Source organism: Sphaerodactylus townsendi, linkage group LG17 (genome assembly GCF_021028975.2).
Source record: "Sphaerodactylus townsendi isolate TG3544 linkage group LG17, MPM_Stown_v2.3, whole genome shotgun sequence".
Taxonomy (NCBI): Eukaryota; Metazoa; Chordata; class Lepidosauria; order Squamata; family Sphaerodactylidae; genus Sphaerodactylus; species Sphaerodactylus townsendi.
Genome location: NC_059441.1, coordinates 1239076 through 1377068, shown reverse-complemented (window position 1 = coordinate 1377068; position 137993 = coordinate 1239076). Strand labels below are relative to the sequence as shown.

The following is a 137993-nucleotide window of genomic DNA, read 5'->3' as shown; positions in this document are numbered from 1 at the left end:
GGGGGTGGGGGGGGGGGGGGGTGGGGGGGGGGGGGGGTGGGGGGGGGGGGGGGTGGGGGGGGGGGGGGGTGGGGGGGGGGGGGGGTGGGGGGGGGGGGGGGTGGGGGGGGGGGGGGGTGGGGGGGGGGGGGGGTGGGGGGGGGGGGGGGTGGGGGGGGGGGGGGGTGGGGGGGGGGGGGGGTGGGGGGGGGGGGGGGTGGGGGGGGGGGGGGGTGGGGGGGGGGGGGGGTGGGGGGGGGGGGGGGTGGGGGGGGGGGGGGGTGGGGGGGGGGGGGGGTGGGGGGGGGGGGGGGTGGGGGGGGGGGGGGGTGGGGGGGGGGGGGGGTGGGGGGGGGGGGGGGTGGGGGGGGGGGGGGGTGGGGGGGGGGGGGGGTGGGGGGGGGGGGGGGTGGGGGGGGGGGGGGGTGGGGGGGGGGGGGGGTGGGGGGGGGGGGGGGTGGGGGGGGGGGGGGGTGGGGGGGGGGGGGGGTGGGGGGGGGGGGGGGTGGGGGGGGGGGGGGGTGGGGGGGGGGGGGGGTGGGGGGGGGGGGGGGTGGGGGGGGGGGGGGGTGGGGGGGGGGGGGGGTGGGGGGGGGGGGGGGTGGGGGGGGGGGGGGGTGGGGGGGGGGGGGGGTGGGGGGGGGGGGGGGTGGGGGGGGGGGGGGGTGGGGGGGGGGGGGGGTGGGGGGGGGGGGGGGTGGGGGGGGGGGGGGGTGGGGGGGGGGGGGGGTGGGGGGGGGGGGGGGTGGGGGGGGGGGGGGGTGGGGGGGGGGGGGGGTGGGGGGGGGGGGGGGTGGGGGGGGGGGGGGGTGGGGGGGGGGGGGGGTGGGGGGGGGGGGGGGTGGGGGGGGGGGGGGGTGGGGGGGGGGGGGGGTGGGGGGGGGGGGGGGTGGGGGGGGGGGGGGGTGGGGGGGGGGGGGGGTGGGGGGGGGGGGGGGTGGGGGGGGGGGGGGGTGGGGGGGGGGGGGGGTGGGGGGGGGGGGGGGTGGGGGGGGGGGGGGGTGGGGGGGGGGGGGGGTGGGGGGGGGGGGGGGTGGGGGGGGGGGGGGGTGGGGGGGGGGGGGGGTGGGGGGGGGGGGGGGTGGGGGGGGGGGGGGGTGGGGGGGGGGGGGGGTGGGGGGGGGGGGGGGTGGGGGGGGGGGGGGGTGGGGGGGGGGGGGGGTGGGGGGGGGGGGGGGTGGGGGGGGGGGGGGGTGGGGGGGGGGGGGGGTGGGGGGGGGGGGGGGTGGGGGGGGGGGGGGGTGGGGGGGGGGGGGGGTGGGGGGGGGGGGGGGTGGGGGGGGGGGGGGGTGGGGGGGGGGGGGGGTGGGGGGGGGGGGGGGTGGGGGGGGGGGGGGGTGGGGGGGGGGGGGGGTGGGGGGGGGGGGGGGTGGGGGGGGGGGGGGGTGGGGGGGGGGGGGGGTGGGGGGGGGGGGGGGTGGGGGGGGGGGGGGGTGGGGGGGGGGGGGGGTGGGGGGGGGGGGGGGTGGGGGGGGGGGGGGGTGGGGGGGGGGGGGGGTGGGGGGGGGGGGGGGTGGGGGGGGGGGGGGGTGGGGGGGGGGGGGGGTGGGGGGGGGGGGGGGTGGGGGGGGGGGGGGGTGGGGGGGGGGGGGGGTGGGGGGGGGGGGGGGTGGGGGGGGGGGGGGGTGGGGGGGGGGGGGGGTGGGGGGGGGGGGGGGTGGGGGGGGGGGGGGGTGGGGGGGGGGGGGGGTGGGGGGGGGGGGGGGTGGGGGGGGGGGGGGGTGGGGGGGGGGGGGGGTGGGGGGGGGGGGGGGTGGGGGGGGGGGGGGGTGGGGGGGGGGGGGGGTGGGGGGGGGGGGGGGTGGGGGGGGGGGGGGGTGGGGGGGGGGGGGGGTGGGGGGGGGGGGGGGTGGGGGGGGGGGGGGGTGGGGGGGGGGGGGGGTGGGGGGGGGGGGGGGTGGGGGGGGGGGGGGGTGGGGGGGGGGGGGGGTGGGGGGGGGGGGGGGTGGGGGGGGGGGGGGGTGGGGGGGGGGGGGGGTGGGGGGGGGGGGGGGTGGGGGGGGGGGGGGGTGGGGGGGGGGGGGGGTGGGGGGGGGGGGGGGTGGGGGGGGGGGGGGGTGGGGGGGGGGGGGGGTGGGGGGGGGGGGGGGTGGGGGGGGGGGGGGGTGGGGGGGGGGGGGGGTGGGGGGGGGGGGGGGTGGGGGGGGGGGGGGGTGGGGGGGGGGGGGGGTGGGGGGGGGGGGGGGTGGGGGGGGGGGGGGGTGGGGGGGGGGGGGGGTGGGGGGGGGGGGGGGTGGGGGGGGGGGGGGGTGGGGGGGGGGGGGGGTGGGGGGGGGGGGGGGTGGGGGGGGGGGGGGGTGGGGGGGGGGGGGGGTGGGGGGGGGGGGGGGTGGGGGGGGGGGGGGGTGGGGGGGGGGGGGGGTGGGGGGGGGGGGGGGTGGGGGGGGGGGGGGGTGGGGGGGGGGGGGGGTGGGGGGGGGGGGGGGTGGGGGGGGGGGGGGGTGGGGGGGGGGGGGGGTGGGGGGGGGGGGGGGTGGGGGGGGGGGGGGGTGGGGGGGGGGGGGGGTGGGGGGGGGGGGGGGTGGGGGGGGGGGGGGGTGGGGGGGGGGGGGGGTGGGGGGGGGGGGGGGTGGGGGGGGGGGGGGGTGGGGGGGGGGGGGGGTGGGGGGGGGGGGGGGTGGGGGGGGGGGGGGGTGGGGGGGGGGGGGGGTGGGGGGGGGGGGGGGTGGGGGGGGGGGGGGGTGGGGGGGGGGGGGGGTGGGGGGGGGGGGGGGTGGGGGGGGGGGGGGGTGGGGGGGGGGGGGGGTGGGGGGGGGGGGGGGTGGGGGGGGGGGGGGGTGGGGGGGGGGGGGGGTGGGGGGGGGGGGGGGTGGGGGGGGGGGGGGGTGGGGGGGGGGGGGGGTGGGGGGGGGGGGGGGTGGGGGGGGGGGGGGGTGGGGGGGGGGGGGGGTGGGGGGGGGGGGGGGTGGGGGGGGGGGGGGGTGGGGGGGGGGGGGGGTGGGGGGGGGGGGGGGTGGGGGGGGGGGGGGGTGGGGGGGGGGGGGGGTGGGGGGGGGGGGGGGTGGGGGGGGGGGGGGGTGGGGGGGGGGGGGGGTGGGGGGGGGGGGGGGTGGGGGGGGGGGGGGGTGGGGGGGGGGGGGGGTGGGGGGGGGGGGGGGTGGGGGGGGGGGGGGGTGGGGGGGGGGGGGGGTGGGGGGGGGGGGGGGTGGGGGGGGGGGGGGGTGGGGGGGGGGGGGGGTGGGGGGGGGGGGGGGTGGGGGGGGGGGGGGGTGGGGGGGGGGGGGGGTGGGGGGGGGGGGGGGTGGGGGGGGGGGGGGGTGGGGGGGGGGGGGGGTGGGGGGGGGGGGGGGTGGGGGGGGGGGGGGGTGGGGGGGGGGGGGGGTGGGGGGGGGGGGGGGTGGGGGGGGGGGGGGGTGGGGGGGGGGGGGGGTGGGGGGGGGGGGGGGTGGGGGGGGGGGGGGGTGGGGGGGGGGGGGGGTGGGGGGGGGGGGGGGTGGGGGGGGGGGGGGGTGGGGGGGGGGGGGGGTGGGGGGGGGGGGGGGTGGGGGGGGGGGGGGGTGGGGGGGGGGGGGGGTGGGGGGGGGGGGGGGTGGGGGGGGGGGGGGGTGGGGGGGGGGGGGGGTGGGGGGGGGGGGGGGTGGGGGGGGGGGGGGGTGGGGGGGGGGGGGGGTGGGGGGGGGGGGGGGTGGGGGGGGGGGGGGGTGGGGGGGGGGGGGGGTGGGGGGGGGGGGGGGTGGGGGGGGGGGGGGGTGGGGGGGGGGGGGGGTGGGGGGGGGGGGGGGTGGGGGGGGGGGGGGGTGGGGGGGGGGGGGGGTGGGGGGGGGGGGGGGTGGGGGGGGGGGGGGGTGGGGGGGGGGGGGGGTGGGGGGGGGGGGGGGTGGGGGGGGGGGGGGGTGGGGGGGGGGGGGGGTGGGGGGGGGGGGGGGTGGGGGGGGGGGGGGGTGGGGGGGGGGGGGGGTGGGGGGGGGGGGGGGTGGGGGGGGGGGGGGGTGGGGGGGGGGGGGGGTGGGGGGGGGGGGGGGTGGGGGGGGGGGGGGGTGGGGGGGGGGGGGGGTGGGGGGGGGGGGGGGTGGGGGGGGGGGGGGGTGGGGGGGGGGGGGGGTGGGGGGGGGGGGGGGTGGGGGGGGGGGGGGGTGGGGGGGGGGGGGGGTGGGGGGGGGGGGGGGTGGGGGGGGGGGGGGGTGGGGGGGGGGGGGGGTGGGGGGGGGGGGGGGTGGGGGGGGGGGGGGGTGGGGGGGGGGGGGGGTGGGGGGGGGGGGGGGTGGGGGGGGGGGGGGGTGGGGGGGGGGGGGGGTGGGGGGGGGGGGGGGTGGGGGGGGGGGGGGGTGGGGGGGGGGGGGGGTGGGGGGGGGGGGGGGTGGGGGGGGGGGGGGGTGGGGGGGGGGGGGGGTGGGGGGGGGGGGGGGTGGGGGGGGGGGGGGGTGGGGGGGGGGGGGGGTGGGGGGGGGGGGGGGTGGGGGGGGGGGGGGGTGGGGGGGGGGGGGGGTGGGGGGGGGGGGGGGTGGGGGGGGGGGGGGGTGGGGGGGGGGGGGGGTGGGGGGGGGGGGGGGTGGGGGGGGGGGGGGGTGGGGGGGGGGGGGGGTGGGGGGGGGGGGGGGTGGGGGGGGGGGGGGGTGGGGGGGGGGGGGGGTGGGGGGGGGGGGGGGTGGGGGGGGGGGGGGGTGGGGGGGGGGGGGGGTGGGGGGGGGGGGGGGTGGGGGGGGGGGGGGGTGGGGGGGGGGGGGGGTGGGGGGGGGGGGGGGTGGGGGGGGGGGGGGGTGGGGGGGGGGGGGGGTGGGGGGGGGGGGGGGTGGGGGGGGGGGGGGGTGGGGGGGGGGGGGGGTGGGGGGGGGGGGGGGTGGGGGGGGGGGGGGGTGGGGGGGGGGGGGGGTGGGGGGGGGGGGGGGTGGGGGGGGGGGGGGGTGGGGGGGGGGGGGGGTGGGGGGGGGGGGGGGTGGGGGGGGGGGGGGGTGGGGGGGGGGGGGGGTGGGGGGGGGGGGGGGTGGGGGGGGGGGGGGGTGGGGGGGGGGGGGGGTGGGGGGGGGGGGGGGTGGGGGGGGGGGGGGGTGGGGGGGGGGGGGGGTGGGGGGGGGGGGGGGTGGGGGGGGGGGGGGGTGGGGGGGGGGGGGGGTGGGGGGGGGGGGGGGTGGGGGGGGGGGGGGGTGGGGGGGGGGGGGGGTGGGGGGGGGGGGGGGTGGGGGGGGGGGGGGGTGGGGGGGGGGGGGGGTGGGGGGGGGGGGGGGTGGGGGGGGGGGGGGGTGGGGGGGGGGGGGGGTGGGGGGGGGGGGGGGTGGGGGGGGGGGGGGGTGGGGGGGGGGGGGGGTGGGGGGGGGGGGGGGTGGGGGGGGGGGGGGGTGGGGGGGGGGGGGGGTGGGGGGGGGGGGGGGTGGGGGGGGGGGGGGGTGGGGGGGGGGGGGGGTGGGGGGGGGGGGGGGTGGGGGGGGGGGGGGGTGGGGGGGGGGGGGGGTGGGGGGGGGGGGGGGTGGGGGGGGGGGGGGGTGGGGGGGGGGGGGGGTGGGGGGGGGGGGGGGTGGGGGGGGGGGGGGGTGGGGGGGGGGGGGGGTGGGGGGGGGGGGGGGTGGGGGGGGGGGGGGGTGGGGGGGGGGGGGGGTGGGGGGGGGGGGGGGTGGGGGGGGGGGGGGGTGGGGGGGGGGGGGGGTGGGGGGGGGGGGGGGTGGGGGGGGGGGGGGGTGGGGGGGGGGGGGGGTGGGGGGGGGGGGGGGTGGGGGGGGGGGGGGGTGGGGGGGGGGGGGGGTGGGGGGGGGGGGGGGTGGGGGGGGGGGGGGGTGGGGGGGGGGGGGGGTGGGGGGGGGGGGGGGTGGGGGGGGGGGGGGGTGGGGGGGGGGGGGGGTGGGGGGGGGGGGGGGTGGGGGGGGGGGGGGGTGGGGGGGGGGGGGGGTGGGGGGGGGGGGGGGTGGGGGGGGGGGGGGGTGGGGGGGGGGGGGGGTGGGGGGGGGGGGGGGTGGGGGGGGGGGGGGGTGGGGGGGGGGGGGGGTGGGGGGGGGGGGGGGTGGGGGGGGGGGGGGGTGGGGGGGGGGGGGGGTGGGGGGGGGGGGGGGTGGGGGGGGGGGGGGGTGGGGGGGGGGGGGGGTGGGGGGGGGGGGGGGTGGGGGGGGGGGGGGGTGGGGGGGGGGGGGGGTGGGGGGGGGGGGGGGTGGGGGGGGGGGGGGGTGGGGGGGGGGGGGGGTGGGGGGGGGGGGGGGTGGGGGGGGGGGGGGGTGGGGGGGGGGGGGGGTGGGGGGGGGGGGGGGTGGGGGGGGGGGGGGGTGGGGGGGGGGGGGGGTGGGGGGGGGGGGGGGTGGGGGGGGGGGGGGGTGGGGGGGGGGGGGGGTGGGGGGGGGGGGGGGTGGGGGGGGGGGGGGGTGGGGGGGGGGGGGGGTGGGGGGGGGGGGGGGTGGGGGGGGGGGGGGGTGGGGGGGGGGGGGGGTGGGGGGGGGGGGGGGTGGGGGGGGGGGGGGGTGGGGGGGGGGGGGGGTGGGGGGGGGGGGGGGTGGGGGGGGGGGGGGGTGGGGGGGGGGGGGGGTGGGGGGGGGGGGGGGTGGGGGGGGGGGGGGGTGGGGGGGGGGGGGGGTGGGGGGGGGGGGGGGTGGGGGGGGGGGGGGGTGGGGGGGGGGGGGGGTGGGGGGGGGGGGGGGTGGGGGGGGGGGGGGGTGGGGGGGGGGGGGGGTGGGGGGGGGGGGGGGTGGGGGGGGGGGGGGGTGGGGGGGGGGGGGGGTGGGGGGGGGGGGGGGTGGGGGGGGGGGGGGGTGGGGGGGGGGGGGGGTGGGGGGGGGGGGGGGTGGGGGGGGGGGGGGGTGGGGGGGGGGGGGGGTGGGGGGGGGGGGGGGTGGGGGGGGGGGGGGGTGGGGGGGGGGGGGGGTGGGGGGGGGGGGGGGTGGGGGGGGGGGGGGGTGGGGGGGGGGGGGGGTGGGGGGGGGGGGGGGTGGGGGGGGGGGGGGGTGGGGGGGGGGGGGGGTGGGGGGGGGGGGGGGTGGGGGGGGGGGGGGGTGGGGGGGGGGGGGGGTGGGGGGGGGGGGGGGTGGGGGGGGGGGGGGGTGGGGGGGGGGGGGGGTGGGGGGGGGGGGGGGTGGGGGGGGGGGGGGGTGGGGGGGGGGGGGGGTGGGGGGGGGGGGGGGTGGGGGGGGGGGGGGGTGGGGGGGGGGGGGGGTGGGGGGGGGGGGGGGTGGGGGGGGGGGGGGGTGGGGGGGGGGGGGGGTGGGGGGGGGGGGGGGTGGGGGGGGGGGGGGGTGGGGGGGGGGGGGGGTGGGGGGGGGGGGGGGTGGGGGGGGGGGGGGGTGGGGGGGGGGGGGGGTGGGGGGGGGGGGGGGTGGGGGGGGGGGGGGGTGGGGGGGGGGGGGGGTGGGGGGGGGGGGGGGTGGGGGGGGGGGGGGGTGGGGGGGGGGGGGGGTGGGGGGGGGGGGGGGTGGGGGGGGGGGGGGGTGGGGGGGGGGGGGGGTGGGGGGGGGGGGGGGTGGGGGGGGGGGGGGGTGGGGGGGGGGGGGGGTGGGGGGGGGGGGGGGTGGGGGGGGGGGGGGGTGGGGGGGGGGGGGGGTGGGGGGGGGGGGGGGTGGGGGGGGGGGGGGGTGGGGGGGGGGGGGGGTGGGGGGGGGGGGGGGTGGGGGGGGGGGGGGGTGGGGGGGGGGGGGGGTGGGGGGGGGGGGGGGTGGGGGGGGGGGGGGGTGGGGGGGGGGGGGGGTGGGGGGGGGGGGGGGTGGGGGGGGGGGGGGGTGGGGGGGGGGGGGGGTGGGGGGGGGGGGGGGTGGGGGGGGGGGGGGGTGGGGGGGGGGGGGGGTGGGGGGGGGGGGGGGTGGGGGGGGGGGGGGGTGGGGGGGGGGGGGGGTGGGGGGGGGGGGGGGTGGGGGGGGGGGGGGGTGGGGGGGGGGGGGGGTGGGGGGGGGGGGGGGTGGGGGGGGGGGGGGGTGGGGGGGGGGGGGGGTGGGGGGGGGGGGGGGTGGGGGGGGGGGGGGGTGGGGGGGGGGGGGGGTGGGGGGGGGGGGGGGTGGGGGGGGGGGGGGGTGGGGGGGGGGGGGGGTGGGGGGGGGGGGGGGTGGGGGGGGGGGGGGGTGGGGGGGGGGGGGGGTGGGGGGGGGGGGGGGTGGGGGGGGGGGGGGGTGGGGGGGGGGGGGGGTGGGGGGGGGGGGGGGGGGGGGGGGGGGGGGGTGGGGGGGGGGGGGGGTGGGGGGGGTGGGGGGTGTGGGGGGGGGGGGGGGTGTGGGGGGGGGGGGGGTTGGGGGGGGGGGGGGGTGGGGGGGGGGGGGGGTGGGGGGGGGGGGGGGGGGGGGGGGGGGGGGGGGGGGGGGGGGGGGGGGGGGGGGGGGGGGGGGGGGGGGGGGGGGGGGGTGGGGGGGGGGGGGGGTGGGGGGGGGGGGGGGTGGGTGGGTGGGTGGGTGGGTGTAGTCCATGAACATCTGGAGAGCCGCAGGTTGCAGACCCCCGGAGATCTATCGGTTCACCCCCACCACCAACAAGTTGGAGTTTCTGGCCACGTGGGGGACCAGCCGGCCAAGCTCGGCGCAAGACGGGCCGCGCTTTCGGTAGGCGCTCCCGGGCCCCAGAGACCATGCCCGACGGCGCCTCCCTGGGCAGGCCAAGGCTCCCGGGCCGCCTGGGAGCCAGGTGCGGATCCCGCGCCCCGGCGGCGCCTACCTGTTCTCCGGGCGCACGCTGAGCAAGTAGCTGCGCCTCTCGGGCCGGCTCTCCACCAGCGGCCCGTTGTCCTCGCCATCGCTGCCGGCGCTGTAGGCCGAGAAGCGGCCGTTGCCCGAATAGGAGCGGCCCAGCGGCCTCCGCCGGGAGCCCATCGGCCCGGGACGCGGGGGGTCGTCGTCGGCGGGGTCGGCGGCAGAGGGGCGCGCGGGGGTCCCGGGCGGCTCCCAGTCCGGGCGCAGCAGCCGTCAATCACGCGCGCAGGGCCGCCGCTGGGCTATTTATACCGGGCTGCACATGGAGCTGTCGCTCAGCCCGGGGGGCGGGCGGGGGGAGGGAGGGAGCGACCCTGCCCCCTGGCCCGGCCAGCCCAGCCCTCCCCGCCCGCGCAAGTTCCCCGGGCCCAAAGCGCAGGCGGCGCGAACCAAACGCTGCAGGGGTCGCGGAAAGGGCAAGGGATCTGCCGGGTTCTGCATGGGAAAAGTGCTGGATACTCTCCGCCCCCCCTTTCTGTACCAGCCGGTTGGGACCTCTGGGCCCCCCTTGCAATGAAAGGTATCCAGCAAGCCAACCAGCCAGGCCTCGAGGTAGTTAAGGCGGTGCAACAATTTGGAACGTGAAAAGGAGGGTTTGGATTTATGCCCTCCTGTTAGGAGACTCAAGGGGGCTGGCAAGCTCCTTTCCCTTCCTCCCCCCCCCCCACAACAGACACCAGGTGGGGCTGAGAGAGTTCTGCGAGAACTGGGAATAGCCCCAGGTCACCCGGCGGGACATCGGAGTGCAGAAACACATCTGGAAAAAGACAGAGGCAGTAAGTGGCAGGACCCTCCTTTGGGAGTTCGGTGGCAGCGGGCACAGTTCCAGCACCTGCATGTCTGGGAGAGAGCCGTGAACCCGGCCAGAGGAGGCCTGGGTTCGGATGCCACTCAGCCAGGAAGGCTGTTAGGTGGCTGCCCTGGGGCCAGGCACTCGCTATCCTACCTCACAGGGTAGGTGTGTTATTTCCATCTTGTGGCGAGTACTTTCCCAGGGTTGCCCACTCAAGGTTGGGGGAATTCCTGGAGAGATGCAGGACGGAACTTGGGGAAGAGACCTCAAAAAGGCATCTCCCCATATTGTCCAATAGAGGATACTCTGATCGTCTGGGGTGGTAACCGCCCAGTGGTCCCTGACCCCAAGGACATTCCGTTGGCCCAGGTTTTTCCAGCCCAGGCTCCAGCCTGGTGGGACTCTGGCCCCTTCTGCACATGCAGAATAATGCACTTTCAATCCACATTCACAATTGTTTGAAAGTGCGTTTTGCTCTTACGCACAGTAAAATCCAGCTTCAAAGTGCATTGAAAGTGGATTGAAAGTGCATTATTCTGCATGTGCGGAAGGGGGCCTCTCTGTTTGCTGACACCATGGCCCTCCAGGACCTTAGACAGTTCCGCTGGGCCTGTATGACGGAGATCTTCCACTAGGCCTTTGGTCGAGGCCAAGAGTCCATTTAAACCAATGATAGCCAGTCTCCTTTGCCCTGGACATTTAAAATGGGCATAAAAGTTTAAAAAGTGCATTCAAACAGGTATTTACAGTCCCCACTAGGGAGAAAGGCTGGGTATAAAAGAAGTAAGCAAATGCATTTTCCTTTTTTTTTCTTTTATGGTTGGTAACCCGGGGTGTGTGTGTGTGTCAGGAATGCACAGTCTGCACGGCTGCCTCAAGAGAAACGTACCTGTTCACCTGTACAGTGTTCAGAATACAGAATTCCACCACAAGGCAGGTATATTCAAGCAACCGAGTACTAAATGATTCCCAGATTTACTTGGATACATCTTTAGGAATTGCAGTCTACACTACTACGTTTAGCGTGCTGAAACTAGGATCCTGCTATGTAAATCTGGCATCATTTAACATGTCACATTAATACTTATGTTTTGGTTTTTAAAATTCTGATGGGTTCTGCAAACGCCATCCTGTTGCCTTGTTTGAAGGGCAGACTATAGATTCTGCAAACGCCATATAGGTTCTGCAAACTATAGGTTCTGCAAACGCCATCCTGTTGCCTGAGAAGGGCAGACTATAGATAACAAAACATTTAAAAATAATTTTAAAAATAGTATCTGAGAAACTTTTTCTTATTTTGTCTCTTGATCTGTTCTTGGCAGATCCCTTTTTTTTCTCAAGGAAGGACTAGCGGACACTGACCTCACGTGGCCGTTGTGGAAATGGCAGATTAGCTCCCAAGCAAGGGACTGTTCTTGGGGTTTGTTCTTGAGGATGTTTCTGCAAAGTAGCAATTAGCAATCTGCTCAGGTGCTCAGAGCTTAAGATACGCCCAGAAGTTGCCACACTCTGTACTGACTGGGAAGGCTGATATTAAATACACATCTTAAGATGCAGCAGAGAGATAATAGGGCGGCTGATGGTGAGAGACAGTGTGGTATAGCGGTTACCCATGTCAGATTAGGATCTGGGAGTGCCATGTTCAAATCTCCATGCAGCCCTAAAGCCGTTCACTCCTTTTCGGCTAAATGTACTTCACGGGGCTGCCGGGAAGAGTCCAGACAGGGAGAAAGGAAGTACTTGTTTACTCCATGTTTAATTAAATTGTGGGATTCAATGCCAGTGGATGAAGGTCACTTTTATACTTTATTTACATAGAATATTTTTATGGTGTCGCTTCCAGGTATTTTATTTTATCCAGTTTTATTCTGCCCTTCCCCTTCCGGCTTGGGGACGTAGCATGTAAAAAACTCTCCATACAACTGAATAATACAACGATTAAACATCCAATCGATCATAAAATATATATCATAATAGCTTTACAATCGTCATACGAATGTCTAGATGATGACGGATTCAGCGCCTCAGATTAGCAGACCAAATAAAACTAACAACCAAGTGCCTTAAAAAATCAAATGGAATGAAACACAATCACGGGGCCCCGTTCTTCTAAAGCTTGCAGGCCCCTTTGGCATTCTGATAGCCACAAACGGCTACTCAGGTTCAGATTAGTTTAAAACACAGCAGATCTTACTGGACCTGATGTATATTGCTAGTCTCTAGCTCTGCTTGACTGTACCCCCCGCCCAGTTCTGACATCACCTTTCCTGGTTCCTTTCACGTCTGAATCAGCACATGAGAGTTTAATCTGACCTGTCACGGCTTATAAATAGCAAGATAAAATACAAATACATTTGCAGAAGGCTAATTCATAGGGAATGAGAAATGGCATCTATTGCGCAGACACGGTGGCATCTGCAGAGACCACAACCGGCAATGGGCAAAAACCGAGAATGGACAATAATTTCCCGTATCTTGGTGCAAGTATCTGCAGTTCATTTAGTCTCAGTAGCCTCAGGCTATTTTATGCATCAGATCAAGAAGGAATATTAGAATGATGGGTTGCTCCCTCATTTTGATTAATCAACTAGAAAGGTTTCGATTGATCGAATAAAAAGGCATTTATTTATTTATTTATTTCCTTAAGCTTTTATACCGCCCCATCCCCGAGGGGCTCTGGTAATTGGACAGTATATTTCGAGGGGGGGGGGAAACATTTTAACACATATACTTATAAAAGGTGCCAGTGACAAGAGAAAGAGAGTTTAGATTTATGCCCTACCTTTCTCTCCTGTAAGGAGACCCAAGATGCCTTACTAACTCCTTTCCCTTCCTCTCCCCATAACACACAGCTTGAGAGGTAGGTGGGGCTGAGAGAGCTCCGAAGAACTGTGACTGCCCTAGGTCACCCAGCAGGAATGTAGGAGTGCAGAAACACATCTGGTTCACCAGATAAGCCTCTGCCACTCAGGTGGAGTGGAGAAACAAACCCAGTTCTCCAGATTAGAATTCACTTGCTCTTAACCACTACCCCACGGTGGCTCTCTGACATAAGCACACCAGCTAAAAACAAAAGAAGTGTTCTTTTATTCTATAAAAGTATAGTTTTTCTCAATGCCACTTTATGCAATCCATATTCTACATCCATTCACAATCATTCTAGAAGGGTGTGGCTCTAGTTAGGGTGGCACTATTAGCAGATTAACCAATCAGTTGAACACATGCTATTGATGACTGAGATTCCCTTTATTTGGGTGGCAGCCTGACGTAGAATGAGCCAATGGATCTAAACCACTGTGGATGTCAGCATTGCTGAATCCAGAGGTGCAGCTGGGCCAAACTGCACCCGGTGCGCATGCTACATTTTGCGCCCCCCATGCCCCCCCCCCGGCAGCACCCCGCCCCCCTCCCCCCTTCCCACATTAATCTTAGTTCCTTTCCTTTTTCAAGCTGCAAAAGGCCTGTTCTCAATAAAAACTGCCTGAGGAACTATACTTCCCAGGAGACCTTGTGAGCCCCAAGGTCTCCTGGGAACTGTAGTTCCTCAGGCAGTTTTTACTGAGAACAGGCCTTTTGCAGCCTAAAAAAGTTCTGAAAAAGGAAAGGAACTAAGGTTAGTGTGGGAAGGGGGGTGGGAGGGAGCCATGGGGGGGGGGCGCCGTAGGGGGGACCGGGGAGGGGCCTGGGGGCGATTGTTGCACACACACCCGGCATGCGCCCGGTGCACGGCACACACCCCCGCCCCCTTGTAGCTCCGCGACTGGCTGAATCTGATTTTTAAAAGGGTTTTAACAAAGAGGATACTTACCAGGTTCAAGTCTGGTTTGGTGAATCAGATCGGCTATCTTACGGATTTGCAACTGCCCCAAAGGAGAAATAGCTTTTCTGTTCAACTGTGCAGGGGTCATAAAGTTGTCAGCATCCTAGAAACACAAAAGACTAAAGTGACACACAGTCTCAGCATCCAGGACATTGAGAACAATTGCTTGCTTGGGTTCTCTATGTGTTCTGTATGGAGACATTCTAGACCATAGTCATCTATATAGAGAAAACTTTGGCTCATTCCGCACATGCAGAATAATGCACTTTCAAACTGCTTTCGGTGCTCTTTGAAGCTGTGTGGAATAGCAAAATCCACTTGCAAACAGTTGTGAAAGTGGTTTGAAAACGCATTATTTTGCATGTGCGGAAGGGGCCTTTGTTGTGAATGTTGCAGTGAAAATTCAGTTCAAATTTAGACCGGAAGTGGTGGCAGATTTGGTCTCTTTTTCTCTCTGTCTGTGGATGCTGCATGGATAGAGAGAAAGTCTGAGATATTCTCTCTCATTGAGGGGGACTATAATGATTAACTCTTTCCTGCACTCTTTCACCCTGCATCCCTGCCCAATTTGTGCACCGCCGCCCTGCTCTGCCACTCAGAATTAAAATTGTTTTCCTAAAAAATGTGAGCCTTTCTGAAGCACTGGGAAGCTGTCCTTATCTTTTAAGACCACAGCTGCCTTATAACAGAAGCTTTCAATATTAAGGGCCTCCTCACATCTTTTCAAGGAGTAAGAACATTTTTTTTTAAAAAAAAGAACCCTTCTGAAGTCGCTGACCAAACTTTGCATAAACGCCAGGACAGAACTGAGATCACAGGCAGCAATTAAAGCCCTTCTGACGGCTGCAGCTTCAGTTGTAGGCCTCAGTGTCGAACGGATGAAACAGGCAAGCCATTAAGGCTGACACTAAATGGGTTATATGCATAGCAGAGACTTCTGCGAGGACGATCTCGTGCCCTGCATCAATAACATTCTAACGACATGATTTTCCCAACCTAGAAAAGGAGGGGAAATGAAGTCAGCGTGCAGTTAGCTGTACCATCGTGGACGACGTCGAGACGTGCTTTCTAGTCCAGTTGGGTTTTTAGCAGCAGGTGTTCAAAAACAACTTGCTCTGCCCAGAAGAGACACTGTTGAGCTCAGTGGACCTCGTGCAGCAGGAGGTAGATTCGTATGTTCTGTACGGCAGGTTCTTCGTTCTCTGACACCGCTCTGGTGCCCTCCGCTTGCGGCTGCTCTGAACACTTCATGCAGATCCTGAGGGCCTGAACCACCAGACTCCAGCCTTTTCAGGCACAGGATTTGCCCAACCTGCAGCAACACAAAAAGCTCTTGTGAAGGTTCTGGCCCATCTCCTTCTAAGATGGTCAGATGCAAAAAAAAAGAGGCATTGTTCTCTGTACCTTTCAAAAATGTGCGGAAAGCAGGCTACGCCAGTGGTGGCGAACCTATGGCACGGGTGCCAGAGGTGGCACTCAAAGCCCTCTCTGTGGGCACGCAATATGAAACAGAGTTAAGCCTCCACACCCAACACATCTAGGTTGGCCTGGGCCACTGGGCTCGATTATTAGCATTAAACCTAAGAACTAATTTTGGGGAAGCAGTGTAGGTAATCCTGTTAAGCGCTGTTGAACCCCACTGATTTTCATGCGAAGAACTAAAGCGTGATCCCTTACCTGGGAGTAAGCTCGGGTGCTGGCAATGGGGCTTGCTTCTGAGTAAACCCTCCTAGGGTCATGAGTCACCCGTTGGAAGAGTTGCACGATTGCTTCAAAGCAAAGCCACCAACTACCACCAAGCTTACTCCCGTGTAATGCACGCCTCGGAGCCAACCGTTTTTTCTAAACTAAAACCTCAGTATTCAGGTTAAATTGCCATATTGGCACTTTGTGATAAATAAGTGGGTTTTGGGTTGCAATTTGGGCACTCTGTCTCGAAAAGGTTCACCATCACTGGGCTACACCAATTGCCATCTTTCCACTTGTCTTTAAGAAGCTCCAAGCTACCAAGTGCCACTGGGTTCAATCTGCCTGCGGTCAGGGCGCAGACACATTTGTGGGGGGAGTCCCACCAGTTCCAGAGCAATAGCATAACCAATCAGGGAGTTGCCCACTAACTACCCACTTGGCTAACCAATCAGGAAACTCTATGACATGTGTGTACTTAGGTCCTTTCCGCATGGGCCAATTCAACCGGGATGACACCAGTAAAAAACCTGGATTGCAGGGGAACTTCGCACGGATCCCGATCCTAACACGGATGTGCTCCGCATTTCCCCCCCAACCTGGGTTTCTCAAGAATCGTGTTATGTGTGATTCTCTCGTTTTAACGCACCTTGCAGCCGTGAGGGGCCTTCAAACGAGAGAATCGCGAAAATTGCGATTCTTGAAAAACCCTTCCCCGGCTCCCGTCCGTGAAGCCATGCAGGGGAAACAGGCCATATCATGGCCTGGGGGATCACAGGCAGGCAGGGAAGGGGAAAAGAGATGTACCTTCATGTGAAGGTGCGCTTCCCGGCCAATGTGCTGGCTGTCCACAGCACAGTCAGCCGTGCGAAGGGGCCAGGGCGAGGGGAAACCCGCCTTTGCCCTGCTTTTATTGGCCCGTGTGGAAAGGACCTTAGTCTGCAGCATCTTCTACTGTTGGGCAACTGAATTACACATGGGAAACAAGGGCTCAGCAGCTGCCATCTCCTGCACTGAGCTTAGCTCCGCGCTCACTTTCAGTGTGTTCTGGCTTTGCCTCAACGCCTCAGGCTCCTGTCCCTGCCTCCTCCGAGCCTTGGCTAATCCCCTGACTTTTGCAAGCAAGTTCTGCTATCAGGATCATCTGTTGCTTCATATCTCCGCGGATGCTCTTTTGCATTCCACCGGCACTGGCTCTTCTCTGTGTTTCTCCTCACCTGGTATCAGTGACGGCTGAACTCTGGTCTTACACAGGTAGGTGATGAGAACATCCAGAGGAGACGGAATGAGCCGACCTACTTTAGGCAGCAGGTAGGGGGTGCCCTTTTTAAAATTTCCAGCAGATTAAAAAAAAAAAGACCTCCCTGCAGGTGAGAAACGGTGTGTCTAGGTCTAGGAGAAAGACGTCAGGCCTGCCCACTCTTTGCTGAACTACTTTTATCCTTGCTGGGAGAATTGCATGCAGATGAGATCCGTAGATTTGCACATATAGGAAACATGTAGATATGTATATCCTATAAAAGAGAAACAGGGACACACTTATGACTCAGACTATTCTCAGACTAGTAATTTAGTTAGATATTTATATGCAACTTTTCTCCCCAAAAGCAGCTCACATTATTTTTCCTCCTCCCCATTTTATCCTTACAGAAACCCTGCGAGGTAGGCTGTTCTGAGAGAGCATGACTGGCACCGGTCACGCAGCGAGCTTCCCTGGCAGAGTGGGGATAGGATTCAAACTTGGGCTCTCCCAGTTCTCAGTCTGACTCTCCAAATCATAGGTGTCAAACTCGTGGCCCTCCAGATGTTATGGACTACAGTTCCCATCATCCCTGCCAGCAATGATGGGAACTGTAGTCCGTAACATCTGGAGGACTGCGAGTTTGACAGCTGTGCTCTAAATGCTACACCATGCTGGCTCACTACCCAAGTCCTACCGTTACATGGGACTGAAGGCTCTACTTTGTCTACTGTATACTGCCGTGGTGGCGAACCTTTGGCACTCCAGATGTTATGGACTACAATTCCCATCAGCCCCTTGTAGTAGGGGCTTAGCGACAGCAACCAATCAACTGTTGCTCCTGCATGAAATGCCAAAGACTGTGCATGACATAGTGCCTCAGTGTTCACGCGCACGAATTTAACACACGTGCGCATTACAGATTAGGTACGTCCCCTCCTGACTTGTTTCTACCAGCCCCAGGGAGAGAAATCCCAAAGCAGGACAAGTGGACCAACTTGCACAACAGTGCTTTAACAAGGCACTCCCAAACAATAAAAACTGGACATAATCAGGCCAGAGGTATACTAGGGAGAAGAAGCGGAAAATACGGACGGTCTCTGGTAAAGTTGGAACGTTATGCTAGACCCGGCATATTTCCAACTCATCAGCTTTAGATCCCGCCTTGTGCTTTCACATTGCTCAGCTGTCTCTATGGCCCCTTCTGCTCACGCAGAATAAAGCCCTTTTAGTCCACTTTCACCATTGTTTGCAAGTGGATTTTGCTATTCCGCAAAGTCAAACCCAGCTGCAAAGTGCATTGGAAGTGGATTGAAAGTGCACTATTCTGCCTGTGCGGAAGCCAGAACGTTCAACCAGATTTGAGATTCAGAAAGGAGAAATGTTCTCCGTGGGGCAGTCCTTGCCAGCTTCTTCCTGGCAAACATTAAGGGCCATTACGTCTTTTTTTTCTTTTCTTTTTTTTAAAGAACGTCTTGATAAATCAGGGAAAGTAGCCTGAAGTGGGAGCTCTAGCAGCAGAGAAGGCCTCCAAGGCCTGGAGTTCCTGGAGATAAAAGGAGTCATTAGCCAGGCATAAACAAAAGCCATCACAAATTGTGTCAGCGGGCCTCCAGCCTGGAACGAACAGAATAACCTTTTGCATAATACGGTTAGCATTTCCCAGTGAAAACGATGGCATTTGAGCAGGTAGTAACGAAATGCCTCTTTTCTTCCCCCCCACCCCCTCTGCAGAAAGGCCAGCGGTACTTATCTGATTTAATATTTCATAATTGATATTTAACAATAGGGGAGAGCATGAGACAAGCTGTGAGTCGGCTGCAGCCTATCAAGCATCAGCAAAGGGATCTCATCTCTAAAAGGTACAACTCATCTCTTCGTGGCAGGAGATAAAACGCTTCATTTCTCTTCTGGAGCCCGTCGATAAGAACAGATGCTGCGCCGTGTGGTTTGGCCAAAGCATAAGGGCAGAGGAAAAGTCTGTCGCAGTTGTGACTCTCAGCCATTTCCTTTCAGCCAAAATATATTATTCATATGTTTGCATTTATACTGTGCTTCTCCTGACAATGCAATCTTATGCAATGAATGGGTTGAGATTACAGTAACTCCTTAGCATGCACAGTCACTAGAGTGGTCAAAGAGTTTCACGTGAATGATCCAACACAACCCCTTACGATCATCCTGTAATTTACGCTTTATCCTCACGTACAAATGAGCATGAAAGTGTTTGGAAAGTTAATGGGGCAATCTTAAATGGAGTTAACTTGTATAGGGATGTTACTAGTAGTGGGATCCAAAAATTTTAGTAACAGGTTCCCATGGTGGTGGGATTCAAACAGTGGCGTAGCGCCAATGGAGCTGGGGGGGAAACGAAGGGGGCGTGGCCGGTTATTCCAGGGGCGGGGCATTAATAATTTCTCTGTTACTGTAAAAAACTCTTACTATTAAAAAAGTTCCTCATTTCCAGCTGGTATCTTTCTGTCCATAATTTAAACTCATTATAGCAAGTCCTATCGTCTACTGCCAACAGAAACAACTACTTCTCCTCTAATTGACTGCCTGTCAAATATTTAATAGTTTCAGATACTTAATTTTGTTTCTAGAAATCAAAAGAAGGATACTTTCCTTAAACAAGGAAGTTTACCATATTTCTAAAACATGTTTTTAAAACAGCCCAACAGGGAGAATTATCCCATTTTCTACCTTCGCTAACCAGCCACAGAGGAAACAACAGGACTTTATGATTTTTGGACCTAATGCAATTTCTAACGGAAAAGCAGACCCAATTAGTAACCCCCTCTCGGCACACACAGATAATTAGCAACCCACTCTCGGGAACTGGTGAGAATCTGCTGGATCCCACCTCTGGATGTTACCCATTTTCTCATCTCTGCTAGTTCAACTCAAAATTCCCCCTTTCAGTCTCGCTTGCCCCCTGGTGCAAACCAGACTTGTTAAGTCTTCATTTTAGCCATCTCAAATGGCAGACAGCATAAACATATATCCTCAGTAAATAAATATTCATTCACTGTTTGCCCACGATGATCACGAACGGGGTTATTCTTAATTCTTTCTTCTTTTTCCTCCTAACCCCCTTCATGCCAAGCTACTAACTGAACATGTCCTGGTTTAGAAAGCCTTTGATCTAACTCTAGTTTGTCACAACTAACTCTAGTTTGTCACTGACAATTGACAAACTGGAATGGGTCCAGAGTCCAGAGAAGGGCAACCAGAGGAATTCCAGAGGAATGGATCCAGAGTCCAGAGGAGGGCAACCAAAATGGTAAAAGGTCTGGAATCCATGCCCTACAAGGAGACTTAGGGAGCTGGGTATGTTTAGTTTGGTGAACAGAAGGTTAAAAGGTGAACAGAAGGTTAAAAGATGTTTAGATATCTAAAGGGATGCCGTGTTGGTGAGGGAGCAAGTTTGTTTTCTGCTGCTCCAGAGACTAGAACCGGGAGTCATGGGTTCAAGGTGAAGGAAAAGAGATTCCACTGAAACATCAGGAAAAAACTTCCTGACAGTCAGGGCTGTTCGACAGTGAGATGCACTACCTCGGAGTGTGGTGAAGTCTCCTTCTTTGGAGGTTTTTAAAGAGAGGCTGGATGGCCATCTGACAGGAGTGCTTTGACTGTGTTCCTGCATTGCAGGGGGTTGGACTTGATGGCTTTTGGGGTCTCTTCCAACTCTATGGCCCCTTCCACACACGCAAAATAATGCATTTTCAAAACACTTTCACAACTGTTTGCAAGTGGATTTTGCTATTCCGCACAGCTTTAAAGAGCACTGAAAGCAGTTTAAAAGTGCATTATTCTGCATGTGCGGAATGAGCCTATGATTCTATGATATGACAACAGAAATCCCTTAAAATGGAAATGTTTCTGGTTAAATGCCTCAACTGTGCTGTTTGGCCCCTAGTTACAGGTCTTCCCCAGCACCTCCTATCATTTAACTGGAGATGCCAAAGTCTGAAAATACATATGAACATTCAGAAGCATGCAGCTAGAACAGCTGCTGGACTTACAACTGAGTGTGACAATACAAAACCTGGAAAAAAAATAGCACAGGCAGGATTTAAGGACCAACCACAAAAAAGAGAAATCCTGCTTTGTCAAGTTAGGACTCACCCTTTCCGATAAGATGTCTTGTGGAGTATAAAATTCATTTGAAATAAGTGTCAATTGTGTGTTATGGCAGAAGACACATACATTATTAGGGATGTTTGCATACAGCCAGTGGTAGGATTCAAATAATTTAACAACCAGTTCCGGTGATGGGATTCAAATAATTTAACAACTGGTGGTTTGCAAGCACCATTTTAACAACCGGTTCTGCCGAAGTGGTGCGAACCGGCTGAATCCCATCACTGCATAAAGCCATTTTAGTTTCTGGACTGTTTTAATACCATTGCTGCGTTGTATTTTTGCTTTGCACATCGTCAGTGCAGGAGTTCCCAGTTGATCTGTTCGCTTATGCTCCTTCCTGAGGCGTAGCTACCATGGGGACATCCGGGGACAAGTGCCCCGGGCGCCCCCTTGTGGTGGGCGCAAAAATTGCAGGTTCGTTTGTGGCTTTTTCTATTTTTCAGAGTTTTTTCCATTTTTGGCCTGCAGGGGGCGCAGTTTTTAGGCTAGCAGCACCAAAATTTCCAGGTTATGGTCAGGTGATCTCCTCCCCTGATGATACTCAGCTATGTTTGCGTGCAGTTTATCTAGGGGGGTTCAGTAAATTATGGACCCCTGGCAAAATGGTGACCCTATACTCCATTGTTGCTCCAACAATGGGAGCTAATAGTGAATGGGCTGGGTACCATTTTGAGGGTCCTAGTGAACTTTGGACCCCTCGAATCAAACTTCATCAAACCTAGGTGGAGAATATCAGAGGAGAGTTCTCTCCTGTTACACACTCCAGGTTTGGTGAAGGTTGGTTCAGGGTTCATTAGTTATGGACTCCTCAAAAGAGGTGCCCCATCCCCCCATAGTAAATGGGGCTACCATTTTGGAGGGTCCATAACTTCGGGCTTCCTGAACCAAACTTCACTCAACCTATGGTTTCTTATCAGTGAGAGTCTCCTGAAGATAGCCTAAAAATTTCTGCGGTAACTGTTAGCTTTAAACATTGCCCCCCTGACAGGCACCTCAGTCTTCCCCTCTAGGGTTCTCTCTTTAAATCCACCCCTTTGGGAGTGGGATTTCAAGGAGAATCTGGGCTCCCTAGACAAGGTAAAAAAAAACATTGAAAGTATTGTTGAAGGCTTCCAAAAACCAGATTCAACTGTTGTGAGTTTTATTAGATTGTGTGGTCGGGTATCCGGTAGATCTTGTCTTAAAGCAGTTTCAGCCTGTGGTTGGCATCTTCAGAGGTGTATCACAGAGAGAAGTCTGTTTATAAGAGAAGTCTGGACACAGTGTATACTAGACTCTCTCTCTCTGTGATACACCTCTAAAGTTGCCGGCCACAGGTGCAGGCGAAACATTAGGAACAAGGTGTACCAGACCACAGCCACACGAGCCCAGAAAAACCCACAATAACCAACATTGAAAATGATGCTGTTTGGGTGGGGAATCTACCCCTGAAACAGCATCACTTTCAACGCTGTTTAAAACTAGGGAGCCCAGAGTATTCCCTCATAAGGTGGATTTAAAAGGAGAATGCAAAAAGATGTTGTTTGGTCGCGGTGGGGGGAGGGATCGCTTACCCATATGGGGGGGCCCAACGTAAACTCAGATTTTGCCCCGGCTCCATTTACCCCAGGTAGCTGTCCCACCCTTCTGGCTCCTTCTTCATTTACATGCAATCGATGCAAAAAATAACATTGGAAAACACTGTTCAAATTAATTGGGGGAGGGTTTAACAGCAAAATGGGGACCTGTGAGTGATTTGCACGATGGACATGTGAAATCGAAAGGGAGAATTTTGAGTGGAACTTAAAGAGACGGGAACAGGTGTTGGTAAGTTATAACAACATAATCTTCTGAGCGGAAGTTTTTTAATGTCAGAGTGGTGATGCCAATTACGGCCAACTCTCTTCATACTTTCACAAATCACCTAAAATGCACGCGGTTATGTTTTTCAGGGGTGAACATTATGTGTGTTCTCACTTAACAATTTATTTCCTGGCATTTTTTTCTAAGCCCTTTGTAGCAAATATCTTTCGGAGTGAAACATACCTGTGGGATAGTCAGGAATTCCTGCCAATTCTGCTCAGCTACACATGTGCTTGAAACGTCTTGTTTGGTCTAGCCTTTCAAGAGCCCTGTGTGAGGAAGCTGAAAAAGGTCAGCAGTCCTGTTAGCTCTATGCGCATGCTAATTTCCATCTAGAAGAGGAAGAAGAAGAGTTTGGATTTATATCCCCCTTTCTCTCATGTACAGAGACTCAAAGGGGCTTACAATCTCCTTTCCCTTCCCCCCCCACCCCCAATAAACACCCTGTGAGGTGGGTGGGGCTGAGAGAGCTCCAGCAAGTACCGTGATTCAGCCCAGGTCACCCAGCTGGCATGTGTTGGGAGTGCACAAGCTAATCTGGTTCACCAGATAAGCCTCCACCGCTCAAGTGGCAGAGCGGGGAATCAAACCCAGTTCTCCAGATTAGAGCGCACCTGCTCTTAACCACTACTACACCATTCTGGCTCTACTTATTTGGTTTACTTTACCCGAATTTTGGACTTGGATATTGATTTCTTTTTTTAATGGGATATTTTGGGCAGACTGGTCTTCAAGACCTGATCTATCAAAAATGTTCCAATCCTACCTCATGGGTGTTCCAAGCTACGTGGCCGTGGTCTGGTGGACTACAGTTCCCTTCCCACACACCCCAAAGTGAAACTAAGAGATAGCACAAAGCTAGGAGACCTTATAATTGTCCCTCAGCTAAAACGAAGAAATATGATGCTACAGCTAACTCCACAGAGCACCCCTTGATCCTTCAAGCAGAGAAGAACTTCATTCTTGTTCATCCATCTAGATCTCACCGTGGAACGCAATGCCCAGATGCATTCCCTGGGTTGCTTTAAGAGTTATACAGACTTGACAAGTTAGGCCAGTCTCACGGCTATAAGTCTTTTGGTTGGCTGGATGTTGCAACAGCTCTAGGACTCCAAACCTCCAGCTTCAACAAAGTTAATAGTGCTATTTTCTCTGTCTCTTTCAAGACAAGTGGTGCAATGCCTGTTGATCTGGGTTCCTAAGCAGGAGCTAAAGTGAAAGTTATGTTAAGAAGGAAGAGAGCTAGGTCACATCTTCTGACAGATTTACATAAGAAAGGAAGGCCACAGTCAGAGCAGGAGTACGTTTGGAACTGGAAGAACCTTCCTTCCCAGTTCTCTTTACATACTTATACGTGTCTTTAGGGTTCACAAGGGATCCCTAAAGGGCTTGGTAATCTATGCAAAGCAGTCACAAGCTTTGATGCAATGACTATGTTCATTTAACGCAATGACTATGTTCAGATATGATGATAAACTACTGGGAATGGCTGGAAGAACCTCTATTTTGATAAAGCAGGTGCCTGGTTCAGTGGCCGGCATCAACGGCAGCAGGTGACGTGAAAGAGCTCTGCCTCACCCCCTGCCGGTCTGAGTAGACAATACTGACTTCAATGGATCCAGCGTCCGATTCAGTATAACGCAGCTTGACGGTTTGTTTAAACCACAGTTTGCACTCTAGTTATTCTATCACCTGTAACAAGCCCTGGTTTGTGTACAAGCCCTCCACCTCCAGGAGAGAGGACACCCCTTTCCTAGGATGGTCCATGAGCTACTTTTTCTTTGCCAGTGTCCTTGGCCCCTTCCCCACATATTCCCCAGAATAATGCACTTTCAATCCACTTCCACAATTGTTTGCAAGTGGATTTTGCTATTCTGCACAGTAAAACCCAGTTGCAAAGTGCATTGAAAGTGGACGGAAAGTGCATTATTCTGCACGTGTGGAAGGGGCCCTTGTTTGGCCATTAGAACAGCTACAGACCACATGTCCAAAGTGAATTAAAACATGCATGCTATGCAAGGACAGGCAGGCATTTGCTCCTCAAACCCCAAGCAGCCAGAGAAACAAAATCTAGCTCGCAAACTGATCCAGGGCAAGGCTGTAAACCAGGGCACCAGCCCCAAACAGACCCCCCCCCCTTAGGTTCAACATCTATTTTATCCCCACCCTGTTAACCTGCCATGCAATCCCATCGAAAATCAGTGGCTGATTCCGCATGGGCCAAAAACAGCAGTGTGAAAATGGTGTGAAAATGGTGTAAAAGGGTTTTAAAGGGTGTAAAAGGGTTTATACTGTTTTCACATCATTTTCACACCGCTGTTGTTGGCCCATGCGGAATCCGCCAGTGTTTTTAAACTGTTGTTTAACTTATTATTGCACTGTCCATTACTCCAGCGTAAGCCCATTCAAAACAAGCATAGGCTCGCCCTGTCAAAAGCCAACCTCTCATTCCCACCTGCATTTTAGGGTCGGGAATGTTTAAAACACCTTCCCCTTCCGCATCAGATCGATCTGCACCAACTATCGAGTGATATTTTAATGGGTTCAGTTTTATGTCGTATTAATTTGCTGTTTAGAAAACACCCATGTTGTGAGCCGCCCCGAGCCCTTCGGGGATGAGGCGGCCTATAAATTTAATAAATAAATAAATAATCGACTTTTAAGCATTTTATTGATATTATATTGATATTATATCATTGCATTGTTAGCACTGAAAGTATAATCACATTTAATCATATTTAATCACATTTATTGGTCACTTATATTCAATAATCACGATATGCTTATTCCCATGTTATACTAGCTATTTTGAGTTGCTCATTGTGGAAAGGCCTTCAGCTCTCAACTTGAGCTGGATGGCGGAGAGCTAGACAACATGGATGTCTACACTTTCTGCTGAATCAGCAGACTCTAAAGGCATAGGTAAAACATAGCCTAAAAGAAGCCCTAACACATAACAAAAGGAGGCCTTTGAGGGTACACCAGCCAAAGCGTTCAGCAGTAAATCCTCCTGACTGAACCAAGGTCGGAGAAAGGGAACTAAGTTAAAGGGGACACATATTATTAGTGAGGAATACACTTGCCTCTCTCAGTGCATTCCTCCTGTCAGATTCTGTGTTTTACCATCCATCTAAAGCAGGGTCCCTAAATTGACGTCCGGGGCCAAATGTGGCCCCCCAAAGTGGTCAGAGTCCTGCCCGCCAGGCATGGCTAGCATGGCTCCATTCATGTGCAGTGGGGGCTCAAGGGAGGAGGAACCGCCCCAACGGCTAAGTTGATTGCAGTTACATGATGGCACCCCAAATTTCCTTGAATTTTTCTGACCCAGGGTTGGAAACCTTTACACGTGGCAACTCCTGCTCCGCCTCTCAAGCACGTATGTTGCTCTTCTAGGCTTTCTGTTCCTCCCCTCAATTTATTGGCATCAGCCAGGCTACAATCGTCACACAAGTTAGGAGGAAAGAACCCAGGAAGATACCTGATCCTGGGTTAGATGGAATGCTTCATTGGGAAAGTTCTGCTTTTTTTTTTTTTTACAGGGGAAGGTATTCCACAGCCTCCCCAACAATATTTGGAGCCCACCCTGTACTTGACATACTTTGGTCACTGTTCTAAAAATAGACCATGACAGAAAGGCTGAAAGGTGAAATCAAACATTTTACAATCATTTGTGCACAGGAATTGGTTCATAGTTTTTTTTTAGTCCGGCCCTCCAACAGTCTGAGGGACAGTGAACTGGCCCCCTGTTTAAAAAGTTTGGGGACCCCTGATCTAAAGGGTGAAGGCAGGGGCAGTGAGATGGTGCTGAGGGTCGAGAAGCTTCGGGAGAAAGTTGTTTTAATAAAGTGGAAAATTGTTTAAGGATTGTCCTGTAATTGACCCTGAGGTGTCAAGAATTCTGTGATGTATAGGAATTTAATGACTTAGCATGTGAATAGAATAGAATCTTTATTGGCCAAGTGTGATTGGACACACAAGGAATTTGTCTCCGGTGCATATGCTCTCAGTGTACATAAAAGAAAATACATTTGTCAAGAATCATAAGGTACAGCACTTAATGATTGTCATATAGGTCTAGTAAGCAATCAGGAAACAATCAATAGTAATAAAAACATAAAATGTAAAATCATAAAATAAAATGAAATGTCAGCACAGGCTATAGTCATACAGTCATAATTGGGAGGAGATGGGTAATAGGAATGATGAAAAAAGTAGTGCAGTAATTATATAATAAATATATAATAAATAGTTTGACATTATCGAGGGAATTATTTGTTTAACAGAGGATGGTATCTGGGAAAAAAAAACTGTTCTTATGTCTAGTTGTCGAGGTGGTGTGCAGTGCTCTGTAGCTAATGCGTTTAGAGGAGTAAGAGTTCTGAAACAGTTTATGTCCAGGGATCGCGAGGGTCAGTAAATATTTTCACAGCCCTTTGACCCTGCGAGAGCTATACAGGTCCTCAGTATGGAAGGCAGGTTAAGCAGCAATTGTTTTTTTCTGCAGTTCTGATTAATTCTCTGAAGTCTGTGTCGATCTCTTGTTGGGTTGCAGAACCAAACCACAGTTATAGAGGTGCAGATAACAGACTCAATGATTCCTCTGTAGAACTGTATCAGCAGCTCCTTGGGCAGTTTGAGCTTCCTGAGTTGGCGCAGAAAGAACATTCTTTGTTGTGCTTTTTTAATGACATTTTTGATATTAGGTGTCCATTTTAGGTCATGAGATATGATGGAGCCTGTTGATCTGGGTTCCTAAGCAGGAGCTAAAGTGAAAGTTATGTTAAGAAGGAAGAGAGCTAGGTCACATCTTCTGAAGATACTTTTCTATAAAAGGGTCGGTCTCCAAAGCCAAACTTGAGTCTTTCCTCCCAGGCTGCTATTGCGACCTGTTCCTCTCTAATAAACTTACTAACTTCTGGAAATCATTTTCTTTGTCTGTCTCTTTGATTCTCTAAATCTGAATTGGGCAACTTATCCTGTTCCCTCTCACTGGGGTAACAGCATGACATGCCAGAGATTGCTCCAGCTGCCCATTTCCACAGTGAGGGGTAGGGAACCTGCGGCTCTCCAGATGTTCAGGAACTACAATTCCCATCAGCCCCTACCAGCATGGCCAATTGGCCATGCTGACAGAGGCTGATGGGAATTGTAGTTCCTGAACATCTGGAGCCCCTACCCCTGCCACAGACTGAAGTCTCCCAGAAAGGGCCATGTTTTCTTCAGGCCAGTGGGCAACCCTAAATGCACTCTGTGGATCAATTTTTAATGTGGATCAATTTTTGATGTGTTTTTCCCCCTCTTTAATTTAATAATAATAATAATTAATAATTAATAATAATAATAATAATAATAATAATAATAATAATAATAATAATAATAATAATAATAATAATAATAATAATAATAATAATAATGGTCCCGGGGAGGGGGGGGGAAGAGAGAAGGGGTTGCGGAATGAGGGGGCTGCTGAGGTGAAAGAACGAAGGGCCAGGAGAAGGAAAGGGGGGTGAAGGAGAAGATGGTGGTGAGGGGGGGGGGTTCTTATGCCGTCTCTGGGGAGGGGCCGCGTTCAGCTGAGGGAGCGGGCCCCGGACAATACAGGCCCGAAGCCTGCCTGTCAGGACGGCCTCTCGCCCGCGGCTCTCGCCCTGCAACTCCACAGGCAGGCGAGGCCACAAGCCAGGCTGGTGTCGCCTTCTGGGCTGCAAGCCGCTCGCCCGCTGTCGGCTCCTGAGGGCCGCCGGCGGGCCTGCTAGGCCGCCCCGCCCGCCCGCCTGCAGACACCCGGCCGCTGCCTGTTGACCCCGCCCCGCCCTCCGCCCCGCCTGCAGACACCGCCGCCATGTTGAGGCGGTCGCTGCCCGGCGGTGGGTGAGGCCTGCGCGGGGCCCGGGCGGCGACGGAGCCCGCGGTGGAGGTCGCCGTCTGCGTCGGTAAGTGCGGGGGGCGAGCTCGGGGCCGCGGCGGAGGCGGCTTGCAGGGCAAGGGGCGGGGGGGGGGCATGCCTCCCCAGGGCCCCGCGCGGGCCGCCGACCCGCCTGGCTTTCCCTGCCTTCCTCCCGTCCCTCGAGCCCGCAAGGCCGGAGACGCACCCTCCTCCGGCCCGGGCACCTCGGGCACGCCGCAGGCCGAGCCGCCGCCTCCTCCTCGTGGGGCAGGCCACGGGCGGCGCCTATCTCTGCCCCACTCCGTGCGCCCCCCTAACAAACCCCCATCCCCTGGGACCCCTTCCCATTTTGCAGCCCGCCCCTTTCCCCCTTTCAAGGAGGGGTGCAGAGCATCCCTCTGCCCCCAAAGTAGGGGGCCAAGGGGGCATGATACAGGGGGGCATAACCCCTCTGCATGGGTATAGGTTTGGGGAGGGGAAAGTTGCCCTGGAGAGGGGCAAGGCCAGAGGTAGGTGGGTGGCTGTGCTGGAGGGCAGAGCCCCCCCCCCATCAGACAAGGTGCCCCCCAACAGCAGGAGATCCCCTTCGGACAGAGCATTGCAGCTGTGACCTGTGGGTGCATGCATGCCCCCCTACCTGGCGCATCTGGCATTGCTTTGCAACGATGGGGCTCTTGGCCCTGCACCTTTATTGCGGAGTTGGGGCCACTTGGCAGATCCTTGTGTTGTCAGTGGCAGCACGGCCCGGCTCCTTGGCACGTGTACCTGTGCAATGCGGACATTGGTAAACATACAGTTCCCCATGTGCACACATTATGCTCTCCCACCCCCCAGGTACATGCTTGCAGACTGAAGCCATGCTGAGCATGCAGAAACTGCAGCGCCCTTTGGTCTCTCTCGCTCCCCTTAGTTCTGCGCATTCTTGAGAAAGATCCTATTAAACTATCTTTTCCTCCCTTTTTTTTTTTTTGCCTCTGTCTCCTGGCCCGATTGAGTTTCCGGCCCGTCCACCTCCCCCGAGTCATACAGGGTATGGATCTGAATCACATACGCCCCGGCTTTGTAATGATTATTTAACAAGCAAGAATCAAGGCCATCAGATAACGAGTTTCTCTGCCGCTGATTTTGGACTTGATGCTTCCAAATGTTTTACTTGGCAGGTCGGAAACTCTCTTTGTAATTTTCTTGCATTAGCTCGATGCCATAGCAAAACAGCAGGGGAGGGGGGAACGGGGCATAATATCGCCGTATCAGGTAAAGTTCATAAAATATCCATTAGAAGATTAAAATACACGTTTAAGACATAAACCTTAATAACTGGAAGGAACGGCATTAGCAATAATTTACAACCCCTAAAGCAAGGAAGTGTTGCAACATAAAGCTAGTAAACTGTTCAACAACCAAACTTGTATCAAAGGATTTTGACTATCTTTATAACCAGGGCCACGAACTTTGCCATTTATCTCTGTTGGCAAGAAATATCAGCAGTTCGTTCCAGTCTGATCTCCTTGAGCATTGTGATAAAACATTCCCAAGATATCTTTCACAGTCTTCGGCACAGGTAGTCAAATCTTAGACACAGGTAGGAAACTCACCTTGAGGATGCCAGTCTCTGTAGAAAATGCAATGTATAGAATGGCTCTTGATCTGCTGGGCCTGTGGAAGTGTTTCTACGTCAGCACCAAATATAATTGGAAGCAAGCTACCGCGAGCGGTTAGACAGGATAGAAATATTTCAATATAAATCCTGTTGATGTTACTGGAACTCCCTTGCTTGCAAACAAAGGCCGTTTCCGCACGGCCAAAAGTATGCCGACGTTGGCTGACGCCGCAAATTGCACGCCCGAAAAGCGTCATGACAGACAGGCGAACTGGGCGGGCGTCCGCAGAGCCCCGCGATAAATGCGTCGGTTCGCACGGGAAGGCCATGCGAAGCGGCTGCTGACCTCACCATCATGTACGCTGGAGAAGTTCAGCTCCTCCCAAATGGCCGCCGCTAATGGATCGTTGGTACCGCTTGAGGACGGCTCCGCATGGCTGTTCGCGACGTAGCCGATGGCCACATGGGGAAAAAAGAGTGGTTTGCTGCTTTTGAATACCGCTGCCTTCGCTACCGGGTTTAGCTGCTTTCGCGACGGGCGCCACGCGCGATCCGCGCAGTACAAGCGTAACGCCTCACTATGGCGGTTCTTCCAAGGTTACCGACGCCATATTTTCACCAAGGAAACGTACAGGCGGAACATACGGTAAAAAGCAGCAGCTTAGCGATGGCGTGTAAAGTGCGGCGCCTCCGGCGTTACCGCTGAACCCAGTAGGAACTTCGCAGGCGTCCGCCAGCCCGCCGAATATCATCAGCAGGTTACCGCGGGCGCTCGCGGCTGCTGACCTCACCATCATAGCGCTGGGCAGAAGTTCAGGCCTCCCAAAATATTGCCCTTCTGGAGATGGATTTAACGAAGCGCCGTTTGAGGAGCTGACTCCGTGGCGGCCTGTTACGCCGCAGTGCGCCCGTCGATCGTCACATGGGGAAAGGAAGTGGTTTTAAAAGCGCGTTTCTGAATCACAGTCTTGGCAGCAGTTTAGTACTGGCGGCGTCTGCCTTTTCTCGCCCTTCGCGGCGTCTGCGAGCAGCTCTCACTATGAAGTTGCTTTTTTTCAAATTGCCCGCGGCGTCATATTACCGCCCGTCAGGCGGCCAGAATAACTTATGTCTCAATTCTCTGAAGAATTCAGAGCACTTCATATACCTTTTGAAAATTCCCGCAATAATTCTGCAGAATAGGACAGTGTTACCTGTTACTTGCAAATAGCGGATGGGAGGCAATGCTTTGTAAGTTTGCCCCGCCCCCTGTTCGTCAGGGAGCCGAGATTCAAACTAGTTTACAAGCAAACAGCCTTGGCCTTTGGTCAGCTCTGCAAAAGTTGTCTCAATAGAGCCGATCCAAAACACGTTGCACAGAGCTTAAGCGTCTCTTAATAGATCGGCATTTTCATTTTTTTGTTCCTACTACGAGGCGGCGTTAGGTCTTTTTCAGTTTAAGAACAAAATCCAAGTGTGTCGTGCTGTCGAATGGTTGTGCCTACGGTAGTTCATAACGATATTTATTGGTTGAGGCCAAAACAAAGAATGCTTCATCTCTTGATAATAACAACACATTGAAACGGTTGTGCAAACTTAACAAGCTGTCCGTAGGCAGCAGTTCCTGAGTTGCAGGGGGTGAAAGCGTTTGAGTGTCTAGAAAAAGGTATGTGCAAACAATTTTCCACAGCTTATTAGTAACAGGCCTATAGAGGTTCAGCTATTCCCAAAATGTGGAGCTATTTCTTCTCAGGAGTTCCCACTGGAATAGCTGAAATGAAAGTGTGGGTTTGGAACATAAGAACAAATCTGCCAGATCAGACAGTGATCCGTCCAGTCTGGGTGAGCGTATATAAAAAAGTTCTGTCAAGTCACAGCTAACTTCTGGTGGCCAGAAAGATCTTCAAGGCAAGAGACTTACAGAAGGGGTTTGCCGTTCCCTTCCAGTGTGGCGTAGTGGTTAAGAGCAGGTGGAGTCTAATCTGGAAACCCGGGTTTGATTCCCCACTCCTCCACCTGAGTGGCAGAGGCTTATCCGGTGAACTGGATGTGTTTCCACACTCCTGCATCCCAGCTGGGTGACCGTGGGCTTGTCACAGTTCTCTCAGAACTCTCTCAGCCCCCACCTACCTCACAGGGTGCCTGTTGTGGGGAGAGGAAGGGAAAGGAGTTTATAAGCTGCCTTGAGTCTCCTTGCAGGAGAGAAAGGTGGGTATAAATCCAAACACTTCTTCCTCTGCATACTGATCCTGGAATTCCTTGGTGGTCCCTCATCCAAGTACTTACCAGGGCCAACAATGCTTAGCTTCTGTGATCTGATGAGATCAGGTTAGTCAGCCAGTCTAGCATTCTCTTTTATACACTAATTGAGCACATGCCTAGGTAGTCCTTCCCCCCAGCCAACATGGAAGCCAGACTTCCTCCACCACTGTTAACTTTCACCAACTGGCATTCAATGGTATACAATCTCTGAACATGGAGGTTCCGTTTAGCCTTCTTGGCTAATGTCCACTGACAGGTCTTTTGTATTGTATTATTTTATTTGTATACTGCCCTCCCCAGAAGGGCTCAGGGCGGTGAACAACAGCAGCATAATAGCAAACATCAGTAATCATATCATCAAGCAACAAAACATCAACAGAGGATCAATAAACACAACATGATAAACATAGCATTATAAACAACGAGAACATCAATAATCATAACATCATAAGCTATACGGCAACAATAATCAACAGAGATAGACATAACAAGTAGAACAAACAAAGAACCTTTATTGGCATAACAACATTATATACACAGATCCACTTAACCAAGTAGAGGGAAACTAAAATAAATGTACAGGTAGAGAAGGCTGATGTTCAGGATTTGCTCCTAAAGCGCTGTTTTATATACAAATCCAAAAATTTGGTGACTGCATCGTTTGCATCACTACTGGGGCTGTCCAACAGAAAGGTAATCTTTTGCAAGTCAGATGCATACTCTTTTTTGAGTAGCAGGGGTGACATAACAAGTATAGAAGGTAACTTTCCCATTCTGTAGCCTGCTGTATGCCCCATCTTTCTATGCTCCAGATTCCTAGGAAATTCATAACCCATGTGGGTCTGGTTGTCCCAGACTGCAGAACACAGGACTTCGGAAAAGGGCTATCTGGGAACTGAAAACGAGTGGGAGAAATGGCATGGGAGGGGCACTAACTAGGCCGGTGTACCCTTTAATATTTTTAGATGGTGAAAGAATGCGAAAGATGTCATAGGTTTAGCGGAAACATGTGGTTATCCTTACAAAGGAGAGAAGCTGGTTTAAGAAATTAAGGGCTAATTGTGAGCTTAGGTTGCTGTTGTTTTTTATAATGCTCAGCAACACGTTTGAAGGAGAAATGCTTGTTCAACCTCCGTCTCTATCCTGGGGGTGTTCCTTTCAGACTTGCGCTGAGGAGGGCTTGTGGTTGTGTTTTGCCGGCCAGGTTGGCTTCTTCTGGGATAGTTTGGCAAACTGTGATGAGTGGGAACTCAGACGGATCAGTTGTTGCGGAATTTCCACGTCATCTTAATTCCTGCTGCCGCCTTCTCTTTGTAACAAGGGTACTGACCCTTAACGTTCTGTGAACGCCAGTAGCTTCAGAGGTAAACAGGTGGGTGATTTTGTGAGAGAACTTGAATTATTAAGGAGGTTATTCTCAATGAACAGGCCGACCTGAAATTGTACTTCCATTTTAAGAAGAGATAAGAGATTGGATTTATACCCCACCTTACTCTCCTGTAAGGAGACTCAAGGTGGCCTACAAGCTCCTTTCCCTTCCTTTCCCCACAACAGACACCTTGTGAGGTGGGTGGTGCTGAGAGAGTTCTGAAGAACTGTGACTAGCCCAAGGTCACCCAGAAGGAATGTAGGAGTGTGGAAACACATCTGGTTCACCAGATAAGCCTCCGCCACTCAGGTGGAGGAGTGGGGATTCAAACCCGGATCTCCAGTGTAGAATCCACCTGCTGTTAACCAACTCACCACGCTGGCATTTACTGGGCTTCTCGACTCGCATTCCTTATCTTGACTTCACAGTGCTCTCCCGTTGGCATTGCCTTTTCCGTTTTGTTGATAGAGAACTAAATCGGAGGGGGGGCTGTTTGTCTAGCAGAGCAGAGATAAGAACCCAGCGACCACGTCAATTTGGGGTTTGAGGTACATCCTGGAAGGCTGCTGATCTTCCCAGAATGCACATCTGTTGTGAATAAGGCAGCTGCATGGAATTTTCTTCTTCTTTATGTGATTTGCGGGCAGTTATAACGAACATGTGCCTTTTCTTGGTTTCCCCCATGAGAATTTCCAAAAAGAAGATGAGTTTGGATTTATATCCTTCCTTTCTCTCCTGTAAGAAGACTCAAAGGGGCTTAAAATCTCCTTTCCCTTCCGCCCCCCCCCCCACAACAAACCTATGAGGTGGGTGGGACTGAAAGAGCTCCAAAGAACTGTGACTAGCCCAAGGTCACCCAGCTGGCGTGTGTTGGAGTGCACAAGCTAATCTGGTTCACCAGACAAGCCTCCACATCTTAAGTGGCCGAGCGGGGAATCAAACCCGATTCTCCAGATTAGAGTGCACCTGTTCTCAGAACACTTTTCGATGATCAGTGGGCCACTGAGGCCTTCCTCTTTGTGCTGATAGCCAATTTGTTTAGTGGCTAGCATGGCCCGGCGTTTGGCTCTAAACAATTCTGCCCAAGGGAGGAGTTGATTCGTCTGGGTATAGTGCTATATTAGCATATTTTTGTTTGCACAAAGTTTAGTCAGAGTATTAGTGGAATCCTAGGAATAGAGATCATTTTTTGAAAAAATAAATCATTTTTTAAAAAAAGTATCTGTTTTTGAATAAATAAATCATTTGTGTCATTGGCGGGAAGCACTCGCTAGCGTATCTGGAGCTACAACAAACCAGACCTCCTTCCCTTGAGTATTTCCAGTTCTGTTCTGTGAAGGTTTAGATATCACCAAACCATCCCAGCCTGTCTGAAACATCTTGTTCTTGTCCAGATAGATTAACTCAAAACCCAGCGGTGCCTGTCAGAAGCAGCTGCTGGGAGCCCCACACTTCAGTAGCCGCTACAGTACAGCCGCCTGTACAAAGTTTTGGTGTATCTAACCAAATGGGAGTGTTGTCATCATTTGCTGGTGTGTAGAGATTACAGGTCGGACTAGGACAGTGGTGGCGAACCTATGGCACGGGAGCCAGAGGTGGCACTTAGAGCCCTCTCTGTGGGCACGCGCAAACAGGGTAACACCCCCCCGCCCATCTAGGCTGGCCTGGGCCACTGGGCTCGATTATTAGCATTAAACCTAAGATATAATTTTGGGGAAGCAGTGTAGGTAACCCTGTTAAGCGCTGTTAAACCCCACTGATTTTCATGCGAAGAACTAAAGTGCGATCCTTTACCTGGGAGTAAGCTCGGTTGCTGGCAATGGGGCCTGCTTCTGAGTAAACCCTCCTGGGGTCATGATTCACCCCTTTGGAAGAGTTGCATGGTTGCTTCAAAGCAAAGCCACCAACTACCACCAAGCTTACTCCCGAGTAACGCACACCTCGGAGCCAACCGTTTTTTTCTCTAAACTAAAACCTCAGTATTCAGGTTAAATTGCCATGTTGGCACTTTGCGATAAATAAGTGGGTTTGGGGTTGCAATTTGGGCACTCGGTCTCGAAAAGGTTCGCCATCACTGGACTAGGATCTGGAAGGCCTGGGTTCTGATCCCAGCTCTGCCGCGATCTCTCTCGGAAACTGTGGGCCTGCCCCCTTTTCTCTGCCTCTCAGCTTACCTCCCAGGATAAAATGGGGAAGTAGATCCATACCTCCCTGAGCTCCTTCGGGGGGAAGAATGCACAGGAAGGATAGATTGTTGGAGCAGGACTGGGAATTCCTGGATTCAAATCACCACTCAAATCGAAGCTCGGGCACTGGGAGGACTTGATTATGGCTTCTGTTGAATTTTAGCTGCGAAATGCAGCTGCCTTCCACCATACGTATCACGGATATGGCAATGCTGCTGTCCTGATTGAAAATGGCTCTTCTGGCCTCAGCAGTAGAGGGTGGATAAATAATCCCTGCCTCTTTTTCCTTACCAGAGGCTAAAGTACTGGGAGCAGCAGTGGCGTAGTGGTTAAGAGCAGGTGCATTCTAATCTGGAGGAGCCGGGTTTGATTCCCTGCTCTGCCGCCTGAGCTGTGGAGGCTTATCTGGGGAATTCAGATTAGCCTGTGCACTCCCACACAAACCAGCTGGGTGACCTTGGGCTAGTCACAGCTTCTCGGAGCTCTCTCAGCCCCACCCACCTCACAGGGTGTTTGTTGTGAGGGGGGAAGGGCAAGGAGATTGTAAGCCCCTTTGAGTCTCCTACAGGAGAGAAAGGGGGGATATAAATCCAAACTCTTCTTCTTCTTTAAGGGAGACATCTTCCGCCCGTGATTAGAGCGCTGGGCCCTCGGCCATACAGCTCTTTGGGTGATCACAGGCAATTCATATTTTCTTGGCTGGTCTCAGGTGATTGTGAAGGTAAAAATGAGTATGCCACCCCAGCTCCGTGAAGAAAGGGCGGTCAAAAATGTAAGGGACAGATCCGTGCTCAGACTGTCTTGAGAATGTTGTGGTCTTCCCTTTGTTCCATGCTCGCCTGCAGAACCCCAACTTCCCAATCAGGTGTTCACAACTGTAATCGCCACCCCAAAGTGTCTTGCATAGCAGATATCCATGCCGGTACCGTATAAGAGGTGAATTGTTTGGGAAGGCCCTGAAGAGTGATTAACAGCAACAGTGCAGTAGAGAAGAGGGGAAGGAGTTTGGATTTATACCCCACTTTTCATAACCGTAAGGAGTCTCAAAGCGACTTACAAACACTTTCCCTTCCTCTCCGCACAACGGGCACCTTGTGAGGCAGGTGGGACCGGGAGTGTTCTGAATGAACTGCGACTAGCCCAGGGGTCTGCAACCTGTGGCTCTCCAGATGTTCATGACTACAATTCCCATCAGCCCCTGCCAGCATGGCCAATTGGGGCTGATGGGAATTGCAGTCCATGAACATCTGGAGAGCCAATGGTTGCAGACCCCTGGGCAAGCCCAAGGGCACCCAGCAGGCTTCACGGGTAGGAGCGGCGAAACAAACCTAGTTCTCCAGATTAGAGTCCACAGTTCTTCACCACCACACCAATAGTTCCTCTTTCGTCCGTTTCTTTTTAGGTGTGTTGCTGTTCTTTGTCGCGAGCTGGTTTGGCTCCCTTAGGAGAAGAAATCAGGATAGAAAAATAATGGATAGGTAAATATGGAATCAGCCAGCAATAAGCTCAGGGCAAACATGAAAAGGACTGCCAGAGGAGTCTGGTTGTGAGGGCATTATTATGGTTTTAGTGGTAAAGCTGAGCTCGTCTCAGCCTGGTCAGCGGCTAGGCAAGAGAATGTACGAGATCATTGTATAAGCTGCTCCGACGTATTCTTTTACTGTTAATAAGCAAACACTTCTTTAGCGTAAACATATGTAATTCATTGTCACTTGTGATAGTCATGCACGTAGGTAACTTTGTAAGCCACGCTAGACGGCTCAACGGAAGCTGGCAGGTCTTCCTGTGGTTGGGAGCCACGAGAGAGACGGTAATTGCTGCATTTGGGGTCAGGTGTGAAGATCAAAGGACAGCGTCTGCCACGCCCTCGCTTGCATGTTGATGCCCCGGTGCTACATGGAGCTTTCGTTATCTAATCCTGCCATTGTAAGCTGTCTATTTACCTAGTGCAGTTCTCTCCTGCCTTTCATCAAACAAGCTCAGAACAACCCTTGTGGTTCTCCCTTTCCCATGTCAGCGTCCCAGCAACCCTGGGAGGTAGGTGAGAGGGAGAATGACCGGGCCAAGAAACACCACGGGGATGTACACGGCAGCCGTGGTTAAGAGCAGTGGATTCTAATCTGGGAAACTGGGTTTGATTCTGCACTCTTCCACGTGAAGAAGAGTTTGGATTTATACCCCCCTTTCTCTCCCGAAGGACACCCAAAGCGGCTGACAAGCTCCTTTCCCTTCCTCCCCCCACAACAGACACCTTGTGAGGTAGGTGGGGCTGAGAGAGCTCCAAAGAACTGACTAGCCCCGTGGTGGCAAACCTTTGGCACTCCAGATGTTATGGACTACAATTCCCATCAGCCCCTGCCAGCATGGCCAATTGTAGGGGCTGATGGGAATTGTAGTCTATAACATCTGGAGTGCCAAAGGTTTGCCACCACTGGACTAGCCCAAGGACACCCAGCAGGCTTCGTATGTGAAAGTGTGGAAACGCATCTGGTTCCCCAGATAAGCCTCTGCCACTCAGGTGGAGGAATGGGGAATCAAACCCGGTTCTCCAGATTAGAGTCCACCTGCTCTTAACTACTACAGCACACTGGCTCTTGGGCGAAGCTGGTAGGTGGCCTTGGGCCAGTCGCAGTTCTCTCAGAACTCAGTTCTCTCAGAACTCTCTCAGCCCAGCAGAGAGAGTCGCAGTTCTCTCAGAACTCTCTCAGCCCAGCAGAGGCGGGCAATGGCAAACCATCTCTGAACATCTCTTACCTTGGAAACCCTATGGGGTTGCCCTTAGTTAGCTGTGGCCTGATGGCCCACACACAAAACACAGGATCTCAGACACCTAGGTTCGATTCCCCACTCTGCCATGGATGCTTGCTGGATGACCTTGGGGCAGTCACGCTCTCAGTCTAGCCTGCCTCACAGGGTGGTTGTTGTGATGATAAAATGGAAGCGTTGAAATGGTGTTTGGTTTCCTCTTGGGGCTTGAGAGGAAAAGCAGGGTATAACAACAGCCTTTATTGGAGTACAAAAGCAAAAATAATTATGTATAATGCAATATGTATAACGATAGCAAAAAGATAACAGGTGAAAAACACAGTTAAAAGTCGTAAGGTTTGCAACATTTTCACGGAAGGGCGCAAGAGAGCCATTCAGGAGACGGGGAGTTTTGTAACACTGTCGCCATTGAGAACACTTCCCCCAAAAAAGCAGGGTATAAATATCCAAATAAATAAAACAGTTGCAACGTCTGCAGCGCTGTGTGTGTTGCGGAAAGCCAGCAGGAGAGGGGCAGCAGTGGCGCAGTGGTTAAGAGCAGGTGCACTTTAATCTGGAGGAACCGGGTTTGATTCCCCACTCTGTAGTATAAATCAAGAAGGTCTGTCAAGAGCTCTCAGGATTTCCTTATGAGATCTGGGTTTCTGCTTTGGGCTACCTGAAACAAGCGGGAGGAAATGCATGGTATAGCAGAGGGATATCCAGTGGCGTAGTGGTTAAGATCCGGTGCACTCTAATCTGGAGAACCAGGTTTGATTCCCCGCTCTGCCGCTTGAGCTGCGGAAGCTCATCTGGGGAACCAGATTAGCTTGTGCACTCCAACACACACCAGCTGGGTGACCTTGGGCTAGTCACAGTTCTTAGGAGCTCTCTCAGCCCCACCCACCTCACAGGGTGTTTGTTGTGGGGGGGGGGAGGGAAAGGAGATTGCAAGCCCCTCTGAGTCTCCTACAGGAGAGAAAGGGGGGATATAAATCCAAACTCCTCCTCCTCCTCCTGCTTTTCTGCCCTGTCTTGCTCAGCAGTTCCACAGAAGACAGCAGAGGCTGGACTTGGCTGCTTTTGTGCTCCTTGTGCAACTCTGAGCAAAAGACCTCTTTCCCGCATGCAAGCCGATTGCAGCTCTCAATAGCGCGAGGCAGAGAAGAGCCATCACCTTTCCGTCAGCTAGCTGGGGATGGCTTTAATGTGTATCTTGGCAGTGGTTCCGTGGCAGCTGCACGTCGGCTGGAATCAGCTAGTGTACACCCTTCATTGGCTCCACCTCTCCTTGGCTTGGGTCACCCAGTTGCAGGAGGCACGGCTAAACCCACACGCACACCGCAATGGCAAGAGAAAGGGTGAAAGGGCATAATTGCAAAATAAAAGTTCAGTAAAATATAACATGCATGTATTTATGTTTCTTGCACCTTTGCTTTTTTCACTCTTATTCAGAATCTAGATGGGGACAGGGGATGATTTTGGTCCTAAATGTCAGCAAAAGCTAAAATCCTCAGCAGAAATTTGGCAGGCAGCATGGTGTAGTGGTTACAAACCGGTGCGCTCTAATCTGGAGAACCGGGTTTGATTCGCCACTCTGCCACTTGAGCTGTGGAGGCTGATCTGGTGAACCAGATTCGCTTGTGCGCTCCAACGCATGCCAGCTGGGTGACCTTGAGCTAGTCACAGCTCTTCGGAGCTCTCTCAGCCCCACCCACCTCATAGGGTGTTTATTGTGGGGGGAGGGAGGGTAAGGAGATTGTAAGCCCCTTTCAGTCTCCTTGCAGGAAAGAAAGGGGGGATATAAATCCAAACTCTTCTTCTTCGTCTCTGTTGCAGCTGCTAGAATGGCTGGAGAGTCCTTGGGAAAGACTGATCATGCACCTTTACCCATATTGCAAAAATTAACTTTTGTTCTGCTAGAGACCACTGGTGTCTGACCGTGCGCTGAAGTCCTGGGGTGCAGGAAATGTGGCAAGCATCTATTTGCTTCCTTAGACTCTCTCAAGTTCCCAGAATCCTCTTCTGTTGCCGCCAGAGAAACTATGGAAATCAACATTCACGGCCGCAGAGCCTGACAATGTATTTTGTTTTTGTTTCAGCTTTCATCATGGGGGACATGAAAACTCCAGACTTTGACGACCTGCTGGCTGCTTTCGACATTCCCGATCCGACCAGCCTCGATGCCAAGGAAGCTATTCAGACAGCTGGCGAGGAGAACGAGAACCACCTAAAGCAGTCTGGGATCTGCATGGACGAAAACGCGTCGCTGTCGCACGCAGCACCGGCTTCCGACGTCCCGGTCGTGAGCGTCATCGTCAAGAACACGTGTCGTCAGGAGTCTTTCGAGGCCGAAAAGGAAGGGAACCACCTGGGACCCGGCCTGCTGCACAATGGATTCCGTGGGTCCGACCTGCCTCTGGAAACTCACAGCTACGGCAAGTTTGATAACGCTTTCATCAACGGGGACAGCTCGAGAAGTTATCCTGAAAAGATGGAGCAGGCGAAGTCGGAGCCTCTGCCAACGTTCAGCCAGTTCAGTCCCATCTCCAGCCCGGAGCCCGAAGATGCCCTCAAAGAGAACAGTATTGTAGATAAACCGAAACTTTCCCAGACTCCCTATTTTCAACCCCACCCGATGTACATACCATCCGGGTCATCTGTGTTAGATCTCCTTAGCAGGACCCTCCCGGAAACAGAGTTCAGTCGGTTTATTTCAACCGGGCCGTCTCTGTTAGACCTGCTGAGTAAGAAACTGCCGGAAACAGAACTGAGCATGTTTGATCAATACTGCAAGGGAGATCCAAAGATGGAAATGCACGGGCTGCAAGAATGTCGGGGGGGCGCCAGTCGGCGGGAACGTGACAAGAGCCCAGAGAAATGCGACGCGCCCGGCAAAGACACTGCGGACACAAACAGCTTCCTCGGCGAAGGGTTACCCCATAGCAACTTCCATCGCAATAATCTGGGAGGGAGCAAAAGTCCCGTCCCTGAAATGAACTTCGCTTCCGCGGTCCCTCCTCGCCAGCGGATAAAGCCCGCTCATTCCAAGCTGTCGTCTTGCGTCGCCGCGCTCGTAGCCCTCCAGGCCAAAAAGGTGGCGGGCATCGCAAAAGACGACCCGGCAGATTTGCCCAAGGAGCTACCGGGGCCCTTCAAGGACGGCGTTAAAGGGAGCCCCAAAATGCCCAAGTCGCCAAAGAGTCCCAAAAGCCCCCTTGAAATGGTGAGGAAGGCCATCAAGCAGCCCGAGTCCCCTCGGAGCGTGTGCAGCGACAGCAGCAGCAAGGGGTCTCCTTCCGTGGCCACCGGTTCTCCCCCTGCCATCCCCAAAGTCAGGATCAAGACGATTAAAACCTCTTCCGGGGAGATTAAACGGACAGTCACCCGGATTCTGCCGGAGGTGGACGAACTGGGCAAGTATCCTCTGGGATCGCCCACAGAGAGCTTGGTGTCGGAAGAGTTGGTTAAATCTGTCTCTCCCCCAGCAGCCGGCGCGCCCGTGGAAACGGAGCCCGGCAAGGGTTTTGCGAAAACCGCTCCTCAAGAGGAAGCCCTCGCAAGCCCCCAAGCCGACAGTGTGATTGCAGACATTCCCGCCAACAGCAACCCCGGCGCATCTCTGCTGGCAAACAGCAGTGCAATAAAACCAGGTCTTGTGGGTCAGCCGCCGAGCAAGAAGCAAGTGCAGGGCCCGGCAGCGCAGCCCTGTAACCCTGCCAGCCTTCTCCCAAAGGCTGTGCACCTTGCCAACCTCAACCTGGTCCCTCACAGCGTCGCCGCGTCCGTGGCGGCGAAATCTTCCATGCAGCAGTGCGGCAAGTCCCAGCTGACACAGATGACGGTGCCGCTGGTGCACCAGGTGAAGAAAGCCGCCCCCCTGGTCGTCGAGGCGTTCAACAAAGTGTTGCACGGTGCCAACCCCGTGCCGGTCTACGCCCCCAACCTCAACCCTCCTCTCGACAGCAGTATTCAGTTGCCCGTCTCTGGGTATTGTTGCCTGGAGTGTGGAGATTCGTTTGCCTTAGAAAAGAGCCTCGCGCAGCATTACAGCCGGCGGAGCGTCCACATCGAGGTTGTGTGCACCCAGTGTTCGGCGACGCTCCTCTTCTTCAACAAGTGCAGCTTGCTCAAGCACGCGCGGGACCACAAGAGCAAGGGGTTCATCATGCAGTGTTCGCAGCTCTCCATGAAACCCATTTCCGTCGACCAAATGTTTTTGCCTTCCCCAATGAGCTGTTCAGCGGCGGCGGCAACGCTGCCAGCATCGCGGCTGCCTTCCCTGCCGCAAAAACCCTGCGCCGCCGTGGCAAGTGGGATGGGAAGCTCGCTGAACCCTCCGCCGCAGCCGGCCCTGCCTCTGTACACGGACCCGTTGAGACTGATCCGTCATGGATTAAAGTGTTTTGAATGTAATAAGCAGGCGCTGGACTACATTGCCCTGGCCGCGCATTATCAGAGGACCTCGGAAGAGAATGAAGGGCTGGTAAGTCACCCCTCCGGAGGTCTGAACTATTTTCTGTTGGTTCTGATGGGTTTTCCGGGCTGTGTGGTCGTGGTCTGGTGGATCTTGTTCCTAATGTTTCGCCTGCATCTGTGGCTGGCATCTTCAGAGGGAAGTCTGTTACACACTGTGTCCAGAGAGAGGGGAATGTTTGGGGTATACATTGTCCATGTCCCAGGGTGGGGAACCAATCAGCAAGTGCTTGGGTGGAACTTGTTATGCAAGTTCTCTCTGGACAGTGTGTAACAGACTTCCCTCTGTGATATACTTCTGAAGATGCCAGCCACAGATGCAGGTGAAACGTTAGGAACAAGATCCACCAGACCACAGCCCGGAAAACCCATCAGAATCGGTCGAATCTGGCCGTGAAAGCCTCTGACAATATTTTCTGTTGGGTTTGTGTTAAAACCAAATAGCTGCCAACATACAGGTTAAGATTTGTATTTGTAAAACGAAGCAATATACGTTGAAACAGAGTAAATACGAATAGGCTACATGAAACTTAAAAAATAAGAAACAAATACAGATGGCGACTGTACCCATCAAGCCTAACAGTTTGCCAGTAACAATAACAGCAGCGCTACAGCAATACATTATCAGTGTGTCAATATAATAAAACATCACTACATGAACAATATATCACTAGATTAACAATATATCCATACATTAATAGCAATACATTAGCAGTATATCGATACTTTAACACTATAGCAGTGCATTAATGTTAACAGTAAACTAAACTACTACTATAACTGCTGCAAAAAGACGGCCTAACAATACTACCCAGGCTACTCCAAAGAAGTTAACATGAAAGTACATAGAGTCTACTCCACCTACATGGAGGAGCAGCAGTGGTGTAGGGGTTAAGAGCAGGTGTACTCTAATCTGGAGGAATTTTGATTCCCCGCTCTGCCGCCTGAGCTGTGGAGGCTTATCTGGGAAATTCAAATTAGTCTGTACACTCCAACACACACCAGCGGGGTGACCTTGGGCTAGTCACAGTTCTTCGGAGCTCTCTCAGCTCCACCTACCTCACTGAGTGTTTGTTGTGAGGGCGGAAGGAGTTTATAAGCTCCATTGAATCTCCTATAGGGGGGATATAAATCTAACTCTTCTTCTACATTGTGAATTGCCAGATCGTTCCGTTCCTATAGAATCTGAAGGCTGTGTGAAATTTAAGGCGGTATATGGGAAAGAGCACAGAGAGGTTTTAATATGGAATAGTTCTGAGCTAACTGTGGCCAGAAATGTATGGTCAAGCTTTGTGGCAGCTTTAGTGACTTCCAGTCGCTGAGACTGAAGGCTGAAGATTATAATAGGCCTGTTCGTATGCCATCAGATCTTTATTTTATTTTTACTTAGCACTTTCCACCTCGCACTCTTCTAGCTGGTGTTCAGGCAACAACATTGGCTGGTCTTGTGTCTCTTGGCTAAATCACAATTACGGAGCGTCACTTGTGTCTCAGGAAATAAGACTTCAGTTTACAACCACGGGTTTGGATCGGAGTGGGGGAGAACCAGACATGGGCTAAGTATCTTCCCCCTGGAGATATTTGCCCAGTCCCTGGTGAAGCCGGCATCCAGACATCTGACTGAACCATGGTTAAACAAAAACGTGCTTGGATGTGGTTTCTGCAGAATTTAATCTTGGCTTTTGGCCCTGGTTAGCAGAAGGGGAATGACATCCAGTTAACCTGTGCGCTTGTGTTCATATCTCATAGGAAACTGGAGTCTGTCTTAGGATACTTTCACGTTCTCGCTTTCGGTTCAAGGAGTCAGGGACACAACTTGGGGTCCACACATTTTTTTTAATTTAACCGTTGTTAAATTGGACTCCTGCCGTCAAAACATATGAAACGTCCTCAGTTTGGGTCTGTTCTTCTGTGCATTTGCCTTGCTGTTGATCCATGTCTGTAGTTACTAGAAAATACTTCTACCTCCCTATAAAATTTAGGTCTGTCATTGTATCAAAGAAATCTTAGGCGGTTCAGTTAGTTAATCAAGTAAAATCTGTACAGATTCCCATCAGAATGACATTGGACTTCCGAGCACAGCAGGTACACTCAAAAGAGGCATTCCCTCCTGTTTGGTAGCGAAGAAGAAGAGTTGGATTTATATCCCCCCTTTCTCTCCTGTAAGGAGACTCAAAGAGGCTTACAAACTCCTTCTCCCGCCCCCCCCCAACAAACACCCTGTGAGGTGGGTGGGGCTGAGAGAGCTCCGATGAACTGTGACTATCCCAAGGTCACCCAGCAGGTGTGTGTTGGAGTGCACAAGCTAATCTATTTCATCAGATAATCCTCCATGGCTCAAGTGGCAGAGCGGGGCATCAAACCTGGTTCCCCAGATGAGAGTGCACTTGCTCTTAACTACTACACCATGCTGGCTCTCTCGAAGGAGAAATGCCTCTTCTAAGGAGATATCCACTACCTATATTTTTTTTGTGTGAAGGCTTTTATTTAAAACGATGAACTGTCATAAGACTCTATTGCCAGGTTGTTCAGTGGCACCGTTTAAGCATTTGAGATAACTTCTTGTCAAACCTGATTATTCAACTGAGTGTTCAAGTCCCAAATAGAACAAATAAACAAAACACTACAGTTCAGGCAAGTCCGTTTTTAGCACAGCAGTCTAACACTAAGGTAGACCGTCAAGCTTCCTCACGGTAACTGAAAGATAAGTTCTGCCAAAATCTGTGTGGCTCACCTCCCCGTAAAAATGGTCAGAGGGGAGGTCTCATTAACTTTACGCAACCTTTTGCAAGTGTGCATTTAAACTGCCTGCAACCCGAAGCAGACTGTCGGTTTCTTTCCCAGCCTTCCTTCCTAATTCTCCTCTCGTCCTGTTCCGTTTTGTCTTTGCTCGCCTTGGCTGTCTTCAGTTGATCTTGTAGTTGTTGAAATCCACAAAGGAACCTTTGTCTCAACAAAGGGTCTGTCATTGCTTCTGATTGGTTGCTCGCGTGGAACTTTTCAGCCGAGATCTTTCTGCCAACTTGGCTGCATTTTCTTCTACGGGCAGTTTTTAAGGGTTTGTTAAATCTAGCTAAGAACCGGCAGCCTGGGAAACTCATGTAGGATATCTTCAACCGAGGTTGTTTGTTTGTTTTATTGTCAAGCTTCTAGAGCCTTTGGAGATCAGGCAGGATAGAAGTTCTCAAAATAAAACAAAATGAGTAACTCACACTGCTGTCCTAAGACGCACAGTCTTGTAAAGGGACCAGGAAACAGCTCTGGTTGCTGGCTGCTTCTTACGCTAGAGGAAGGCCATTTGGAGAGTGGTTGGACCCACCACGCTGTGTGCGCACCACTGCTTATTTGAAGGACAGGAAATTGAGCATGAAGTTTGTTCCCCCAGCTGATTTAGATGAACCATTCTTTCTGAATAGGAGCAGCAGTGGCGTAGGAAGTTAAGAGCTCGTGTATCTAATCTGGAGGAACTGCTGCAAAAAGACGGCCTAACAATACTACCCAGGCTACTCCAAAGAAGTTAACATGAAAGTACATAGAGTCTACTCCACCTACATGGAGGAGCAGCAGTGGTGTAGTGGTTAAGAGCAGGTGTACTCTAATCTGGAGGAATTTTGATTCCCCGCTGTGCCGCCTGAGCTGTGGAGGCTTATCTGGGGAATTCAGATTAGCCTGTACACTCCCACACATGCCAGCTAGGTGACCTTGGGCTAGTCACAGCTTCTCAAAGCTCTCTCAGCCCCACCTACCTCACAGGGTGTTTGTTGTGAGGGGGGAAGGGCAAGGAGATTGTAAGCCCCTTTGAGTTTCCTGCAGGAGATAAAAGGGGATATAAATCCAAACAACTCCTCCTCCTCCTCTTCCTCTTCTTCTTCCTCTTCTTCTTCTTCTTCTTCTTCTTCTTCTTCTTCTTCTTCTGAATTGGCAATTTTTGTTGAGCGCAGGGGCGTCGTTCAGTTTCAGCAGAAATGTCCACATCAGATTCTTCTGTTCTAGCCTGAAAGTGAATGTCATTGATTGGTTTATTGATTCCTTGTGGTTCAAGGCTGCTTACGGTGGCAATTTAAAATGTTTTCGGCAAAAACCCCAAATGAAGTGGTCAACCTGAAATCCCTTCCTCCTCCCCCTTAAAAGATGGCTGCCTTTCAACCCCCCTCAAAAGTCCTGGTAAACAAGAAGGCCTTGCAGTGCCTTGGGAAGGGCTTCAAGGAGGGGACTTCCCTCATCTCTTCAGCAACCCCACGCCACAGAGTCAAAGCTACAGTGGAGAAGGCCTTGTCTCTGATTGGCCATCTTAGGTGGTAGCATAGCCCCAGAGATGTCCACCTGAGGACCACCGTCGGTGCACAGAACTGTTGCGGAAGGAGGCAGCCCTTCCAAAACCAAAAAAGTAACAATATTTTTTACTTGTCGAAGGCTTTCACGGCTGAGTCCCATTGGGAAGTGCTGTGTGGTTTCCTGGAAGTAGTGACAGAATTCTAGCAGAGCCTGACGTTTCGCCTACATCTGTGGCTGGCATCTTCAGAGGATCTGACCTTCAGATCCTCTGTAGATGCCAGCCACAGATGCAGGCAAAACGTCAGGAGAGAATGCTGCTAGAACACGGCCATACAGCCTGGAAACCACACAGCACCCCAATATTTTTTACCATTCTCCAGTCCAGTTTTGTTTTTCTTTCCTATTTGTGGGCTTTCAAAGAAGTTTTCCAGGGCCTGTTGAGGCTCAAGGGGAGTTCCAGGTCAGCATGCGATTCATTGATATTCGCCTGTGGTGGCTTTTTCACACACAAACAAGACCTCTCGAGTACAGGAGAAAGTCATTCTTGCAGCAGCGGTGGTGTTAACCAGTTGCAGAAGTTGCCCGGCCGGCAGGAGGGGATCCCTTATCTGGGTGACTCATCGCTTGCAATGAAATCGTCTGCGGATCGTTGCCTAGCGTAGGTGGGAAACGTTCCAGCAAGCAGTGTTAGGGCTAGCCGAATTTCTGCATTTTCAGCTTCGACGTTCTTTCTGATCAAGGAGGAAGCGCGTATTCTGTTATTTTTCCACGAGCAAACTTTTGGGGGGAATCGTGAGGCCAGAAAGGGAGTCCCACCTTGTCTTGATGCATGTTGTGCTTCTCAGATTATCTTCCCGAGCTGTTGTGTTTGGCAACTCTTCCTTGTTACACTTCCAGTCTTGCCGAGGGAGTGAAGTTAGGGCAGACACTGAGCTAATCACTCTTAAATTCCTGTCTGAAGCAGATCAGTGGATTCCCATCGAACGGGGTGTTAGTAATGCCGCCAGTGACCAAAAGTGCCAGGAATTGAGAGGTTTTGCAGAAATGGTCAGTCTTCTTTGGGAGAGGGAGTCTCTAACGCTGAAAAAACTTTCTGGGGGAAAAAGATTGGGGCCGCAGGGAGTATTTTGTGCCCTTTTCTGCAGACCTTGTTCACAGTGGAGAATCTTTCTGGGCTGTAGCGCTGTTCCTGCATTGGATCTTGAAGCACAGATATTTTCTGTTTCAGAAACGGCTTTACTTATTCACATCGGGCTTAGTCTCAGGATCAGCAGTGGCGTAATGGTTAAGAGCAGGTGCATTCTAATCTGGAGGAACCGGGTTTGATTCCTCGCTCTGCTGCTTGAGCTGTGGAGGCTTATCTGGGGAATTCAGATTAGCCTGTGCACTCCCACACACGCCAGCTGGGTGACCTTGGGCTAGTCACAGTTCTTCGGAGCTCTCTCAGCCCCACCTACCTCACAGGGTGTTTGTTGTGAGGGGGGAAGGGCAAGGAGATTGTAAGCCCCTTTGAGTCTCCTACAGAAGAGAAAGGGGGGATATAAATCCAAACTCCTCTTTTTCTTCTTCAATGGCACAGCTTGCGATGGCTTGGAGCACTCAGTCCAGATATCAATTTATGACTATACATACTAAAAACTGTAAATTCAATCAGTAATTCTAACACAGACAATTCCATTCACTAGTAGTAATCAGCCCACATGTTCCTGGAATTTTGCCATATTCCCCAGGAGGTTATAATGTACCGTAACATATCCCCATTTCTAATTGGATGTAAACCAATATCAACTGTTATATGCTGACCGCTGCGCCGCTGTCGTTTTCTGGGATGAGCCATGCAGAATTGTAGACGACCAGCAGCAGACGCCCGTTCAGTTGAATAGGATTGGACAGGGAAACGTCGTTTCAGAAATCCGCTTTGTTTGTGAGGCTGCCGGTTTCGGGATAGTCATCCCCCCCCGATGCAAAGCCACTACAAGCTGGGTCAGGGACTCTTGAGTTCTTTTGGTTTTCTTCTCATTCTTTTTTTTTGGTGGGAAGGCAAGTCCTTTTCGTACAAGGATGAAAAAGACGTTGCCTTCTCGAACAAAAGAGAAAATCGAGATAGCAGCTACGCGCTGGCTGAGATTCCTGCACTGTAGCGTAGGGAGAGGATTTTTTTAAACCGCCATTGGGATCAGAGAAGGATGAACCCTCAGTTCACAGTTCCTGAACAGAGTGAGCTCAGATGTTTGTGCAGGTTTGGGGGGCTCTGGGCAGACAGTACCATGTCTTCCTTTCCACTCTGACTCTCTGAAGAGTGTAAAGACATTTAACTATAAAGACAGTCAACCTTCCATATAAAACATATTCAACATGTCATTGGTGGGTCCATCTCAGTTGAATCCTACATTCTGTTATTGTTGTTATTAACTAGAATGGGTCATTGAAGTGTTTTGAACCTGCGTACAACACGAGACGTGGCCATCACTGGATCAGGCGAAGATCCACCCGTCCAGCAGTCTTTGCCCCAATTCCAGTCACAAATATCAGCTCGTACGCTGCAGAATGAGTTCACTGGTCATTTTCCATTTGCTTTCTGCTAACCCCAGTCTAGATCAGTCCAGACCAGGGGTCTGCAACCTGCCAATTGGCCATGTGGGCAGGGGCTGATGGGAATTGTAGTCCATGAACATCTGGGGAGCCGCAGGTTGCAGACCCCTGGTCCAGACTCTATCCTGGCGGCCCAAAGCCCAGAGAGAGTTAACGGCAGCCAGTCAAAGCAGTCTGGAATTTGGCTGGCGATTGTTTGCGGCGGCATTTAGACCGTGTCCCACTCTCTTCTGCAATAGGGCTTTGTGTAGAATCCTGGCCTCGGAGCCAACCGCTCCTCCGCCTTTGGCTCCTGCGGGCCCTGGCAGTAAACTTCCATCATTCTTTGCCTTCACGCGGACCCGCTAATTAGAGGTTCACCTGCCACCTGGGTGGGATTGCTCCTGGGGCTCTCTGGGACTGGAAAACTCGGTTGGGATAGCTTCCATTTCTTACCCTGCAGAGTTGATGGGCGTCATGTTCAGCCCTGAAGGATAACCACAAGCGGCTGTAGCCCACCTGTTTACACATAGTTAACATAACTCACCTGTACGTCAAGGATACCTGGTTTATTGCAGGCTGCTGCTACTCGATGTCCAGGCTAGCTCAATCTTGCCAGATCTCAAAACCTAAGCAGAGTTGGTCCCATGGTGGAAAAAAGAATCAATTGAAAAAAATAATAAAAATCTGATTTTTTAAAAGTTTAAATGGATTTTTAAAAAAATGTAAATCAGACTTTTAAAATAAAATGCTTTTTTGGGGGAAAAGTCTATCTAAAGATAGTTTAAATAGTTATCCGTTCGGGATACGTTATAGTCCAGTGATGGCGAATCTATGGCACGGGTGCCAGAGGTGGCACTCAGAGCCCTCTCTGTGGGCACGCGTGCACAGAGTCCGTCATGTGATAATAGTGTAATTATTTCAGGGAGATTATTAGAATTAAACCTGAGACCTAGTTTTGGGGAAACAGTGTAGGTAACTCTGTTAAGCGCTGTTAAACCCTACTGATTTTCATGGGAAGAAAGCGTGATCCTTTACCTGGGAGTAAACTTGGTTGCTGGCAATGGGGTTTGCTTCTGAGTAAACCCTGCTAGGGTCGTGATTCACTTGTTTGAAGTGTTGCACAGTTGCTTCAAAGCAAAGCCACCGACTACCACCAAGCTTACTCCCGAGTAACGCATGCCTTGGAGCCAACCGTTTTCTCTATGCTAAAACCTCAGTATTCAGGTTAAATTGCCGTGTTGGCACTTTGCGATAAATAAGTGGGTTTTGGGTTGCCGTTTGGGCACGCGGTCTCGAAAAGGTCCGCCATCACTGTTATAGTCCAAAGGTTATTCATCATGAGATAAGAACTGGTTTTTAATTACATAGCATGAGACTGTATATTCATGCAGTGTTTACATTTTGGGGTAAATGGGTTCCATTCATCCGTTCACAGTATCACGGCCTTCCTGAGGTTTGTGTAAGATTATTCTGGGCAGTTTTCCCAGGGCTTGCTGTTCTCAAAACCAAGAGCTGTTTGGAGCGAAATCGAAACTGCGCAAGGAGCTAAGCACGAGGAGAGAGAGGCAAGCGGTAAAAATGAAAGTGAAACGTTTTGAGCAGAATAGTGCACAAGTCTTGGGATTTTTGCATGTACAGCCGGAGGTTGATCATATTGTTCGCTCCCTGGAAGAGGAAATCTGTAACGGCAGGAGCAGGCAGTAAGAGATTTAAATCCATTTGATGTCAGTCAAATCCACTCTGGTCGGCCCTGGCTCCGACTTGGATGAGAGACCCCCAAGGAAGTCCAGGGCTGCGACACAGAGGCAAGCAATGGCAAACCCATCCTGAACGTCTCTCGCTTTGAAAACCCTATGACATAGGTGTCAAACTCGCGGCCCTCCAGATGTTATGGACTACAGTTCCCATCCTCCCCTGCCAGCATCATGCTGTCAGGGAACTGTAGTCCATAGCATCTGGAGGGCCGCGAGTTTGACACCTGTGCCCTACGAGGTCGCCGTGAATCGGCTTTGGCTTGATAGCACTTCCCACCACTGCTGCATTGCAGCTGCTGCATTTCCACAGAATCATAAGAGTTGGATGAGACCACCAGGGCCATCAAGTCCATTCCCCTGCCATGCAGGAACACACAATCAAAGCACTGTTCATCCAGCCTCTATTTAAAAACCTCCAAAGAAGGAGACTCCCCCACTCTCCGAGGCAGTGAATTCCACTGTCGAAGAGCCCTGACAATCAGAAAGTCCTTCCTAATGTTTAGGTGGAATCTCTTTTCCTGCACCTTGAATCTATGACTCCGTGTCCTAGTCTCTGAGGCAGCAGAAAACAAGCTTGCTCCCTCTTCGACATGGCATCCCTTCAGATATCTGAACATAGCTATTGTGTCCCCCCCTTAACCTTCTCTTCTCCAGACTAAACATCCCCAGCTCCCTCAGTCTCGCTTTGTAGGGCATGGATTCCAGGCCTTTGACCATTTTGGTTGCCCTCCTCTGGGCACAAGTAGCAAATAAACCACGGAATAGTTGAGAGAGGATGTTGAGAACGGAGAGTTTGGAATTGTAATCCTAATGCTAATCTGGAGGAACCGGGTTTGATTCTCCGCTCTGCCGCCTGAGCTGTGGAGGCTTATCTGGGGAATTCAGATTAGCCTGTGCACTCCCACACACGCCAGCTGGGTGACCTTGGGCTAGTCACAGTTCTTCTGAGCTCTCTGAGCCCCACCCACCTCACAGAGTGTTTGTTGTGAGAGGGGAAGGGCAAGGAGATTGTAAGCCCCTTTGAGTCTCCTACAGGAATCCAAACTCCTCCTCCTCCTTCTCCTCCTCCTCTAAGGGAGACATCTTCCGCCCGTGATTAGAGCGCTGGGCCCTTGGCCATAAAGTTCTTTGGGTGATCACCGGCAATTCACATTTTCTCAGCTAGGCTCAGGTGATTGGGAAGGTAAAAGTGAGCATGCCACCCCAGCTCTGTGAAGAAAGGGCGGCCAAAAATGTAAGGGACAGATCCGTGTTCAGACCGTCGTCTTGAGTATGTTCTTCTGAGCTCTCTGAGCCCCACCCATCTCACAGAGTGTTTGTTAGGGAGGGGGGAGGGAAAGGAGATTGTAAGCCCCTGTGAGTCTCCTACAGGAGAGAAAGGGGGGATATAAATCCAAACTCCTCCTCTTCTTCTACATTTTCCAGTGGTCATCCTCTTCTGAAGGAAAGATATTGGAAAGGGAGTAATGGGGATACGGGAGAGCTTATCCTAGCAGAAAGTTCAGAGAACTGGAGGCTGTGGTGGCTGAGAGAGGGTTTTCTTTTTGTACCACAGGTAGGGAGAAGGTGCAGAACACCCGACCAGGCAAAATGGGCTAACCTCCACCTTTCTGTTTCCACCCCCCCTCCCCACAGACCTGTCAAGTGTGCCTGATGCTTTTACCTAACAAATGCAGCTACTGCGCCCATCAGCGAATCCACGCTCACAAATCCCCCTACTGCTGCCCGGAGTGCGGCGCCATTTGTCGGTCGGCTTACTTCCAAACCCACGTCAAAGAGAACTGCCTGCATTACTCGCGCAAAGTCGGCTACAGGTTTGTTCTTAAAAAAACCTTCACCTCCCCCCCCCCCCCCCCCCCCAAGTGTTTAAGGGAACTGGACCTGTAGTGAAGACCCTGGGGGGCTGCTGCCAGCCCGAGTAGACAATTTGGACTGTGACTTAAGAGTCCAATTGGAGCATAAGGCAGCTTTGGGTCTATCAAGCTGGCCTGAATCCAGCTATCTAGTGCATGTTTGTTGACTGATTGATTGATTGATTGTTCATTTATTGGATTTCGTATACCGCCTCATCCCCGAAGGGCTCTAGGCCAGTGGTTCTCAACCTTCCTAATGCCGCGACCCTTTAATACTGTTCCTCATGTTGTGGTGACCCTCAACCCCTAACATTTATCCATTGTACAGATGGAGAATACTGGTGCAGTGGCGTAGGAGGTTAAGAGCTCGTGTATCTAATCTGGAGGAACCGGGTTTGATTCCCCGCTCTGCCACCTGAGCTGTGGAGGCTTATCTGGGGAATTCAGATTAGCCTGTGCACTCCCACACGCGCCAGCTGGGTGACCTTGGGCTAGTCACAGCTTCTCGGAGCTCTCTCAGCCCCACCTACCTCACAGGGTGTTTGTTGTGAGGGGGGGAAGGGCAAGGAGATTGTAAGCCCCTTTGAGTCTCCTGCGGGAGAGAAAGGGGGGATATAAATCCAAACTCTTCTTTTTCTTCTTACGCGACCCCTGTGAAAGGGTCGTTCGACCCCCAGGTTGAGAACCACTACTCTAGGCGGTTCACAATACGAAGTAATGACCAATAAATAGCTTAAAACACAGCTAGAAGACATTTAAAAATCAATATGCAGCATAACAATTCACATGACCGCAGTCTAAAACCCATGTTAATGGCACCCGGTCTAAAGGCTGGGTGGGACTGGCAGCGCCCAAAGATGAAACCAATAAGGGCACTGCCAGAGATGGCAACAACTCAGTCTTACAGGCCCTGCGGAACTCACCCAGGTCCCGCAGGGCCCGAACAGATGAAGGGAGAGCGTTCCACTAGGCAGGGGCCAGAGCCATAAAGGCAGAGGCCAGCCGCATTATTAAAGGGCCAGGGAGCATTGCCACATAATATATACCTATCAGACAAACCCACTTCCAAATTCAGGTCACTTGCCTAGTTAACGTTACACGTTAATTGTTTGCTGATCGCCTTCGTCAGCTGCCGTTACAATAAAGCAAACATTCCAGGCAATGAGAAATATATAAATGTGCTGCTTGGTAGAAGATAGCCTTGACAGTGATCCGGGTGGGGTGGGCGGGGACACTGTGGAGACATCGCCAGCCCCGCTCACGGCACCCCTCCCCCCTCTCTCTCTTTCCAGATGCACTCACTGCGGGGTCGTCTTCATGTCGCAAGCGATGCTGAAGGTGCACATCCACGAGAAACACTGTGAAGTCTTCCACAAGTGTTCGTTTCCGTCCCGACGGCCTTCGCCCGTCTGCGCAACTGCGACGCGCTCATATCACGAAGTCAGTCGCTACAACTTTGGTTGTAGTGAACTTCTACAGCGATATCTCAGTAGCGGGGTCGCCCCCAATAGTTCTGAGCCTGCCTTCCCTTGCCATGGTATGGGGCGGCTTCTACTGTAGCGAGCAAAAGGGGAAGGTACACAACCCACTTCGGTTACATGAGAGATCATATGTCTCATCTGAGGGTTGAACAGGCTGTTTTCCTTAGCGGTAATGATTCCCGGCTGGGAGTGAAATAGTTTTTACTTGTAAGTAGCAATGATAACAATGAAGAGCCGCGTGGCGTAGCGGTTAAGTGCTTGCACTGCCACTCACGCGGTCAGGAGTTCGAGCCCCCTGTGGGTCAGATATCCTGGCAGCTGGCTCATGGTCAACTCAGCCATCCATCCATTTCTTGGTCGGTAAATGAGTACCTAGCTCATAGCTAGGGGGTAAAGAATAGCTGGGGAAAGCAATGGCAAACGACCCCACAAAAGAGGCTTGCTGTAGAGAAAGAGGCTGACTTGCCTATGAAGTCACTGCTCGGACACGACTGAAGGGGAAACTTTACTTTTAACAATGATATATACACACTGTACAATTAGATATAGAAAAAAGCAAAGGTGGTCGGAATCTAGATAAGTGCCGACCTTGTTTGAAAACTTCAAGGCTACTAAGTGGAACAGAGATAAGGACTCTCAATGTAATAATAACAGTAATCACTTGAGCTGTGGAGGCTTATCTGGTGAACCGGATTAGCTTGTACACTCCAACACACGCCAGCTGGGTGACTTTGGGCTAGTCACAGTTCTTCGGAGCTCTGTCATCCCCACCTACCTCACAAGGTGTCTGTTGTGGGGAGAGGAAGGGAAAGGAGCTTGTAAGCTGCCTTGAGTCTCCTTACGGGAGAGAAAGGTGAGGTATAAATACAAACTACTCCTCCTCCTCTACTACTACTTTTCCTCCGTCTTTTCTTCTGTCTCTGGAGACTGATCGTTTGGGGGCGTTTTTGCTGTCATTCCAGGGTGATCTACAAATGTTCTTGCGAGACGGTCTTTAACAAGAAGAGACTTCTGCTGGACCATTTCCAACAGAACGCCAACCGGCTGATGGTGGGAGTCTTCAAGTGTCCGCAGTGCCAGCTGGTATATATGCAGAAACCGCAGCTGATGCAGCACGTCAAGGTTAGTACAGCAAACAAATGATTTGCACAAAAATGGGCTAGCAGTTCAAAGTCTAAATCACGTAACAGTTTACTACGGCAAGTTAACGATGTGAACCACGTCTACTACGGGATGATGATGTTTCTCACGCCCCTGATCCATATGTGTCCAAGTATGAGTCACCAACCAACATTCCTATCAAGTACACAAGATTCTTTAAACTGAAAACCACGAATGAGCAACCATGTTTGCAGTGTCTCAGGGCACACTGTGGATTGCACCCAAACAAGGCCATGCCTGGCTTTCGCAAGCGAACTGAGCTATTTTACGTAATTACATAATTGTGAGTTAAATATGCGAAAAAAATTAATCGCGTTCGCATTCTTATCTCCATATCACTTTGTTTGTTTGTTTGTTTGTTTGTTTGTTTGTTTGTTTGTTTGTTTGTTTGTTTGTTAGAGTGTCCATGGGGTCCCTGAGAACCCTGAGGATCTTGCCAGCTTCCGCCAGAAGGCAGAGGCAGCAGCGAGCAGTAACACCCTCCCGGCCTCAAAAGAGCTGTCGGTTGTCAACAGTACTTCCCAGGCGCCTTTGCCCCTGAAAGACACGAGCCCAGAATCAAAGGCCAAGCAAAAACCCTGCAGTTGGACCTGTCGGGAGTGTTCGCAGTGGATCCCTGACCGAGAAACCTACGTGTCTCATATGAAGAAAAGCCACGGAAAGGTAAGGGTCATGCGAAAACCTTGGTGCCATTGGTTGTTGCGGGTTTTCCAGGCTTTGTGGCCGTGGTCTGGTAGATCTTGTTCGTAACGTTTCGCCTGCATCTGTGGCTGGCACCTTCAGAGGTGTATCACAGAGAGAAGCGTGTTTACCGGTTGAGTCCGGCCGTGAAAGCCTTCAACAACACATGAAGCAGAATACGTTTTTCAGCACATCTGTTGTGCATCTCCACAGCTGAAAAGGAGGAAGGTGTCTGCAGATTCCCAGTAAACATATTTCTGAGTGCCACAAAGTCTTGGCACAGATTCCTGGCCAAGACACGTCAGCACATTTCCCGGATGTCCACAGGGAACCTCTCTCCATACAGGGTCAAGCCGCGCATGGACTTCAAATGTTTCTTTTTCCACTTCGCACAAAGCAGCTCTGCGTGGTCATTTGAAGAACGGCTTTGTCGATCCAAGTCGGTTTCTTCTCTCCTGACCAAAAAGGTGTGTTCCTAGTCTCTGCTCTTGGTGTTTCACTAGTAGCTTTTGTTCCTTTGTTAGAATGTGAAGAGATACCCCTGTCGGCAGTGCGAACGGTCATTCCACGCGTCCAATAGTCTGCGGAGACACACGCGCAACGATCACGACACAGCGAAGAAAGTTTACACCTGCTGGTGAGTGTGTGGGGTTCTTTTACACAAAGCCTGCGTGGTGTAGTGGTTAAGAGTAGGTGGACTCTGATCTGGAGAGCCGGGTTTGCTTCCCCACTCCACCTGAGTGGCAAAGGCTTATCTGGTGAACCAGATGTGTTTCCCCCACTTCTCCATTCCTGCTGGGTGACCTTGGGCTAGTCACAGTTCTCTCAGAATTCTCTGAGCCCCACCTACATCACAAGGTTGACAGAGACAGAAGCCTTTATTGGCATTATGAATTAGTATTAAAAAAAAGAGAGAAATACGTTAAAAATACATTGAGTTAAAAATACATACAAACCCCTATATATATAACATGTAGAGAGACAAATTAACTATGGCTATTTTATAAAAAAAATAACCACGCTTGGCCAGGTAATGTTTCAGAAAGCTTGCAACATTTTCACAAATAAGGTCTCAAGAATCATTGAGTAGAAAATTCATAATAGATGACATATCAATATTTAACGTCTCTATTGGGGATGGATATACATGGAGCGAGGAGAAACATCACAAGGTGTCTGTGGCGGGGAGAGGAAGGGAAGGGGTTTGTAAGCTGCCTTGAGTCTCCTTACAAGAGAGAAAGGGGGTTATAAATCCAAAATCTTCTTCTACTACTCATTCTCCTCCTCCTGGGTCCAGAGAGCTTTGCAATGGATGTATCTGTCGCTGCCTGTTTCAGGATGTCATTTAGAGTCTAGAGCAACATGCTTGCAAAGTTCGTTCTTCGGGTATTGATGATGTATGGAGCAGCCTGTATTTTGAGGAACCGTGGAAAAGTTGTGTGGACCTTGTCAGGCAGCTGGTGTCGTGGTCAGAGTTTCTGGTTCAGAGGGAAGATAAGCAGGCTCTTAGAGGCCTTACGCTCATTAGCTGGTCCTGGGCCATTGCCTAAGTGGACATCTCAGGTGGCTTCCAAGAAGGAGGCAGAATGGCAGGCCTTTGTTCAAGGTGACTTTTATTGCTGCAGACTCATTTAGTCGTCCTGGATCCCTGCTTCGTTTTAACTAATGCAGTTCCCACCGTTTTAACTAATGCAGTGCCCTCATTTCATCTGGCTGTCCCTTCACATAAACCTCTTTAGTTTTCCTGTAGGAGGGAAGTTGTTCTCATCACTGGTAAAGACACAGCAGTCAGTGAGATGGGCCAATGTCACCCTCTGAGATAACAAAGAGCAGAAAGCTAGATGCTGAGCCGCTGACTAGAGAACCTGGAGAACTCTAATCTGGAGAAGCGGGTTTGATTCCCCGCTCTGCCACTTGAGCTGTGGAGGCTTATCTGGTGAACCAGATTAGCCTGTGCACTCCAACACACGGCAGCTGGGTGGCCTTGGGCTAGTCACAGCTCTTCGGAGCTCTCTCAGCCCTACCCACCTCTCAGGGTATTTGTTGTTGGGGAGGGGAGGGAGGGAAAGGAGATTGTAAGCCCCTTTGAGTCTCCTTACAGGAGAGAAAGAGGGGTATAAATCCAAACTCCTCCTCCTTCTTCTTCTTGGCAATAATCCCTGTACAGACACTCAGACTTTTGTAGGGATGTCTGGGCCAGTTGCCAGAAGAACAATTAAAACTGCCATTAAAATCAAAACAACTCAGTTAAAAACACACAAACACCCAGCACTAGAAGGAGGGCCAGTGCTATTATTGGAGGTATTTCAGATAAAACCTTCCACCTGCTGGTAAAAAAACACCCTGGGGAGAGAAGTCCGAAGTTTTGGAATAGAATTTATGAATAATGCCTGATAGTATGGATCAAGATGATATAATGCGCTTCACAATTGCCATATAATGGCAAAAGTGGTTCTCCTCTGGCCCCAGGATAGGAATCCCTTAGACCCTGGAATTAGAATAGGAAGGGATTGAAAAAGTGCAGGAGGAAGGGCAACAAGCGGGATGCTGATTGAGGGACTTGGGAGCACCTTCTCCTATGAGGAGAGGCTGCAGCGTTTGGGACTCTTTAGTTTGGAGAGGAGACGGCTGAGGGGGGATATGATTGAAGTCTATAAAATTATGCATGGGGTAGAAAATGTTGACAGAGAGAACTTTTTCTCTCTTTCTCACAATACTAGAACCAGGGGGCATTCATTGAAAATGCTGGGGGGAAGAATTAGGACTAATAAAAGGAAAACTTACTTCTTCACGCTAACGTGTAGTTGGTGTTTTGGAATATGCTGCCACAGAACGGAGGTGGTGATGGCCACTAACCTGGATAGCTTTAAAAGGGGCTTGGACAGATTTATGGAGGAGAAGCTCTGCATTTACATGGCTCACCGATCTTGATCCTCTTTGATCTGAGACTGTAAATGCCTTAACAGTCCAGGTACTCGGGAGCAACAGCCACAGAAAGCCATTGCTTTCACCTCCTGTATGTGAGCTCCCAAAGGCACTTGGTGGGCCACTGCGAGTAGCAGAGAGCTGGACTAGATGGACTCTGTTCTGGTCCAGCTGGCTTGTTCTTACGTTCTTATGACCAGGGGTCTGCAACCTGCAGCTCTCCAGATGTTCGTGGACTACAAATCCCATCAGCTCCTGCCAGCATGGCCAATTGGCAGACCCCTGACTTAGACTCAAAACGTTTCCACTGGGAGGGGGGAGAAGCAGAGGAGATGAGCTAGGTGTGGACGTGGACAGCCTTAATTTCATCTTGCTTTCTTCTGAAGGTACTGCACCGACGAAGTTCAGACGTTCCCTCAGCTGTCAGCGCTGGAGAACCACATCAGCCTCATGCACGGCATCAAGAACCCAGACCTTTCCCAGATATCCAAAGCCAAAGCCCCGGCAGAAGTCCTGACAAAAGTAATCCTGACATGCTTTACATCAATATTGGGTCAAGGGTTTGTTAAAGGAGTACACTCCCAGCGTGGCGTAGCGGTTAAGAGCAGGTGGATTCGAATCTGGGGAACCAGGTTTGAGTCCCGCAATGCTCTCATGAGTGGCAGAGGCTTATCTGGTGAACTAGATTAGCTTGTGCACTCCCAACACATGCCAGCTGGGTGACCTTAGGTTAGTCACAGTTCTTTGGAGCTGTCTCAGCCCCACCCACCCACCCACCTCACAGGGTGTTTGTTGTGAGAGGGGTTATCTGGTGAACCAGATGTGTTTCCACACTCCTTCATTCCTGCTGGGTGGCCTTGGGCTAGCCCAGGGGTAGGGAACCTGCGGCTCTCCAGATGTTCAGGAACTACAATTCCCATCAGCCCCTACCAGCATGGCCAATTGGCCATGCTGACAGAGGCTGATGGGAATTGTAGTTCCTGAACATCTGGAGAGCTGCAGGTTCCCTACCCCTGGGCTAGCCGCTAGTCACAGCTCATCCAGACCTTTCTCAGCCCCACCTGCCTCACAAGGGTCTGTGATGGGGAGAGGAAGGGAAAGGCGCTTGTAAGCCACCTTGAGTCTCCTTACAGGAGAGAAAGGTGGGGTATAAATCCAAACTGTTCTTCTTCTTTTAAATTAGATGCATTTTTGTTTCCCACCTGCCCACAAGACTGACACGGGAGCGTGTTTCCTTTCCTTAGCAAAAACCAGCAGCAGAGATGATAATAAGGAAGAGCGCATGTGCAGATTGCAAGATGATTAAAGTTCAAATGATCAAATTCTCATTTGTTTGAACGGCACGATTATTAAACAAGGTTTACATCCTTGGCGCTCCCAGGGAACTGGATCCGGCTTTTGGAGACCGATGCAATAAAGCTGTCCTTTCTTGTTCGTTTGGTAGACAAAATCTCCAAAGAGGGTATCTGCAGGCGGTGCGCAGCAGACGCAGACGGCAGCGTCGGGATCCGAAGATCCGCCGGCGAAAAAACTGAAAGCACACTGGAAGTGCGCAAAATGTGAGTTTTCGACAGCTTCCGAGACTGAGTTTCAGGGGCACATACCTCGGCACAAGACGGACAGCTCCACCTTCCAGTGCCTACTCTGCGGTTTGTGTTACACGTCCCACATCTCTCTGAATAGGCATCTCTTCATTGTTCACAAAGTCAAAGATCCGGAAGAGGAGGAGGAGGAGGAAGAGGAACGGGAGGAGCCGGAAGAACCAGGACATGGGAAAGAGGGACCGGACACAGAGAGGAACGGACTTGCGGAGCCCAACGGGGAGGCGGACGTCGAGGAGGAGGAGGCGGACAGTTCAAAAGAGAAAGACTTGGAGGGCAAGTCGGTGTCAGAGGACACGGAGAAACCCCCCTCTCAGAACAAACATTCAAAGACCCCGAATGCTAAAGAGTAGATCCTTGTATCCCTCTGAGGTTTCGGACGAGGGGTGGAAGCGGGAACGAGGGTTCTCAAATTTGGTATTCATGTCTCGGGGCTCTGCATTCCACTCATTTTTAATGAGCAAGGGAATCCAAAAGTCCTTTGCCACCGTCTCTGTAGCACTGGATTTGTGGCAGACGGGAGATGACCAGGGAGCAGGCGATGAGTATCCCAAGCTGAACCATGTCTGTACCTTCAGCGCAAGGAGCACTTTTTTGCTGGGAATTTTATTGGCGGGGGGGCGGGGGGGAGGTTTGTTTCTTGGCCCTCCCCTTCTCCCCCTTCTGGATCAGAACAAAAGGAGCTCTTTCCCCTCAATAGTGTGCCCCTCACGGCCCCGTCCAGGAGCATATCTTCACTTCCCCCTCCCCTTCCTTTTCTCATGAGGCCCTCTGGTATTTTTGTCGCAGTTACACAGTTCGACGCAGCCGGGGCCTCGCAAGTGTTTGCTAAATTTCCATTTCTCTTGACCCATCGACCCACCCACGGCTTTGCTGCCCTAGACTCACACCCACTTGGCCTTTCAGTCCCTCCATGATAAGCGATCCATTTTAAAAAAATAATTGGCCATCTCTGGAGAAGAGTGTCTAACCAGAAAGTACGGGGCGGGAGGTCCTGCACGTTTTGTATTATGGCTGGACCAAGGCAGTTCTGACGCCCCCCCCCCCTTCAGAAATTGGGTCAGAATAGCAAGGGCCCCAAGCGAGCAGAATGTGCTGTTGCTCCCCAACCCAGGCCGGGGACCTTTCCTGCATTCAAAACAGGAAGTGCAAGCGATCGGTCCATGCAGCATCCGTCTTTAGCCGGTTGGCCCGGCGACCCAGGAGATTTTCTATTTCCCTACGGTTGATTCGTTCGTTCAGTCCTTGCTCTCTTCCCATGCGTGCTTTCCTCCCCACGGTCTATGTAATACTACTACTTTCTCTTTATATATATATATATGTATTATATATATACAGTTTTTTTTATGTTGTCTGACTCCTGCTCATTGTTTACTATAAATAATTTAAGAAGAAGAAAAAAACCTATTTATCTTATTACATTTGAATGGCTCACTTTCTTGTTGGAACATGTTTTGATAAAAACCCTTTGTATTTTTTGATACTGTGTACATTTAGTCTAGGGAATGTTTTACAGAGTAGCCTAGCTATAATAACGATAGCGGGGGAGGGTGTGGGGGGGGAAAATCACTTCCAAGCCATTTACATATCTATTTAATTTGCTGAGGCATTCGAGCCTTGCTATAATGTTTACTTCAAAGTATTTCAAATAAAACCATCTAACAATGTCTAGCTGTTGGGGTCTGTTCAGTAGTATTTTTGGTTGCCAGGTGCAGCATGGGAAGTTTTTAGAGATTTGGGGATGGAGCTTTGCTGGGGGTGAGGGGCAGAGTGTGGAAATGGGGTCAGAGGTCAGCAAGGACATGGTGCCAAAAGTTTCAGTGTCCAAAGCAGACACTTCCTCCAGATGTAATTTGGGAAGAGCTCAATTCCCCTCTTTGAAATTGGCATATCTATCTTGTTCTTGGACTATATTCCCCCTGAGGGGGTTAGCACTGACATTTTCTTTGCCAAATAAGCTCGATTTGGGGCATTTTCAGTGGTAAGATTGACAGCACATCTGTCTTCAGCAATACTGTCCATCCACTGTTTCTTCGGTCTCCCATGTGGGCAGTGGCCTCCTGGGTCAAAGCTGAGGGCCATTTTTGCAACAGAAGTCTCCTGTCGTATCATGTGCCCGTACCACCGTGCTTCCCTCATTTTCTTTGTTATTGGTGTAATTCCAAGTCTTTGCCATCTGTCTTCGTTGGTGGGCTTTTCTGAAAATACAGAACTGGATCCTGGCACACTGTCATTGTGAGATTGATCGCCGGGTTGCCAATTCCTGGTTGCGAAGTTCCTGGAGGGTGGACCTTGGAGAAGGAGTGGAGCTCCGTAGGGCTGTAACACCACGGGACGTAATCTTAGCTTTTGAAGATGCTCTTTTAGATAGATCTTTGTAGCTTGGAGTTCAGTTGTAATTCCAGGAGAGCTCCAAGGTGTGCCCGGAGTAAGACAACTATCTGCCACTCACCTGCAGCTCCTCATCCGGTTGTTGTGAGGATAAAAGGCTTTCAGACTGTTGCCCTGGGCGAGCTTAACTGCTTCATGCTGTCTGTAATGTGTTCCAATTAAGTGTATTGGTGGAAGAAAATCCCGTCAAGACACAGCTGATTTCAGGTGACCCTATAAGGTGTTCAAGGCAGAGATTGTTTGGTATTGCCTGTGTCTGCATAGGGACTCTGGAATGCCTTGGCGGGTCTCCCACCCGCATAACAACTGCTTAGCTTTTGAGAGCCAGCATGGGGTAGTAGTGGTTAAGAGCAGGTGGCTTCTCATCTGGAGAACCGGGTGTGATTCCGCACTCCTCCCCATGAGCAACGGACTCTTATCTGGTGAACTGGATTTGTTTCCCTGCTCCTACACATGAAGCCTGCTGGGCGACCTTGGGCTTGTCACACCCCCACCATTGTGTCCATTGTGGGGAGAGGAACAGAAAGGAGTTTGCAAGCCACTTTGTGACTCCTTACAGTTGAAGAAAAGCAGGGTATAAAATCCAAACTCTTCTTCTTCTACGAGGTCACCCATCCAGATCTAGACCATTAAATATATTAGACTGCAATTATTTAATCTGGATGCAATTTATTTATATTGTAGTATTATATTGCAATTGTAGTATACAATCCAGAAGAGCTGGACTGAATACAGTTGAATGGATGAAAAGTGAATGCGATGCATCGCAATGTGTTTATAATTGCAAAGGCGCCTCTCTGCTTAAAACAGAAATGGACTTGGCCTGTTGTTAAGACAACTCTCGCTTTCCCTCCACGGGAATTATAAATATATTATTATATTTCCAGGAATGCAGGAGGGGCGGGCCCCGCCACACGCTAGAGACAGCCCAAAGAGAGCGCATGCGCAGGACTCACCCTCTGAGACTCGCGGGGAGTCCTTTTAGTCAAGGTTTAAGAGGCACAGTCTTGCTAGTGGTCCGATAAAAACTTCCGGTTACCATGTGCACGTTGGAAATGCCATTTGCGGGGAAAGAGTTGGGGAAACGCACAGCAATTTTTGCAACATGCAAATAAGTCGGACAGGGGGGGTCTGGCTGTGGAATAGCAGGATCCTATCCCCCCCCCAAAAAAGCTGGGTTTCTATGCTGTGAAAGGCCAATGAGCACCTTCCTTTCTAGAAATAGAAATTGGAGGTTTCTCCTATTGAACCTGTGGAGCCCTGTGACCCAATTAATAAAAGCCATCTCAGGGCCAGGTAGTTTCAGTTTGACTTCTCGGAACCGGAAGTGTAGAGCAGCAATCTCTCTTTGGCCTAGGAGGCGGGCCCTGCTTGCAAAGAACAGCGTCCGTTCTGTGTCCACATTGGCCGGAAATAACTCTGGGCGGCCGGAAGCGGAAGTGCCGCGGTCCTGTCCCGCCGGTCTCTGCAACTTTCCCCCCCGTGATGTTGTCCCTGGACTTCTTGGACGATGTTCGGCGGATGAATAAGCGGCAGGTGCGAGCGGTGGCCGAGATCGGGGTCCTTAAGGGGGATCCGGGGTGGGGGCTCCCCCGGGTTTGTTGCTTGCAGCCCTGAGATGGGTGGTCTCTGCAGCAGCCCCTCTTCTTTTGCTATGGGGAGAACGCAGGGCAGGCAGACCCTCACCTCGGAGTTGGGCTGGTGGCGGCTCATAACTTTTCCAAGCTCAAAACCAGTTCACCCAAGAGAGCTAAATGAAGCCGCCATGTTCAAGGGCAGTATATCTCCGAGTGGCAATGGACAGTCACTTCCTGCTGATCTTTTCCGAGTTTCACATTTAAGCCCAGTATCCTGTTGCAGGATCAACCTTCCCATGCGTTGGCTGCCTCCATAGTCTAGAGTAGACAGTTCACGCCACAGCATGCCAGAAGCGCATGGCGTGCTCCTAGTCCTGCACATAACTTCTGTTGACCAGTGTAAGCAATTGAGATCTCAACGTTTGGGCCAGCGTGGGATGCTGCCATTCAGTCTCTTTTTAATTCCCTTCTGTGGTGTTTAGTGTATCAAAGTTTTCCAGGCACAGAGTGTATCTTGTGGATCCATTGAGTTGACAAGAGGCACCTTGCCCAGATAGTAGAGCCAGTTGTGTCGAGAGTGTGAGCGTGGTTAAGAGCAGGTGCACTCTAATCTGGAGAACCGGGTTTGATTCCCCGCTCTGCCACTTGAGCTGTGGAGGTTTACCTGGGGAACCAGATTAGCTTGTGCATTCCCAACACATGCCAGTTGGGTGATCACAGTTCCTTGGAGCTCTCTCAGCTCCACCCACCTCACAGGGTGTTTGTTGTGGTGAGGAAGGGAAAGGAGATTGTAAGCCCCTTTGAGTCTCCTTCAGGAGACAATGGAAGGGGGGGGGGCTATAAATCCAAACTCTTCAAGTCAAAGAGTTGTGGAAGTCTGGTGTTTGAGTATCGGGAGGGGGTGGCATTTGTGTCTGAGGGAAGACACAGTGTGTGTCCGTTTCCACTGTGCAAGGCGGAGCCTTTCCCAGCAAGTTCCTCACCTCTGCTCTTCCCGCAGCTGTATTATCAGGTGCTGAATTTTGGGATGATCGTTTCCTCCGCGCTGATGATCTGGAAGGGTCTGATGGTGGTGACAGGGAGCGAGAGCCCCATCGTGGTCGTGCTTAGGTAAACCCCGGCTGGAGACTGGACCTGATTTGGGACTTCGGGTGCTGGGCCACTGCTCAGATAGTATGATGTCTGGAGCATCCTTTGTGTCCACCCTGACAGCAGCACAGAGACTGGGGCCAACCAGGCTATGGGGAACCCAAACCTTGAATCCCCTCTTCTGGCACAAGGGGCCTGTCATTTCCATGGTGGGCCTTACAGATGATGACACTTTCCTTAAGAAGATAAGAGCCTTGCTGGATCAGACTCATGGGTCAGCCAGTTCCTCTCGAGGCCCAGCAACGGGGAATAGGCCTTCCCTGATGTTGCCTTCTAGTGAGGAGCAGCAGTGGCGTAGGAGGTTAAGAGCTCGTGTATCTAATCTGGAGGAACCGGGTTTGATTCCCAGCTCTGCCGCCTGAGCTGTGGAGGCTTGTCTGGGGAATTCAGATTAGCCTGTGCACTCCCACACATGCCAGCTGGGTGACCTTGGGCTAGTCACAGCTTCTCGGAGCTCTCTCAGCCCCACCTACCTTACAGGGTGTTTGTTGTGAGGGGGGGAAGGGAAAGGAGATTGTAAGCCCCTTTGAGTCTCCTGCAGGAGAGAAAGGGGGGGATATAAATCCAAACTCTTCTTCTTATTGCCTCTGGATGTAGAGGTCCCCTTAGCCACCATGGTTAGTAGTCACTAATAATCTCTCTTGAGCCAGCGTGGTGAAGTGGTTAAGAGCAGGTGGATTGTAATCTAGAGATTCCCCACCTAAGCGGCGGAGGCTTATCTGGTGAACCAGATGTGTTTCCACACTCCTGCTTTCCTGCTGGGTGACCTTGGACTAGTCACAGTTCTCTCAGAACTCTCTCAGCCCCACCTACTTCTCAAGGTCTGTTGGGGGGAGAGGAGGGGAAAGGAGCTTGTCAGCCACCTTGAGTCTCCTTACAGGAGAGAAAGGTGGGATATAAATCCGAACTGCTACTCCTCCTCTTCTTCTTCCTCGAACGTATCTAATCCCCCTTTAAAGCCACCTGCCTGCGTCCATCACTACATCCTCTAGCAACGAATTCCACATTTTTATCTCTTGTGTAATATTCTTCTGGCTTTTCTCTAACTTTAAAAAAATAGCTCTGCTTGGGCGTGTTCTTGTAGCATTTTCTCCTGACGTTTCATCTTCAGAGCATCAAAGAGTTTTTTCTTTCTCCTTGAAAAGAAAAGGTTGAAAAGAACAGGCACCGTTGTCAACTCAAGAAGTTTTACACGGGCGAAGTCAAGAGGCAGATGTTGTTTTGACTCCTGTCTGCCGGCCTCCTTGGCTTTCACGGCTTTGTTATTGGACGGCTCTTGTCTCGTGTGTCACCAGAGGCTTGGTGATACATGTCTGCTGCCGGCACTTTGAACAGGAGGCCAGAAGGCTATCTCTCTGCCTTTTTATTTCCTCGTTTGAATGTCAGGCCGGCCCGGGAACTGCAAGCACAGCGCAGAGGCGCCGCGCTGAAAGTTCACCGTCTCTCCTCGTGCTGGGTTTAATTGCTTTGAAATTGCAAAGGTTAAAAGATTCTGGATTGCTTTATCAAATGGGGCTAGCCCAGCGCTGGAGTAAATCACAGCAACTGTCTCTGCTGAGAAACTGAACATTCTGGCTGTGATTTGTACTTGTAAAAGTTCTTAACAGTCTTCTGTTAGCATAGCAAAGTGGCAAAGAAGACAAGGAGTGGTCTGGGAGGCTCCCTGTTCAAATTTCTCCTCTCCGTGAGCTTCCCAGGGGAGGTCTCAGGAATTCCGCTCACTCTGAACACCTTCGTCTATAATATGGGGACCATACTGACCTTCCTTATCAGATTGCTGTAACAGTTACATGAGTGATGTGTTTTGAATACCTTATTATCTCAATGAATCCTCGATTAGCCCTAGAAAGGCCAGCCTAGCTCACATCCTTTCAGAAACAGAGAAAGCTAGCCTCCGATCCCAAGGGGGCAACATTGGGGAAGGCCTCACCCTATACGTCCTGTTTTTGGACCTCCGAAGGGACTGGTTGGCTGCTGTGTGACACAGGATGCTGGACTAGGTGGACCACTGGTCTGATCCAGCAGGGTTCTAGTGGTGAAGAGAGCAGCAGTAGCATAGTGGTTAAGAGCAGGTGCACTCCAATCTGGAAAACCAGGTTTGATTCCCCGCTCTGCCGCTTGAGCTGTGGAGGCTTATCTGGAGAATCAGATTAGTATGTGCACTCCAACGCACACCAGCTGGGTGACCTTGGGCTAGTCACAGTTCTTCGGCGCTCTCCCAGCCCCACCCACCTTGCAGAGTGTTTGTTGTGGGTGGGGGGAAGGGAAAGGAGATTGTAAGCCCCTTTGAGTCTCCTTACAGGAGAGAAAGGGGGGATAGAAATCCAAACTCTTCTTCTTTTCCACATATTTTTACTAACTGTTGTCTTTGTCTTTCAGTGGCAGCATGGAGCCTGCCTTTCACAGGGGGGACCTCCTCTTCTTAACCAATCGCATCGAAGAGCCGATCAGAGTGGGTGAAATTGTGGTCTTTAGGATAGAAGGACGGGAGATCCCAATCGTCCACCGTGTGCTGAAAATCCACGAAAAGTACGTCTTCTGTTTCGTGGAAAGTGATTGTTGCTGCTGACTGTTGGTGGGTCTATTTCACAGTCCACCCCAGTCGCCCTGGGTGCAGAGGTGGGATCCAGCAGGTTCTCACCAGTTCCCGAGAGTGGGTTACTAATTATTTGTGTGTGCCGAGAGGGGGTTACTAATTGGGTCCGCTTTTCCATCTCCACACCCCCGCCTCCCCAAGAGGCATCCTGCCTTTGAACGTGAAGGTTCCATATAGCAATTGCGACTAATAATGTCACTCCCTGAACTGGGTTAATCCCTTTCAGGTACTGCGATTCATTGATTCTTAGCCTTTCGTACCTTTTATCTCACTAGTCTCTATCAAAGAACCTGTGCATTTCACCATTGCTGTGTTCAGATTTATGAGTTGGGGCATTTTCTATAATGTGATGATGATTTAGAAATGACCTGGTGCAAAAAAAAATTGGGGGGTCGCGGTGGGGTGGCTGCCCAAGGGGGGGGGTGGCATCCGGCTCAGGTTTTGCCCAGGGCTCAGGTTTGCCTCTGCCCCTTTGCTGAGAGGGGGGGGGGCTGGCGAGGGAACCTGTTACTAAAATTTTTGGATCCCACCATTGCCTGGGTGGCCCATGGAACCAGGCAGGCCATGGGGCGGATCCCATCTGCTAGCGTAGGAGTTTTCCCTCTGTCAGAAGAATGTCTTGCATGAGGGGAAGGTTCCTTCTGCCAAAGGCAAACTCCTCTGCTAGTGAAACAGATACATGGGATCCGTGATTGGTTTGTGCATCATCTTTAAGTTGCCTTCAGCCGGAGGAGATGATGTTTTTGCCTGGGCCACGGCGACTTTGGCAGTCTGGCAGCAGAACTCTTCATTTTAGGGGCATCTCTGCCCTGTGGCGCAGAGCGGTAAGCCGCAACACTGCAATTAACGCTCTGCCCATGACCTGAGTTCGATCCTGATGGAAGGCTTCAGGTAGCCAGCTCAAGTTTGAGGATGCTTCCAAGTTCAGTAAAATGACTGGGAAGTGTAGATAACTGGCAAACCACCCCATTAAAACAATCTGCCAGGTAAACTTTGATGAGACGTCACCCCATGGGTCGGTGCTTGCGCAGGGGACTCTCTTTACCTTTTACCTTACACATAACTTGCTGCTTCCTCGTTAAAGTTCCAGCACAGATATGAAGAAGCCCTGTACTGTAACCTACTTGCCTGCCTTGTTGATGGACCCCATTTAAAAGGATATGTGTGTTTCGCCTCCATGACTTGAAGAACTCTATTGACTTCCTTTTTAAAATCCATAGCCTGTTGGCTTCGATGGCACGTCTCAGCCATCGTGGAGAGAAGATCATAGAGTTGGAAGAGACCCCCGAGGGCCATCCAGTCCAACCCCCTGCCATGCAGGAACAGACCATCAAAGCACCAGGTTCTGGTGGGTTTTCCGGGCTGTGTGGCCATGGTTTGGTGGATCTTGTTCCTAACGTTTCGCCTGCATCTGTGGCTGGCATCTCCAGAGGTGTATCACAACAGACTTCCCTCTGTGATACACCTCTGAAGATGCCAGCCACAGATGCAGGCGAAACGTTAGGAACAAGATCCACCAGACCACGGCCACACAGCCCGGAAAACCCACCAGAACTAGTTGAATCCGGTCGTGAAAGCCTTCGACAATAAATCAAAGCACCCTTGACAGATGGCCACCCAGCCTCTGTTTAAAAACCTCCAAAGGAGGAGACTCTACTAGATGCACAAAGAGCAACAGCTGCTTTCAGCTCTTCCCCCTGCTTGCCTCTCTCTCGGAGACCTGCTTCTCATAACTCTGGCCTGTGTGCCGCTCTGTCACCAGCGTGGCGTGGCACTGCCGAGGAAGCGCCGGCATCTTCCCGGCGTTTTAAAAAGGGGGAAACTGGAATTACCTGGATAGCTTTAAAAAGGGCTTGGACAGATTGATGGAGGAGAAGTCGATGTATGGCTACCAATCTTGATCCTCCTTGATCTGAGATTGCAAATGCCTTAGCAAACCACGTGCTTGGGAGCAGCAGCAGCAGCAGGCCATTGCTTTCACCTCCTGCCTGTGAGCTCCCAAAGGCACCTGGTGGGCTGGACTAGATGGACTCTGGTCTGATGCAGCAGGCTCTTTCTTATGTTCTTACGTTCTTATAAGGGGCTTGGACAGATTGAGGGAGGAGAAGTCGATGTATGGCTACCAATCTTGATCCTTCTTGATCTGAGGTTGTAAATGCCTTAGCAGACCAGGTGCTCGGGAGCAGCAGCAGCAGGCCATTGCTTTCACCTCCTGCCTGTGAGCTCCCAAAGGCACCTGGTGGGCCACAGCGAGTAGCAGAGTGCTGGACTAGGTGAACTCTGGTCTGATCCAGCAGGCTAGTTCTTATGTTCTTATCTGTGCCCGGTATCAGCTCATCTGGGATTTTTTCCCCTCTCAGGCAAAACGGAGACATCAAGTTTTTGACAAAGGGGGATAACAACGCTGTGGATGACAGAGGACTGTACAGGCAAGGGCAGCACTGGCTGGAGAAGAAAGACGTGGTGGGAAGAGCGAGGGGGTAAGCAGCGGGGAAACACCTTGGTTGACGTTGGCTCTGATTCTCCCTGTGACACTGGCTGTATTTTTAAAATGCCATGTTTGGGTGTGGTGTAGTGGTTAAGAGCAGGTGCGCTCTAATCTGGACAACTGGGTTTAATTCCCCGTTCTGCCACTTGAGCTGTGCAGACTTGTCTGGTGAACCAGATTACCTTGTGTGCTCCAACAGAGGCCAGCTGGGTGACCTAAGGCTAGTCACAGTTCTTTGGAGCTCTCTCAGCCGCACTCACCTCACAGGGTGTTTGTTGGGGGGAGAAAAGGGAAAGGAGATTGTCAGCCCCTTTGAGTCTCCTTACAGGAGAGAAAGAGGGGTATAAATCCAAACTCTTCTTCTTCTTCCTGGCAATAATCGCTGTACAGACACTCAGACTTTTGTAGGGAGGCAACAGAGATGTCTGGGCCAGTTGCCAGAAGAACAATTAAAACTGCCGTTAAAATCAAAACAATTCTGTTAAAAACACACAAACACCCAGCACTAGAAGGAGGGCCAGTGCTATTATTGGAGGTAGTGGTTAAGAGTGCACTCTAATCTGGACAACCGGGTTTGATTCCACGCTCTGCCACTGGAGCTGTGGAGGCTTATCTGGGGAACCAGATTAGCTTGTGCACTCCAACACATGTCAGCTGGGTGACCTTGGGCTAGTCACAGTTCCTCGGAGCTCTCTCAGCCCCACCTACCTCACAGGGTGTTTGTTGTGGGGGAGAATGGAAAGGAGATTGTAAGCCCCTTTGAGTTTCCTACAGGAGAGAAAGAGGGGATATAAATCCAACTCTTCTTCCTCTCTTCTGTTAGTGCCAGTTTTTGTGCTGCAAGCATCTGGATTCTGCAGCCAGCAGGAATTGGCAGATGTACCTTCATTGCCTTGCAAAACCTCTGCTAGGCGTGGGATGGAACAAGCCATTCTGGATACTGAGTCTGTCCCCACCCTCCAACACCTGGCTGTATCCCTTGGTCTCAACTACATAGTTCTTGTGTCTGAAACTTGTGGGCTGCACATCAGTGGGGAGTTCGTGAAAGTTTTCTTCGGTTTGAAATGCCAGATGCTGGCCCCAAAAGTTTTTGCACTTCAGCAGTATGATTGCAGAACAGAGTAGGGTTGCCCAGGTTCAGAGCCATTGAACAAGGGTCTTGGCACCATCGTATAATTTGGGACAGCATCCCAAACCGCTTGTTCCAGCTGCCGTTTGCAACAAAATAAATCTTGAGTAACTCTTGCAGATTTATGTGCCAGGGCAAATAAAACTACTGTTGTGATGGTCTCCAAACAGGTGATGTTGTTTTTGATTTTTGCAGATTTGTGCCATATATTGGAATAGTGACCATCTTGATGAACGATTACCCCAAATTCAAGGTATTGTGATTCTTTCCCCCACCTTTTGTCTTGGAAAACCAGCAGTGTCCTTGCGATAAAACCTTCGCACACCTTGTTGCATCAGGAAGCGTATTACTACCGTTCATCAACCAAGTATCTCACATGATGTCATTAAAAGCAGTTTTAAGCTAGGCCCGCCTCTTGCACCTGTGCAAGGTGATCTGAACAAAGGTGCTTGAGAACTGAGCCTGAAGTTTTGTTTAACTCTTTCTTGGACAGGTGCAGGCAGGTTAGTACATGTTCAGGACTGGGGCGGGGCACAGACTGGGCACCGAGAAGAAAGTGTAAGGAATGGGAGTTCCTAGTGTTTTAAAATTTGTAAACATTCTGAAGTCAGCCTTCCACAAATGCCCTCACCTGCACGCCAGCAGCGAGGATACTTTTACATCTTGGCAAATAAAGCAAGGTGTGCCGACAGGCATTTCTTCAGGGAAAAGTCAGTCCTTCGAAATGTTGTTTGGCCTTCTTTAGCCTTCAAAAACCGATTCGTATTGGGCTCGTGAGCCAAATTCCGAAAAACCAATTTTCTCTTGTGCCACAGTTGCAACCTCTGTACATGCTTTGTGGACCCTCGAAATATTCCACGTCTGTTCTAATGCTTTCTGGGGGGGGGCTCTCTTTTTTCCCTCCCAGTACACCGTCCTGTTTCTGCTGGGCTTGTTCGTACTGGTCCATCGGGAGTAGCTTGGGCGCCACGGAGGCCACGTCGAGATGCAGAGTCGCCGAGGGGTGTGACGTGTGTACGTTTCGCTGCTTTGTTAACCGAATTGGGTTTGGCTTCTGGTTTTGTTTTTCTACCGCTATGTAATGAGAAGGTTGATTCCTCCCAGTATTTTGAACCGGTTTGTCATATTTTAGGATTTTTGTACATCAAGTGAATTTTTATATTAAAAAGTTTGAAGTCAAAGCAGTTCGTCTCATGTCTCTTTCTAAGGAGCAGCAGTGGCGTAGGAGGTTAAGAGCTCGTGTATCTAATCTGGAGGAACCGGGTTTGATTCCCCGCTCTGCCGCTTGAGTTGTGGAGGCTTATCTGGGGAATTCAGATTAGCCTGTGCACTCCCACATCGCCCAGCTGTGACCGAAGAACATTGCAGCTTCTTCGAGCTCTCATCAGCCCCAGTCATTGCAGTGTTTGTTGTGAGGGGAAGGGAACTGCAAGGAGCCCTTTGAGTCTCCTGCAGGAGAGAAAGGGGGGATATAAATCCAAACTCTTCTTCTTCTTCTAAGCTCACAGGTGCTCGTTCCCTTAACTGGCCACAGAAAAATCTGCAAGAACATGATTCTTACAGTGCCGGAGATGGCCAGATTACAAGAGAAACAGTCTTCTGAATGTATGAATAAAATATCGTGTTACCCATAGAAGTCCCATGAATTTGCAACCAGTTTATGGCTGTTGGGCCACATACAACCATCACGGATGGGTCAAATGTAACCGAGATCATGGGATGAAGAAGAAGAAGAGTTTGGATTTATATCCCCCCTTTCTCTCCTGTAGGAGACTCAAAGGGGCTTTCAATCTCCTTTCTCTTCCCCCCTCACAACAAACACCCTGTGAGGTAGGTGGGGCTGAGAGAGCTCCGAGAAGCTGTGACTAGCCCAAGGTCACCCAGCTGGCGTGTGTGGGAGTGCACAGGCTAATCTGAATTCCCCAGATAAGCCTCCACAGCTCAGGCGGCAGAGCTGGGAATCAAACCCGGTTCCTCCAGATTAGATACACGAGCTCTTAACCTCCTACTCCACTGTTTGAAGGCAACAAACAACATGGGATTGTCTGCACAACGTATGTTGGATGTCACAGGACAGCAGCAAAGTTCGATAAAGAGGGTTGAGTTTTGTGACAATTCAGATCCAGCTGCACAAATACCTTTTAGACCTACCTGGTGGTTCACTGCCTGTCCTAAGGGGACTTCTCAACACTGCCCTGGGTGGGATATAGTGATGTACAATTTCCAGAAATTTTGAAGGCCCCTGTTTCCCCCGGAAAAAAAAGGTGGGAAATTGAAATAGATGCCTATCCATCAACCAACGTCGTGCATTCATGCTAGCACGCCTCAACATTTTCCCATCAGCGGAAACCTCAGGGAGATACCTCCAGATCCCTAAACACCAGAGACTATGCCGTTGCGGATGTGGATCTATAGAAACCATAACTCATATCCTTCTGGAATGCTGTCTTCACAGTAACCTGCGCATGATTTTAATATACCCTTTGTTGCTTCCGAGACTTGAGCACTCCAAGTTCCAGACCACTCGCTTTCTGCTAAGTGACTGTAATCCATCGATCACCTCGGCAGTGGCTAAATTCTTGGAAAGCATTTTAAACACGCCGTATTTAAATGTTTTAAAAGTTTTCTCTTTTAAATGGAAACATGCTAATAATTTATATGCCATTAAAGGTTAAAATGGAATGGAATGGAATTGAAATAGATGCAATAGTTACCATCCTAGCAAACCCAAACTAATTTTACTTCTGTAACAACAACATAATGTATTGTTTACAACTTACTTCGCACAAAATTGCAATATTTGACAGAGTAATTTAAAAGTTATAAATGCCTGAGTTTTGTACAGGCAAACTTGCAGATATACCCAATACTATATTACCGGCACCCTACGCTGGCTTAGAGCTTGTACTCTGATGTCTGTTACTGGTTAGAGACAGCCAAGTTCTCTATGAAACTTCCGGCATTCTTTGGAGGCTTTGATTGAAGACTTGTGTGTTGCCTACAGTGTACCCACTTTGTCTTCGAAAGCATTCGACTCATCCCAAAAGAGAAAATATTTCATACACTTTTTTTCAGTACTTCCAAAATTTCCATTTCTTCCCCTGGAAAAATTGAAAAACAGGCCGGGGGTGGGTGGGTGGGTGGCGAGAGGGTCCCCCCCCAGCCCCAAGCCTTCACCTCTCCACTTGAATAATTGTCAGAGTATCAGATTAGGATGATGGCGATCTAGATTCAAACTCCTGCTCGTTCACAAAACTATGTAAGTCAGACCTGCCTTTGTCTCTCAGGTTGACCTACCTCACAGGGTAGTTGAGGGGATGCAGAGGGAAACTGAGTGGACTAGGGCCCCTTCTGCACATGCAGAATAATGCATTTTCAATCCATTTCAATGCACTTTGCAGCTGGATTTGACTGTGCGGAATAGCAAAATCCACTTGCAAACAATTGTGAAAGTGGATTGGAAGTGCATTATTTTGCATGTGCGGAAGGGCCCTAAGTCAATCTTGAGTTGCTCGGAGTAAGATTGAAGGGCAAGATGTTTCATGGATGGAGCTCATTCCAACAGACTCCAGGTAACGGCTCTCCGAAGACCTTTGTTATACTAAATTGGCAAACGAGGATGAGTTAAAGGAGGCAAAACTTTATCTTTCCTGTCTGAACCTACCTTGGGGACCTTGGTTGCAGTCAAACCTGAGACTGCTGAGAAACTAATTGGAGGCTGGTTTTACTTGAGAAATGTCCAGAGGACAGGGGAATAATCCAGAGTGTCTGGTGTGTTTTTTCCCCTCCCCATCATGGTATCATTTGATTAAATAGAACCAAGAGGTACAGGAATATTCAGCTCATCTTTGCAGCTGTAAAAAGGTCTTTCATGAAAATTCCGTGTTCCAAATGGCACTCTTAGTATATTGTATTCTGGTGCTTTCACCTCCTGCAGGTGAGCTCCCAAAGGCACCTGGTGGGCCACTGCGAGTAGCAGAGTGCTGGACTAGATGGACTCTGGTCTGATCCAGCAGGCTAGTTCTTATGTTCTTATGCTGTTGCTGATGAGTTTTCGGGAGGTGCTGCAATCCACTGAAACCATTTCCACACCTGTGGCTCCATAGAGCCACTGCCAGAGCAACAACTAGCTGGACCACAGAAGGACAGGAAGAAGAAGAGGAGGATGAGGAATTTATATCCTCCCTTTCCTGTAAGGAGACTCAAAGAGGCTTACAATCTCCTTTCCCTCCCCCACCACAACAAACACCCTGCGAGGTGGGTGGGGCTGAGAGAGTTCTGAAAGTCTATGACTCGCCCAAGGTCACCCAGCTGGCATGTGTTGGAGCGCACAAGCTAATCTGGTCCACCAGATAAGCCTCCACAGCTCAAGCAGCAGAGCGGGGAATCAAACCCAGTTCTCCAGATGAGAGTGCACCAGAAGAGGCTGTAGAGCAGGGGTAGGGAACCATTAACACTCAAAGAGCCATTTGGACCCCTTTTCCATGGGAAAAGAAAACACTTGGAGCCGCAAATAATTTTTTACATTTAAAATAAAGATAACACTGTATATATTGGGTTCTTTAAACCTTTTACTCTGCTCATTCTGAGAAGCGCATGGATGCGTCCGCCCTGCTGCCTGCAGGGGCGGGCAAGGATGGGGCCAGTGGCTCGGCTCATGGAGCCGCAGTGCAAGGGCAGAAGAGCAGCATTTGGCTCTCGAGCCGCAGGTTCCCTACCCCTGCTGTAGAGGATACTTTGAGGTGAGCAAAATTTTAGTGGAGTATCTTTTTGTGTTACCTGCTCCAAATGGCTTCTAGCAGGAGATTCTCAGTTCCCGTTTTTTCCCCCTGCAGTTGTTGGATACAAAACACATTTATCTTCATCAGTAGCCTGTAGATAAATTATCCTGTTGGAGCTTGCTGTTCCAGACTACCTAAGCTCCTGTAGTTGGGGGATATGATTCTCTTTACTGACTGACTCATGTTGACAATACCCCTAGAAAGGTGCCAGAGATGCCTGTTTGTCAGTAACCTGACTCCTGCCACAGCGGTCTCGCACCTGCCTCTGCACGGTTAGCACAATCGCTGCCTCCTAGCAAGCGCTTGCGAGTTCCTTCTGCAGTTCCTAACGCCACTGTTGCGCGTCACAGGCTGACACGCTGCATCTTTCCCCATCTGTCAGTTGCATTTGCTGTGCTTCTCTGTCAAGCTTAAGAAGAAGAAGAGTTTGGATTTCTATCCGCCCCCCCTTTCTTTCCTGAAAGGAGACTCAAAGGGGCTTACAATCTCCTTTCCCTTCCCCTACCCCCCATAACAAACACCTTGTAAGGTGGTTGGGGCTGAGAGAGCTCCGAAGAACTGACTAGTCCAAGGTCACCCAGCTGACGTGTGTTGGAGTGCACAAGCTAATCTTGTTCACCAGATAAGCCTCCACAGCTCAAAGTGTCAGAGCAGGGAATCAAACCCGGTTCTCTGGATTAGAGTGCACCTGCTCTTAACCACTGCACCACGCTGGCTCATCTTTACACTGCGGTAAAGATCTAGTTCCATTGGGAGTGTGGACGCGGCGTGGCCAGAGCCACACAAGACCTGTTTCAGAGCCTTACAAGCCAAATCGGGGTCAGATTCTCACTTGAGCTCGTGGAGCCGCCTTGTTGGCAGGTGTGACAATGTATTATCTTGGGTGTCTAACGAGCAGTGACTTAATGACAGCCGGTGCTGTTTTCAGAGAAGACAAATTTAACAAGATGCGCAAAAGGGGACACACAGATACATCCCTAATTGCATCTGCCAATAAATCCATCCTGAACACATGTAAATATCTAAAGGAGCAGGATTTACAAGCAAAGCAGACGGCAAATAAAATTATAAGCAGGAGCACACAATGGTCTATAGGGCTTCTGTTTGAAAGCAAGCAAGAAAGAAGGAAGTAAACTCCAGGCAATGTTTCAAGAAATTGATAATAAGTTTGGGAAAGAGTTTGCAGGATAGGAACGCCACAGTTTGGAGCAGCAGTGGCGTAGGAGGTTAAGAGCTCATGTATCTAATCTGGAGGAACCGGGTTTGATTCCCAGCTCTGCCACCTGAGCTGTGGAGGCTTATCTGGGGAATTCAGATTAGCCTGTACACTCCCACACACGCCAGCTGGGTGACCTTGGGCTAGTCACAGCTTCTGGGAGCTCTCTCAGCCCCACCCACCTCACAGGATGTTTGTTGTGAGGGGGGAAGGGCAAGGAGATTGTCAGCCCCTTTGAGTCTCCTGCAGGAGAGAAAGGGGGATATAAATCCAAACTCTTCTCTTCTTCTTCTCAGCAGACCTGGTTACAGTTGAGGTATTTTGTACAGCAGGTTCTAGACTGTTACGGTTGTACACTTTGCAAAGCCTTGCCTAGTCATTTGCAGGACATCAGGAAAACTCTAGAACCCTTTCCTAGCAGGAGGGCAGGAAAACAGAGCTCTAGAACCCTTTCCAGCTGGCGTAGCTACAGCTCTTTATACCAGATGCAGGTAAATCGAATGTCTGTGAGAAGCGTTCGCAAAACCAAGCAGCTATATAGCAGCCATATAGCAAGCCTGCAGCGCATTTGCCTGACTGATAAGCTTCGTAGATTTAACCTGGATAAGAATTACATTTCTATCGAACCCCAAAAGGGACTGCTCGGTGCTTGCTACGCAAGATTCACGAGGACTCTTTTCCCTTTCGAAGCTACTGGGGTTTCTCGGGTCTTCGATTTCCTCGTTCCTTAGTCGAATCAGAATTGATTCCTGTTCCCAAACGCTTTGCAGGCTACGATAATAATTCCAGGGGGAATTCGTTGGTTGAAGCAAAAGTAATGCCCTTTTGTTCTCTTTGTACAACAAATAGGTTGGTGTCTACGTAAAAATAAACAAATGGGCGCCAGTCTGACATTTGAAGAGCAGTCCTAAACAGAAACTTGTTCAAGGGTTTAGAGGAGTGTGTCACTGACTTAAAACTGCACTCAAAAACCCTGCAGTATTCAGACAACAATAAAGGAAGGTTCTCATCTCCCGCAGGTGCTCTGTTTCTGACCTGACAATCACACCCCTTCCACAAAAGAACCGCGGAGAGAGCCCTCCAACATGAAATGGCTGAACTGGTATTTTATTAAGAGGTTTTACATTATCTCCCCCCGCCCTGGCTCGAATGAACAAAAAAGTTGGATTTCTCACCCAATGTAGGTGTTAATTAACTTAGTGAAACTAAGTGAAAGGCGCCTGCATTTTTTGCCCTAAATTTTGCATGATTCCTCTTTACCCTGCATGTTCTGCATTTTGCGGCCCGTCGACCCTGCTTTTTTGCTTGCTTGTTAAAAAAAATGCTCCTACCGAAAAACAACAGCTGCATAGTGAAGATCCATTCATTGCATCTGAAAAAGTGAGCAGAGGTCCACAGAAGTCTCTGATGGGTTAACGTGTTTTTTGTTGTTGTTGTTGTTGTTGTTGTTGTTGTTGTTGTTGTTGTTGTTATTAATTCGATTTGATAAACCGCCCTACCCCCAAAGGGCTCAGGGCGGTGTACAATAGCAAATGACAAGACAATAAAACAAATCCAATAGCCCCAATTAAAAACAATACAAAACCTTAAAACTATAGCCACAGTAACCTACAAAAAATGTTGTACAAGCTAATCAAGTGTTGTGAGCCTTGAAGGTGCCCCTCGACTCCTGTTTTATTTCTTGCAGGCCTTCCTAAAAAAAATGCCACATCTACTAAAGAAGGAGGAGGAGGAGGAGGAGGAGGAGGAGGATTTGGATTTATATCCCCCCTTTCTCTCCTGCAGGAGACTCACAGGAGCTTAAAATCTCCTTTCCCTTCCCCCCTCACAACAAACACCCTATGAGGTAGGTGAGGCTGAGAGAGCTCCGAGAAGCTGTGACTAGCCCAAGGTCACCCAGCTGGCGTGTGTGGGAGTGTACAGGCTAATCTGAATTCCCCAGATAAGCCTCCACAGCTCAGGCGGCAGAGCTGGGAATCAAACCCAGTTCCTCCAGATTAGATACATGAAGCTCTTAACCTCCTACGCCACTGCTGCTCCTGTACCCACTATGTACCCACTATGACGCCTGTGGGTGCCACGGCAAGTGCTAAAACCTTTCCTGCCAAGCACTTTCAGGAAGTGGGCGTGGCCAAGGTAAGCTTTTGCTCAGCAAGGCTTTTGATTGACTACTGGAGAATTGATTGGCTGTGCAGACAATATTGCTAGGATATATTGACAGTAGTTAGAAGACGTGAAGACCCAACGTAAGATGGATTGATTCAATCAAGAAGAAGAGTAGAAGAGTTTGGATTTATATCCCCCCTTTCTCTCCTGTAGGAGACTCAAAGGGGCTTACAATCTCCTTTCCCTTCCCCCACACACAACAAACACCCTGTGAGGTAGGTGGGGCTGAGAGAGCTCCGAAGAACTGCGACTAGCCCAAGGTCACCCAGCTGGCGTGTGCGGGAATGTACAAGCTAATCAAGTTCACCAGATGAGGCTCCACAGCTCAAGTGGTAGAGCGAGGAATCAAACCCGGTTGTACAGATTAGAGTGCACCTGCTTTTAACCACTACGCTACGCTGACTCCTCAGTTTTCAAAACCTGAGCAAGGCTGTTAACGATAGGACATTTGTAAACTGCATATTGATTGACATTTCTTATCATACTTGCAATCTGACTCACATCCCAGTGAGAAAGGTAGACTGTAAATGAACATAAAAGTCATAATAAACCTTGCCGAACCTTTGGGACTGAGCGCTGATACCAGACTCAGAAGTTCAACGCTTTACAGCAGCATCGTGGGACAAGACTTTGCTACGGGCACCTTGCATTTTGTTTTCCGTTCTTCCCAGTTCTACTGCGATTGTTTTTTAAGCCCTAACATGGTCAACATATTTTTTTTGTGTTCCAATGCAAATATCACTAATCAACACTTTGTTTTACAATGTAAGCAAATGGTGATAATCTATACTCAAGTGCTGTAAAAGAGAGGTGTTAGCCAGACAGATTACTTCGCAATGACACATTAAAAAAAAAAACTTCTAAAGAGTTACAGTCCTTTTCTTCAAGATAATATTGTAGTGAGAAATCCAGAGCTAACTCCACAGGCACAGAGCAAGATTTGGGGACAAGAAGGATAAAAGTCTTCTTGGTCTTTTTGCCAGCCTGGTCTGGAATTGAGTTTTGCCTTCGTGGCCTTCCAAGTATGACCCTTCAAATCCTGTCTAAACTGCTTTTCAGTCAATGAACAGACATCCTATTGCAGAAATTATAGCACAGTGGTGGCGACCTATGGCACGGGTGCCAGAGGTGGAACTCAGAGCCCTCTCTGTGGGCACGCACGCACAGAGTTCATCATGTGGAGAGGGGGCGGAAAATCACACCGACACCCCACACACATATCTAGGTTGGCCTGGGCATGATCCTTTACCTGGGACTAAGCTCGGTTGCTGACAATGGGGCTTGCTTCTGAGTAAACCCTCCTAGGGTCATGATTCACCCGTTGGAAGAGTTGCATGGTTGCTTCAAAGCAAAGCCACCGACTATCACCAAGCTTACTCCAGAGAAATGCACGCCTCGGAGCCAACCGTTTTTCTTCACTAAAACCTCCGTATTCAGGTTAAATTGCCATGTTGGCACTTTGCGATAAATAAGTGGGTTTTGGGTTGCAATTTGGGCACTCGGTCTCGAAAAGGTTCGCCATCACTGTTATAGCACAAAATCCTATGCACGCATCATGGCTACAATGGGATTTTTGCATTAGCGTGGAAGAGATTTTACCCAGTCCCATTAAAAGGGGCTGAGGTCTGTATTGTCTACTTTGTCTTGGCGATGGCTCTCCAGAGACTCAGTCTGAGGATTTTCATATCGCCCACTACCAGTTCCTTTTGACGAGGAATGCCGGTGATTGAACCTGGGACGTTCTGCATGCCAAGTGGATGTCTACCACTGAGCTGCAGCCCTTCCCCAGAGGCAGAGGCAGGGAAAATGGAGCCTGGTGCAAAATCTGCGTTTTGCTCCCCCCCCCCATGTCATTTTGTGTTTTTTGTATTTTTAGTGTTTTTTTCAGTGTTTGGGCTGCAGGGGGCGTAGTTTTTAGGCTAGCAGCATCACAATTTCAGGGTATCTTTAGGAGACTCTCCTGATGATACATCCCAGGTTTGGTGAAGTTTGGTTCAGGGGGTCCAAAGTTATGGACTCTCAAAAGTGTAGCCCCCATCTCCTATTAGCTCCCATTGGAAACAATGGGGGATGGGGCACCCCATTTGGGAGTCCATAACTTTGGACCCCCTGAACCAAACCTCACCTAATTTGGGTGGTGTAATCAGGAGAGTCCCCAGAAAACTCCCTGGAATTTTGGTGCTGCTAGCCTAAAAACTGCACCCCCCTGCAGGCCAAAAACTGAAAAACACTAAAAAATACAAAAAACAAACCTAAAATTTTTGCTGCCCCCCAGGTGCTCCCAGTGCAACGCGCACCCCCTGGCCCCCTTGTAGCTCTGCCTCTGCCATTCCCCCTCTCCTGTGTCTTATATAATTTGGTATTTATATCGTCTAGGTGTGTGTTAAGTGCTATCAAGTCATTCTGACTCAAAGTGACCCTATGAATCAATGCCCTCCAAACTTACAAAATGAGGACCATGGCTTCCTTTATAGAGTCAATCCATCTCATGTTGGGCTTTCCTTTTTTTCCTGTTGCTTTCAACTTTTCCTAGCATTATTGTCATTTCCAGTGAGTCTTGTCTTCTCATAATGTGACCAAAGTCTCATTTTAGTTTCTAGGGACAGCTCAGGTTTGATTTGATTTAGAACCTACTCATTTGGCTTTTGTGTGGTCCATGGCACACATAGAACCATTTAATTCTCTTCTTGTACCATGTAAGTGTCTGGCATTGATACTTATTGTTCCTTCTCCTATTAGTAGCACACCAGATATTAGCTTCTCGTTTTGTTTTGTTTTTGCTGGGGACAGTGCTAATCTAAGAGAGAGTTTTTGCCCACATTCGAGCATCACAGTAAACCCATATTCAGAAACCATAGTTTGACCCAACCCTTGTAAGTTATGGATATCATAAGAACATCAGAAAGAGTCTGCTAGATATCCAAATACAGAAGAAGAAGAAGAAGAAGAAGAAGAAGAAGAAGAAGAAGAAGAAGAAGAAGAAGAAGAAGAAGAAGAAGAAGAAGAAGAAGAAGAAGAAGAAGAAGAAGAGGAGGAGGAGGAGGAGGAGGAGGAGGAGAGGAGGAGGAGGAGGAGGAGGAGAAGAAGAAGAAGAAGAAGAGGAGGAGGAGGAGGAGGAGGAGGAGAGGAGGAGGGGGGAGGAGAGGAGGGGGGGGGAGGAGGGAGGAGTTTGGATTTATATCCCCCCTTTCTCTCCTGCAGGAGACTCAAAGGGGCTGATAAACTCCTTTCCCTTCCCCCCCCCCACAACAAACACCCTGTGTGGTAGGTGGGGCTGAGAGAGCTCTGAGAAGCTGTGACTAGCCTAAGGTCACCCAGCTGGCGCGTGTGGGAGTGCACAGGCTAATTTGAATTCCCCAGATAAGCCTCCGCAGCTCAAGCAGCAGAGCTGGGAATCAACCCCGGTTCCTCCAGATTAGATACACGAGCTCTTAACCTCCTACGCCACTGCTGCTCATCAGGTTGGTCACTTGGCACACAAACCAAGGCTGGTTTGTTAATCTGAAATGGGACTAGCTGCGGTTTGCTGGGATGCCTGAAAATACACAAACCGCAGTTTGCTGAGCAGCACTACTCTTCGGCTGCAGAAACAATAGTAAAAAGAAGATGTCTTCCTTGGAAAAAACAGGCAAGTTGGACTTGATGCACCAACAGGATGATAACGCTTTGCAGCACAAACCCCAGATTCAAATAAGCCAGAGTACATTGTGAGGTCTGAATGCAAACCAGATGCACAAAAGGTCCTGTTTTGAGCTCTGCATTTTATTATTATTTATTATTATTATTTATTAAATTATTAATAAATTGTTAAATTTATTAAATATCTCCAGGCACTCGAGAGTGTTTTGCGAAGAAGAAGGAGGAGGAGGAGGAGTTTGGATTTATATCCCCCCTTTCTCTCCTGCAGAAGACTCAAAGAACCACACTATTTTATTCATATTGTCTCCGTGTTCAAATATAGCGAGAGGGGCTGCTTTTTCCTGTAAGTGTGGTCAGGAAGTTCTTTCTCTTCCCTCTCCGAACCTCAGTGTGGTTTCAGTCTCTGGGGTCTGTTTAAAGAAGCGTTCGAGCAAATCCGCCCTTTGCTGCTACTGCGTCTGGTAGCCGGGTGTTGGGGGTCTCTGGTTTTGTCCTCTGCCAAGTAATCTCCCAGAAGCGTCCTGCATCTCATCAGACATGCTTGGAAGATTCCAGTAATTGCCCCTGGGACTGCCTAGTTGCGGCTTCCTTCAGACACCCTGGTAATTGGTACCACGTAATCTCAGTCCCTCTGCACATTTGCATGTATTCGTCCCTCAACAGCCCTTCTAGCTCAGGATCTCGACCAAAGTAATATCATCAGAGCCAGGAAGTAAAAGTAGGCGCTTAACCGCCCGGACTCCACCCCTTCCCCCCCAGATCTCCTTAATCCCCAAACTTCAAAAATCTACAGTTCTTGGAACATGAGAAGGCCACCTTTCTACTGAGAGCGATGTATTCGGAGCCAGCGTGGCGTAGTGGTTAAGAGCAGGTGGATTCTAATCTGGAGAACCGGGGTTGATTCCCCACTCCTCTACTTGAGTGGTGGAGGCTTGTCTGGTGAACCAGATGTGTTTCCACACTCCTACTGGGTGACCTTGGGCTAGTCACACTTCTCTCTGAACTCTCTCTGCCTCACAAGGTGCCTGTTGTGGGGAGAGGAAGGGAAAGGAGCTTGTACGCCAACTTGAGTCTCCTTACAGGAGAGAAAGGTGGGGTATAAGTCCAAACTCTTCTTCTTTAAGGAAGCAACTCTCAAATTGCTTTCTACCCCTATTGGTCTCTGGGCTCTTACATACATAAAACCTTTATTAGGCATAATACCAATATAACAACCAGCATTATCCAGGCAAATGTTCCATACACAAAACCATCACAGGTATTATTCCACAGTTCCTAAAAGGAACCTAGCTGCAGAATTTAAAATCACAGAAGAAGAGTTGTTTAGTAAGAATGCAACCTTCCCAGCAACGGAGTATTCCTTAAACTTAGCAGGAAGGAAAGTCAAAAGCCTGGTCCCAGCTTCCTCGTATTTGGGGCAGTTAAGCATTATATGTTCCATGGATTGCACCACTATAGTACAGTGGGGGCATTTCCGCTCTTGTGAGTCAATTGTAAGAAACCTCCCCTGGAGTACAGAACAAGGGAAGGAATTACGACGAGTCTCTGGGCTCTTTTGCGTTCTCCCCCCTCCCCTGAACTCTTATCAGCCCTTGGTCTGCCCCACCAAGGTCCTCTGATGTCCCATGTGAGATTCTGGTTGCCTAGCAATCCAGAGGACCTCTTCGACAAACTCATGTTGGGGGTGGGGGTGGGGGTACTTTTAAGAACATAAGAACTAGCCTGCTGGATCAGACCAGAGTCCATCTAGTCCAGCTCTCTGCTCCTCGCAGTGGCCCACCAGGTGCCTTTGGGAGCTCACCGGCAGGATGTGAAAGCAATGGCCTTCTGCAGCTGTTGCTCCCGAGCACCTGGACTGTTAAGGCATTTGCAATCTCAGATCAAAGAGGATCAAGATTGGTTTATAGGGTTATCCAACTGGACAGCCCTTGGCAGATTTTTGTTGCTCTGACTTCACTTCCATGTGTTTTGATTTCACGATCGTACTGTCGCCTTGTATGCTGTAATAATTTGTTTGGTTGAACAAACACTGATTTGAAGTGAGTTTTCTGGTCTATAGAGACAAATGTTTACGTAAAGATCGGGGCAGTGGGACAGACAAGGAATGTGAAACAAAAACTCTCCATGTACTTCTGAAAATTCAGGGTACGCAGGAGAGACCGGGATGAAGCCCCCTCTACTCCTGTGCTTTGTTTTGTTTTGTTTTACAGTCATTATTGGCACATGTCGAACAGATCACGTAGGTTTTTCGCTCATAGTTGCTGGCAAGTAGGGTCATTTGTATCAGGGGAGAGGGATAGCAGCATGCACAAGGAATTACAGCTGTTGAAAGATCACAGGTCCTGAATTGGCGGTTTCCTTACAATTAGGGGAGATCTGATCTGTCCTCGTCACCACTATTTCGTAAATTGTCTAGTTTTGTGCGGGTCCGAATTTACTGTGGTGCTAGTGAGGCATCAGCTGTCAATCTTCAAAGAGGGCCTCTGGAAGGGGCAAAGTCGGCTCCACACACGCCCAGCCTCACCTCCCTCTCAGCTAGACCATAGTCATCTCCTGTCGAGCTGGCAAGCAGCTGAGACACAGCAAAGGAAGACGGGCGCACATCGCAAAAAGAGAGGGGGAGGACAAATCCTTGGAAACAAAAATGAATACGGCAACGGGAGAAACATGACACAGCCCTACTTATTGTGAGAATGAGTGCTAGGGAGGCAAAAGGCACCTCATGGGAATCTCTGGAATAGGTAGCAGCAGGGTAAGGTGGGTGAACAGTTTGGCACTGTAAGGTGGTATTAGCAGGGGCTTCTGCTTGTAATCTGGAATCAGGCTCATGTCCTTAGTGAAGAGGAGGAGGAGGAGGAGGAGTTTGGATTTATATCCCCCTTTTCTCTCCAGTAGGAGACTCAAAGGAGCTTACAGTCTCCTTTCCTTCCCCCCCCCCACCCCTACAAACACCCTGCGAGGTGGGTGGGGCTGAGAGAGAGGCATTCCCTCCTGTTTGGTGGCGAAGAAGAAGAGTTGGATTTATATCCCCCCTTTCTCTCCCGTAAGGAGACTCAAAGAGGCTTACAAACTCCTTCTCCCGCCCCCGCCCCCCAACAAACACCCTGTGAGGTGGGTGGGGCTGAGAGAGCTCCTAAGAACTGTGACTAGCCCAAGGTCACCCAGATGGCATGTGTGGGAGTGCACAAGCTAATCTTGTTCCCCAGAGAAGCCTCCGCAGCTCAGGCGGCAGAGCGGGGCATCCAACCCGGTTCTCCAGGTGAGAGCGCACCTGCTCTGGACCACAACGCCGCTGCTGCCCTTGCGATTCCCCTTCGCGTGGCCTTTATTCAATGCCAGGAGGGGCTCCGACCTGTCGCCAGTCTCCGCCCCGACGACGCTGCCCTATTTAAACCGCGGGAGGCTGGCCGGGGAGGGAGAGACGGCGGCGACCAGCCCAGCCAGGCGTGCGTCTGTCTCCCTGCCCAGCCGTCGAGGATCTCCGCCCGGGAGCCATGGCCGCCGCCCGACGGGCCAGCCGGAGGCTCCGGCTCAGGGGCTTGGCTTACCTGCTGCTCTTCGCCTTCCTCTCCGTCTCGCTGGGAGACAGGAGGAACGGACCCTTCCGGATGAGGGAGAATCTCTGGGCCACAGGTGGGTGCTGCTGCTGCTCCTTGGGCAGAGGGGCGCTCGACCTCCTCGCGGGAGAAGGACGGTGGGCGCCTCCAAGGGAAAAGGGAGGGGGGGGGGGTCGCAGGAAGCGCCTGGCTCGGCCCGGGGGGAAGCACTCCTCTCGGGGCAGAGACCTGCGCTAGGCGATCGACCACGTGCCATTTCCCACCCCTGCTTTGGGGCTGGTGGAGATCGGGAGACGGAACGGGGAAGACCCCACTTAGGGCTCCCGCAAACGCCCCCGATTTCCTCCATTTTCTCCTTGCCCGCCTTGCCAGGAGGGTGAGGCAGAGAGAAACTCTGGGTGCGGGCACCCAACAGGCTGCCTGCTTGGCTGAGGGAGGGGGGCCAACCCAGGTTTCCCCATCCGCACCCCAGCGCTGCAACTTCACCCAGGAGGAGAGGGCAGCAGAGCTTACCCCTTTGAACTTCTGCCTGCGTGGATCGTTTGCCATTTGCCTGTAGAATTACAGTCCTTAATAATGCACCGACACCATTTCTCCCATGGTGCCATTTTCTGCTAGTGGAGGGAGCTGGGGTGCCCCCTACCCCAATCATAGCCTGGATTGTGTGTGAATGTATGGATAAATATGTACATTAATTTGGATAACTGTCTTAGATAAACAAATCCCTTTCAGGCACACCATCCTGTACTGACCTAGGAGGCGAACCTATGGCGCTCCAGATGGGGCCATTGACATACAATTGATTAGCTTCGCTGCCAGCATGTAATAATGCGGGCAGGAGCTAAGCACAATTGTAGAACCATGACCATCTGGAGAGGCTGAGGTTCCCAGACTCACTGCTCTATAACACCCCAATATAATATGTTGTTCTTTTTTATTATTATTGGCTATTATTATTATTATTACATTACTATCATTATCATAATACTACTCATCATTATCATAATCAACAACAACAACAACAACAACAACAACAACAATAATAATAATATTTATTAACTGCCCTCCCCCAGAGGGCTCAGAGCGGTGAACAAAACAGATAGATAGAGCACAAATAAAATCCATAATATCAAGATTTAAATAATCATTAAATAGTGGCTCTATATATGTTAAAACCAACCCCATTAAAATGCAGAGTCGTAATATCAGATATACCGATGGCATCCTACTAATAAATCTCCTGAGAAGAAAGGGGAGAGGGTGGGGGACGGCAGGGTCCACAGATGTTATAAAAGATGTTATAAAAGATGTTAGAGAGCCTCAAGATAGTTGCTTAACGCCCATGGTATTTATTAGTCGTTTGTTCTAACAGAGGCTGAGGTAGGCGGTGTCCCTTAACTAAACGAGGGACAAATTAACTGTATTTTTTTAATATTGTCTTTAAACGCAAGGCACAGTTTTTAACAGCCAGGGACAGACTGCCCCTGAATTCAGCACTAGCGAAGGTGGACAGCTCCAAATGAAATCCTGAAAGAGGGCTAAGAGTTCAGTCTTGGTCCCTAATACACAGTCAATGGAAGGCAGGGTTGTGTAGTGGTTAGACAAAGGTTTGGCAGGCTTGGGTTCCAATCTCTACTCTTCCACAAACCTTGGTGGGTGACCTTATGCCAGCCACGCTCTCTATTCCATCTCCCAGGGATGCTGGAAGGATAAAAACTAAAGAGAGACTAATCGTGTGAGCTTCTCGGAGGAACGACGGAGAAAATGTAATCGGCACACAATACTGAATGTTTTATTTTAATTTTGCTTAAAATATTTTGTAGCTATTGTTCAACTGCTAGTGATATTCCAAATGGGGATGGAGGGATATCCTGCTGCCACGAAGTCCACCTCTCCACTTGGACTGATACTTCAAGTGAATTGATAACTCTGTCTGATCTTGTCTTGAAATCTGTATCCTGTGAACCAGATCCCCCAAAATATCTTCAATAAAACGCAGCATGTTCCTCTGACATTTCCCTCATGAGCAATTGACATTTACTTCATTGCCCATGTCAGCAAATGCATCTCTGAGCGTGCAGGTGTGTTTATGTGCCATCCTTCGAACTAGCTTCTTGTGCAAGTATGTGCATCAAATTATCCTTCATCCGAATTTGTCTTCCTTCTCCTAATTTACCCTCACACGCACATTCACATTTGGGGATAGTATTGCATTTATGAGTTTTAATGGAGGGGGGAGAAACCCAGAGTATTTACTTTATTTCAAATAATCCAATAACCCCCTCAGTCTTTTAAAAAACCTCTCCGGAGGTTTTTAAACAGAGGCTGGATGAACATATGTCGGGAGTGCTTACTGTGCTTTGATGGTGTGTTCCTGCATGGCAGGGGGTTGGACTTGATGGCCCTTGGGGTCTCTTCCAACTCTATGATTCTACCCTGTTTCCCCGAATATAAGACATCCCCGGAAATAAGACGTAGCAGAGGTTTTGCTGAAGTGCGAAATATAAGGCATCCCCTGAAAGTAAGACGTAGCAAAGTTTTTGTTTGGAAGCATGCCCGACGAACAGAACACAGAAAAATAAGACATCCCCTGAAAATAAGACATAGCGCCTCTTTGGGAGCAAAAATTAATATGTCTTATTTTCGGGGAAACACGGTATAAATCACACTGTTATCACCCTTTAATTCCACCTTCATATTGAAGCCACTACAACCACTATGAGGAGCAGAGTCTGTGGTCTTTGCAGACCTCGGAGATGGCAGGATGCTACAGAACTGACCCGAGGAGATACGGAAGGAAGAAAAGCCCCGATTCTGTATGGAGCCTCCTCCCCGTTCTTTGCAGGGAGATTAGCAACGCAGCAATTCCTTCTTCCTAGTCAATACACTGCCTTGACCTGGATGGCTAACCTGATCACACCAGACTTTGGAAGCTAAGCAGGGTCAGCCCTGGTAAGTTCTTGGATGAGAGGCCAGTAAGAAAGTCCCTATGCAGAGGCAGGCAATGGCAAATCACCTCTATTGCACCTAGGAAGAAGCCCCCCCACCCCATCATGCCCAGTTCCTGTTGTTCCACTGGGCCTTTGGAGTGACCAGCCGCTGATTGGAATGCCCCTTCATTCTCCTTATATCTGGGGTCCCTCTAACACCAATGGGACCCACCGTTCCCCCCTCCTCGGGAGGGTTTTTAATAAGGGTTTATTGATGGATGCCGATTTATTGTACTGACCTCTGTATTTTAATGGATTTTTATATTTATAGTTAATGGGGCCTTATTATTCTGTATTTTGTTTATTTGCTCCATTCGTTTTTCCATACATTTTGTTGTGAAATTGTGTTGTGCACTGGCCAGAGCCCTCCGGGGGTAGGGCGGCATATAAATCTCAGATGATAGATAGATAGATAGATAGATAGATAGATAGATAGATAGATAGATAGATAGAAGACAGACAGACAGACAGACAGACAGACAGATTGAAGATAGGTTGAAGACAGACAGGTTGAAGACAGACAGACAGACGACAGACAGATAGATTGAAGATAGATTGAAGACAGACAGATTGAAGACAGACAGACAAACAGACAGATAGATAGATTGAAGATAGATTGAAGACAGATTGAAGACAGATTGAAGACAGACAGATGACAGACAGACAGACAGACAGATAGATAAACTGTGAATCCTCTCCCTGAACTATATTTAGAATGAATTTTAATGATGTTTGTATTCAGGGTTTTCAAATCCTGCGATCTGCTTTAGGAGCCAAAAGCAGAATAAATAATCGCAACATCAACGATCAACGTTGTCATTGCAGGCCATTTTATGGGAAAGAAAAGCCTGCTAGGTTCTTCTCATTTGCCATCTCCATCCCTGGAAAGATCTGAGCCTAATAACAGCCCCGAGGTCTTCAGTCCAGTCCTCACAGATGTCTTGGAGGAGATGAAGGACCTGCTGACCAGGGAGCTCCTTAAAATCCTCCTGCAAGAGAGGATATTGGAGCAGAACCGAGGGAAACGCGATCTCAAGGAACAGGTGAGGTTGCCCCCGAACATTATGAAGTCTACAAGTACATGGTGCATTAAAACCTTCCGTGTGGCTAGCTGAGTGAATGCTAACTGGATCAGGGGTCTGCAACCTGTGGCTCTCCAGATGTTCACGGACTACAATTCCCAATTGGCCATGCTGGCAGGGGCTGATGGGAATTGTAGTCCACAAACAGCTGGAGAGCCGCAGGTTGCAGACCCCTGAACTAGATGATTGACGTACATAATCTGTCTTCCTTCAGCATCACACTTCTGGGCTTGGATATCCCAAGCACACGAGTCATATCTTCCCTTTCTCTCACTGGAGGTTTCAAGGTAAAATATAGCTGTGCATAATGATTGAGGGCATTAAAAGAAGACTATTAGAGAAATACGGTTGTGGCTTGGGAAGAAGCCAAAGTCTTAGTAGCCCTATCCCAGTGATGGCGAACCTTTTCGAGACCGAGTGCCCAAACTGCAACCCAAAACCCACTTATTTATTGCAAAGTGCCAACACGGCAATTTAACCTGAATTCTGAGGTTTTAGTTTAGAAAAAATGGTTGGCTCTGAGGCGTTAGGGTTAGGGTTAGGGTTAGCTTGGTGGTAGTTGTTGGCTTTGCTTTGAAGCAACCCTGCAACCCTTCCAACGGGTGAATCACGACTCTAGGAGGGTTTCCTCAGAAGCAAGCCCCATTGCCAGCAACCGAGCTTACTCCCAGGTAAAGGATCGCGCTTTAGTTCTTGGCATGAAAATCAGTGGGGTTTAACAGCGCTTAACAGGGTTACCTACATTGCTTCCGCAAAACTAGGTCTTAGGTTTAATGCTAATAATCTAGCCCAGTGGTCCAGGCCAGCCTAGATGTGTGTGTGGCGGGGGGCGATTTCCCCACTACGATGAACTCTGTTTGTTCGTGCCCACAGAGAGGGCTCTGAATGCCACCTCGGCACCCATGCCATAGGTTCGCCATCACTGCCCTATCCCAAAACTACAGGTAAGAGGGGAGTCAGTAAGACCGGCATAGTAACAATCCTAACAACAGTAGTGGTCTTTCCCTACCGATGTCTCCAATAGGTCGAGCCATAAAATGCTGTGACAGCCAGCGTGGTGTAGTGGTTAAGAGCAGGTGGATTCTAATCTGGAGAACTGGGTTTGATTCCCCACTCCTCCACCTGAGTGGCGGAGGCTTATCTGGTGAACCAGATGTGTTTCCACACTCCTACGTTCCTGCTGGATGACCTTGGGCTAGTCACAGTTCTTCGGAGCTCTCTCAGCCCTACCTACCTCACAAGACGTCTGTTGTGGGGAGAGGAAGGGAAAAGAGCTTGTAGGCCACCTTGAGTCTCCTTATAGGAGAGAAAGGTGGGCTATAAATCCAAAATCATCATCATCTTCTTCTTCTTCTTAGACATGGGTCCTCTCATCCTGACTAATGCACTCACTCACTAACCCAAACATTATCGGGGAAGTCAAGTCTACTGCCAAATGTTTCCTTACAACAATTATAATAAACTGCATGAAGCAGCTGCCACAAACCTAAATCAGAGTTTGAGAGATTCTGGAAGAGTCTCATCGCCTTAAAAAAAAACTAAGGCTCATTCCACACATGCAGAATAATGCACTTTCAAACTGCTTTCAGTGCTCTTTGAAGCTGTGCGGAATAGCAAAATCCACTTGCAAACAGTTGTGAAAGTGGCTTGAAAATGCATTATTTTGCATGTGCGGAAGGGGCCCAAGTGTCATTCAGGATTGGATAAATGTAAAATGGTATTCTTTGGACCCAACCTGTCTGCGTTGAGAGAGAAACAGGGCAAACAGATGATAACAACATTTGTGTGTTCCTGAAAAGAGCGCCGCTGTAAGGAAGCTGAGGTGGAACAAAACATTTGCATGTAAACAGTCAGAGAGAATGTATACAGGTGGCAGTTTGGGCCAGTTTGCCTTGGCTAATAATAGGACCAGCAGTGGTGTAGGAGGTTAAGAGCTCGTGTATCTAATCTGGAGGAACCGGGTTTGATTCCCAGCTCTGCCGCCTGAGCTGTGGAGGCTTCTCTGGGGAATTCAGATTAGCCTGTACACTCCCACACATGCCAGCTGGGTGACCTTGGGCTAGTCACAGCGTCTCAGAGCTCTCTCAGCCCCTCTACCTCACAGGGTGTTTGTTGTGAGGGGGGAAGGGCAAGGAGATTGTAAGCCCCTTTGAGAAAGGGGGGATATAAATCCAAACTCCTCCTCCTCCTCCTCCTCTTCCTCCTCCTCCTCTTCCTCCTCCTCCTCCTCCTCCTCCTCCACCTCTTCTTCTTCTTCTTCTTCTTCTTCCTCTTCTTCTTCTTCTTCTTCGCACTTCGGCAGGAGCTCTCGGAGTCGTTCCCAAAATCGCATTAGTGGGATTAACAGAAAGCATTGCAGCTGACAGAGGAAGTGAATGGTTTATGAGGAATTATTAGCTATGGAATCCTGTCTGTGCCCGTGCTGTACATCAATGCCAAACCAGTGTACGTCTCTTAGTCACACATCATATCCCAGCCCTGTGAGGTTAGGTACACAGCAGATGTTCAGTGCTGCAAAACTCCATCCCTTTGGGAAGGGTCATTTATAACGATTTTTAGGGGAGAAGACGGCTCCCGTTTCTGGTAATAAGTTTGCTCCCTCTTCGGATACGAAGACGAAAACTGTGTTCCTTTGCAAACGTGTGCGACAAAAGCCAGAGAGATGGGAAAGGATTTAGAATGGAGAATTGATAAGGGGAAAGGGATGATTTAACCCTTTCCTCGCCCAGTCAGAAGCCTGGCATAGGAGGTTAAGAGCTCGTGTATCTAATCTGGAGGAACCGGGTTTGATTCCCAGCTCTGCCGCCTGAGCTGTGGAGGTTTATCTGGGGAATTCAGATTAGCCTGTGCACTCCCACACACGCCAGCTGGGTGACCTTGGGCTAGTCACAGCTTCTGGGAGCTCTCTCAGCCCCACCTACCTCACAGGGTGTTTGTTGTGAGGGGGGAAGGGAAAGGAGATTGTAAGCCCCTTTAAGTCTCCTGCAGGAGAGAAAGGGGGGATATAAATCCAAACTCTTCTTCTTCATCTGTGGCTGGCATCTTTAGAGGATCTGAACACCCCAGTGATTTTGGCCACAAAAGCCTTTGACAGTACAAAGGCAGTAGTTTTTTTTTTCTATTTCAATTTTTTTTAAAAAAATGATAGCACTGTGTGGTACTTCACAGAATATGAGACATGATTTTTCTGCAATGTTGACTTAAGGGTGGGATTTCAGCCAAATATGAATTTGCAGATTCTTTGTTTTCAGAAACAGGAATGGGTATGAGTTGCTGCTTCCTTTTCCTGCATTGAACCTAGTCACTGATAGCAGCTCTGTCCCTTATGAATGCTATGAATTTCTTACTTGTTGGTTGTGGTGGGTTTTCCGGGCTGTGTGGCCGTGGTCTGGTAGATCTTGTTCCTCATGTTATGCCTGCATCTGTGGCTAGCATCTTCAGAGGCGTACTACAAAGAGAAATCACTGGACACAGTGTGTAACAGACTTCCCTCTGTGATGCACCTCTGAAGGTGTCGGCCACAGATGCAGGTGAAACGTTAGGAACAAGATCCACCAGACCACGGCCCCACAGCCCAGAAAACACACCACAACCAGTCAGATCTGGCCGTGAAAGCCTTCAACAATACAATTTCTTACTTTGTTTGCTTGTGTTCCATTACAGGAAACAGGATCTTTAATGAAAGTCCTGGCAAAATATATTTAAAGAGGACAAAGCAAGGAAAACACCATGGACTCCTGGGGGAAAAGAAGATCCCCTCCTGAAAACCTGTCCAGTAACAGGATCAAGCCCGGCCACACTTGCATTTTAAAATTGATTAAATCTTATCTTGAGCACCACTACCAAGCGCCAAGCAGCGACTGTATATAGAAAATCCTTGTCTCTTCCCGGCAATATGGCCATTGCTGAAGAAAGCATGGTGAATAAATGTTCCTGTTTGCACCACCTAGAGCATTCTTTCTAGACAGTGATGTATGGTTCGGTAAGGCGGGATAAATAAGCAGAAAGTAAGTGGCTGTTAGGGGACTAGACAGGCCAGGGAGAGAGTTTTCTGCTGAAGGAAAGCTATTTGCTTTGATTGTCTGTTCCTGCACGGCCGGAGGTTGGACTTGATGATGGCTTTTGTGGTCTCTTCCCATTCTATGATTCTATGCTTTAAGTCAGTGGTGTCAAACTCGTGGCCCTCCAGAATGTTCATGAACTACAATTCCCATCAGTCCCTCCCAACATGAACACTGGCCATACTGGCAAGGGCTGATGGGAATTGTAGTTCATGAACATCTGGAGGGCCGCAAGTTTGACACCTGTGCTTTACATAGTCAATAGCTGGGTACACTTGACTGTGATGTAGATCATGATGTAGATACAGTTCCCAGCATGATGTTCAGGGGATGATGGGAACTGTAGTCCATGACATCTGGAGGGCCGCGAGTTGGACACCTGTGATGTAGATGAAACAAGGCCCCATCTAGGGTAACCTTCCCCCCAATTGTCCCTCTGGGGCGTCCGTTTTTCCTGTTCTAATGTCTGTTTTGTGTATGTTTCCCCACACAGGACAAATCATACTTGTATTTGAGTAATCTATCCCCACATTGCATCCTGGCATTCTTTACAACCACCCTGTAAGGTAGGCTGATTTTACTGAACCCATCTGGCAGAGAGAGGATTGAAGCTGAGCCAATGCCTTGAATAAGACTCCCTAGCAAGCTTGCGGCAAGGCTGAGATTTTGAACCAGATGACAGCTCATTTCTTGTAGCTACTATGCCATACCATCTTCTCAGCAACTCTGAGGGGTCATTTGAGACCTGGAAAATAGAAAGTATGCGCACACACAGCTGTACAGTTGCTATAAAAATACCTTTAGTGATCCGGTTCTGGTGGGTTTTCTGGGCTGTGTGGCCGTGGTCTGGTGGATCTTGTTCCTAACGTTTCGCCTGCATCTGTGGCTGGCATCTTCAGAGGTGTATCACAGAGAAGTGATACACCTCTGTGATTCTCTGTGATACACCTCTGAAGGTGCCAGCCACAGATGCAGGCGAAACGTTAGGAACAAGATCCACCTGACCACGGCCACACAGCCTGGAAAACCCACCAGAACCAGTTGAATCCAGCCGTGAAAGCCTTCGACAATACTTTGGTGATCCATTGATGGGTCTTCCAGAGTCTTGTCCGGATTGAATCCACAGAGGCAAAAGCCCAGCTGCTCTGCCTGATGAAGCCTGAAGGGCGTTTGTGTAGTTTTTGTGCTCCGCAAAGTTGGGCGACAACGCCTCCAGCAAGACACAGACTCACACCGCAGTACAGTAATCCAGCCCGCAGTAATCCAGCCTCCAACCAAGCGTGCTTCAGGAGGGAGTGGCTCAATATTAACCAAGGCTCTCCAGTGAGTCAATTAAGTACAAAGGTTTCCATTGATTATCTGGAGCAAAAGCAACATTGGGCTGCTGTTTCAGCCTCTGGCTCAGGGCCCTCAGGGAGGTCATGAGCCACGTCCCTTTCTGGTAGGTCTCGCTTCTGGGTCACACTCTTAGACAGCACTACCCCTTGTGATTCCTACATGCATGCAGAGAAGCAGGATAGACAGGTGAAGTCACACGGCGCTACAGGATTCCTCCATGGCTCTGAGCCACGGATTGTTCCTCACCATGAGACTCCCCCCTCTGTTTCCCTTGGGCATTGCCTCCCTGCCTCTTGGTTTGTCGGCCTTGATCCCCAACTATGGCTTCCTCTCTTCCTTATGACTCTTCCTGATATCCTTTCTGTGAGGATACGTGCTTGCTGGAGGGAGCAGCAGTGGCATAGTGGCTAAGAGCAGGTGCATTCTAATCTGGAGGAACCGGGTTTGATTCCCCGCTCTGCCGCCTGCCGTGGAGGCTTATCTGGGGAATTCAGATTAGCCTGTGCACTCCCACACATGCCAGCTGGGTGACCTTGGGCTAGTTGCAGCTTTTCAGAGCTCTCTCAGCCCCACCTACCTCACAGGGTGTTTGTTGTGAGGGGGGAAGGGCAAGGAGATTGTGAGCCCCTTTGAGTCTCCCTTCAGGAGAGAAAGGGGGGATATAAATCCAAACTCTTCTTCTTCTCTTCTAAAGGTGAGTTGCAGGTCTGAACAGAGTGAGAACAGTAGCTCCGGATAGCGCAGCAGCCATATGCTTTGCCTCTAGAGCCGTGGTGGCGAACCTTTGGCACTCCAGATGTTATGGACTACAATGGGAATTGGCTGATGGGAATTGGCTGGTGGCTGATGGGAATTGTAGTCCATAACATCTGGAGTGCCAAAGGTTCGCCACCACTGCTCTAGAGTCTACCACAGTGATTCCCAAAGTGGACGCCACTGCCCCCTGGTGGGTGCTGCAGCGATCTAGGGGGGCGGTGATGGCCACAGGTAGAAACATTAATACATATATCTTTCTGTTTGATTGCTATTTAAAAAAATTTTAAATTAATTTCCAGGGGGCGTTAAGTAATATTTTTTTCTGGAAAGGGGGCAGTAGGCCAAATAAGTTTGGGAACCACTGGTCTACCACATGAACCAAGAACCCATCAACAGCCACCAAACTCAAGTTTAGAATTTTATTCACAAAGTCAGATCCCTGTAGCTTATGACATTGCATGACGATACAACAGTCAGCACCAACCATCTATTTGTAAAAAGAGCGTTGGCGAGATCATGATTTCTGGTTCTGAAATGAAGACGGTCCACTAACGGGAGAACCGTGCCCAGGACCGAAATGTTCGGTGATATCCCCGACAGAACTTATACCTTCTTTGGAGCTTGGATCGCCAGCTCTCACATCGTGCTTTGTGGATCGAGACCGCAAGTGCAAAAGGAAAGCGAAAGCACCGTTTGTTTTGTGTGAGCAAACTCAGGCGTGCTTTGCTAGGGCTTTTGAGCATGGACAGAGTCCCCAGAATGTCTAGTCTGTTGCTAGAAAATGTGTTGCTGATGTACATTAAGCTAATTGGCTTTCATTTATACTCAAGGTTGAAGGCATCCACTTTACTTTTAAATGTTGACTGTTGTCTAAGGTAACCTCGTATGCACCCAGAGGCGTACCTATGCAAACTGGAGCCCTGGGCAAAACCTGAGTTTGATGCCACCCTCCCCCACCATGATCAAACAATGATTTTTTCCACCAGGTCGTTTCAAAGTCACCATCACATTATAGAACATCCCCCAACTCACAAATCTGGATGTAAAAGAGAATCTGGGGAAATGTAGGGGGTGCTTGTTGTCAGGGGTGCAATTATTAAGATAGCTTAACGCAAAATTTCCGGAAGTATCTTCATGAGACCCTACTGGTAATTACCATCCAGGTTTGGTGAAGTTTGGTTCAGGGGGTCCAAAGTTATGGACCCTCAAAGGTGTAGCCCCCATCTCCTATTAGCTCCCATTGGAAACAATGGGGGATGGAGGCACTCCCTTTGGGAGTCCATAACTTTGGACTCTCTCAACCGAACCTCACCAAACCTGGGTCATATCATCAGGAGAGTCTCCAAAAAAAAATCCCTGAAATTTTGGTGCTGCTAGCCTAAAATCTGCGCCCCCTGCAGGCCAAAAACAGAAAAAACACTAAAAATACAAAATCCCACACAAACGAACCTGCAATTTTGTTGCCCACCACAAGGTGGCGCCCTGGGCAGCTGCCCACTTTGCCCAATGGGAGGAACGCCTCTGTATGCACCCACCTGCATGCATTTGCTTACTTTGTGAGTAGGGACAAGAGAGGCCTCGTGTGAGCGAACCAACCGATTTCCCATTAACGTCCCTGATATTCTTTCCGCGAGGTTTGGAGTTTGCCCATCAGGCAGGCTAAGTGCTACATCTTTGACATTAAAAAAAACAACACAATGTTTTCTTTAAGAAACAACTGGATAAGAAAAGGAAGCTAAATGTGCAGGCCCTTCTGGAGGAAACCTCGGTCCAGTGGCATGGAAAAGTTCCCAACTTGAATCAGGGTAAACCTGTCCAGCAGGATGTCTTGGACAATTCTGTCTCTCTGTGCCTCCTGCTAGGACCAGTCGAACGAAGCCTTATCCTTGATCTTCTTTTTGGATCCAGCTTTCCCCGGCCGCCACTTCCTTCCTTCTTGCTGGTGGCGCTGCAAGAGGAAACACTTTCCTGTTATGGTCCAGACTCAAAGGAAGCCAGGTTCTGGGTTCCCTCTTCAGGGCTACCACACCGGGCCTACGCTATGGCCAGACTAGGCCACGTTGCAGTCAATATCCCTGTAGAAACAGGAGGTAGAACAAGTCCAGCGCAAAGTTTTTTTGTTTTTAGCTGTTCTTGATGGTCAGTTTGAAACTGGGTTGGGAAGAAACAGTTTTGGTTTCTGTCACGTGGGGGTTGATGTACACGTCCACCAAGTTCTCTTCGTCCTCCTCTTCGTCCTCGCACAGGTCGAAGAAAGCTCTCAAGAGCTCAGGGCGGACATAGTGCATCAGTATGACGACCGCTCCAATCAGGAAGCAGAGAAGCCCTGAAAGATACACAAGTTAGCTGTTTGGTTCCCGGAAAGAGAGGGTTAGGGAAAAGTTTCAAAGCTGGGTTCATAGACTGTGTTCACTTCCAGGCACTTAGGATTCAGGAGGCCATGCTCACATACGACTGATCCAGTTATTTTGCAGTTTAGCAATCCTGCTCTACCTAGAAACAGTTCGTGGTGAATTTTCACAAGGGAACAAGAGTCTTCACAGAACTGCCGAATTCCAGATACTGGAACAAAAAGTATTTTTTTAAAAAAGGGGGATGGATTCTGGTCTAGCAGTTTTCTTGTGGAACAATCAACTCATAATGCTGGAGAGACTAACTTTCCCGGAAACTCGTATGTGCAGGATCTGGTCTCCTTTCTGCAGCTCTGTTGTGCAGCAATCCCTGCAGAGATCTCTCTATGCCGCTTTATACAGGGCAACTATTCGGCTACCGAACGCTCCGCGGGAAGTTTGCGACGGAGCATTTGATATTTGGCAGCGCTTCTCACTACAGGGTTTGAAATAGCTGGTATCCTACAAAGAATTCACTGTTTTGTGAAATTGGTTGGCTTCAGGCCATCTTTGTCAGCTGACATTCCTTAGCAGTAGGTGGCAGCCTTCACCTAACATTCATATCAAATCAAACACTGGGCTGGGGTGCCAAAAAACCTGTCATTCATTTTTTTTTGTGTGGTGACTCCATGCAAGAGATATGCATATGTACCCATCCACAAACCAGCACATGATCTGGCCATACAACCCATCACGCATGAGGTAGCAACCACTGCCTTCAGTCTGGCACTGTACATGTGCCAAATGTTAGGTGTTTTGTGCTGGAAAGCACGTGCGTAATAATAACTTTTTCTGCATATGTGTGCCAGCCAGTGGTGGGATCCAAAAATTTTAGTAACAGGTTCCCATGGTGGTGGGATTCAAACTGTGGGGTAGCGCCAATGGGGCTGGGCGGGGCACGACAGGGGCTGGGCATTCTGGGGGCGGGGCATTCCTGGGCAGGGCTGTGGCAAGGATGCAGCCGCTGCGCCGGTCCTTGGGCGGGAAACGAATGCACGCAGGCACAGGCTGCCACGCACGCTGGTGCACCTCCTGCTAGACTGCTTCAAGTTCTGCGCGCTACTGCTGAGAGGAGGGGCGTAACTAAGGCAAAAATCACGTGGCAAAATCACCCATTAGTAACCCCCTCTTGGCACACACAAATAATTAGTAACCTGCTCTCGGGAACCTGTGAGAACCTGCTGGATCCCACCTCTGGTGCCAGCGCAACAAGGAGCGATACGACCACAATCATTGTTGCGGGATTAGATGTGAATATCCAAACTGAGCTTCCTTATCAGTTCTTACTTAATTGGACACATGGCCTTGTGGATCTGGGCAAACAAGGACCTGGGTTGTTGTTTTTTTGGTCACTGTGAGTTTCATCAAGCTTGTGAGTTTGCAGAGGATATTGCTGACATAACTGGCTCGCTCAGTTCCAGACTGTGAATCCTTTCTTAACTGACGTAAGACTTGTTCTACTGGATTTCTTCCAATGATCCATCTCATACAGAATTCTGCTTTCCCACAAGAAGAGACACAGAGGGCAAAGACATCTAAGAACATAAGAAAGAGCCTGCTGGATCAGACCAGAGTCCATCTCGTCCAGCACTCTGCTACTCGCAGTGGCCCACCAGGTGCCTTTGGGAGCTCACCTGCAGGATGTGAAAGCAATGGCCTGCTGCTGCTCCCGAGCACCTGGTCTGCTAAGGCATTTGCAATCTCAGATCAAGGAGGATCAAGATTGGTAGCCATACATCGACTTCTCCTCCCTCAATCTGTCCAAGCCCCTTATAAGAACGTAAGAACATAAGAAAGAGCCTGCTGGATCAGACCAGAGTCCATCTAGTCCAGCACTCTGCTACTCGCAGTGGCCCACCAGGTGCCTTTGGGAGCTCACCTGCAGGATGTGAAAGCAATGGTGGGGGGTGGGGGGGGGGGGGGGTGGGGGGGGGGGGGGGTGGGGGGGGGGGGGGGTGGGGGGGGGGGGGGGTGGGGGGGGGGGGGGGTGGGGGGGGGGGGGGGTGGGGGGGGGGGGGGGTGGGGGGGGGGGGGGGTGGGGGGGGGGGGGGGTGGGGGGGGGGGGGGGTGGGGGGGGGGGGGGGTGGGGGGGGGGGGGGGTGGGGGGGGGGGGGGGTGGGGGGGGGGGGGGGTGGGGGGGGGGGGGGGTGGGGGGGGGGGGGGGTGGGGGGGGGGGGGGGTGGGGGGGGGGGGGGGTGGGGGGGGGGGGGGGTGGGGGGGGGGGGGGGTGGGGGGGGGGGGGGGTGGGGGGGGGGGGGGGTGGGGGGGGGGGGGGGTGGGGGGGGGGGGGGGTGGGGGGGGGGGGGGGTGGGGGGGGGGGGGGGTGGGGGGGGGGGGGGGTGGGGGGGGGGGGGGGTGGGGGGGGGGGGGGGTGGGGGGGGGGGGGGGTGGGGGGGGGGGGGGGTGGGGGGGGGGGGGGGTGGGGGGGGGGGGGGGTGGGGGGGGGGGGGGGTGGGGGGGGGGGGGGGTGGGGGGGGGGGGGGGTGGGGGGGGGGGGGGGTGGGGGGGGGGGGGGGTGGGGGGGGGGGGGGGTGGGGGGGGGGGGGGGTGGGGGGGGGGGGGGGTGGGGGGGGGGGGGGGTGGGGGGGGGGGGGGGTGGGGGGGGGGGGGGGTGGGGGGGGGGGGGGGTGGGGGGGGGGGGGGGTGGGGGGGGGGGGGGGTGGGGGGGGGGGGGGGTGGGGGGGGGGGGGGGTGGGGGGGGGGGGGGGTGGGGGGGGGGGGGGGTGGGGGGGGGGGGGGGTGGGGGGGGGGGGGGGTGGGGGGGGGGGGGGGTGGGGGGGGGGGGGGGTGGGGGGGGGGGGGGGTGGGGGGGGGGGGGGGTGGGGGGGGGGGGGGGTGGGGGGGGGGGGGGGTGGGGGGGGGGGGGGGTGGGGGGGGGGGGGGGTGGGGGGGGGGGGGGGTGGGGGGGGGGGGGGGTGGGGGGGGGGGGGGGTGGGGGGGGGGGGGGGTGGGGGGGGGGGGGGGTGGGGGGGGGGGGGGGTGGGGGGGGGGGGGGGTGGGGGGGGGGGGGGGTGGGGGGGGGGGGGGGTGGGGGGGGGGGGGGGTGGGGGGGGGGGGGGGTGGGGGGGGGGGGGGGTGGGGGGGGGGGGGGGTGGGGGGGGGGGGGGGTGGGGGGGGGGGGGGGTGGGGGGGGGGGGGGGTGGGGGGGGGGGGGGGTGGGGGGGGGGGGGGGTGGGGGGGGGGGGGGGTGGGGGGGGGGGGGGGTGGGGGGGGGGGGGGGTGGGGGGGGGGGGGGGTGGGGGGGGGGGGGGGTGGGGGGGGGGGGGGGTGGGGGGGGGGGGGGGTGGGGGGGGGGGGGGGTGGGGGGGGGGGGGGGTGGGGGGGGGGGGGGGTGGGGGGGGGGGGGGGTGGGGGGGGGGGGGGGTGGGGGGGGGGGGGGGTGGGGGGGGGGGGGGGTGGGGGGGGGGGGGGGTGGGGGGGGGGGGGGGTGGGGGGGGGGGGGGGTGGGGGGGGGGGGGGGTGGGGGGGGGGGGGGGTGGGGGGGGGGGGGGGTGGGGGGGGGGGGGGGTGGGGGGGGGGGGGGGTGGGGGGGGGGGGGGGTGGGGGGGGGGGGGGGTGGGGGGGGGGGGGGGTGGGGGGGGGGGGGGGTGGGGGGGGGGGGGGGTGGGGGGGGGGGGGGGTGGGGGGGGGGGGGGGTGGGGGGGGGGGGGGGTGGGGGGGGGGGGGGGTGGGGGGGGGGGGGGGTGGGGGGGGGGGGGGGTGGGGGGGGGGGGGGGTGGGGGGGGGGGGGGGTGGGGGGGGGGGGGGGTGGGGGGGGGGGGGGGTGGGGGGGGGGGGGGGTGGGGGGGGGGGGGGGTGGGGGGGGGGGGGGGTGGGGGGGGGGGGGGGTGGGGGGGGGGGGGGGTGGGGGGGGGGGGGGGTGGGGGGGGGGGGGGGTGGGGGGGGGGGGGGGTGGGGGGGGGGGGGGGTGGGGGGGGGGGGGGGTGGGGGGGGGGGGGGGTGGGGGGGGGGGGGGGTGGGGGGGGGGGGGGGTGGGGGGGGGGGGGGGTGGGGGGGGGGGGGGGTGGGGGGGGGGGGGGGTGGGGGGGGGGGGGGGTGGGGGGGGGGGGGGGTGGGGGGGGGGGGGGGTGGGGGGGGGGGGGGGTGGGGGGGGGGGGGGGTGGGGGGGGGGGGGGGTGGGGGGGGGGGGGGGTGGGGGGGGGGGGGGGTGGGGGGGGGGGGGGGTGGGGGGGGGGGGGGGTGGGGGGGGGGGGGGGTGGGGGGGGGGGGGGGTGGGGGGGGGGGGGGGTGGGGGGGGGGGGGGGTGGGGGGGGGGGGGGGTGGGGGGGGGGGGGGGTGGGGGGGGGGGGGGGTGGGGGGGGGGGGGGGTGGGGGGGGGGGGGGGTGGGGGGGGGGGGGGGTGGGGGGGGGGGGGGGTGGGGGGGGGGGGGGGTGGGGGGGGGGGGGGGTGGGGGGGGGGGGGGGTGGGGGGGGGGGGGGGTGGGGGGGGGGGGGGGTGGGGGGGGGGGGGGGTGGGGGGGGGGGGGGGTGGGGGGGGGGGGGGGTGGGGGGGGGGGGGGGTGGGGGGGGGGGGGGGTGGGGGGGGGGGGGGGTGGGGGGGGGGGGGGGTGGGGGGGGGGGGGGGTGGGGGGGGGGGGGGGTGGGGGGGGGGGGGGGTGGGGGGGGGGGGGGGTGGGGGGGGGGGGGGGTGGGGGGGGGGGGGGGTGGGGGGGGGGGGGGGTGGGGGGGGGGGGGGGTGGGGGGGGGGGGGGGTGGGGGGGGGGGGGGGTGGGGGGGGGGGGGGGTGGGGGGGGGGGGGGGTGGGGGGGGGGGGGGGTGGGGGGGGGGGGGGGTGGGGGGGGGGGGGGGTGGGGGGGGGGGGGGGTGGGGGGGGGGGGGGGTGGGGGGGGGGGGGGGTGGGGGGGGGGGGGGGTGGGGGGGGGGGGGGGTGGGGGGGGGGGGGGGTGGGGGGGGGGGGGGGTGGGGGGGGGGGGGGGTGGGGGGGGGGGGGGGTGGGGGGGGGGGGGGGTGGGGGGGGGGGGGGGTGGGGGGGGGGGGGGGTGGGGGGGGGGGGGGGTGGGGGGGGGGGGGGGTGGGGGGGGGGGGGGGTGGGGGGGGGGGGGGGTGGGGGGGGGGGGGGGTGGGGGGGGGGGGGGGTGGGGGGGGGGGGGGGTGGGGGGGGGGGGGGGTGGGGGGGGGGGGGGGTGGGGGGGGGGGGGGGTGGGGGGGGGGGGGGGTGGGGGGGGGGGGGGGTGGGGGGGGGGGGGGGTGGGGGGGGGGGGGGGTGGGGGGGGGGGGGGGTGGGGGGGGGGGGGGGTGGGGGGGGGGGGGGGTGGGGGGGGGGGGGGGTGGGGGGGGGGGGGGGTGGGGGGGGGGGGGGGTGGGGGGGGGGGGGGGTGGGGGGGGGGGGGGGTGGGGGGGGGGGGGGGTGGGGGGGGGGGGGGGTGGGGGGGGGGGGGGGTGGGGGGGGGGGGGGGTGGGGGGGGGGGGGGGTGGGGGGGGGGGGGGGTGGGGGGGGGGGGGGGTGGGGGGGGGGGGGGGTGGGGGGGGGGGGGGGTGGGGGGGGGGGGGGGTGGGGGGGGGGGGGGGTGGGGGGGGGGGGGGGTGGGGGGGGGGGGGGGTGGGGGGGGGGGGGGGTGGGGGGGGGGGGGGGTGGGGGGGGGGGGGGGTGGGGGGGGGGGGGGGTGGGGGGGGGGGGGGGTGGGGGGGGGGGGGGGTGGGGGGGGGGGGGGGTGGGGGGGGGGGGGGGTGGGGGGGGGGGGGGGTGGGGGGGGGGGGGGGTGGGGGGGGGGGGGGGTGGGGGGGGGGGGGGGTGGGGGGGGGGGGGGGTGGGGGGGGGGGGGGGTGGGGGGGGGGGGGGGTGGGGGGGGGGGGGGGTGGGGGGGGGGGGGGGTGGGGGGGGGGGGGGGTGGGGGGGGGGGGGGGTGGGGGGGGGGGGGGGTGGGGGGGGGGGGGGGTGGGGGGGGGGGGGGGTGGGGGGGGGGGGGGGTGGGGGGGGGGGGGGGTGGGGGGGGGGGGGGGTGGGGGGGGGGGGGGGTGGGGGGGGGGGGGGGTGGGGGGGGGGGGGGGTGGGGGGGGGGGGGGGTGGGGGGGGGGGGGGGTGGGGGGGGGGGGGGGTGGGGGGGGGGGGGGGTGGGGGGGGGGGGGGGTGGGGGGGGGGGGGGGTGGGGGGGGGGGGGGGTGGGGGGGGGGGGGGGTGGGGGGGGGGGGGGGTGGGGGGGGGGGGGGGTGGGGGGGGGGGGGGGTGGGGGGGGGGGGGGGTGGGGGGGGGGGGGGGTGGGGGGGGGGGGGGGTGGGGGGGGGGGGGGGTGGGGGGGGGGGGGGGTGGGGGGGGGGGGGGGTGGGGGGGGGGGGGGGTGGGGGGGGGGGGGGGTGGGGGGGGGGGGGGGTGGGGGGGGGGGGGGGTGGGGGGGGGGGGGGGTGGGGGGGGGGGGGGGTGGGGGGGGGGGGGGGTGGGGGGGGGGGGGGGTGGGGGGGGGGGGGGGTGGGGGGGGGGGGGGGTGGGGGGGGGGGGGGGTGGGGGGGGGGGGGGGTGGGGGGGGGGGGGGGTGGGGGGGGGGGGGGGTGGGGGGGGGGGGGGGTGGGGGGGGGGGGGGGTGGGGGGGGGGGGGGGTGGGGGGGGGGGGGGGTGGGGGGGGGGGGGGGTGGGGGGGGGGGGGGGTGGGGGGGGGGGGGGGTGGGGGGGGGGGGGGGTGGGGGGGGGGGGGGGTGGGGGGGGGGGGGGGTGGGGGGGGGGGGGGGTGGGGGGGGGGGGGGGTGGGGGGGGGGGGGGGTGGGGGGGGGGGGGGGTGGGGGGGGGGGGGGGTGGGGGGGGGGGGGGGTGGGGGGGGGGGGGGGTGGGGGGGGGGGGGGGTGGGGGGGGGGGGGGGTGGGGGGGGGGGGGGGTGGGGGGGGGGGGGGGTGGGGGGGGGGGGGGGTGGGGGGGGGGGGGGGTGGGGGGGGGGGGGGGTGGGGGGGGGGGGGGGTGGGGGGGGGGGGGGGTGGGGGGGGGGGGGGGTGGGGGGGGGGGGGGGTGGGGGGGGGGGGGGGTGGGGGGGGGGGGGGGTGGGGGGGGGGGGGGGTGGGGGGGGGGGGGGGTGGGGGGGGGGGGGGGTGGGGGGGGGGGGGGGTGGGGGGGGGGGGGGGTGGGGGGGGGGGGGGGTGGGGGGGGGGGGGGGTGGGGGGGGGGGGGGGTGGGGGGGGGGGGGGGTGGGGGGGGGGGGGGGTGGGGGGGGGGGGGGGTGGGGGGGGGGGGGGGTGGGGGGGGGGGGGGGTGGGGGGGGGGGGGGGTGGGGGGGGGGGGGGGTGGGGGGGGGGGGGGGTGGGGGGGGGGGGGGGTGGGGGGGGGGGGGGGTGGGGGGGGGGGGGGGTGGGGGGGGGGGGGGGTGGGGGGGGGGGGGGGTGGGGGGGGGGGGGGGTGGGGGGGGGGGGGGGTGGGGGGGGGGGGGGGTGGGGGGGGGGGGGGGTGGGGGGGGGGGGGGGTGGGGGGGGGGGGGGGTGGGGGGGGGGGGGGGTGGGGGGGGGGGGGGGTGGGGGGGGGGGGGGGTGGGGGGGGGGGGGGGTGGGGGGGGGGGGGGGTGGGGGGGGGGGGGGGTGGGGGGGGGGGGGGGTGGGGGGGGGGGGGGGTGGGGGGGGGGGGGGGTGGGGGGGGGGGGGGGTGGGGGGGGGGGGGGGTGGGGGGGGGGGGGGGTGGGGGGGGGGGGGGGTGGGGGGGGGGGGGGGTGGGGGGGGGGGGGGGTGGGGGGGGGGGGGGGTGGGGGGGGGGGGGGGTGGGGGGGGGGGGGGGTGGGGGGGGGGGGGGGTGGGGGGGGGGGGGGGTGGGGGGGGGGGGGGGTGGGGGGGGGGGGGGGTGGGGGGGGGGGGGGGTGGGGGGGGGGGGGGGTGGGGGGGGGGGGGGGTGGGGGGGGGGGGGGGTGGGGGGGGGGGGGGGTGGGGGGGGGGGGGGGTGGGGGGGGGGGGGGGTGGGGGGGGGGGGGGGTGGGGGGGGGGGGGGGTGGGGGGGGGGGGGGGTGGGGGGGGGGGGGGGTGGGGGGGGGGGGGGGTGGGGGGGGGGGGGGGTGGGGGGGGGGGGGGGTGGGGGGGGGGGGGGGTGGGGGGGGGGGGGGGTGGGGGGGGGGGGGGGTGGGGGGGGGGGGGGGTGGGGGGGGGGGGGGGTGGGGGGGGGGGGGGGTGGGGGGGGGGGGGGGTGGGGGGGGGGGGGGGTGGGGGGGGGGGGGGGTGGGGGGGGGGGGGGGTGGGGGGGGGGGGGGGTGGGGGGGGGGGGGGGTGGGGGGGGGGGGGGGTGGGGGGGGGGGGGGGTGGGGGGGGGGGGGGGTGGGGGGGGGGGGGGGTGGGGGGGGGGGGGGGTGGGGGGGGGGGGGGGTGGGGGGGGGGGGGGGTGGGGGGGGGGGGGGGTGGGGGGGGGGGGGGGTGGGGGGGGGGGGGGGTGGGGGGGGGGGGGGGTGGGGGGGGGGGGGGGTGGGGGGGGGGGGGGGTGGGGGGGGGGGGGGGTGGGGGGGGGGGGGGGTGGGGGGGGGGGGGGGTGGGGGGGGGGGGGGGTGGGGGGGGGGGGGGGTGGGGGGGGGGGGGGGTGGGGGGGGGGGGGGGTGGGGGGGGGGGGGGGTGGGGGGGGGGGGGGGTGGGGGGGGGGGGGGGTGGGGGGGGGGGGGGGTGGGGGGGGGGGGGGGTGGGGGGGGGGGGGGGTGGGGGGGGGGGGGGGTGGGGGGGGGGGGGGGTGGGGGGGGGGGGGGGTGGGGGGGGGGGGGGGTGGGGGGGGGGGGGGGTGGGGGGGGGGGGGGGTGGGGGGGGGGGGGGGTGGGGGGGGGGGGGGGTGGGGGGGGGGGGGGGTGGGGGGGGGGGGGGGTGGGGGGGGGGGGGGGTGGGGGGGGGGGGGGGTGGGGGGGGGGGGGGGTGGGGGGGGGGGGGGGTGGGGGGGGGGGGGGGTGGGGGGGGGGGGGGGTGGGGGGGGGGGGGGGTGGGGGGGGGGGGGGGTGGGGGGGGGGGGGGGTGGGGGGGGGGGGGGGTGGGGGGGGGGGGGGGTGGGGGGGGGGGGGGGTGGGGGGGGGGGGGGGTGGGGGGGGGGGGGGGTGGGGGGGGGGGGGGGTGGGGGGGGGGGGGGGTGGGGGGGGGGGGGGGTGGGGGGGGGGGGGGGTGGGGGGGGGGGGGGGTGGGGGGGGGGGGGGGTGGGGGGGGGGGGGGGTGGGGGGGGGGGGGGGTGGGGGGGGGGGGGGGTGGGGGGGGGGGGGGGTGGGGGGGGGGGGGGGTGGGGGGGGGGGGGGGTGGGGGGGGGGGGGGGTGGGGGGGGGGGGGGGTGGGGGGGGGGGGGGGTGGGGGGGGGGGGGGGTGGGGGGGGGGGGGGGTGGGGGGGGGGGGGGGTGGGGGGGGGGGGGGGTGGGGGGGGGGGGGGGTGGGGGGGGGGGGGGGTGGGGGGGGGGGGGGGTGGGGGGGGGGGGGGGTGGGGGGGGGGGGGGGTGGGGGGGGGGGGGGGTGGGGGGGGGGGGGGGTGGGGGGGGGGGGGGGTGGGGGGGGGGGGGGGTGGGGGGGGGGGGGGGTGGGGGGGGGGGGGGGTGGGGGGGGGGGGGGGTGGGGGGGGGGGGGGGTGGGGGGGGGGGGGGGTGGGGGGGGGGGGGGGTGGGGGGGGGGGGGGGTGGGGGGGGGGGGGGGTGGGGGGGGGGGGGGGTGGGGGGGGGGGGGGGTGGGGGGGGGGGGGGGTGGGGGGGGGGGGGGGTGGGGGGGGGGGGGGGTGGGGGGGGGGGGGGGTGGGGGGGGGGGGGGGTGGGGGGGGGGGGGGGTGGGGGGGGGGGGGGGTGGGGGGGGGGGGGGGTGGGGGGGGGGGGGGGTGGGGGGGGGGGGGGGTGGGGGGGGGGGGGGGTGGGGGGGGGGGGGGGTGGGGGGGGGGGGGGGTGGGGGGGGGGGGGGGTGGGGGGGGGGGGGGGTGGGGGGGGGGGGGGGTGGGGGGGGGGGGGGGTGGGGGGGGGGGGGGGTGGGGGGGGGGGGGGGTGGGGGGGGGGGGGGGTGGGGGGGGGGGGGGGTGGGGGGGGGGGGGGGTGGGGGGGGGGGGGGGTGGGGGGGGGGGGGGGTGGGGGGGGGGGGGGGTGGGGGGGGGGGGGGGTGGGGGGGGGGGGGGGTGGGGGGGGGGGGGGGTGGGGGGGGGGGGGGGTGGGGGGGGGGGGGGGTGGGGGGGGGGGGGGGTGGGGGGGGGGGGGGGTGGGGGGGGGGGGGGGTGGGGGGGGGGGGGGGTGGGGGGGGGGGGGGGTGGGGGGGGGGGGGGGTGGGGGGGGGGGGGGGTGGGGGGGGGGGGGGGTGGGGGGGGGGGGGGGTGGGGGGGGGGGGGGGTGGGGGGGGGGGGGGGTGGGGGGGGGGGGGGGTGGGGGGGGGGGGGGGTGGGGGGGGGGGGGGGTGGGGGGGGGGGGGGGTGGGGGGGGGGGGGGGTGGGGGGGGGGGGGGGTGGGGGGGGGGGGGGGTGGGGGGGGGGGGGGGTGGGGGGGGGGGGGGGTGGGGGGGGGGGGGGGTGGGGGGGGGGGGGGGTGGGGGGGGGGGGGGGTGGGGGGGGGGGGGGGTGGGGGGGGGGGGGGGTGGGGGGGGGGGGGGGTGGGGGGGGGGGGGGGTGGGGGGGGGGGGGGGTGGGGGGGGGGGGGGGTGGGGGGGGGGGGGGGTGGGGGGGGGGGGGGGTGGGGGGGGGGGGGGGTGGGGGGGGGGGGGGGTGGGGGGGGGGGGGGGTGGGGGGGGGGGGGGGTGGGGGGGGGGGGGGGTGGGGGGGGGGGGGGGTGGGGGGGGGGGGGGGTGGGGGGGGGGGGGGGTGGGGGGGGGGGGGGGTGGGGGGGGGGGGGGGTGGGGGGGGGGGGGGGTGGGGGGGGGGGGGGGTGGGGGGGGGGGGGGGTGGGGGGGGGGGGGGGTGGGGGGGGGGGGGGGTGGGGGGGGGGGGGGGTGGGGGGGGGGGGGGGTGGGGGGGGGGGGGGGTGGGGGGGGGGGGGGGTGGGGGGGGGGGGGGGTGGGGGGGGGGGGGGGTGGGGGGGGGGGGGGGTGGGGGGGGGGGGGGGTGGGGGGGGGGGGGGGTGGGGGGGGGGGGGGGTGGGGGGGGGGGGGGGTGGGGGGGGGGGGGGGTGGGGGGGGGGGGGGGTGGGGGGGGGGGGGGGTGGGGGGGGGGGGGGGTGGGGGGGGGGGGGGGTGGGGGGGGGGGGGGGTGGGGGGGGGGGGGGGTGGGGGGGGGGGGGGGTGGGGGGGGGGGGGGGTGGGGGGGGGGGGGGGTGGGGGGGGGGGGGGGTGGGGGGGGGGGGGGGTGGGGGGGGGGGGGGGTGGGGGGGGGGGGGGGTGGGGGGGGGGGGGGGTGGGGGGGGGGGGGGGTGGGGGGGGGGGGGGGTGGGGGGGGGGGGGGGTGGGGGGGGGGGGGGGTGGGGGGGGGGGGGGGTGGGGGGGGGGGGGGGTGGGGGGGGGGGGGGGTGGGGGGGGGGGGGGGTGGGGGGGGGGGGGGGTGGGGGGGGGGGGGGGTGGGGGGGGGGGGGGGTGGGGGGGGGGGGGGGTGGGGGGGGGGGGGGGTGGGGGGGGGGGGGGGTGGGGGGGGGGGGGGGTGGGGGGGGGGGGGGGTGGGGGGGGGGGGGGGTGGGGGGGGGGGGGGGTGGGGGGGGGGGGGGGTGGGGGGGGGGGGGGGTGGGGGGGGGGGGGGGTGGGGGGGGGGGGGGGTGGGGGGGGGGGGGGGTGGGGGGGGGGGGGGGTGGGGGGGGGGGGGGGTGGGGGGGGGGGGGGGTGGGGGGGGGGGGGGGTGGGGGGGGGGGGGGGTGGGGGGGGGGGGGGGTGGGGGGGGGGGGGGGTGGGGGGGGGGGGGGGTGGGGGGGGGGGGGGGTGGGGGGGGGGGGGGGTGGGGGGGGGGGGGGGTGGGGGGGGGGGGGGGTGGGGGGGGGGGGGGGTGGGGGGGGGGGGGGGTGGGGGGGGGGGGGGGTGGGGGGGGGGGGGGGTGGGGGGGGGGGGGGGTGGGGGGGGGGGGGGGTGGGGGGGGGGGGGGGTGGGGGGGGGGGGGGGTGGGGGGGGGGGGGGGTGGGGGGGGGGGGGGGTGGGGGGGGGGGGGGGTGGGGGGGGGGGGGGGTGGGGGGGGGGGGGGGTGGGGGGGGGGGGGGGTGGGGGGGGGGGGGGGTGGGGGGGGGGGGGGGTGGGGGGGGGGGGGGGTGGGGGGGGGGGGGGGTGGGGGGGGGGGGGGGTGGGGGGGGGGGGGGGTGGGGGGGGGGGGGGGTGGGGGGGGGGGGGGGTGGGGGGGGGGGGGGGTGGGGGGGGGGGGGGGTGGGGGGGGGGGGGGGTGGGGGGGGGGGGGGGTGGGGGGGGGGGGGGGTGGGGGGGGGGGGGGGTGGGGGGGGGGGGGGGTGGGGGGGGGGGGGGGTGGGGGGGGGGGGGGGTGGGGGGGGGGGGGGGTGGGGGGGGGGGGGGGTGGGGGGGGGGGGGGGTGGGGGGGGGGGGGGGTGGGGGGGGGGGGGGGTGGGGGGGGGGGGGGGTGGGGGGGGGGGGGGGTGGGGGGGGGGGGGGGTGGGGGGGGGGGGGGGTGGGGGGGGGGGGGGGTGGGGGGGGGGGGGGGTGGGGGGGGGGGGGGGTGGGGGGGGGGGGGGGTGGGGGGGGGGGGGGGTGGGGGGGGGGGGGGGTGGGGGGGGGGGGGGGTGGGGGGGGGGGGGGGTGGGGGGGGGGGGGGGTGGGGGGGGGGGGGGGTGGGGGGGGGGGGGGGTGGGGGGGGGGGGGGGTGGGGGGGGGGGGGGGTGGGGGGGGGGGGGGGTGGGGGGGGGGGGGGGTGGGGGGGGGGGGGGGTGGGGGGGGGGGGGGGTGGGGGGGGGGGGGGGTGGGGGGGGGGGGGGGTGGGGGGGGGGGGGGGTGGGGGGGGGGGGGGGTGGGGGGGGGGGGGGGTGGGGGGGGGGGGGGGTGGGGGGGGGGGGGGGTGGGGGGGGGGGGGGGTGGGGGGGGGGGGGGGTGGGGGGGGGGGGGGGTGGGGGGGGGGGGGGGTGGGGGGGGGGGGGGGTGGGGGGGGGGGGGGGTGGGGGGGGGGGGGGGTGGGGGGGGGGGGGGGTGGGGGGGGGGGGGGGTGGGGGGGGGGGGGGGTGGGGGGGGGGGGGGGTGGGGGGGGGGGGGGGTGGGGGGGGGGGGGGGTGGGGGGGGGGGGGGGTGGGGGGGGGGGGGGGTGGGGGGGGGGGGGGGTGGGGGGGGGGGGGGGTGGGGGGGGGGGGGGGTGGGGGGGGGGGGGGGTGGGGGGGGGGGGGGGTGGGGGGGGGGGGGGGTGGGGGGGGGGGGGGGTGGGGGGGGGGGGGGGTGGGGGGGGGGGGGGGTGGGGGGGGGGGGGGGTGGGGGGGGGGGGGGGTGGGGGGGGGGGGGGGTGGGGGGGGGGGGGGGTGGGGGGGGGGGGGGGTGGGGGGGGGGGGGGGTGGGGGGGGGGGGGGGTGGGGGGGGGGGGGGGTGGGGGGGGGGGGGGGTGGGGGGGGGGGGGGGTGGGGGGGGGGGGGGGTGGGGGGGGGGGGGGGTGGGGGGGGGGGGGGGTGGGGGGGGGGGGGGGTGGGGGGGGGGGGGGGTGGGGGGGGGGGGGGGTGGGGGGGGGGGGGGGTGGGGGGGGGGGGGGGTGGGGGGGGGGGGGGGTGGGGGGGGGGGGGGGTGGGGGGGGGGGGGGGTGGGGGGGGGGGGGGGTGGGGGGGGGGGGGGGTGGGGGGGGGGGGGGGTGGGGGGGGGGGGGGGTGGGGGGGGGGGGGGGTGGGGGGGGGGGGGGGTGGGGGGGGGGGGGGGTGGGGGGGGGGGGGGGTGGGGGGGGGGGGGGGTGGGGGGGGGGGGGGGTGGGGGGGGGGGGGGGTGGGGGGGGGGGGGGGTGGGGGGGGGGGGGGGTGGGGGGGGGGGGGGGTGGGGGGGGGGGGGGGTGGGGGGGGGGGGGGGTGGGGGGGGGGGGGGGTGGGGGGGGGGGGGGGTGGGGGGGGGGGGGGGTGGGGGGGGGGGGGGGTGGGGGGGGGGGGGGGTGGGGGGGGGGGGGGGTGGGGGGGGGGGGGGGTGGGGGGGGGGGGGGGTGGGGGGGGGGGGGGGTGGGGGGGGGGGGGGGTGGGGGGGGGGGGGGGTGGGGGGGGGGGGGGGTGGGGGGGGGGGGGGGTGGGGGGGGGGGGGGGTGGGGGGGGGGGGGGGTGGGGGGGGGGGGGGGTGGGGGGGGGGGGGGGTGGGGGGGGGGGGGGGTGGGGGGGGGGGGGGGTGGGGGGGGGGGGGGGTGGGGGGGGGGGGGGGTGGGGGGGGGGGGGGGTGGGGGGGGGGGGGGGTGGGGGGGGGGGGGGGTGGGGGGGGGGGGGGGTGGGGGGGGGGGGGGGTGGGGGGGGGGGGGGGTGGGGGGGGGGGGGGGTGGGGGGGGGGGGGGGTGGGGGGGGGGGGGGGTGGGGGGGGGGGGGGGTGGGGGGGGGGGGGGGTGGGGGGGGGGGGGGGTGGGGGGGGGGGGGGGTGGGGGGGGGGGGGGGTGGGGGGGGGGGGGGGTGGGGGGGGGGGGGGGTGGGGGGGGGGGGGGGTGGGGGGGGGGGGGGGTGGGGGGGGGGGGGGGTGGGGGGGGGGGGGGGTGGGGGGGGGGGGGGGTGGGGGGGGGGGGGGGTGGGGGGGGGGGGGGGTGGGGGGGGGGGGGGGTGGGGGGGGGGGGGGGTGGGGGGGGGGGGGGGTGGGGGGGGGGGGGGGTGGGGGGGGGGGGGGGTGGGGGGGGGGGGGGGTGGGGGGGGGGGGGGGTGGGGGGGGGGGGGGGTGGGGGGGGGGGGGGGTGGGGGGGGGGGGGGGTGGGGGGGGGGGGGGGTGGGGGGGGGGGGGGGTGGGGGGGGGGGGGGGTGGGGGGGGGGGGGGGTGGGGGGGGGGGGGGGTGGGGGGGGGGGGGGGTGGGGGGGGGGGGGGGTGGGGGGGGGGGGGGGTGGGGGGGGGGGGGGGTGGGGGGGGGGGGGGGTGGGGGGGGGGGGGGGTGGGGGGGGGGGGGGGTGGGGGGGGGGGGGGGTGGGGGGGGGGGGGGGTGGGGGGGGGGGGGGGTGGGGGGGGGGGGGGGTGGGGGGGGGGGGGGGTGGGGGGGGGGGGGGGTGGGGGGGGGGGGGGGTGGGGGGGGGGGGGGGTGGGGGGGGGGGGGGGTGGGGGGGGGGGGGGGTGGGGGGGGGGGGGGGTGGGGGGGGGGGGGGGTGGGGGGGGGGGGGGGTGGGGGGGGGGGGGGGTGGGGGGGGGGGGGGGTGGGGGGGGGGGGGGGTGGGGGGGGGGGGGGGTGGGGGGGGGGGGGGGTGGGGGGGGGGGGGGGTGGGGGGGGGGGGGGGTGGGGGGGGGGGGGGGTGGGGGGGGGGGGGGGTGGGGGGGGGGGGGGGTGGGGGGGGGGGGGGGTGGGGGGGGGGGGGGGTGGGGGGGGGGGGGGGTGGGGGGGGGGGGGGGTGGGGGGGGGGGGGGGTGGGGGGGGGGGGGGGTGGGGGGGGGGGGGGGTGGGGGGGGGGGGGGGTGGGGGGGGGGGGGGGTGGGGGGGGGGGGGGGTGGGGGGGGGGGGGGGTGGGGGGGGGGGGGGGTGGGGGGGGGGGGGGGTGGGGGGGGGGGGGGGTGGGGGGGGGGGGGGGTGGGGGGGGGGGGGGGTGGGGGGGGGGGGGGGTGGGGGGGGGGGGGGGTGGGGGGGGGGGGGGGTGGGGGGGGGGGGGGGTGGGGGGGGGGGGGGGTGGGGGGGGGGGGGGGTGGGGGGGGGGGGGGGTGGGGGGGGGGGGGGGTGGGGGGGGGGGGGGGTGGGGGGGGGGGGGGGTGGGGGGGGGGGGGGGTGGGGGGGGGGGGGGGTGGGGGGGGGGGGGGGTGGGGGGGGGGGGGGGTGGGGGGGGGGGGGGGTGGGGGGGGGGGGGGGTGGGGGGGGGGGGGGGTGGGGGGGGGGGGGGGTGGGGGGGGGGGGGGGTGGGGGGGGGGGGGGGTGGGGGGGGGGGGGGGTGGGGGGGGGGGGGGGTGGGGGGGGGGGGGGGTGGGGGGGGGGGGGGGTGGGGGGGGGGGGGGGTGGGGGGGGGGGGGGGTGGGGGGGGGGGGGGGTGGGGGGGGGGGGGGGTGGGGGGGGGGGGGGGTGGGGGGGGGGGGGGGTGGGGGGGGGGGGGGGTGGGGGGGGGGGGGGGTGGGGGGGGGGGGGGGTGGGGGGGGGGGGGGGTGGGGGGGGGGGGGGGTGGGGGGGGGGGGGGGTGGGGGGGGGGGGGGGTGGGGGGGGGGGGGGGTGGGGGGGGGGGGGGGTGGGGGGGGGGGGGGGTGGGGGGGGGGGGGGGTGGGGGGGGGGGGGGGTGGGGGGGGGGGGGGGTGGGGGGGGGGGGGGGTGGGGGGGGGGGGGGGTGGGGGGGGGGGGGGGTGGGGGGGGGGGGGGGTGGGGGGGGGGGGGGGTGGGGGGGGGGGGGGGTGGGGGGGGGGGGGGGTGGGGGGGGGGGGGGGTGGGGGGGGGGGGGGGTGGGGGGGGGGGGGGGTGGGGGGGGGGGGGGGTGGGGGGGGGGGGGGGTGGGGGGGGGGGGGGGTGGGGGGGGGGGGGGGTGGGGGGGGGGGGGGGTGGGGGGGGGGGGGGGTGGGGGGGGGGGGGGGTGGGGGGGGGGGGGGGTGGGGGGGGGGGGGGGTGGGGGGGGGGGGGGGTGGGGGGGGGGGGGGGTGGGGGGGGGGGGGGGTGGGGGGGGGGGGGGGTGGGGGGGGGGGGGGGTGGGGGGGGGGGGGGGTGGGGGGGGGGGGGGGTGGGGGGGGGGGGGGGTGGGGGGGGGGGGGGGTGGGGGGGGGGGGGGGTGGGGGGGGGGGGGGGTGGGGGGGGGGGGGGGTGGGGGGGGGGGGGGGTGGGGGGGGGGGGGGGTGGGGGGGGGGGGGGGTGGGGGGGGGGGGGGGTGGGGGGGGGGGGGGGTGGGGGGGGGGGGGGGTGGGGGGGGGGGGGGGTGGGGGGGGGGGGGGGTGGGGGGGGGGGGGGGGGGGGGGGGGGGGGGGTGGGGGGGGGGGGGGGGGGGGGGGGGGGGGGGGGGGGGGGGGGGGGGGTGGGGTGTGGGTGGCGGCGGGGGGGGGGGGGGTGGGTGGCGGGCGGGGGGGGGGGGGGGGGGGGTCCACCAGACCACGGCCACGCAGCCCGGAAAACCCACCAGAACCACATGTAGGGTTGCTTTCCCTGTTTCTATGCTGTGTCAGCATCCCCCCCTTTCCCACTGAGAGCCAACGTGGTGTAGTGGTTAAGAGCAGGTGGATTCTAATCTGGAGAACCAGGTTTGATTCCCCACTTCATCTGAGCGGCAGAGGCTTATCTGGTGGACCAGATGTGTTTCCGCACTCCTACATTCCTGCTGGGTGACCTTGGGCTCATCACAGTTCTCTCCCAACTCTCTCAGCCCCACCTACCTCCCAAGGTGTCTGTTGTGGAGAGAGGAAGGGAAAGGAGCTTGTAAGCCACCTGGAGTCTCCTTACAGGAGAGAAAGGTGGGGTATAAATCCAAACTCTTCTACTCCTCTTCTAAATAGAAAACCTAACCAGGTTTGAATTTTTATTGCTTGGCTTCTAGGAGAATTAACCATTTTGGGAAATAATTTTTCGTTCCGTCCACCCCGATAATGTAGCAGGGCTGACATCATATTCTGGCTGATTTCCAGCTTTCGGTTTGTATAATAACTCATATTTGTGACAGGTTTTATACCTTACCTGGCAGCAGTGTTTGTACAGGTACGCCTGTACCGGATTGGTGTTCTAGTCCCTACTGCAAATATGTTAAGTGCGTGAAGCAGGCGCACATTCTTACGCATGTGGGGACATGTGCTAGAGAGTTCTGCGCTATCCTGGTCATGGTACTACATCAAGCTATTAACCTAACTAGTGGAATGTTTGCCAGAAAGGTTGGCCCCAACCATCTTAACGGTCAAAAATACCAGAGAAGAAAACTGCGGGAAATGGAAGGTATCCGTTTGCAAGTTAAGGTTCTTCAACTGGTACCTGAGAGCCAACATGGTGCAGTGGCTAAGAGCAGGTGGATTCTAATCAGGAGAACCGGGTTTGATTCCCCACTCCTCCACCTGAGTGGCAGAGGCTTATCTGGTGAACCAGATGTGTTTCCGCACTCCTACATTCCTGCCGGGTAGCCTTAGGCTAGTCACAGTTCTTCAGAACTCTCTCAGCCCCACCTACCTCACAAGGTGTTTGTTGTGGGGAGAGGAAGGGAAAGGAGCTTGTAAGCCACCTTGAGTCTCCTTACAGGAGAGAAAGGTGGGGTATAAATACAAACTCTTCTTCTTCTTCTTCTTCTTCTTCTTCTTCTTCTTCTTCTTCTTCTGTGCATTATATCTTGCAGGGAAATGGTGGGATGGACCCATTGTTTTGCAGTTGACTTCACAGAACTCTCACGGGTGATTACTATAACCTTTTTGGGTTCTCTCTCTTGGGAGTCTGCCGTTGCCACAGGTTTGTGGACTGTTTTCCTTTGCTATGGACAGCTGCCCAGCTCTGGAAAATATGTGTATTCTCAGGGAAAGGCCTCTTCATTTTGATGCTGCTGGCATTTTTAGGCATCTGCTGGGAAGTCCAGGTGAATCTTTTGTGAGGGAGAGGCCAAAAATTCCTTTTGGGGTGGCTTTGCAGCCTCTGGGTGTCTTCGTTGCTGGGAAGAGGGGCACTTATAGATCAGATCAGACTACCTGGTTCAGCGCTGCCACCTGTGATTGGCAGCAGTTTGTCAGCAAAGAAGGGGAGAAGACCCCAGCAATCAAACATGGGACCTTCTGCTGCTGATCTACAGCCCCTTTTGTATTAAACATCTTACAAGACTTGGTACATGGACTGGCCCCTAAAGCAGACTTATTTCGAACCCAGGGTCATTGAATCTGCTATCATAACTGGCAGCATTCAGTCCTAAACGCATACAGGAAAAAACATAATGTGCTTCTTCACTACTGAATGAATCCAATAAGCAAGATTCCAGGTCAGAAGATGCAACTGCTCCATATATATCTGAACTCAAGCCTCTTTCTCGTGTGGGGTGGGGGGTGGCGGGAGGAATTCACCTCTGCTCTCTTCCTTGAGAAGAAGCAGGCGCCATCTTTGCAGAAGCATCAGGCAGGTAGAAGAAGAAGAAGAAGAGTTTGGATTTATATCCCCCCTTTCTCTCCTGTAGGACACTCAAAGGGGCTTACAATCTCCCCACAACAAACACCCTGTGAGATAGGTGGGGCTGAGAGAGCTCCGAGAAGCTGTGACTCGCCCAAGGTCACCCAGCTGGCGTGTGTGGGAGTGCACAGGCTAATCTGAATTCCCCAGATAAGCCTCCACAGCTCAAAGCGGCAGAGCGGGGAATCAAACTCGGTTCCTCCAGATTAGAATGCACCTGCTCTTAACCACTACGCCACTGCTGCTCCTGGTAACTGGGTTTCTGGTTCTCCATCTTTTCCATTAGCCTTATGACCAGCTGCTCCCCTCGGGTTGCTTCCAGATGACAGTTTTGCTCTGGTTTGGCATCCAAAATGAAGCAGGGTTTTTTTTGAGGGCACCGTCCACATGATCTTGTCCCCTAAGAGCACACTTTGTTCTCTCCCTGCTACTTTTCTGTGATCCTTCCCAAGCCTCTCTGGGTACAGTCAAAGCATGTCGGCACACCACCTGGATGGGAACAAGTACATTTCTTACAGGAGCCGCGTGGCGTAGTGGTTAAGTGCTTGCACTGCCACTCACACGGTCGGGAGTTCGAGCCCCCTGTGGGTCAGATATCCTGGCAGCTGGTTCATAGTCAACTCAGCCAGCCATCCATTCCTTGGTCGGTAAATGGGTACTTAGCACACAGCTAGGGGGGTAAAGGGGGTAAAGAATAGCCGGAATAGGGGGTAAAGAATAGCCGGGGAAAGCAATGGCAAACTACCCCACAAAAACGGCTTGCCTATTAAAGCACTGCTTGCAGTGGTACCCCAGGGTCAAACACGACTGAAGGGGAAACTTTACCTTTACATTTCTGTAGGTTTTGCCCATACCAGTGCCATTTTCCTCCTGTCGCCAATGCAAGGCTATTTTATAAGACTGACAATTGCTATATCATTACGGCGTTATAGCGCTGTAGAAGAGTTTGGATTTATACCCCACCTTTCCCTCCATTCTGTTGGGAAAGCCCCTTTGTAAGCCCCTTTGAGTCTCCTTACAGGAGAGAAAGGGGGGGGTATAAATCCAGCTCTTCTTCTTCTTCCTGTAAGGAGACTCAAGGTGGCTTACAAACTCCTTTCCCTTCCTCTCCCCTCAACACACATCTTGTGAGATAGGTGGGACTGAGAAAGTTCGGAGAGAACTGTGACTAGCCCAAGGTCACCCAGCAGGAAGTGCGGGAACACATCTGGTTCACCAGATAAGCCTCTGTGACTCAGGTGGAGGAGTGGGGGAATCAAACCCGGTTCTCCAGATTAGAATCCACCTGCTCTTAACCCCTACACCACACTGGGAATATAATTACTGATTTAAAAAAACAACAACCCTGTGCCCTCCAGTGATGTAGTAGAGATAATGCAGTGTAGTAGTGCAATAGTAGAGATAATGTCAATCACAAGGCTCTTAGTCAAGAAATGTATGTTGGGGCATAGTGCTTGCAAAAGCCTATGAATTCCAAATACCTCCTTGGACAATAATTGCTACATGGGAGCAACGATGGTTGCCCAAGTTAGAATAGCTTGGAGGGGACTTGTGTAAACTGGTAACTATGCAGAGGCGATCGGGACAGGAGCAAGCTGTACGGACCGAATTCGGAAAGTTACCAGATTTGGTCCCGTGCCTTAGAAAGACAGCCGGTTGCATTCTTTTGGACTTTCCTCGTTTCTGCCACAACCTCACCTCGGGCTTCAACCACAAGATGAGGCATCGCGCCTGCAATTCCTTCCTGCAGTTCTTGCTTCCTGGTCGTTTGGACCTTGCATCTTTTGAGGAAAGGTCCAGTGACTCAGTTGGGTGATAGACCACGGCGTCCCCCACCCTGCCCGCTGTAAGGAAGTAATAAGGCCTGCATTCCCCGCAAGCAGAGCAGCAGTGCCTCAAACAAGGGGAAAGCCCCGGCTTTTCAGCTATCTCTTTCCTGTCCAGAGAAAAAGCCAAAAAACCTGTTTCCCTTCTTCTGCATTCCCCTCTCCTCTAGTCTCTACTGATTGCTCGCACCACGGGCCATTTCCATCTCTGCCCTGCCCTTGCAAACGACCCGAGAACTGGGAATCCCATTCAGTGATCCGGTTCCGTCAAAGCAAGACGCTGTAGGACTTTCCTACAGGAGCATTACATGTTGAAATATTTGAAAGGCTGCCATGTGAAAGAGGGAGCAAGCTTGTTTTCTGCTGCCAGGGAGCAGACATTGAAAATGCAGGGGGGGTGGGGGGATTAGGACTAATAAAAGGAAACACTTCTTCACGCAACGTGTGATTGGTGTTTGGAATATGCTGCCACAGGAGGTGGTGATGGCCACAAACCTGGATAGCTTTAAAAGGGGCTTGGACAGATAAGAACATAAGAACATAAGAAGTAGCCTGCTGGATCAGACCAGAGTCCATCTAGTCCAGCATTCTGCTACTCGCAGTGGCCCACCAGGTGCCTTTGGGAGCTCACATGCAGGAGGTGAACGCAATGGCCTTCTGCTGCTGCTGCTCCTGAGCCCCTGGTCTGCTAAGGCCTTTGCAATCTGAGATCAAGGAGGATCAAGATTGGTAGCCATAGATCGACTTCTCCTCCATAAATCTGTCCAAGCCCTTTTTAAAGCTATCCAGGTTAGTGGCCATCGCCACCTCCTGTGGCAGCATATTCCAAACACCAATCACACGTTGTGTGAAGAAGTGTTTCCTTTTATTAGTCCTAATTCTTCCTCCCAGCATTTTCAATGAATTCTTCCTCCCAGCATTTTCAACGAATTTTCAAACTCCTGGCAGATGTATGGAGGAGAAGTCGATCTATGGCTACCAATCTTGATCCTCTTTGCTCTCAGATTGCAAATGCCTTAACAGACCAGGTGATTGGGAGCAACAGCAGCAGCAGAAGGCCCTTGCTTTCACATCCTGCATGTGAGCTCCCAAAGGCACCTGGTGGGCCACTGCGAGTAGCAGAGAGCTGGACTAGATGGACTCTGGTCTGATCCAGCTGGCTTGTTCTTATGTTCTTATGTTCTTAGGATGCGGGGTAATGGATTCACAGTAGAGGAAAAGAGATTCCACCTAAACATTAGGAAGAACTTTCTGACTATCAGGGCTGTTGGACAGTGGAATTCACTGCCTCAGAGAGTGGTGGAGTCTCCTTCTTGGAGATTTGTAAGCAGAGGCTGGATGATCATATGTCGGGAGTGCTTTGATGGTGTGTTCCTGCATGGCAGGGAATTGGACTTGATGGCCCTTGGGGTCTCTTCCACAAGGAGTGGGGACTTTAATGCAGCATACCCATCCTGCGAACTTGTTGATGGGAGCTGTGGTTGCAAACTCCTGGCAAACAGCTGTGCAACATCACAACAGATCACAGTGACCTCTGCTCACACAAGACCAGTTCAAAATTGGTTGGTTGGGGGAGAATACATGTCAAAAATGCTTTGCAAACCACAGAATGGAGAATCAGAGTTTAAAGAGTTAAATCTCCTCTCCCTTCCCTGCACAGCCCCAAAGCAAATTGAGGCTGCAGTTTGTGTGTTCTTGAACTGGTCTGTTCGACCCCTTAACATCCCTGATGGTTGTTTTTTTAATGGTTCACTTCCAAATGGTTTCTCCTTTCTTAAAAGTGAACTCCCTACTTATTTCTTCTTCACTCTCACTTTTCCTTCAAGTAGATAATTATATGGTCGCTGTCTGATTTCTATGAATTGCAAGTGTTGCTATTACAGGTTGGCCTCGTGTGAAACAGGATGAGAGTTGGGAACTTGGAAAAATATGGAAAGCTAATAGTCCTAAGTGGCCGGGCAGATGTTTCTTCAATCAAAGATTTCCCCCTCCTTGTTCAAGAAATCCTCAGGGCTAGAACAAGGAGACATCCCTCCTGTAGAGGGGAAAGGATACAATTTGGAAAAGAAGAGTTTGGATTTATATCCCATCTTACTCAAGGTGGCTTACAAACTCCTTTCCCTTCCTATCCCCACAACAGGCACCTTGTGAGGCAGGTGGGGCTGAGAGAAAACTGTGACTAGCCCAAGGAATGTAGGAATGCGGAAACGCATCTGGTTCACCAGATAAGCCTCTGCCACTCAGGTGGAGGAGTGGGGAATCAAACCCAGATTAGAATCCACCTGCTCTTAACCACTACACCACGCTGGCTCTCAGAGAGAAGGACCTTGTGGCTCAAATCCCCTCTCTGCTGTACAGTTTGTGGCATGATCTTGGGTCAGCGATTCTCTCACAGTCCAGCCCACCTCGCAGGGTGGTGAAGATAAAAGAGAAAACTGTGTATATTGCCCTGAAGGAAGAAAGGCAGGGAAAAAATGTACTAGATATAAAATTCAACAAGTTAGTGGAAGACTAACCAACTCACAACGGCCTCCAGAGCTCACCAACCAAATCTGGCTAGTGCCTTACCTGAATTTCATGAGTATTCTCTTCATCCCCGCTATTCACTCAGCTGCTACATTCTGCTCTGTCTGTCTTGGTAGATTGTGATGGACAAGGTATTTATTTATTTTATCGTATTTTTATCCTGCCCTATCCCAAAGGGCTCAGGCAGGTTCCGCCTCTCCCTAAAAATGTGGAAAAGTTCCAGAGTCAGAATTTGAAGCATTGAGTCAGTTTCTTTAATAAAAAGTAAAAGATTAAACACACACACACACACACACAGAGAGAGAGAGAGAGAGAGAGAGAGAGAGAGAGTGAGTTGCATGGACCAATTCTGAAAAACAAAGAATAGCTCAATAGTCCCGCATAGCAAAATATAAATTTTTATATAAGCTACCTTAGAAACGAAAGCTGGTTAGATTTGATTATGACCTTCACACATTTTTTTAAAAGAGTCAAATTCAAATTTAAATTGCTTTCTCATAGGCCCCTTCCGCACATGCAAAATAATGCACTTTCAATCCACTTTCAATGCCCTTTGAAGCTGGGCGGAATGGCAAAATCCACTTGCAAACAGTTATGAAAGTGAGTTGAAAGTACGTTATTCTGCATGTGCGGAAGGGGCTCTAGTGTCTTCTTCTGAAACAGGTATTGCTCCAACCAAAGAAAGAGCGGCTGTTTTATCTAGTCTTCTGTCCCTCCAGAGATATAGGAACAAAATAATAGCCGGGCTGGATCCTTATAGTCCAGGATCCTGACTCAAGCAGAGGTGACAGCCCACCGAGGTCCCTGAAGACAACACTCTTTAAATCAGCATCTGACAGTCAGAGGCATCCTCCCTCTGAATTCAGACTTTCCATTTGGTTGTCCCATCTAATAGCCAGCAATATATTTATCCTCCATGAATCTGCCCACCACCCCTCTTAAATCCATCTAAGCTTGTGGCCATTGCTGTAAGTAAAACAGCACTTCCTTGTGTCTCTTTTCAATCTACTGAAAATCAGTTTCCTAGTACTATGAGAAGGGAAGGCAGCTTTGTGTCTGCTTTCTTTATGCTGTGCTTAATTGCATCCTACCGATTAGAAAAAACTCTAATACTTTAACCCTGGGAAGGCTTTGATCGGGCAACCCACAGGTCGCAAGCTGACAGTGAGAGAAAGCCACCTGGGTTCCCAGCCCAAGAAATAACGAAAGCAATGTTGTTCCCACGGGACGGGAGGACCAGGGGAAGCCTAGTTGTCTACAAGCATGGGAAGCCATAAAGCAAAGATCGAGGGAAGAACACACAGATGGCAGGGGTTACATATAGAGGCAGCCCAAAGTTCCCTTCTCTTTAACATCTTCCCACACATTAAATCCTTTTGCAAAGGAAGGGTAAAAAAGCTACAAGGGTACCCCACACACATGCACACACAAACGCAAACACAAGTGAGCATCCTTTTCAGTGTGCCTAGAAGGAGTCTGTTTTGTGGGTATAATTTCAGGACTGTTTTGTCCTGTTCAGGACTGTTTTGTGGGTATAATTTCAGGTGAAGTGATTGGCTTACAGACCAAATGTTGTCATTCCTACTTACAGTTAATTATAGAATAGCCTTGCATATAATTATTTGCAGATTCAAAAGTGAACCGGCAAGAATTAAACTGGCTCAACCCCTTTAAAACAAGACAACTGTTTTCGCTGCACACGAGTAGGGTAAAAAGTTTGGATTTGTTTTGGAGTTTTTTTTTTTACACCATGGTTAAAAACAAGCCATAATAAACCATCTGTGTTGCACATCTCCATTGTAAATGCATAGGTTAAATTTAGAAGGGATAAACTTTTTATAACATAGATAAGCAATCCATGTTTACAACTGAAATCAAGGTTAGGGATGAGTAAGTTTCTCTCTCTCAGACCAGCCTACTTCACAAGGTTGCGGTAACTGGGAGAGCCCGGTACTTCACTCTATATTTTTATTTATTTAATTTGATAGACCGCCCACTCTGGACTCTGGACATTGTACAACAATTAAAACACAATAAAACATAATAAAATGCAATAAAATCAAACAGTAATAATTTAAAACAGTATAATTGCATGACCTCCGCAACAAGAAGGTCAAGAGGGTGCTGTGTGGTTTCCGGGCTGTATGGCCATGTTCTAGCAGCATTGTTTCCTGACGTTTCGCCTGCATCTGTGGCTGGCATCTTCAGAGGATCTCAGAATGCAGAATAATTCACTTTCAATCCACTTTCACAATTGTTTGCAAGTGGATTTTACTATTCCGCACAGTAAAATCCAGCTGCAAAGTGCATTGAAAGTGGACTAAAAGTGCATTATTGTGCAGAAGGGGCCTGAGACTTCCATTCTTCTGAAGTCGGTAAAAATGAGTACCCAGCTTGCTGGTAAACCACCCTGGAAACCAAGTCTGCCTAGTAAACGTGATGTGACATCACACTATGTGTCAGTAATGACCTGGAGTGTTTACCTTTTTATATGCATAATGAAATTCACTTCCAGGACTGTAACGCGCCACTGTTCTGTTTTGATTTTTCAGAAATCACCACACTGGGAAATGCCGATGTTCCCTGTGAGTGGAGCTACCATGCAGCGTACCGCCTTGCTTGAGTTTGTCCTGACAAGTCTGTGGCTCTCTGTTGGTAAGTAAATCTGATTCCCTCGCTCAGTTAAGAATCCCTTAGAACGTAACGGTTCCTTGACACACAAGGTTGCCATCTGAGTTGCTACCCGTGCCCCTAGGATCCCGCAGGTCACCGTATCCGCTTCTCATCTCCATTTGACATGATTCTGGTGTGTACTAGATTTGTTTCCCCACTCCTACATCCCAGCTAGGTGATCTTAGGTCAGTCACAGTTTGTTCAGAACTCTCTCAGCCCCACCTGTCTCACAGGGTGTCTGTTGTGGGGAGAGGAAGGGAAAGGGTTTGTAAGCTGCTTTGAGATTCATAAGAACATAAGAAAGAGCCTGCTGGATCAGATCAGAGTCCAGCTAGTCCAGCACTCTGCTACTCACAGTGGCCCACCAGGTGCCTTTGGGAGCTCACATGCAGGAGGTGAAAGCAATGGCCTTCTGCTGCTGCTGCTGCTCCCGAGCACCTGATCAAGGAGGATCAAGATTGGGAGCCATAGATCGACTTCTCCTCCATAAATCTGTCCAAGCCCCTTTTACAGCTATCCAGGTGAGTGGCCATCACCACCTCCTGGGGCAGCATATTCCAAACACCAATCACATGCTGCGTGAAAAAAAAATGTTTCCTTTTATTTGTCCTAATTCTTCCCCCCAGCATTTTCAATGGATGCCCCTGTCAGGACCAAGCCTGTCAGGGCTTAGATGTCTTGCTGTGTGGGAATTGCAAATGTTTTCCTGTAAATGCTTTCCTGTTTCCCTCTTCCCTCCCTGGCAACCTCCTGGCGCCAGCTCATCTGCAAGAAGGTGTGAACGGTTCCCAGATTCTTTGAAGCTCTGTAGTGCAAATGTTGTAGAAACTGTAAGGGACATTTGGTGTGGGGCAAAACCGGGGTGGGTGGGTGGGTTTGAAGGATATAGTTCCTGGATCTAAGCTCTCTAGCTTAGATCCAGCTTTCTATTGTTGCTCTACGCGTTGTAAGAAATAAACTGCTTTAGGACTTTCCTACGGTCTCTGTTAGTTCCACATTCGAGAGTCTGATAGCCCCCTGGTTCCTTATTCCTTTTGGTTAAGAAAAGCAGAGTAGGGATGGAAGAAATGAGGCATGGTACAGCCCAATCTCCAAGGTCACCCAGAAAGCCGCCATGGCAGAGTGGTGTTTCAAACCTAGGGGCTCCTAGAACCTAGTCCAATATTCTAACCATTCTAACCATTCTAACCACTACAGCACACTGCCCAGAACTGCTGTCAGAATAAGGAACATCAACACTACCCATCATACAGTGTGGGAAAAACACCCTACAAGGAAATGCGCAGCTCTTTTTACAGATCATTTTAGAACACCGGCTGTTTGTTTTACTCTGGTGGATGCTCTGGCTTCCAAACTGACCTACCCACAGAGAACCAGGAGCGTTTTATGGGACAATATCAGCTAAGCCATATTGAGACAAACCCTTGACTGTAAAGGGACATCATAAAGGCATTACAGTAATCTAGTTTTTCCTCAAACTTTTAAAACTTCCCCAAACACTAAAGTTACCATCTCAGGGCGCGGCCTGACGTTTCCCCAGAATTAGAGTTGACTCCGTGTCGTCATGGGTTCTTCAAATGTTTTCTTCTCAGGTGCCCAAGAGAATATCCACTGGGAAATTCAGCGTTACGACGGTTGGTACAACAACCTCATGTATCACAGTCACAGTTCGACAGGTAAGAGGAGGAGGGCAAAGCTCTGAGGCCTATAATGCTATTGGAAAGGCCACCACGGAGACCCTCGGTTGGGTATATGACACGCAGGTAGCCTTGTTAGTTCAGTGGGTCATTGAGAAGCAAAATCTTTATGGGAAATGGAGGCCTTGAAGGCTAAATGTAATCTGGCAATGCAGGGGAGGCGCCCAGAAGGGAATACCTATAAACCAGTGATGACAAACCTTTTCGAGACCGAGTGCCCAAATTGCAACCCAAACCCCACTTATTTATCACAAAGTGCCAACCCAACAATCTAACCTGAATGCTGAGGTTTTAGTTTAGAAAAAAACGGTTGGCTCCCACTTCCTCTGCCCCACCCGCTCGAGCAGGGGCCAGCCTGCTCTAGTCTCCAGCAAGTCCCACGCGCACCGCTCTGTGCTTCTCTAGCATCTCTGCCTCCTCTGTGCCCCCCCCCCTCGGGCAGCAGCCACCCGGAGCACAGGCACCAAGCCCGCCAGCCAAGTCCTCCCTGCTCACCGCGGTGCGCGCACGTTGTGCTCAGTGGCACAGGTCAGTTTAGATGTGTGGGGGTGTGTGTGTGTGATTTTCCACCCCCCACATGATGAACTCTGTGTGCGCGTGCCCACAAAGAGGGCTCTGAGTGCCACCACTGGCACCCGTGCCATAGGTTCGCCATCACTGCTATAAACCATGAACAGAACCCAACGGAACATGGCTGGGATTATTTGTCCTTGTTTTTACCCTATCTCACAAACAAGATTCTTTGAAGAGATTATTCCTAATAAAGACAATATTCAGTTGGGGCACACACACACACACCCCCACACACACTGTGATGGAGAAAATTACACTCCCAGAATTTTACTTTCTTTATCTCCCTTAAAGAAGAAGAATCCCCCGTTTCAGGGCTGGAATGTATCCACGCGACTCAAGAAACACTCCCTTCTTTCAGATATCTCTGTTTTTAAGCCCCTGGCACTCTTCGTGTTGGTTGTGAAAAGTGCTGTCACGTTGCAGCCAATGGAGGGTGACTCTGTAGGGTTTTCGAGGCACGAGTAAAACAGAGGTGGTTTGCCATTCCCTATCACGAACAACCTTGATGGTCTTCCATCCAAACACTAATGAGAGCCCACTCTGGTTAGATTCCAAGACTTGACCCCATTGGGCTAGCCTCGGCCACAGGTTAGGGCACCCTTAACGCCATAAGAACATAAGAACATAAGAACAAGCCAGCTGGATCAGACCAGAGTCCATCTAGTCCAGCTCTCTGCTACTTGCAGTGGCCCACCAGGTGCCTTTGGGAGCTCACATGCAGGAGGTGAAAGCAATGGCCTTCTGCTGCTGCCGCTGCTCCCAAGCACCTGGTCTGCTAAGGCATTTGAATCTGAGATCAAGGAGGGTCAAGATTGGGAGCCATACATCGACTTCTCCTCCATAAATCTGTCCAAGCCCCTTTTAAAGCTATCCAGGTGAGTGGCCATCACCACCTCCTGTGGCAGCATCTTCCAAACACCAAACGTCCCCTGCTTCTTAACACGTTGATTCCCTGCTTCTAGGATCCCGGTTTTCACGCCTGCTGCCGGCCAACTATGCAGACGGTGTCTACCAAGCCCTGCAGGAACCGGCCGTCCCCAACGCACGCGAGCTCAGCAACCTGATCGCACAAGGCCAATCGGGGTTGCCCTCCCACGACAACCGAACTGTTCTTGGCGTCTTCTTTGGTAAGCTAGCCGTGGGTGTCCCACTTTAACCAGTTTCTACAAAGAGTCATATGAAGGGCGTCCCCATCCTTAACAGAGGACAGAACTGCTTGTTGTAATTCAGGTATTTGTCTTCATGCCAAACACCTGAGCAATGGGGCGTCCTGTGGTCCATATTCTGTTCTTCTGCCTTCATTTCCAATTCAGGCTGTTTTTCCAGACAAAGCAGAAGTCTTTTCCTTGCACAGGTGTCAAACTCATGGCCCTCCAGATGTTCCTGAACTACAATTCCCATCAGCCCTTGCCAGTATAGCCAATGCTCATGTCGGGAGGGACTGATGGGAATTGTAGTTCATGAACATCTGGAGGGCCGCAAGTTTGACACCCCTGCACGCCTCTTGAGCATCTTTAATGCAGATGGCATGGGATGGAACCCGGAGATCTTCTGCAAGGGAAACAAGCATCCTGCCAGCCAGCTGTGGCCGGTCCCTTCAAAGCTGTCTGGGAATACATTTATTGTAGTAAAATGCCTCTTTTCTCTTGGTCTCAATAGTAGCTGCCTCCGGATCTCAACTGCAGTATTTAGGGCCAAGCGACACATGGGGGATGGAGGTCTTTTACATCACTGGTTGCCTGATCCTTTTAACTGGAATGCCTGGGACTGAACTGCCTCCGTATCACACAGATACTCAACCATTGAGCCAGGGGGTCTCAGAACAAAGTATTTCCCATCACCTAAGTCCCGTGGTGGCGAACCTTTGGCACTCCAGATGTTATGGACTACAATTCCCATCAGCCCCTGCCAGCATGGTGGGGTGGGGGGGGGGGGGGGTGGGGGGGGGGGGGGGTGGGGGGGGGGGGGGGTGGGGGGGGGGGGGGGTGGGGGGGGGGGGGGGTGGGGGGGGGGGGGGGTGGGGGGGGGGGGGGGTGGGGGGGGGGGGGGGTGGGGGGGGGGGGGGGTGGGGGGGGGGGGGGGTGGGGGGGGGGGGGGGTGGGGGGGGGGGGGGGTGGGGGGGGGGGGGGGTGGGGGGGGGGGGGGGTGGGGGGGGGGGGGGGTGGGGGGGGGGGGGGGTGGGGGGGGGGGGGGGTGGGGGGGGGGGGGGGTGGGGGGGGGGGGGGGTGGGGGGGGGGGGGGGTGGGGGGGGGGGGGGGTGGGGGGGGGGGGGGGTGGGGGGGGGGGGGGGTGGGGGGGGGGGGGGGTGGGGGGGGGGGGGGGTGGGGGGGGGGGGGGGTGGGGGGGGGGGGGGGTGGGGGGGGGGGGGGGTGGGGGGGGGGGGGGGTGGGGGGGGGGGGGGGTGGGGGGGGGGGGGGGTGGGGGGGGGGGGGGGTGGGGGGGGGGGGGGGTGGGGGGGGGGGGGGGTGGGGGGGGGGGGGGGTGGGGGGGGGGGGGGGTGGGGGGGGGGGGGGGTGGGGGGGGGGGGGGGTGGGGGGGGGGGGGGGTGGGGGGGGGGGGGGGTGGGGGGGGGGGGGGGTGGGGGGGGGGGGGGGTGGGGGGGGGGGGGGGTGGGGGGGGGGGGGGGTGGGGGGGGGGGGGGGTGGGGGGGGGGGGGGGTGGGGGGGGGGGGGGGTGGGGGGGGGGGGGGGTGGGGGGGGGGGGGGGTGGGGGGGGGGGGGGGTGGGGGGGGGGGGGGGTGGGGGGGGGGGGGGGTGGGGGGGGGGGGGGGTGGGGGGGGGGGGGGGTGGGGGGGGGGGGGGGTGGGGGGGGGGGGGGGTGGGGGGGGGGGGGGGTGGGGGGGGGGGGGGGTGGGGGGGGGGGGGGGTGGGGGGGGGGGGGGGTGGGGGGGGGGGGGGGTGGGGGGGGGGGGGGGTGGGGGGGGGGGGGGGTGGGGGGGGGGGGGGGTGGGGGGGGGGGGGGGTGGGGGGGGGGGGGGGTGGGGGGGGGGGGGGGTGGGGGGGGGGGGGGGTGGGGGGGGGGGGGGGTGGGGGGGGGGGGGGGTGGGGGGGGGGGGGGGTGGGGGGGGGGGGGGGTGGGGGGGGGGGGGGGTGGGGGGGGGGGGGGGTGGGGGGGGGGGGGGGTGGGGGGGGGGGGGGGTGGGGGGGGGGGGGGGTGGGGGGGGGGGGGGGTGGGGGGGGGGGGGGGTGGGGGGGGGGGGGGGTGGGGGGGGGGGGGGGTGGGGGGGGGGGGGGGTGGGGGGGGGGGGGGGTGGGGGGGGGGGGGGGTGGGGGGGGGGGGGGGTGGGGGGGGGGGGGGGTGGGGGGGGGGGGGGGTGGGGGGGGGGGGGGGTGGGGGGGGGGGGGGGTGGGGGGGGGGGGGGGTGGGGGGGGGGGGGGGTGGGGGGGGGGGGGGGTGGGGGGGGGGGGGGGTGGGGGGGGGGGGGGGTGGGGGGGGGGGGGGGTGGGGGGGGGGGGGGGTGGGGGGGGGGGGGGGTGGGGGGGGGGGGGGGTGGGGGGGGGGGGGGGTGGGGGGGGGGGGGGGTGGGGGGGGGGGGGGGTGGGGGGGGGGGGGGGTGGGGGGGGGGGGGGGTGGGGGGGGGGGGGGGTGGGGGGGGGGGGGGGTGGGGGGGGGGGGGGGTGGGGGGGGGGGGGGGTGGGGGGGGGGGGGGGTGGGGGGGGGGGGGGGTGGGGGGGGGGGGGGGTGGGGGGGGGGGGGGGTGGGGGGGGGGGGGGGTGGGGGGGGGGGGGGGTGGGGGGGGGGGGGGGTGGGGGGGGGGGGGGGTGGGGGGGGGGGGGGGTGGGGGGGGGGGGGGGTGGGGGGGGGGGGGGGTGGGGGGGGGGGGGGGTGGGGGGGGGGGGGGGTGGGGGGGGGGGGGGGTGGGGGGGGGGGGGGGTGGGGGGGGGGGGGGGTGGGGGGGGGGGGGGGTGGGGGGGGGGGGGGGTGGGGGGGGGGGGGGGTGGGGGGGGGGGGGGGTGGGGGGGGGGGGGGGTGGGGGGGGGGGGGGGTGGGGGGGGGGGGGGGTGGGGGGGGGGGGGGGTGGGGGGGGGGGGGGGTGGGGGGGGGGGGGGGTGGGGGGGGGGGGGGGTGGGGGGGGGGGGGGGTGGGGGGGGGGGGGGGTGGGGGGGGGGGGGGGTGGGGGGGGGGGGGGGTGGGGGGGGGGGGGGGTGGGGGGGGGGGGGGGTGGGGGGGGGGGGGGGTGGGGGGGGGGGGGGGTGGGGGGGGGGGGGGGTGGGGGGGGGGGGGGGTGGGGGGGGGGGGGGGTGGGGGGGGGGGGGGGTGGGGGGGGGGGGGGGTGGGGGGGGGGGGGGGTGGGGGGGGGGGGGGGTGGGGGGGGGGGGGGGTGGGGGGGGGGGGGGGTGGGGGGGGGGGGGGGTGGGGGGGGGGGGGGGTGGGGGGGGGGGGGGGTGGGGGGGGGGGGGGGTGGGGGGGGGGGGGGGTGGGGGGGGGGGGGGGTGGGGGGGGGGGGGGGTGGGGGGGGGGGGGGGTGGGGGGGGGGGGGGGTGGGGGGGGGGGGGGGTGGGGGGGGGGGGGGGTGGGGGGGGGGGGGGGTGGGGGGGGGGGGGGGTGGGGGGGGGGGGGGGTGGGGGGGGGGGGGGGTGGGGGGGGGGGGGGGTGGGGGGGGGGGGGGGTGGGGGGGGGGGGGGGTGGGGGGGGGGGGGGGTGGGGGGGGGGGGGGGTGGGGGGGGGGGGGGGTGGGGGGGGGGGGGGGTGGGGGGGGGGGGGGGTGGGGGGGGGGGGGGGTGGGGGGGGGGGGGGGTGGGGGGGGGGGGGGGTGGGGGGGGGGGGGGGTGGGGGGGGGGGGGGGTGGGGGGGGGGGGGGGTGGGGGGGGGGGGGGGTGGGGGGGGGGGGGGGTGGGGGGGGGGGGGGGTGGGGGGGGGGGGGGGTGGGGGGGGGGGGGGGTGGGGGGGGGGGGGGGTGGGGGGGGGGGGGGGTGGGGGGGGGGGGGGGTGGGGGGGGGGGGGGGTGGGGGGGGGGGGGGGTGGGGGGGGGGGGGGGTGGGGGGGGGGGGGGGTGGGGGGGGGGGGGGGTGGGGGGGGGGGGGGGTGGGGGGGGGGGGGGGTGGGGGGGGGGGGGGGTGGGGGGGGGGGGGGGTGGGGGGGGGGGGGGGTGGGGGGGGGGGGGGGTGGGGGGGGGGGGGGGTGGGGGGGGGGGGGGGTGGGGGGGGGGGGGGGTGGGGGGGGGGGGGGGTGGGGGGGGGGGGGGGTGGGGGGGGGGGGGGGTGGGGGGGGGGGGGGGTGGGGGGGGGGGGGGGTGGGGGGGGGGGGGGGTGGGGGGGGGGGGGGGTGGGGGGGGGGGGGGGTGGGGGGGGGGGGGGGTGGGGGGGGGGGGGGGTGGGGGGGGGGGGGGGTGGGGGGGGGGGGGGGTGGGGGGGGGGGGGGGTGGGGGGGGGGGGGGGTGGGGGGGGGGGGGGGTGGGGGGGGGGGGGGGTGGGGGGGGGGGGGGGTGGGGGGGGGGGGGGGTGGGGGGGGGGGGGGGTGGGGGGGGGGGGGGGTGGGGGGGGGGGGGGGTGGGGGGGGGGGGGGGTGGGGGGGGGGGGGGGTGGGGGGGGGGGGGGGTGGGGGGGGGGGGGGGTGGGGGGGGGGGGGGGTGGGGGGGGGGGGGGGTGGGGGGGGGGGGGGGTGGGGGGGGGGGGGGGTGGGGGGGGGGGGGGGTGGGGGGGGGGGGGGGTGGGGGGGGGGGGGGGTGGGGGGGGGGGGGGGTGGGGGGGGGGGGGGGTGGGGGGGGGGGGGGGTGGGGGGGGGGGGGGGTGGGGGGGGGGGGGGGTGGGGGGGGGGGGGGGTGGGGGGGGGGGGGGGTGGGGGGGGGGGGGGGTGGGGGGGGGGGGGGGTGGGGGGGGGGGGGGGTGGGGGGGGGGGGGGGTGGGGGGGGGGGGGGGTGGGGGGGGGGGGGGGTGGGGGGGGGGGGGGGTGGGGGGGGGGGGGGGTGGGGGGGGGGGGGGGTGGGGGGGGGGGGGGGTGGGGGGGGGGGGGGGTGGGGGGGGGGGGGGGTGGGGGGGGGGGGGGGTGGGGGGGGGGGGGGGTGGGGGGGGGGGGGGGTGGGGGGGGGGGGGGGTGGGGGGGGGGGGGGGTGGGGGGGGGGGGGGGTGGGGGGGGGGGGGGGTGGGGGGGGGGGGGGGTGGGGGGGGGGGGGGGTGGGGGGGGGGGGGGGTGGGGGGGGGGGGGGGTGGGGGGGGGGGGGGGTGGGGGGGGGGGGGGGTGGGGGGGGGGGGGGGTGGGGGGGGGGGGGGGTGGGGGGGGGGGGGGGTGGGGGGGGGGGGGGGTGGGGGGGGGGGGGGGTGGGGGGGGGGGGGGGTGGGGGGGGGGGGGGGTGGGGGGGGGGGGGGGTGGGGGGGGGGGGGGGTGGGGGGGGGGGGGGGTGGGGGGGGGGGGGGGTGGGGGGGGGGGGGGGTGGGGGGGGGGGGGGGTGGGGGGGGGGGGGGGTGGGGGGGGGGGGGGGTGGGGGGGGGGGGGGGTGGGGGGGGGGGGGGGTGGGGGGGGGGGGGGGTGGGGGGGGGGGGGGGTGGGGGGGGGGGGGGGTGGGGGGGGGGGGGGGTGGGGGGGGGGGGGGGTGGGGGGGGGGGGGGGTGGGGGGGGGGGGGGGTGGGGGGGGGGGGGGGTGGGGGGGGGGGGGGGTGGGGGGGGGGGGGGGTGGGGGGGGGGGGGGGTGGGGGGGGGGGGGGGTGGGGGGGGGGGGGGGTGGGGGGGGGGGGGGGTGGGGGGGGGGGGGGGTGGGGGGGGGGGGGGGTGGGGGGGGGGGGGGGTGGGGGGGGGGGGGGGTGGGGGGGGGGGGGGGTGGGGGGGGGGGGGGGTGGGGGGGGGGGGGGGTGGGGGGGGGGGGGGGTGGGGGGGGGGGGGGGTGGGGGGGGGGGGGGGTGGGGGGGGGGGGGGGTGGGGGGGGGGGGGGGTGGGGGGGGGGGGGGGTGGGGGGGGGGGGGGGTGGGGGGGGGGGGGGGTGGGGGGGGGGGGGGGTGGGGGGGGGGGGGGGTGGGGGGGGGGGGGGGTGGGGGGGGGGGGGGGTGGGGGGGGGGGGGGGTGGGGGGGGGGGGGGGTGGGGGGGGGGGGGGGTGGGGGGGGGGGGGGGTGGGGGGGGGGGGGGGTGGGGGGGGGGGGGGGTGGGGGGGGGGGGGGGTGGGGGGGGGGGGGGGTGGGGGGGGGGGGGGGTGGGGGGGGGGGGGGGTGGGGGGGGGGGGGGGTGGGGGGGGGGGGGGGTGGGGGGGGGGGGGGGTGGGGGGGGGGGGGGGTGGGGGGGGGGGGGGGTGGGGGGGGGGGGGGGTGGGGGGGGGGGGGGGTGGGGGGGGGGGGGGGTGGGGGGGGGGGGGGGTGGGGGGGGGGGGGGGTGGGGGGGGGGGGGGGTGGGGGGGGGGGGGGGTGGGGGGGGGGGGGGGTGGGGGGGGGGGGGGGTGGGGGGGGGGGGGGGTGGGGGGGGGGGGGGGTGGGGGGGGGGGGGGGTGGGGGGGGGGGGGGGTGGGGGGGGGGGGGGGTGGGGGGGGGGGGGGGTGGGGGGGGGGGGGGGTGGGGGGGGGGGGGGGTGGGGGGGGGGGGGGGTGGGGGGGGGGGGGGGTGGGGGGGGGGGGGGGTGGGGGGGGGGGGGGGTGGGGGGGGGGGGGGGTGGGGGGGGGGGGGGGTGGGGGGGGGGGGGGGTGGGGGGGGGGGGGGGTGGGGGGGGGGGGGGGTGGGGGGGGGGGGGGGTGGGGGGGGGGGGGGGTGGGGGGGGGGGGGGGTGGGGGGGGGGGGGGGTGGGGGGGGGGGGGGGTGGGGGGGGGGGGGGGTGGGGGGGGGGGGGGGTGGGGGGGGGGGGGGGTGGGGGGGGGGGGGGGTGGGGGGGGGGGGGGGTGGGGGGGGGGGGGGGTGGGGGGGGGGGGGGGTGGGGGGGGGGGGGGGTGGGGGGGGGGGGGGGTGGGGGGGGGGGGGGGTGGGGGGGGGGGGGGGTGGGGGGGGGGGGGGGTGGGGGGGGGGGGGGGTGGGGGGGGGGGGGGGTGGGGGGGGGGGGGGGTGGGGGGGGGGGGGGGTGGGGGGGGGGGGGGGTGGGGGGGGGGGGGGGTGGGGGGGGGGGGGGGTGGGGGGGGGGGGGGGTGGGGGGGGGGGGGGGTGGGGGGGGGGGGGGGTGGGGGGGGGGGGGGGTGGGGGGGGGGGGGGGTGGGGGGGGGGGGGGGTGGGGGGGGGGGGGGGTGGGGGGGGGGGGGGGTGGGGGGGGGGGGGGGTGGGGGGGGGGGGGGGTGGGGGGGGGGGGGGGTGGGGGGGGGGGGGGGTGGGGGGGGGGGGGGGTGGGGGGGGGGGGGGGTGGGGGGGGGGGGGGGTGGGGGGGGGGGGGGGTGGGGGGGGGGGGGGGTGGGGGGGGGGGGGGGTGGGGGGGGGGGGGGGTGGGGGGGGGGGGGGGTGGGGGGGGGGGGGGGTGGGGGGGGGGGGGGGTGGGGGGGGGGGGGGGTGGGGGGGGGGGGGGGTGGGGGGGGGGGGGGGTGGGGGGGGGGGGGGGTGGGGGGGGGGGGGGGTGGGGGGGGGGGGGGGTGGGGGGGGGGGGGGGTGGGGGGGGGGGGGGGTGGGGGGGGGGGGGGGTGGGGGGGGGGGGGGGTGGGGGGGGGGGGGGGTGGGGGGGGGGGGGGGTGGGGGGGGGGGGGGGTGGGGGGGGGGGGGGGTGGGGGGGGGGGGGGGTGGGGGGGGGGGGGGGTGGGGGGGGGGGGGGGTGGGGGGGGGGGGGGGTGGGGGGGGGGGGGGGTGGGGGGGGGGGGGGGTGGGGGGGGGGGGGGGTGGGGGGGGGGGGGGGTGGGGGGGGGGGGGGGTGGGGGGGGGGGGGGGTGGGGGGGGGGGGGGGTGGGGGGGGGGGGGGGTGGGGGGGGGGGGGGGTGGGGGGGGGGGGGGGTGGGGGGGGGGGGGGGTGGGGGGGGGGGGGGGTGGGGGGGGGGGGGGGTGGGGGGGGGGGGGGGTGGGGGGGGGGGGGGGTGGGGGGGGGGGGGGGTGGGGGGGGGGGGGGGTGGGGGGGGGGGGGGGTGGGGGGGGGGGGGGGTGGGGGGGGGGGGGGGTGGGGGGGGGGGGGGGTGGGGGGGGGGGGGGGTGGGGGGGGGGGGGGGTGGGGGGGGGGGGGGGTGGGGGGGGGGGGGGGTGGGGGGGGGGGGGGGTGGGGGGGGGGGGGGGTGGGGGGGGGGGGGGGTGGGGGGGGGGGGGGGTGGGGGGGGGGGGGGGTGGGGGGGGGGGGGGGTGGGGGGGGGGGGGGGTGGGGGGGGGGGGGGGTGGGGGGGGGGGGGGGTGGGGGGGGGGGGGGGTGGGGGGGGGGGGGGGTGGGGGGGGGGGGGGGTGGGGGGGGGGGGGGGTGGGGGGGGGGGGGGGTGGGGGGGGGGGGGGGTGGGGGGGGGGGGGGGTGGGGGGGGGGGGGGGTGGGGGGGGGGGGGGGTGGGGGGGGGGGGGGGTGGGGGGGGGGGGGGGTGGGGGGGGGGGGGGGTGGGGGGGGGGGGGGGTGGGGGGGGGGGGGGGTGGGGGGGGGGGGGGGTGGGGGGGGGGGGGGGTGGGGGGGGGGGGGGGTGGGGGGGGGGGGGGGTGGGGGGGGGGGGGGGTGGGGGGGGGGGGGGGTGGGGGGGGGGGGGGGTGGGGGGGGGGGGGGGT

At 58.3% G+C, this 137993-nt stretch overlaps 4 protein-coding genes across 4 annotated transcripts in view; all 4 read left to right on the top strand.

Moving 5' to 3' along the window:
- Positions 1-27894: 27894 nt before the first annotated feature.
- On the top strand, positions 27895-61395 carry ZNF592 (zinc finger protein 592). Its single transcript, XM_048481974.1, has 11 exons — positions 27895-28018; positions 40216-42599; positions 52828-53006; positions 54338-54489; positions 54761-54764; positions 55267-55311; positions 55489-55648; positions 56087-56350; positions 56893-57005; positions 59680-59815; positions 60738-61395. Exons 2-11 carry the CDS (start codon positions 40224-40226, stop codon positions 61245-61247), a joined length of 3939 nt encoding a protein of 1312 aa, XP_048337931.1. The 5' UTR covers positions 27895-28018; positions 40216-40223; the 3' UTR covers positions 61248-61395.
- Positions 61396-64675: 3280 nt separating this feature from the next.
- On the top strand, positions 64676-73405 carry SEC11A (SEC11 homolog A, signal peptidase complex subunit). Its single transcript, XM_048482197.1, has 6 exons — positions 64676-64821; positions 65863-65972; positions 68391-68540; positions 70968-71087; positions 72420-72477; positions 73132-73405. Exons 1-6 carry the CDS (start codon positions 64771-64773, stop codon positions 73180-73182), a joined length of 540 nt encoding a protein of 179 aa, XP_048338154.1. The 5' UTR covers positions 64676-64770; the 3' UTR covers positions 73183-73405.
- Positions 73406-87459: 14054 nt separating this feature from the next.
- LOC125424708 (neuromedin-B-like) lies at positions 87460-95592 on the top strand. The gene is made up of 3 exons (XM_048482132.1): positions 87460-87659; positions 91399-91616; positions 95319-95592. The coding sequence occupies exons 1-3, from the start codon at positions 87521-87523 to the stop codon at positions 95358-95360; spliced, it is 399 nt and encodes a 132-aa protein (XP_048338089.1). The 5' UTR covers positions 87460-87520; the 3' UTR covers positions 95361-95592.
- A 30458-nt stretch (positions 95593-126050) lies between these two features.
- Positions 126051-137993, top strand: part of LOC125424641 (dual oxidase 2-like) — a 54551-nt gene continuing 42608 nt past the window's right edge. Inside the window, exons 1-4 of the mRNA XM_048482045.1 lie at positions 126051-126150; positions 127761-127844; positions 129401-129565; positions 130098-130291. Coding sequence (XP_048338002.1) covers positions 126066-126150; positions 127761-127844; positions 129401-129565; positions 130098-130291 — 528 coding nt within the window. The 5' untranslated portion in view covers positions 126051-126065. The remainder of the gene's footprint in view (positions 126151-127760; positions 127845-129400; positions 129566-130097; positions 130292-137993) is intronic.

Bases quoted from the DNA above. Each gene is read 5' to 3' on its own strand.
- ZNF592 (XM_048481974.1), top strand. From the start codon at position 40,224: ATGGGGGACATGAAAACTCCAGACTTTGACGACCTGCTGGCTGCTTTC. The intron at 55,312-55,488 runs GTCTGTTGTGGG...CTGTCATTCCAG, and splicing joins CCCCACCTACCTCACAAGGT to GGTGATCTACAAATGTTCTT. The intron at 55,649-56,086 runs GTTAGTACAGCA...TTTGTTTGTTAG, and splicing joins AGCTGATGCAGCACGTCAAG to AGTGTCCATGGGGTCCCTGA.
- SEC11A (XM_048482197.1), top strand. From the start codon at position 64,771: ATGTTGTCCCTGGACTTCTTGGACGATGTTCGGCGGATGAATAAGCGG. The intron at 64,822-65,862 runs GTGCGAGCGGTG...CTCTTCCCGCAG, and splicing joins GGCGGATGAATAAGCGGCAG to CTGTATTATCAGGTGCTGAA. The intron at 71,088-72,419 runs GTAAGCAGCGGG...TGATTTTTGCAG, and splicing joins GTGGTGGGAAGAGCGAGGGG to ATTTGTGCCATATATTGGAA.
- LOC125424708 (XM_048482132.1), top strand. From the start codon at position 87,521: ATGGCCGCCGCCCGACGGGCCAGCCGGAGGCTCCGGCTCAGGGGCTTG. The intron at 87,660-91,398 runs GTGGGTGCTGCT...TTGTCATTGCAG, and splicing joins GGAGAATCTCTGGGCCACAG to GCCATTTTATGGGAAAGAAA. The intron at 91,617-95,318 runs GTGAGGTTGCCC...GTTCCATTACAG, and splicing joins AACGCGATCTCAAGGAACAG to GAAACAGGATCTTTAATGAA.